General features: G+C 39.1%; 2 protein-coding genes and 1 pseudogene across 5 annotated transcripts; 1 reads left to right on the top strand and 2 right to left on the bottom strand.

The window, feature by feature from the left end:
- Nucleotides 1–25524: 25524 nt before the first annotated feature.
- On the bottom strand, nt 25525–94181 carry TOGARAM1 (TOG array regulator of axonemal microtubules 1; the record flags this gene model as incomplete). 3 transcript variants are annotated; one of them, XM_080707515.1, is made up of 20 exons in its annotated part: nt 25525–25790; nt 27676–27762; nt 32696–32915; nt 33942–34131; nt 34985–35103; nt 37340–37466; nt 43271–43429; nt 43860–44095; nt 44374–44479; nt 46392–46542; nt 50653–50806; nt 51492–51667; nt 52300–52398; nt 64524–64624; nt 69892–70124; nt 76557–76819; nt 79713–80021; nt 84151–84281; nt 84985–85145; nt 92136–94181. In XM_080707515.1, 20 exons carry the CDS (start codon nt 94179–94181, stop codon nt 25525–25527), a joined length of 5334 nt encoding a protein of 1777 aa, XP_080563641.1. The 3 variants fall into 3 exon arrangements, with proteins under 3 accessions (XP_080563641.1, XP_080563642.1, XP_080563643.1); XM_080707516.1 differs by having other exon boundaries at nt 79725–80021; XM_080707517.1 differs by lacking the exon at nt 43271–43429.
- Nucleotides 35811–36508, bottom strand: LOC308271145 (mortality factor 4-like protein 1; annotated as a pseudogene). The gene has a single exon. The product of its transcript is annotated as a mortality factor 4-like protein 1 (transcript).
- A 1210-nt stretch (nt 94182–95391) lies between the features above and the next one.
- Nucleotides 95392–132045, top strand: KLHL28 (kelch like family member 28; the record flags this gene model as incomplete). Its single annotated transcript, XM_080708173.1, has 5 exons — nt 95392–95430; nt 114311–115209; nt 127016–127459; nt 129681–129889; nt 131882–132045. The coding sequence occupies 5 exons, from the start codon at nt 95392–95394 to the stop codon at nt 132043–132045; spliced, it is 1755 nt and encodes a 584-aa protein (XP_080564299.1).
- Nucleotides 132046–142405: the final 10360 nt, after the last annotated feature.

The raw sequence follows: 142405 nt of genomic DNA, 5'->3' as shown, positions 1-142405 counted from the left end.
CCTTTTTTTTTTTTTTCTTTTTTTGAAACAGAGTCTAAGGTGTTGAGGACCTTGCTTAAGTTGCTGAGGCTGCAGCCAGGCGTGGTGCACAGGCTTGTGATCTCAGTACTTGGGAGACTGAGACAGGAGGAATGCAGGTTAGTGGCCAACCTCAGCTACTTAAGAAGGCCCTCTGCAACTTTGTGAGATCTCCTTTCAAAATTAAGAATAAAAAATAGGGCTGAGGATGTAGCTTGGAAGTAGAATGCCTCTGGGTTCAATCCCCAGTTCTGGAAAAAAAAAAAAAAAAAAAAAAAAAGTTGAGGTTGGGTGAGAAACTGCAATCTTCCTGTCTCGGACTCCCAAGTACTAGTTTTACAAGCATGTGCCACCACACTTGGTAAGAGGTGGTCTTCTAGTAAGACCTCTTCACTTTTTCCCTACCAGAAAATTAACACTGGAAAGTTTCAACTTTTTTTTCTATACTAGGGATTGAACCCAGAAGCATTCTATCTCCAAGCTACATCCCCAGCCCAATTTTTTATTCTTTATTTTGAAACAGGGCCTAAGTAGTTCCGATCCTCCTATCTCAGCTTTCCAATACTGGGATTACAAGTGTGCACCACCACGCCAGCTACGCCAGCTAGATTCCAACTTTTGAAACATTAGAATGAGGTTATAAACCTGGAAGGAGAACCTGACAGTAGTTTCTTTCTTTCTTTCTTTCTTTCTTTCTTTTTTTTTTTTTTTTGGTACTGAGGGTGGTGGAACCCAGGGGCTTTTCTACCTCTGAGCTATACTCCCAGATTTATTTTACACTTTATTTGGAAACAGGGTCTCACTAAGTTGCTGAGAGCCTCACTCAGTAGCTGAGGCTGGCTTCAAACCTGTGTAATCCTCCTGTCTCAGCCTCCCAAGTATTGGGATTACAAGCATGCACCACCATGTCCAGCTTGACAGTAGTTTCTTAATTTTCTTTTTTCTTTTTCCTTTGAACTGGGAACTAAACTCAGGAACATCCTAATCAGAGATACAGTCCAGTCCTTGTCATTTTGAAACAGGGTCTTACTATATTACTGAGGCTGGCCTGGAACCTGCAATCTTCCAGTCTCAGTCTCCCAAGTACTGGGATTTCAGGAATATGCCACTGGGATAGGCTTTTTTTAAAAAATCTACATAAACTCCCAAAACACTTAAGTTCCAATATAATCTTAATACTTCCCTATCTGAAACTTGCTTTCTTAAGTTTCACCCTCTAGCTGTAGAAAAATTTTAAGTATTTCTCAATAGATCAGTTGCCAAATAATCTTAAATCCTCAAATAAAAGACCCTATGAATACCAAACTAAAAAATAGCTTTTGAATTGGCATAAAATTATATGGCATAGTAGTATCATTAATAGGACACAGAAGTGCAGGCCTGTAATCTCAGTACTTGGGAGGCTGAAACAGGACGACAACAGGTTTGAGGACAGCCTCAGAAATTAGTGAGACTCTTATCAACCTAGTGAGACCCTGTTTCAAAATTTTAAAAATAGGGCGAGAGGTGTAGCTCGGAGGTAGAACATCCCTGGGTTCAATCCCTAGCAACACACACACACACACACACACACACACACACACACACACACACACACACACAAAGGTATCAATAACTGATTAAAGCAAGCCGGACTTAATCCCAGAATTTGGGAGGCTGAAACAGGAGAATCCAGGTTCCTGGCCAGCCTCAGCTACTTAGTGAGGCCTTCCACAACTTAGTGAGACCCTGTTTCCAAATAAAGAATAAAAAATAGGACTGTGGGGATATAGCTCGAAGGTAGAATTCCCCTGGGTTCCATCCCCAGTACTGCGAAAGAAAGAAGGAAGGAAGGAAGGAAAGAAAGAAAGAGAAAAAGAAAGAGAAAGAAAGAAAGAAAGAAAGAAAGAAAGAAAGAAAGAAAGAAAGAAAGAGAAAATGTAGTGGCACATGCCTATAATCCCACTACTGGGGAGGCTGAGACAAAAAAGGATCACAGGTTTGAGACCTGCATACCTAACTTAGTGACATCCTGTTTCAAAATAAAAAATGAAAGAGGGTGTAGCTCAGAGGTAGAGCACCCCATGGTTCAATCTCCAGAAACACACACACACACACACACACACACACACACACACACACACGGGGCAGTAGATTAAGCAGTACTATTAACTTCAATTATTTATTAACTTAAAAGATGTGATTTTGGAGAAAGAAAAGTATCAATGGTGGTCTTATTACAAAAGGTAAAAACAGGTTCCTTTAAAAGATCATAGTAGCCTGGTAATAGTGGAGCACACCTGTAATACCAGTACAAGAGGATCGCAGGTTAAAAGGCAGCCTCAGCAATTTAGCCAGACCCTGTTTCCAAATTTAAAAGGGGAGGTAGGAGGAGAGGGGAAAGAGGAGAGGACAGGTATGATGGCTAAAGTTTGTAATCCCAGTACTTGAGAAGATGAGATAGAACGATGGCAGGTTCATGCTTTGCCTCAGCAGCTTAGTGAGACCTTATTTCCAAAGAAAAGGTAAAACAGGGCTGAGGGTATAACTCAGAGGTAGAATGCCTGTGGATTCAATCCCCAATACCACAAAAAAAAATAATAATTAATTAAAATTAAGGAAAGAAAAGAAAAGCTAGGAGGCAGAACGCCCCTGGGTTCAATTCTGGGTTCTATAGCAGGGCATGGTGGTGCACGCCTATAATCCCAGTACTTGGGAGGCTGAAAAAGGAGAGTCGCAGGTTCCAGGGTAGCCTCAGCAAGCTAGCGAGAACCTGTTTCAAACCAGAAAAATAAAAAGGGCTGGGAACGTAGCTCGGAGGTAGAATGCCGTCCACCGAGTTCAATTTCCCGTACATTAAAAAAAAAAAAAGACAGTAGTACTACTCGAATCTCTAGAATCGTTCACGTCTAATTTTGTTTCTACCCAATCCAACCCAAAGCTTTGGCTGACCTTTGGGGTGCAGTCACTCCGGATCCCAAAAGTGCTGCTTATAGAGTTAGAAGACGAAATCTATCCTATCAGGCACCCAAATGCTTTATTAATTGAGTTTGGATTACACTCTCCAGATCCTCTGGCGGCTGCGACTGAGCTCCTTCCACTTCCAGTCGTCCCAGCCACAGCCGGGGCTTCAGACTTTCCCCTAAATCTCTCCCTAAACCCAGGGGGAGGAGGCCCACACTTCCAAGCCCGGCCCCAGTGAAACGTCTAGTGAAACATCTGCTCTAAGGAAAAAAGCCTCGCTCTGCTCCACCCAACAGGTGGGAAAGAGAAAGGAATGGCCAGCTGGGCGCCCGGCCGGGCCAGGCCTCACACAGGGCGGGAGAGCGAGGCCGCGGCCCCACGCCGTCCCGGACGCTCCAGGCCCCGTCCTGCCCAGCACCGCCCGCCCCCGCCAGCCCGGGGTGCCCGCCCCACTCACCTCGCGATGGACGCCACTCCGTGCCATTAGCCGAAACCCGGGCCACCCTAGCCGACGATACTCCCACCGCCTCAGTCCTCACTCGCACCGCAGCGGCTGCCACCAGCGCCACGGCCGCCTCGTCGAGGACGCTGTGCGCAGGCGCCGCGGGCTCCGCGGCGACGGGTCACGTGGTCCGCGACGCGCAGGCCACGCCCCCGCCCCCGCCCCGCCCCGCCCCCGCCGCCGGCGAAGGCGGCCGCGGCACCTTGCTGGGTGTTCCCTCCTGGGAGGTTTCCCAAGCCTTCACACCAAGGATCCTTCAGACAGCGCCCTAAGCCTTCCTCCCCACCAAGACCAGTGAAATATCCTTATTCCTTTTCTGCACGTTTGCTAATGTTTCCCTAATTTCCCAAGATTTATCCCCAAAGATTTACCTGCAAATGAGCAGGAATTCAGCCTTAAAAACCTCCAAATCTCCTGAGCCAGGCTTGGTGGCACAAGCTTGTAATCCCAGCGTTCAGAAAACTGAGACCTGAGGATCGCAGTTCGAGCACAGCCTCAACTACTCAGTGAAGCCCTCCGCAATTTAGTGAGACCCTGTTTCAAAATAAAGAATAAGAAATATGGCAGGGCTTGGAGGTCTAATGACCCTGGGTTCCATCCCCAGACTGGAAAAAAACCTCCAAATATCAAGGTAAAATAAACTCTGACTCCACTCCGGTTTCCCAGCCATCTTAGAGTTGAGGGTTTGAAGAACTATTAAGGGATTGTGTGAAACTACCCACAGGACAAAGGGAGGCAGGTCTGTGTGGACAATCTTTAACAGTCTTCTTCAGTTTTTATTGTTATTGTTTTGTTTTGTTTTGTTGGTGGTACTGGGGATGGAACCTAGGGGCCTCTACCTCTGGGCTACACTCCCAGACCTATTTTTTATTTTATTTGGAAACAGGGTCTCTTAAGCCAGCTGAGGCTGGCTTCAAACCGGAGCGATCCTCCTGTCTCAGCCTCCCAAGCGCCGGGATCACAAGCATACGCCACCATGCCAAGCAGACAGTCTTCTTTGTTTTACCTCAGTCCCCACCATTTAAAAAATTTATCTTTTAAATCTGGTTTCTCTCCATTTAAAATGCTGTTACACAATTGTATGGGTGTTCAGTTATCACTTACCAGGCAATCTCTTGTTCTATGTTCAGCATTATCACAACCAGGCTCCAGCTCCCTTCTCTGGAATCTGTGGGCCTCCAGGAATGTTTCTCTACAAGATGTTTCCTGTCCACAGCCTTATTAATCATAAATCCCTTCAATAGAAACTTCACTTCTAATCTTAACTTCTGAGACCCACTTTTATCAGAATGCAGTTTTCTTTTTCATTTGCTTTTCCTACCCTTCAACCTACATTTTATTTTTATTTTTTTGTTTTGTTTTTGCGGTACTAGAGATAAAACCCAGGGGCATTCTACTTCCAAGCTACATCCCCAGGCCTATTTTTTATTCTTTATTTTCAAACAGGTTTTCACTGAGTTGCAAAGGGCCTCATTAAGTAGCTGAGGCTGTCCCTGAACTGCAATCCTCCTGTCTCATCTTCCCAAATGCCAAATGCTGGGATTACAAGCCTGTGCCACCACGCCCAGCCAAAGCTACCTTTTTTGCTTTCCCTAAAAAGGCAACCAGATTTTTAATAGTAAGCAGGTTGCTTACTTTTGTGTGTGTGTGTATGTGTGTGTGTGTGTGTGTGTGTGTGTGTGTATGCGTGTGCCCACATGTGTGTTGGGGGAGGGCACTGGAGTATTCTACCTCTGAAACACATACCCCCATCACTTTTTGTTTTTTATCTTATTTATTTATTTATTTATTTTGGTGGTACTGGGGTTCCTGGAAGCCCTTCTACCTCCGAGCTACACTCCCGGACTTATTTTATACTTTTTTAAATTTGGAAACAGGGTCTCTTAGGCCAATGCGCTGGCTTCGAACCTGCGCGTTCCTCCTGTCTCTGCTTCCCAAGCACAGGGATTACGAGCATAGCCAGGCATGGTGGCACACGCTTGTAATCCCTGCACTTGGGAGGTGGAGACAGGAGGATCACACAGGTTCGAAGCCAGCCACACTGGCTTAAGAGACCCTATTTCCAACTAAAAATATATCTTAGGGGAAAAAAATCCGATAGCAGGAATCTGACATTGAAGAAATATGGGCCCATTTTAAGAGAGCTAATCTAAGAATAATTGGAATAGAGGAGGGAAAAGAAGGTGAAACCAAAGGGATCAATAATCTCTTCAAGGAAGTGATAGCAGAAAATTTTCCAAACATAGAGCAAGAGGTCGATACACAGGTCCAGGAAACTTATAGAACTCCCTTTAGACAGGATCACAGAAGAGGATCCCCATGCCACATAATTGTCAAAATTACTAATGTGGAAGCCAAGGAGAGAATCTTAAAGGCAACAAAAACAAAAGGCCAAGTGACATTCAGAGGCAAACCCATTAGAATCACTCCAGACTTCCCAAACCAAGTCATGAAAGACAGAAGGGCGTGGAGTAACATATTCCAAACTCTGAAAGAAAACAACTTCCAGCCAAAAATTTCCTACCCAGAAAAACTATCTATCAAATTAGATGGGGAAATAAGAAGCTTCCATGACAAACAGAAACTGAAGGAATATATGTCTTCAAAACCAGCACTAGAGAAAATACTCAAAGAGATTAACTACAAAGAAGAAATAGGTAATACATACCAGAACCAGAGAAACAAGATTTTCCATCCAGAAGACAACTAAGCAAAGAAGAATAAACAGTATTTCAAATAGAAATAAAATCTTAACATGTTAGGAATTAAAAATTATCTCTCAATAATCACACTGAATGTAAATGGCCTCAATTCCCCAATTAAAAGACAAAGTGGTAAAATGGATTAAAAACCAGAATCCATCCATCTGCTGCTTACAAGAAACACACTTTACAAGTAAAGATAGTAACAAACTCAAGGTAAAGGGCTGGAGCAAGGTAATTTATGTTAAGTAGTCATCCCAACAAATGTGAAGTAGTATTTCACTATAGTTTTTATTTGTATTTCCTTAATAATTAGTTATATTATGATAAAGATGAGTGATATTCATGTGCTTCTTGGTCATATAAAAATCTTTGGCGATTCATGATCTATTTTAGTCGCTTACATATTTCTAAATTGTATTGTTTGCTTTAATTGTTGCTAATTTTTAGGATTTCTACTTGGAATATTAATATACCTTCAGATATAGCATTTGGAAATATTTTACCCCATTTTATCAGTAAATTTTGTTTACATTTTCTTTGAATGTACAATAGTTTTTTTTATTTTTTATGAAGTTTGTTTATTCTTTTGTTGTCCGTGCCTTTGGAATCATGTCCGAGAAATCACTGCCAATTTCAATGTTGTGAAGTTTTATGACCCAGGTTTTCTTCTAAAACTTTATAGTCTTGCTGGGCATGGTGGCGCACGCTTGTAATCCCAGCATTCGGGAGGCTGAACTGGAGGATCGTGATTTTCAGACAGCCTCAGCTACTTAGTGAGGCCCTCTGCAACTCAGTGAAACCCAGTTTCAAAATAAAGAATAAAAAATAGGACAGGGGGTGTAGCTCAGATGTTGAATGCCCCTGGGTTCCATCCCCAGACCCCCCAAAAATAAAATAAAATAAAATAAAAAATTAAAGTTTACAGTCTTAAGATTTACACTTAGGTTTTTTATCATTTTGAGTTAATATTTGTATATGGTGTTAGGTAAGGGTCCAATTTTATTCTTTTTCATGTAATTATAATTTTTCAACAATATTTAGTGAAAAGATTATTATTTCCCTCACCAAATGTTCTTGGGAACCTTGTCAAAAATAACTTTACCATATATGGAAGAATTTATTTCTAGGCTTTTTATTTTACTCCACTGGTTTTATATCTGCCTTTATAGCAGCACTACACTGTTTCAATTATTGTAGATTTATAAGGTTTGAAATCAGAAAATGTACGTCTTCTAGCTGTGTTCTTTTTTGAGATTGTTTTGGGTGTTTAGAGTTCATATTTCATGTTAGGATATATTTTTTCTGAAGAATAAGTCTCAAGACTTTTTTATAAAGATTACATTAAGAAGTGGGAACTCTAAAATATTGTTGGTAGGATTGCAAATTAGTCCAACCACTTTGGAAAACAGTATAGAGGATCCTCAGAAGAATGGGAACAAAATTACCATTTGATCCAGCAATACCACTTCTGGGTATCTACCCAAAAGAAAGGAAACCAAACCACCAAACTAATGCATGTGTATCTATATTCGTAGCTGCACAATTCACCATTGCCAAACTATGGAAACAGCCAAGTTGTCCATCAACAGATGAATGAATCACAAAACTGTGGGATATGTACACAATGGAATTTTACTTAGCCATGAAGAAAAACACAATTATGTCATTTACAGGGAAATGGATGGAACTGGAGGACATTATGCTAGGTGAGATTAGTCAGTCACAAAAAATAAGAAATCAGATGCTTTCCCTATTATGTGAAAGCTAGGGAGAAATGAGTAACAGGAGGAACTCTAAAAAAATAAATAAAAAATTTAAAAAATCTTCCCACTTCTTTAGCTTTATTCACCAGAGATTTATAACTTAATTTTACCTTGTTTTATATACCTTTCCTTATTTATTTATTTATTTATTTATTTATTTATTTAATGGTACTGGGGATGGAACCCAGGTGCACTCTATCTCCGAGCTACACCCTCAGCCCTATTTTTTATTCTTTATTTTTAAATAGGGTCTCACTGAATTGCAAAGGGCCTCACTAAGTAGCTGAAGCTGTCTGCAAACTGTGATAACTCCTGTCTCAGCCTCCCAAATGTTGGGATTAAAAGCATGCACCACCACACCTGGCTCCCAGTCCTATTTTTCATTCTTTATTTTGAAACAGGGTCTCACTGAGTTGCAAAGGTCCTCACTAAGTAGTTGAGTCTGTCCTCGAACTGTGATCCTCCTACCTCGGCCTCCCAAATGCTGGGTTACAAGCTTGTGCCACCACACTGGACTCCATCTGAAGTATTCTAACATTTTTTGTATGTCCTTTAGTAAAATATTCTGAGTGATAGGGGTACACTTTATATTTGTGTATGGAAAAGGAATGATTATTTGAAGTGACTAAGATTTAGTTAAGACAGAACTTACATTTTTTATTTTATTTTATTTTTAGTGGTACTGGGATTCCTGGAAACCCTTCTACCTCCAGGCTACATTCCCAGACCTATTTTATATTTTTGTTATTTGGAAACAAGGTCTCTTAAGCCATCGAGGCTTGCTTCAAACCTGCGCAATCCTCCTGTCTCCACCTCCCCAGTGCTGGGGTTACAAGCATGCACCACCACACTCGGCCAGAACTTACTTTTTAACTACCCTTTTCTCCACCTATTCTAAAGGCCCATATGACTCTTTAAAGTTTTGTTTTGTGGTGTTACACAATAATAAATTAGTTAATCTTTCCTTTTATATTTTCTTTTTTTCTTTTTTGCAGTTCTGGGGGTAGAACCCAGGGGTATTTGACCTCCAAAATACACCCTCTGACCTATTATTTTTATTCTTTATTTTGAAATAAGGTCTCACTGAGTTGCGGAGGGCCTCAGTAAGTAGTTGAGGCTGTACTAAACCATAATTATCTGGTCTCAGCCTCCTGAATGATGGGATTACAAGTGTGCGGCACCACACCCAGCTTTATATATATTTCTTCACTTATTTGGTACTGGGGTATAAACCCTACTTCTTAGCTATTTACCCCCCCAGGCCCCTTTTTTTTTTCTTTTTAATTTTGAAACAGAATCTCATTAAGTTGCTGAGGGTGTCACTAAATTGCTGGGGTTGGCCTCAAACCTACAATCCTCCTTTCTCAGCCTCCCTAGTGCTGGTATGTGCCACCATGCCCAGCTAGCCATAAATGACTTTGTTTTGTTTTGTTTTTTGTTTTGTTTGTTTGTTTGTTTGTTTGTTTTTGGTGGTACTGGGTATGAAACCCAGGGGCTTTTCTACCTTAGGGTGATACTCCCAGACCTATTTTACACTTTAGTTGGAAACAGGGTCTCACTAAGTTGCTGTGAGCCTCACTAATTAGGTGAGGCTGGCTTTGAACCTGTGTGATCCTCCTGTCTCAACCTCCCAAGCACTGGGATTACAAGCATGAGCCACCATGCCCAGTCTCGTAGTTTACTTTAAAATAAATCATAGATTGCAGTTCTAAGCTTTAGGAAGATATTACATAATACTAAATAGTGTGGTGTAAGGTGTAGTGGGATCTAAAATACAATATTTCTCAGAAACACAGAGAACAGATGGGAAAAGGTGTACTTATTACCATAATGTATTTCTTACACATTCCTTTCCAGATCATCTATTTGCCCTCCTGCAGCATACTTCATTGTCTGAAGACTGACCCTTATAAGGAGTTAGGTATTGGGTAGGCAGTGAGGAAACAGGACTTTCAGGAGATTAATATGTTATGAAAAACAAAATCTAGAAGACAACTAAGCAAAGAAGAATAAACAGTATCTCAAACAGAAATACAATCTTAACATGTTAGGAATTAAAAATTATCTCTCAATAATCACACTGAATGTAAACGGCCTCAACTCCCCAATAAAATGACATAAAGTGGCAAATGGGTTAAAAACCAGAATCCATCCATCTGCTGCTTACAAGAAACACACCTTACAAGTAAAGATAGGAACAAACTCAAGGTAAAGGGCTGGATCAAGGTAATCCATGCTAATGGAACTTGAAGACAAGCAGGAGTAGCAACTATGATATCAGACAAGTTAGACTTCAAACCCAAACTTATTAGAAGAGACAAAGAAGGTCATATTTTACTGGTAAAAGGAATAATCCAACAAGAGGAAATAACAATAATCAACATCTATGCCCCAAATGTAGGTGCAGCTATTTTCATAAATCAAACTCTTTGTGACATGAAGTCACACATAAATCCCAATATAATAATAATGGGAGACTTCAACACACCTCTCACAATAGACAGATCTTCCAGACAAAGGATCAGTAAAGATGCCTCAGAACTAAAGAACACCATTAACCAAATGGATGTGTTGGACACATATAGAATATTTCACCCAACTACAGCGGAGTTTACATTTTTCTCAGCTGCTCACAGAACCTTCTCCAAAATAGATCACATCCTGGGACACAAAATGAGCACTAGCAAATTCAAAAAATGTTACCTACTTCTCTGTGTCATTTCAGACCATAATGTAATGAAACTAGAAATAAGAAGACCCAGAGAAACAACATAAACATGTGGAGATTGAACACCACACTTCTGAATGAAGAATGGGTCATAGAAGATGTAAGAGGTAAAATCAAGAAATTTCTAGAAACAACTTAAAATAAAGATACAACATATCAAAACCTCTGGGACACTTTGAAGGCAGTATTAAGAGGAAAATTTATAGCACTGAGTGCTCACATAAGAAAAACAGAAAATCTTCAAATAAATAACCTAACGACACACCTCAAAGCCGTTGAAAAGCAGAAACAATCTAACCCCAAAGCCAGTAGAAGACCCTGAGCTTCTGAAGAAATTACCCCAAAGGTGGAATGTTACCATCGCACATGGTTAGGAACACTGGACAACATGCAGTGTGGGAAAATAGCTTGGGAAAGATTTCAAATGGTGGAGGCAGCGCCAATGGTAGCAGCCAGTACATGGGAGGCAGAGTTCTGATGCAATACACCTGGAGCTTTTGAAGAAATAACCCCAGAGGCAGAATGCTACCACCACACACCCTCGGGAAAGTGGGACAACCTGCTGGATGAAGAGGGTACTCGGATCGGAGCCTGTCAAGGGGTGAGGCCGGTGACAGGGACAGCAAAGCTGGTATTAGAGCCTACTGTCAGGCAAGGCCTGTGCTGGAGCCTCCAAGGCGGGAACGAGAGCCTGCTGAGGGGTTAGGCTTGTGCTGGGGCCAGTGAGGCCGGGATCGGAGCCTGAGGTGAGGCAAGGCCGGTGCTGGGGTCTGAGAGGTCGGGATTGGAGCCTGCCATGAGGCAAGGCCAGTTCTGGGGCCCCCGAGGCCGGGACCGGAGCCTGTCAGGGGTTAGGCCGGTGCCAGGGCCTGCGAGGCCGGGATTGGAGTCTACTGTCAGGCAAGGCCTGTGCTGGAGCCTCCAAGGCGGGAACGAGAGCCTGCTGAGGGGTTAGGCCAGTGCTGGGGCCAGTGAGGCCAGGACCGGAGCCTGTCATGGGGTTAGGCCGGTGCCGGGGCCTGCGAGGCCGGGATTGGAGTCTACTGTCAGGCAAGGCCTGTGCTGGGGCCTCCGAGGCTGGGACCGGAGCCTGTCAAGGGGTTAGGCCGGTGCTGGCAAGGCCAGGATTGGAGCCTACTGTCAGGCAAGGTCTGTGCTGGAGCCTCCAAGGCAGGAACGAGAGCCTGCTGAGGGGTTAGGCTGGTGCTGGGGCCAGCGAGGCCGGGATCAGAGCCTGAGGTGAGGCAGGGCTGGTGCTGGGGTCTGAGAGGCTGGGATTGGAGCCTGCCATGAGGCAAGGCCAGTTCTGGGGCCTCCAAGGCCGGGACCAGAGCCTGTCAAGGGGTTAGCCTGGTGCCGGGGCCTGCGAGGCCAGGATTGGAGCCTGCCATAAGGCAAGGCCGGTGCTGGGGGCCTGAAATGGAGCCTGCTGAGGGGTAAGGCCAGTGCTGGGGCCAGCAAGGCCAGGATCAGAGCCTACTGTGAGGCAAGGCCACTCCTGAGGCCTCCGAGGCTGGGATTGGAGCCTGCCCAGGGGTTAGGCCGGTGTCGGGGCCAGCGAGGCTGGGATCCAAGCCTGCCATGAGGCAAGGCTGGTGCTGGGACCTTCAAGGTCTGGATTGGAGCCTGCCGATTGGTTAGGCCAGTGCCAGGGCCAGCAAGGCCATGATCGGAGCCTGCCATGAGGCAAGGCCACTACTGAGGCCTCTGAGGCTGGGATCAGAGCCTGCCGAGGGGTTAGGTCGGTTCCGGGGCCAGTGAGGCTGGGATCAGAGCCTGTCGCGAGGCAAGGCTGGTGCTGGGGCCTCCGAGGCCGGGATCGGAGCCAGCTGAGGGGTTAATCTTGTGCGGGGGACAGCTAGTCCAGGATCAGGGCCTCCCATGAGGCAAGGCCGCTGCTGGAGCCAGTGAGGTCGGGATCAGAGTCCTCTGGATGGCCAGGACTCTACTGAAGACGTCAAGAGTGGGATCGGAACTTGCAATGTGGCATGCACAGAGAAATATCACAGAAAGTAAAAACCAGATGCTTCCCCTAACTAGCAAAATCTAGAAGGAAAGGGGTAACAGGAGGAGGTCAAGTTGTAGAAGGGGCCCCATTGAGAAGCAATTAAGGTGACCAATCAGAGGGGATGTGATGGGGGAGGATGGAACCTCTTTAAAACTCATGAGGTACATAAACAAATGTATCAAAGATAATCACCAATCAAGCAAGGGATCGAGGGGGGGGAATGGGATGGGGACTGGATGAGGGCTAATTGGATGATGTGTGCTTGTATATCCTCTCAAATCTTGTATTCCAATGTCATGTATGATTACAATTCACCAATAAAAATTAAAATTAAAATTAAAAAAAGTGCACAATCTATGTTTGAAAAGTACCCCCATTTAAGAGGCTGGTAGTCAATGACTGGTAAGATTTCCTTGGGACAAGGAAACCTAAGACAGGATATACAGGTTATAGCTCTGTATTATCCAAAGACGGGTAATCCTTGATACCCGAAGGAAACAACCTAAGACAGGCACAGTCTTCTTTGAATATAATAAGAAAGGGGGAACTGTGGGGAGCAATTAAGGTCTTCCTCTTATCTTTACTAAAAAATACTTCTGACTGTCCTTCCACCCAGAGTCCACAAGGTTTGGGGTTATGGAGGTTTCAAAGTAATTACGACTCTCTCAGAACTAATGATGCTATTGTTCTGTCTGAGCTAAGATTAGGTTTGTGTTGTTTGTGTTGCACTAGGGTATTGTTTGACCTGCCCATACTTTGGGCTTGTCTTTCTTGTATTCTGGGGTACTGAAGCTAGATACTATAAATACCACAAGAGAATAACCCGGTTATCAGCCAGTAGAGATATCAATACGGGAGTGGACTGGCAATCCTTCCATTCTAGAATTAAATATTCTTTTAATTAAATTCTTAGTTATATTCTTTCATCCTCATGCCTCTCTTTGGAACCCGTACTTTTGCCGGATGGCTCCGGTATGAGTTCCGTATGTGACAGTCCAGCCCATCAGCAGTGTGTGTGTGGGGGGGGCTGATCAGGAAGGTTGAGTGCCAACAGCCCCGAACAACAGCAACACATGGAGCCAGGAGCCGAGTCAAGAAGGAGGTCGTTTATTCCTCTTCAAGCAATATATATATACAGCACAAAACTATGAGGGGAATTTCCAATGAGAAAATAGCCTAGCCTATGGGGATAAAGGTCACCAGCATGTAGTTCGCAGCCAATCCCAGGCCATTCATATGTGCGGAAGCTCCTTTAAAGGTAAAAAAGGAAAAACTACTCAGTCTCCCCACCCATAATGAATGGGGAAACCACGCCTTCGTACTTCCTCCAGGCGTAGTCTTAGCCCCTTTTCTGCTGTTCTTAAACATTGCCTAAGGCTTAGCCTGCAGGCTGCTCAGGCCAAGGGAGGCTGCATCCCTTTAGGCGCTGTATGCACATGCCCCAACATCTCCCCCTTTTTCTTTTATTGGAACTGGGCCTGTCTTAGGTTGTCCCCATCGAGTACCAGGGATTACCCGTCATTGGATAGCACAGATATACTGTACCTCCTGTCTTAGGTTTCCCTGGCCCATGGGGATCTTACCCGTCATTGGTCACCAGTCCTTTAACATGTTGCAATTTCCCCCATCTGGGGGACTTGTAAGGCGGGAGAGGGGCGGTCATATTCAGAACGCCAATCATAAGATTCATTTTCTTTGCTGGCAAGCCTTTGGTAATGCACTTCTATTTTGTTGATTTTAACAGAAACTGAACTAATCTATTAAAAACACAGGGGCCTATGATGCACAAAACTATGATAAACAGCAATGGGCCCAACAAAGGAAGAAAATAGGGCAAAAGTCCAGGAAAGCCGGTCCAGAACAAACTCTCCTGAAGATCTCGTCGCCACCTCTCCAGATCATCTTGGAGCTGCATAATCTTATCTTGTACCAGGCCAGATCTATTTGCATAAAAACAGCATTTTTCCTGCAAAAATAAGCAGATGCCTCCCTTTTCGGCTGTTAGTAAATCCAATACCCATCAACACATCAGTTAGAAAATCTAATGGGCTCGTAAGTCTAGGATGGTTTCTGAGACGGCCTTAATACCATCGATAACTCAAAGGCCATCCCAAGGCCAGCCGCACCCGTGGCAGTTCTGGCAGTAATCCCCAGGCCAATTAAGAGGGGGATAGCTTGTACTGCCCTCCTTTTTTGTTCTCCCCAATAATAAAAGGAGGGGATGGGCATTAGTTCCTCCCCAGGAATAATATTTATATCGGGGAGCAGGGAGGCAAGGGTACAAAGGCCTGTCCATGATGGGGGCAAGGATCCATATGCCATGCTATCGCCACAAACAAAAACCAACTCGGGAGGAGGACAAAGATTGGGAGGAAGATTCAACAGTAATATTTATAGAGCAAAAACTGAACCATCAATGTTGGGCGCCCAGTAACAGGTATTATTTATTGATATTTTAAACAGCTGAATGGATAATGGGAAGGACATACAGCAATTGGGGTGATCTAGTTTTGGGGACTCCTCTTGATTGATTAGGGCCAAGGGCCGAGGTGGTCTGGCTCGAAGACAAAGCCAACAATTGGAGGAAAAGGGAATCTCTGTGGTCCAATGCCTATGAAAAGGGAACAGGTTGGAGTCTTTTGAAAAATTTAAAATATTTAGGGTTAATAATGCTTTTCTTAATTGATCATGTGGGGGTAGCAACTCCCCCTTTTGTTTTTGTAATTGAGCTTTTAGGGTATGATTATATTTTTCTATTAAAGCTTGTCCTTTTGGGTTATATGGAATGCCCGTAGCGTGAATAATTTTCCATAATTGTAGGAAGGAGGCGAAATGTTGACTAATAAAACAAGGGCCATTATCAGTTTTGATTTGTTCAGGAATACCAAGAATAGCAAAACATTGAAGAAAATGACTTATGGCATGTTTTGTCTTTTCACCTGAATGAGCTGAGGCCCAAGCAGTCCTGGAATAGGTAACTATGGAAACAAAAATATACTTGAGTTTTCCAAATGGTTGAAAATGAGTTATATCCACTTGCCATAATCCATTGGAGCGCAGGTCTCTTGGATTAACTCCGGATTGAAGGGGGGGTATTTGCAAGAAGGGTTGACATGATTTACAAGTACGAACAATTCTTTGTAAATCCTTAGTAGGGATTTGAGGATTTTAAGTTTAGTTCAGGGCTGGCCTGTTAAGCCCCGCCCCCCATGCTGGCTAAGCTTTTGGACCTTGGGCCAGGAAAGAAGGACACCGCCTTAGATCTGGCCTTAGATCTGGCCTCTGCCTTAGATCTCACTGTGTGATCGCCTAAGGCTCTTTTAGTCAACTCAGGTGGTGGTAATTTACTGGGAACCTAGGTCTGGGGACCCCAGTTCCGAACTGGGGATGCTCAGCCATTTAATGGTCTCCCTTTGCACCGTGAGCCAGGACTCGGAGGGCTTTCTTGGCCTCCTGGTTGAGAGCATCTACTCCAGAGATGTCCTTGCTTTCCACCCTTAAGCAGACTTGAGCCTAGGCTTCTGTGCTCAGCCAGAGTTCTTAAATGGTGAGTAATGTGTTTTAATTCCCTCCAATTCACATGGGTTATTCGATGAAAATCCATGCCCTCTTATACAGAAAGGGCTTGAACTTTTGTGGGGGCCAGTTGGTCAGCCATGGCATTGCTATTGGGTAGTAACCCAGGTAGGTTTTGATGTCCCCTAAGATGCTGAATATATATTGGATATCGACGTTGTTTTAAGCAGACATTGTATTGGTATCATTAAAGGGGTAATAGGATTGGCATCTAATTTAATATAAACATCTATTAAAGTAGGTAACAAATTTACTACATATAAACTATCTGAGAATAAATTTATAGACTAGGGGAGGCAGCATCCAAGGTTAGCACAGAGCCCAATATTTTGAAGGGAGGAATCCTTTGGATCTTCATCATAAAAGGCTCACTTATCAGTGGTAATGACAGCCTCAGCTTCCCCAAGAATGTCCTGTCCTAGAAGATTGGCAGAGAGCCCAGAAACCATAAGAGGGCGGACCTCTCCCTTCCTGCCATATGGGTCCTTCCACAGCAGCCACGTGGAGGTTTCCCAAAATGAGGATTGACCACCCACTCCTTGAATGGGGGTCCAAGGACTAGCTGCCATGATTGGGGGACTTCCTCTTTCTTAATCACTGTTCGATCGGCTCCAGTATCAATTAAGCATTTAAAATTTTTATCTCCGATCTCCAATTGTGACGACCATCTTGGGTCTTAACCCGATCACCAGAGGTACCGTCCAATGGATCTCAGTGGAACTGTTCCCCTTTTTTAATGGGGCTGGGGGAAGACCCCTTGGGAGTTTAAAGGCTCCCCCTTTAAGTTAAATTTGGACCGGCAGTCCCGGACCCAATGAAAGCCCTTACGGCATTTGGGGCAGGGCATCCGGGGGGTTTCTCCTTTCTTCCCTCCTCCCATACGAGGCATGCCCTGGGACGGACACTCTCGGTGGAAATGGCCCTCTTTTCCGCATTTGAAACACGTGGGGCCCCCTTGGGAGTTTAAAGGCTCCCCCTTTAAGTTAAATTTGGACCGGCAGTCCCGGGCCCAATGAAAGCCCTTACGGCATTTGGGGCAGGGCGTCCGGGGGGTTTCCCCTTTCTTCCCTCCTCCCATAGGAGGCATGCCCTGGGACGGACACTCTTGGCGGAAATGGCCCTCTTTTCCACATTTGAAACACGTGGGGCCCCCTTGGGAGTTTAAAGGCTCCCCCTTTAAGTTAAATTTGGACCGGCAGTCCCGGGCCCAATGAAAGCCCTTATGGCATTTGGGGCAGGGCGTCCGGGGGGTTTTCCCTTTCTTCCCTCCTCCCATAGGAGGCATGGCCTGGGTGGCTTGGTTATCAGCGAGATTAAGTCCTTGGCTATTGAGGAAGAGTAGAAAGAATTCTAGGGCAGGGTCAGGTTTAGAACTGGACTTCCCCATAATTCATGGGGGGGAGGGGACACTCACCCGCGGACTGATTGGCCTGTCAGTGTTTCGCCAAAAATGAGTTCCTCACACGGGGCACCAGACTGATGGGTCCAGCCTGTCAGCAGTGGGGCTGATCAAGAAGGTTGAGTGCCGATGGCCCCAAACAACAGCAACACACGGAGCCAGGAGCCGAGTCAAGCAGGAGGTCGTTTATTCCTCTTCAAGCAACATATATATAGCACAAAACCACGAGGGGAATTTCCAATGAGGAAATAGCCTAGCCTATCAGGATAAAGGTCACACCAGCATGTAGTTCGCAGCCAATCCCAGGCCATTCATGTGTGTGGAAGCTCCTTTAACGGTAAAAAGGGAAAAACTACTCAGTCTCCCCACCCATAATGAATGGGGAAACCACGCCTTCGTACTTCCAGGCGTAGTCTTAGCCCCTTTTCTGCAAAGTTCTTAAACATTGCCTAAGGCTTAGCCTGCAGGCTGCTCAGGCTGAGGGAGGCTGCATCCCTTTAGGCGCTGTATGCACACGCCCTAACAAGCATGGATATTGAAATCCAAAGTATCGTATTGAGTTCAGATCCTAGTGCAATAGAGACATAGGTGCTCAGGGCATAAATCCTCTGCTAGACCCAGAGTCTGGAGATTAGCGAGGAGACTACCCAGCGGGGATTGGGAGTCTATTTTGGAGGTTTGGCTTCCCATAATTGGTCCACAGGCAACAACTAAGAAAAGGAAACAGGCATTCCTATTTCCTGATCAATCGCTTGGGGATGGGGGTTAAGAGATGACCTGGTCATCTGGGGGCCACTCTGACACAGCTGCACATTTTGAGATTGAAGAAGCTGTAGGCAAGAAGCCAGAAGGCAGAAAGCCAGAACCCACTGACCAAGTGAAGGGGAAGGAGCTTACCTTGTCTGAAAGACCTCTGAGGGGCGAGTGCTGGTGGATCCATGCTGCTGGAACTGGGGTGGCAGCAGGCAGGGACCGAGAAGTGCAGAAGTACAGAGCTGGAGAGGCAGCTGGGATGTTCGGGAGGCCTGAGTGGCTAGTGGGTGTGCACCACCCAGCGAGCCTGGCGCGGGACCTCAGGGGTACAATTAAGGGTTGGGTTGGAGAGTCCAGGGCTGAAGGAGACAGCAACAAAAAAAAAAAAAAAAGAGAGAGAGAGAGAGAGAGAGAGAGAGAGAGAGAGAGAGAGAGAGAGAGAGAAGTCCTACCAGGTTTTGTGCACCAGATGTAACAATGGAATTGAGTTTGGCATTGTGAAGGAGGCCAACACCAGCAAAGTTATTAAAGGCCTCTTTAATCAACAGGCACCTTTGGGTGAAATCTGATGGGGGAAGGGACTGATGACTAAGCAGCAGAGTCACATGGTCAGCAGAGTCAAGGTCGGTTGGCTTCTGGCTTCCAGGGTTCTGTCTCCTGTCCTTGCTGTGGGGTCCCGTTGGAGAAGGGAGGGACCTGACCTATCATGAATCACACTCTTAGCCCTATTTTAGTTTTCATTTTGAAACAGAATCTTGCTAAGTTGCTGAGGAAACATTAAATTGCTGAGGCTATCCTTGAACCTAAGATCCACTTGTATCTGTCTCCCGAGTACTGGTATTACAGGTGTGCACCACCACACCCAGCTTCAAATCCTGATTCTGATATCCAGTCTTCTTTCTTTTGGGATCCTGACTGATAAGAGAGCAAAATGATTCTTGGAATATCCAGGGCTAATCAAAATTTCTTTCTGGGCTCTTTAGTACAAGGTTTCTTTTTATTCTCTTCAAATTATGCCATACAGCCAGGCATAGTGGCACATGCCTGCAATCCCAGTACTTGGGAGGTTGACATAGACGGATCATGGGTTTGAAGCCAGCCTTGCCAACTTACTGAGGCCCTCTGCAACTTAGACCCTGTTTAAAAAAGAAATAGGGCTGAAGGTTTAACTTGGAGATAGAATGACTCAGTAACACAAATAAATATATATTCATATATATTATATAGTATATAATACATTATGTATATCAATGAAAAATTATATTAAACACCAAATGGCTCACTTAATTTAAAAAATACATTTGCTCTAGGAAATTGAATTTGAATTTGCTCCTTTACATTACAAATAAATTGTGGTAGCAAGGCGTGGTGGTGCACGCTTGTAATCCCAGTACTTTGGAGGTTGAGACAGGAGGATAAGTACTTAGGAGATTAAGTACTTAGTGAGGCCCTCTGAAACTTAATGAGACCTTGTTTCAAAAAATAAAGAATAAAAGCCAGGCGTGGTGGCACATGCTTGTAATGCCAGCATTCAAGAGGCTGAGAGAGGAAGATCATGGTTCACGGACAGCCTCAGCTACTTAGTGAGGCCCTTTGCAACTCAGTGAGACCCAGTTTCAAAATAAAGAATAAGCTGGGCGTGGTAGCACATGCTTGTCATCCCCAAACTTGGGAGGCAGAGACAGGAGGATTGCGCAAGTTCGAAGCCAGCCGTGCTGGCTTAAGAGACCCTGTTTCCAAATAAAATATAAAAAATGGGTCTGGGAGTGTAGCCCAGAGGTAGAAGGGTTCTATGCCCAGTACCACCAAAAAAAAAAAAAAAAAGAAGAATAAAAATAGAACTGGGAGTGTAGCTCAGAGATAGAATGCCCCTGGGTTCCATCCTCAGGACCACAAAATAAATAAATAAATAAATAAATAAATAAATAAATAAATAAATAAATAAATAAAATTAAAAAATAGGACTCGGGTATATCTCAGAGATAGAATGCCCCTGGGCTCCATCCCTAGTACTACAGATACACACACAAACACACACCAAAAAAAAAAAAAAAAAACCAATGTGGTAATTCTTCTATTAGAAATATTCAGAGCCCAGAACAGTGGCAATGCCTGTAATTCCAGTAATTGAGAGGCTGTGACAGGAATACTCCAAGTAGTGAGACTGTCCTCATTCTAGAATGATGCTGTTTGAAAATAAAAATAAAATAGAACTGAGCTGAGCGTGGTGGTGCACACTTGTAATCCCAGCATTTGGGAAGCTGAGACCAGAGGATCACGGTTTGCGGACAGCTTCAGCTATTTAGTGAGGTCCTCTGCAACTCAGTGAGACCCGGTTTCAAAATAAAGAATAAAAAATAGGGCAGGGGTGTAGCTTGGAGGTCGAATGCCCCTGGGTTCCCTTCCCAGACTGCCCCCCCAAAATAGGGCTAGGAATGTAGTTTGGAGGTAGAATGCCCCTGGGTTCGATCCCCAGTACCACCATAAACACACACACACACACACACACACACACACACACACACACACCACACCACACTTAGTAAAAATGGTTTCTTTTTCTCTCAGTCTTTCTGAAATTATGTTATTTGTATTTCATTTTTCTCCTATTTCTGAATAATTACTTAAATTATTAATCAGAGCCGGGAGTGGTGGCACACATGTAATCCCAGCATTTGGGAGGCAGAGACAGGAGGATTGCGATTTGTGGACAGCCTCAGGTACTAATTAGTGAGGCCCTTTGCAACTCAATGAGACCCTGTTTCAAAATAAATAATACAAAATAGAGCTGGGGATGTAGCTGGGAGGTAGAATGCTCCTGGTTCCATCCCCAGTACCCTCCCAAAATTATTAATTTGTATAATGTCTTTACATCTAGATAACTTTTAGGATGAAAGAGATATTTGTATTTTAATTTTGAATCTTTCTTATTTCCCTATTCTAGGTGTTTGTATTCTCTTGTCACAGGTTATAAAGCTATCTGTTATTGGTCTTTGAGCAATTGGCAGGGTTTGGGTAGAAAAAGAAAATAATTGTTTTGAGTGGGTTTGAAGCACACTTCATTCTCACTGGGGCCAGGTCATGTTGTGCAAAAGATTTTCAGGTTCTTCTATTATTCCTGAAAGAACAAGAAAATGCTGAGAGGGATATGGGGTCAGAAATAAGCTGGAATTTAAGTTTCAAAGGCAAATCCAAACCATTACGCTGGGTCTTGTGAGATTCTCTGATAGGAACCTTGGCTTGCAGATTACAGATTAGTCTTTTTTTTGTGTGTGTGTGGTACTGGGGATGGAACCCAGGGGCTTTTCTGCCTCCGGGCTATACTTCCAGACCTATTTTATACTTTATTTGGAAACAGGGTGTCACTAAGTCGCTGAGAGCCTCACTAAGTAGCTGAGGCTGGCTTCGGACCTGCCTCATCATCCTGTCTCAGTCTCCCAAGCGCGGGGATTACAAGCGTGCGCCACCGCGCCCAGCTTTCCTGATTAGTCTTGACAGAACTTTTCTCCTTCCTTGTCTCCTATAGCAGTGTAAAACCTATACCACCGAAGGCTATCTTTCATTAATTCACTCAACTCTGTATTTTGTTGCAAAGGCACTATATACTGGTATTGGGATTTGAATTAGGCCTCTGAGCTCAGCCCTGTTTTTATTATATTCTTTGTGGTGTGTGTGTGTGTGTGTGTGTGTGTGTGTGTGTGTGTGTTGCTCGGGACACAACCCAGAGGCAATCTACTTCTGAGCTACACTCCCAGCCCAATTTTTTATTCTTTATTTTGAAACAGGGTCTCACAATTGTGAAGGGCCTAAATACTGAGGCTGCCCATACACCCGGATCCTCCAGTCTTAGCCTCCCAAGTACTGGGATTACAAGTGTGTGTCACCACACCCGGCTTATTTTTTATTTTTGAAACAGAGTCTCACTAAGTCATGGAGATCTTGCTCAGTTGCTGAGGCTAGCTATGAACATGTAATCTTCCTGTCTCAGCCTCCCCAGTAATGGAACTATGGGTGTCACCATGCCTGGCTTAAATTTTGTACACATCTAATGTCATTATGCCATCTGCTTTTTGGAAGCCCCAGACTAACACAAAACGTAACCAATGTAAATGTGGCATTGAGTGTAGTGGCATTTCTCCCCATTGATTCCACTGGGATTACAGGCATGTGAAACCACACCAGCTTTATTTATTTTGAAGCAGAGTTTAAGTTGCTGAAGGTCTCACCAAGTTGCTGGGAGGTGTGTGCCACCACTGTCATAATGCTTAAATCTTAACAGAAGAGATTTGAGAATACTATGAACTCAATTGCTATTTTTATTTGGGAACCTGTGGATGGACCTACACTTTTGTGGTACAGGAAATGGAACCCAGGGGCCTTCTATCTCTGGCTACACTTCCAGACCTATTTTATTTATTATTATTATTATTATTATTATTATTATTAATTTTTGGTGGTACTGGGGTTCCTGGAAGCCCTTCTACCTCTGGGCTACACTCCCAGACCTATTTCATATTTTTTTTATTTGGAAACAGGGTCTCTTAAGCCAGCGAGGCTGGTTTTGAACCTGCGCTATCCTCCTGTCTCCGCCTCCCAAGCGCGGGGATTACAAGCGTGCGCCACCACGCCCGGCTTATTTTTTATTTTAAAACAGGGTCTCATCGGGCGTGGTGGCGCACGTTTGTAATCCCCGCGCTTGGGAGGCAGAGACAGGAGGATCGTACAGGTTCGAAGCCAGCCACGCTGGCTTAGGAGACCCTGTTTCCAAAAATAAAAAAGTATAAAATAGGTATGGGAGTATAGGCCGGAGGTAGAAGGGCTTCCAGGAACCCCAGGATCACCAGAAAAAAAAAAAAAAAAAAAAAAAAAAAAAAGCTATCATTCCATTTACCTGTGTATGTATGATGTATTTTTGGTACTGAAGATTGAAGCGATACACCCCTAGCCTTTTTTCTTTTTATGTTGAATATGTTGAAACAGAATCTTACTAATTTGCTGAGGCTGGTCTAGAATCTGCTTACAAGAAATAAGTTTCTAGCTGGGTGTGGTGGTGCACACTTGTAATCCCAGCATTTGGGAGGCTGAGACCGGAGGATTGTGGTTCGTGGAAAGCCTCAGCTACTTAGTGAGGCCCTTCGCAACTCAGTGAGACACTGTTTCAAAAGAATAAAAAATAGGGCTAGGGATGTAGCTCAAAGGTAAAATGCCCCTGGGTTCCATCCCCAGTACTGCCAAAATAAATAAATAAATAAATAAATAAATAAATAAATAAATAAATAGAGTAGGTAAGACCTTTATACTGACTTTGCAATATTTTGTTAAGTCTATTCAAATTAGTCAAAAAATAAAGATATTTAAAAAGTATATTTATAATATTCTAGGGGTATTTGCTGTTTAATAAAGTCCTGTGGTGGTATAAAAAGAAAATGCTTTTCTGAAAAGAACAGTCATCCAGCTGACATGGTGTTGCATGCTTGTAATCCTAGTACTTAGGAAGCTGAGACTGGACTTATCACTTTCATTGGATCTACTTGATAGAATATTGACCTATCACTGTTAACCTTAACAGGAGACCTTGGTCTACTTTTACAGAAAATAAGCTATGTGACCTTGGCAAGGCATTTCCCAGGTCTGGGCATGAGCTTTGTCATCCCTGAAATAGGAGGCTGGGATCAATGATTGCTAAGGTCTCATCCTGTTCTAAAGTTTTTTTTTTTTTTTTTTTTTTAATTCTATGTTCATCTTTTTTTTTTTTTTTTTTACATGTGTTACTAACCAGTTTTTTTTTTAAATCAAGCAGATCAAGTGAAAGTGATAGGCCAATATTACAATATATATTTTTTTCATTTTAACACTATGGAAATTAGAAAACATAGCTGGGCGTGGTGGCACATGCTTGTAATCCTAGCATTTGGGAGGCTGAGACTGGAGGATCATGGTTTGTGGACAGCCTTAGCTACTTAGTGAGGCCCTTTGCAATTTAGTGAGACCCTGTTTCAAAATAAAGAATAAATAATAAGGCTGGAGCCGGGCATGGTGGCGCATGCTTGTAATCCCAGTACCTAGGAGGTTGAGACAGGAGTACCGTGCAGGTTCGAAGCCAGCCTCAGCTACTTAATGAGGTTCTCAGCAACTTAGTGAGACCCTGTTTCCAAATAAAATATAAAATAGGTCTGGGAGTGTACACCAGAGGTAGAAGGCCCCTGGGATCCATCTTCAATACCGCAAAAAAAAGTACATTTTTCACACATCTACAGAAATAAATGTTTTTATTTTATAACATTCCTTTTTTTTTTCTTTTTAAAGATGCATACAGTACTTGTAAGCCCAAGAATTCTGAGAAAAAACTATAGACCTGGCACTATTTTTGAGAATTATACAACTGGGCAGCAAAATAACACCTTTATAAATGTCAGAACATACAGAAATAAGATTTAGTGTTTGCACACAAAAATAGGAAGGTTACATTCAACACGCTTTCTTAAACGTGCATTTAAATATTTAATGTTTTCTAAAACTTTGGTCATCATGCTTTATTATAACTTGCTAAATTTCACAATTATGCAGATGATTAAACCCAAAAGGTAAGCAAATATATCACATTAACACAGCAGCAATAGCAAGCTAATACTGCATAATCATATTAGCAGACTGATTCAGAAATACATGTTTTTCACAAATAGCACACATAACGTTGTGGTAACAGTTCAATGACTTTTCTTCCACTTCATAAAGCAAGGCTGAGTAATGAGACATAACAGAACATGATTACATAATAAAAAGTATATTTTTAATTACAAATCTAATTGTACATATAGGGCAACAAATTGCAGTTTCTATAGAATAGTGCAAATGAGCAGGACTTTTCTCAAAAATATTAAAATGGAATTCATCCCATGTGCCTCAGATTTCATGAAGATGATTGTGTTAGTTGTTTTACTTTTCTGTGTGATAGCTAGATTGGTAGGGTTGATATAGTACAGGTATCTACTCACAGGCTGCAAATAAAAATAGCCATTGACTTAATTTACTGGACATGAAGTTCAGGCACTCAAAATACAACTTTAAAAAAGTTTCATTTGTCATCATGTAAACTGTTTGGTTCCTCATATCTTATTTCATCAAAGATTCATAATTCATTTAAAACTGTCATATCAAGCAATTCCTCTAAATTCTTTTTGATATGTGGTGGTTGAGATGCAGCCTGATGTAACAGATTTTGACCCATTTGTGAAAAAAGTGCTTTGGATAATTTAGCTGTGGCTGTTCGAATATTTCCTCCAGCTCCGGGCAGAGAGCCGCTATGTGTCATGTTCCCTAAGAGGTGCCATAAAACCACCAACACTTTCTGTTCTGTGGCATGAGGCTTCCTTTGATAAAGTTCCATTACAATATCTGTAACATAAAAATATGGTAAACAGTGAGAGTCTTTAAAACAATAATTTCAAGGTCTGCTAATTAAAAAGCATCTAAAATAAATTAAGCTGCTTCTGCATGCTATTTGTCCTAAAAAGGTACACTTCTTTTGTCTTTTTATATTATTATTATTATTATATTATTATTATTTTTAATTAAAAAATTTTTTTTTTGGTAGTACTGGGTATGAAACCCAGAGGCTTTCTACCTCCAGGCTATACCCCTAGACCTATTTTTTATTTTATTTGGAAACAGGGTCTAAGTTGCTGAGAGCCTCACTAAGTAGCTTTTTTAAAAAAGGCTGGCTTTGAACCTGTGCGATCCTCCTGTCTCAGCCTCCCAAATACTGGGATTACAAGCATGTGCCATCACGCCTGGCTAAAAGGTAGGCTTCTTAAAAGAAAGTAGAATCTTCCTCCCAAAGACTGAGATCAAGTGTTAGAATTCCATATATGATGGTTAGTTGGGACAAAAGAAGTAAAAAGAGAAATCAAACCAAATTTAATCTCAATGTTTTCCAAAAGTAGCTAAATATTTATATTTTTTAATTTATAAACTTTTTTTTTTGAAGAGTAAAACCATCTTTATTCACAATTGCAAGATCATCTTTAAAAAAAAATCCTACTGAATCTTCAAAAAAGCTACTAGGTATGAGAGGTCGTGTTAGCATGGGTACAGAAAATAAGATAAATCTACCCAGACCAACTATTCCCATATACTAGCAACAAAATAAAAAACTGAGAATTTACCCGGGTGTGGTGGCACACGCTTGTAATCCCAGCATTCGGGAGGCTGAGACAGAAGGATCACGGTTCACAGACAGCCTCAGCTACTACTTAGTGAGGCCCTCTACAACTTAGTGAGGCTCTGTTTCAAAATAAAGAATAAAAAATAGGGCAGGGGGTGTAGCTCGGAGGTCGAAAGCCACTGGGTTCCATCCCCGGAACCGCAAAAAAAAAAAAAAAAAAAAAAAAAAAAAAAAAAGAAAATAAATTGAAAATTTAAAATACCATTTTAAACTGGGCATAGTGGTGCATGCTTGTAATCCTAGTACTTGGGAGGCTAAGACAGGAGGATTGTGGGTTCATGGCCAGCCTGTTACTTAATGAGGCCCTCTGAAACTTAGTGAGACCCTATTTCAAAATAAAAAATAAAAAATAGGGCTGGGGATGTAGTTCAGAGGTAGAATCCCCTGGGTTCAATCTCCAGTACCAAAAACACATACAATATCAATTTTCATGGTCCTGTGATAAAAAATATTTGTCAATATTTTTCTATAAGCACTAATATTTAATTTTTATGTCCTTTTTTCCCCCCTGTATTATTTCTCCTAACAGAAAGACTAAACACAAAACCCAGGGCTCTGTACAAACTAGGCAGTAAGCACTCTATTACTGAGTTAAACCCCCAGCCCCAGAAACTCAGGGCATTCTACCTCTGAGCTATACTCCAGCCCTATTTTATTTTTACTTTGAAACAGGGTCTTGCTAGGTTGATGAGAGTCTCAGTACTGACCTATGATTCTCCGGTCTCAGCTTCCCAAGTACTGAGATTACAGGTATGTGGCACTACACCTGGCTTTGTTTTGAACTACAGTAGTTGGTATTGAACTCAGGGTCTCATGCATGCTAGGAAAGCACTCTAACAGTGAGTTATATATATCCATAGCCCCCCAGAATTCTTTTAAAGAAAAATTTTTTGGGTAAAAGTCTTAAAAGGCCCTCCTGTGGATCCTTCTACAATTTCTTTCTGCTTCATAGGTAATGATATTAAATTGGTATTAATCCTAAAATTAAATTGAAATAACCATCAGTTTATTGTTAATAAAATATTTCTTTCAAATCAAAATTTAAAAGTTATTTACCAGCAAGCTTTTCCGTCATATCTTGTTTTGCTTTTCCATTTAAAAATTGAGCTTTTGTGCAAAATGGCTGTAGAAGTAAGTAATTGTCTAAAGAAAAGAACACAGACACATGTTTAAGAATGAGATCTTACTTATTTTCTATTACACAACATAGTAAGTTAAAAAGAGAAAATTAATAGAGCACCAATGTATTATTAGATTTAAGAAATGTGATTGTTTCATGATGCCATCTGCCATGTGACACTCAAAGAGCCCCTCATTAGAGCCAGCACCATGCTACTTAAAACTATCAGCCCCTCCCAAACTATGAGCTAAATAAAGTCTCTCTCTGAAAAATGGGGATCAAATATAGAATCTTTTTTTTTTATTTTTATTTTTTATGGTACTGGGGTTCCTGGAAACCCTTTTTCTGGCTACACTCCCAGACCTATTTTATATTTTTTTATTTGGAAACAGGGTCTCTTACACCAGCGAGGCTGACTTTGAACCTGCGCGGTCCTCCTGTCTCCACCTCCCAAGCGTGGGGATTACAAGCATGCGCCACCATACCCGGCCCAAATATAGGGAATTCTGCTGAGCAAGTGTTCTACCATACGCTCAGTCCAACCTCTTTTTGGGAAGAGTAACTAGGGATTGACCCCAGCTACACTCCCAGCCCTATTTTATTTTGAAACAGGGTCTCACTAAATTATTGCAGGCTGGGCGTGGTGGCACAGTGCTTGGGAGGCAGAGACAGGAGGATTGCATAGGTTTGAAGCCAGCCTTAGCTACTTAGTGAGGCTCTCAGCAACTTAGTGAGACCCTGTTTCCAAATAAAATATAAATATTGCATGCTGGCCTCAAACCTATAATCCTCCTATTTCAGTATCCCAAGTATTGGGATTACAAGGCATGCACCACTGTGCTTGGCTCCAACTTCTCTTTGTAAGCTATCCAGGTTCTGGTATTTCATTATAGTAACAAAAAAATGAATGAATAGTGGATTTCTCAGTTTATGTCACCATTTACCCTTAAAATAAGAAGATGAGATATGGCACATTCTGGGTGGTACGGCTATAGATAACCATTCACCCCTTCAATGACACCTGGGTTATTTCCTTCTTTTTTAAATATTATAAGTAAAGCTACTATAGCTGGGTGTGGTGGTGCACGCTTGTAATCCCAGAATTTGGGAGGCAGAGAACTGAGGATTGTGGTTCGTGGATAGCCTCAGCTACTTAGTGAGGCCCTTCGCAACTCAGTGAGACCATGTTTCAAAAATAAAAAGACTAAGCTGGGCGTGGTGGCAAGTGACACATGCTTGCAATCCCAGCATTGGGGAGGCTGAGACAGGAGGATCATGGTTCACAGCCAGCTTCAGCTACTTCTTAGCGAAGCCCCTTAAAACTCAGTAAGACCCTGTTTCAAAATAAAGAATGAGCCGGACATGTTGGCTCACACTTGTAATCCCAGCATTTGGGAAGCGGAGACCAGAGGATCGCGGTTCATGGTCAGCCTCAGCTACTTAGTGAGGCCCTCTGCAACTCAGTGAGACCCTATTTCAAAATAAAGAATAAAAAATTGGGCAGGGGGTGTAGCTTGGAGGTCAAATGCCTCTGGGTTCAAGCATTTGGGAGGCTCAGACCGGAGGATCACACGTTACAGACAGCCTCAGCTACTTAGTGAGGCCCTCTGCAACTCAGTGAGACCCTATTTCAAAATAAAGAATAAAAAAAATTGGGCAGGGGGTATAGCTTGGAGGTCAAATGCCTCTGGGTTCAATTCCCAAACCTGCAAAAAAAAAAAAAAAAAAAAAAAAAAAAAAAAAAAAAAAAGAATGAAAAATAGGACTGGGGGTATAGCTCAGAGGTAGAATGTTCCTGGATTCCATCCCCAGTACTGTAATAAATAAATAAATAAATAAATAAATAAATAAAACTAAAAAAAAGTAAAGAAATAAAATAAAAAGACTAAAAACTAGGGCCGGCAGTGTAGCTCAGAGGTACAATGCCCCTGGGTTCCATCTCCGGTAGCGAAAATAAATAAATAAATAAATAAATAAAGCTAATATAAATAAAGTAAATACAGGTTTTTATATGGTTTTCAAGTTTTTATTGTTTTGAGATAAATGCCTAGAAATGTAACTGATGGGCTATATCTGTATTTTTTTTGTGCGTTTGTGTGTGTGGTACTGGGGGTGGAACCCAGGGGCTTTTCTACTTCCGGGCTATACTCCCAGATCTATTTTTTGTATTTTATTTGGAAACAGGGTCTCACTAAGTTGCTGAGAGCCTCACTCAGTAGCTGAGGCTGGCTTCAAACCTGTGCAATCCTCCTGTCTCAGCCTCCCAAGCGCTGAGATTATAAGTGTGTGCCACCACACCCAGCTTATGTGTATGTTTAGTTTTTAAATAAACTGCCAAACTACTTTTTGCTTTTGTGGTAATGGACATTGAACCCAGAGAGAGAGGTATTTAACTACTGAGCTGCATCCCCAGCATTTTGTTTTGTTTTGAAACAGGGTCTTGATAAATTTCAACCTGTGATCTTTCTGTCTCAGCCTACCAAGCACTGGGATTATAGGTACGTGCTACTCTGCTCAGCTTGCCAAATTGTTTTCTCCTCTGCCCCCGCCTTTTTTTGGTACTGGGGATGGAACCTAGGGGCATTCTACCTCCGAGCTATACCCCCAGCCCTATTTACTATTTATTTTGAAACAGGGTCTTACTGAGGTGCAAAGGACCTCATTAAATAGCTGAGCTGTTCAGGAACTGTGAACCTCCTGTCTCGGCCTTCCAAATGCTGGGATTACAAGTGTGAGCCACCACGCCAAGCCCCTCCCCCCTTTTATGAAAAAAAAAAAAGTTTTGTGTGTGTGGTACTGAGGATTGAACCCAGGGGCATTCTATTGCTGTGTGATACCCCAATCCTATTTTTTATTTAATTTTTTTATTTAATTTTGAAACTTGGTCTCACTAAATTGCAGATAGCCTCACTTAGTTATTGAGGCTGGCTGAAACCTGTAATCCTCCTGTCTCAGCTTTACAAGTACTAGTATTACAAGGGTATGCCACCACACCTGGTTGCCCAACTATTTTTTAGGTGGCTGCATGGGTTTATTTACATTCTCATCCAGTTTCTCTGTAACCCTGTCAGCACTGGTATTGTCGCAATCTTTTAGCTATACTAATACTTGTGTAGCGATCACACTCTTATCCATGCATTTGATAATGCAGTGCCCCAATGAAAAGTGATAACATCTTTTCATGTGCTTATTGTGATTCATGTGTCTTTATTGGTGAAATGCTTGTGTTTCCAATTGGATTATATGTGTGTGTGTGTGTGTGTGTGTGTGTGTGTTTGCATACACATGTGCATGCATGACTGGGGATTGAACCCAGGAGCATTCTACCTTCAAGCTACACCATCAACCTTATTTTATTTTTATTGTGAAACAGGGTCTTTCTAGGTTGATGAGAGTCTCACTACTGCTGAAGCTGTCCTAGAACCTGAAATCCTCCTGTCTCAGCTTCTCAAATACTGGAATTACAGGCATGTGCTACCATGCCCAACTTGTTAAAAATTTTAATTTGGGAGGCTGAGACAGGAGGATCACTGTTCGAGGAAAGCCTCAGCTATTTAGTGAGGTCCTTTGCAACTCGGTGAGACTCTGTTTCAAAATAAAGAAAAAAAAAATTGGGCTGGGGGTGTGCCGTGGAGGTAGAATACCCCTGGATTCCTTCCCCAATATTGCAAAAAAAAAAAACTTTCAGGGATCATGTTTTTAGTATCATGCCTAAAACTTTATCAAGCCCTAAGGTCCAGACAATTTTCTGATGTTATATTCTAAAAGTTTTTTTTGTGTGTGTCTGTGGTATTGAGGATTGAACCCAGAGGTGTTCTACATCCCAGCCCTATTTTATTTTCTATTTTGAACCAGAGTCTCACTAAGTTGTGGAGGACCTCACTAAGTTGCTAAGGCTGGCTGCAAACCTGTGATTTTCCTGTCTCAGCCTTCCAAGTACTGGGATTACAAGTGTGTGCCCTCATGCCTGGCTCTAAAAGTTTTATATTTATGTTTTCACTGAAATGTATGATCCCTTTTGAATTAATCTAATCTTATATCAGGAATGAAGTTGAGGATGGAACAAAAAAAGAATTAAGAACCCAAAGATAAGAGAAAGTCAACTGGGTGGGATAGTATCTAATACTAAAAATAATTTAAATTATTTCTCAGAAAATAAAAGAATTTTATGAGACTATTAAATGCAAAAAGTTGAATAACCAAGATTTAGCATTATAAAAACATGTGGAACTGGGCATGGTGGCACATTCCTGTAATCCTAGTACCTGGGAGGCTGAGACAGGAGAATTGCAGGTTTGAGAACAGCCTCAGCAATGTAGTGAAATAAGCAGCAACCTAGCGAGACTTTGTTTTAAAACAAAAACATAAAAAGGGCTGAGAGTGTAGCTTATTGTTAGGATGGGTTCAATTCTCACTGCCATAAGAAAAAAAAATCATGGGATCAGAAAGTATGTAAGTAGCCGAGTGTGGTGGTACAGACCTGTGATTCCAGTATTCGGGAGGCTGAGACTGGAGGATCATGGTTTGCGGACAGCCTCAGCTACTTAGTGAGGCCCTTCACAACTCAGTGAGACCCTGTATCAAACAAAAAAGACTAAAAAATAGGGATGGGGATGTAGCTCAGAGGTATAATGCCTGTGAGTTCCATTCCCAGTACCACAAAAAAAAAAAAAAAAAGAAAGAAAGTATGAAAGTCAAGTAAAGTCAAGTATGGTAGCACACATCTATAATCCCAACACTTAGAAGGCTGAGGCAAGAAGATTGCAAATTTGAGGCCAGTTTCTACAACTTAGTGAGACTGTCTCAAAAAACAACAACAAAACAAAACAAAAAGGCTGGATGTGCAGCTCTGTGGAGTTCCCCTGGGTTCAATCCCTAGCACATCCAAAAGAAGAGGGAAAAGGAGAGGTAAAGGAAGAAAGGGCAGACAGACTCGAGCCAAAGTGAGATCCTTACCCACATGCTGACTAAGCGCCTGAACCACGTTTGTAGCGGCAGCGTAGATGCCTGGATTCTTGGAATTCAGATTGTTATCCACGATTGCGGGGATTAGCATGTTGATTATAGGAGACAAGTTGTCTCTAAGTAAAGGAATCATCTTGTGCATTGTCTCTAAAGCCACCAAATTTACTTTACTATTGGAATCATGAAGTCGAGATTTAAAAGCATCAAAGATCTGAAAATAAATTGGCAAAGTAAAATAATGTTTATAGCTATTACATTTAAATTCTCTTGGCATTTCATGATATTTCTTCTACTCTTCTTTGTTTAAACACACACATTCTATTTAGCCAAACTAAATTCTGATGGATCATAAGTAATCTAAGCTTGGGTACCATGAACGTTTATTAATATTTCCACTTCTTTTGCTCATTGTTTTCTTTAAGAAGGGCACATACATGGTATACAGAGATTCCTAACCCACATACAAAAGGTTTTAATACTATAAAGCTAAGAAAAATCAAGGCACCTAAGTCATCATTTAAAACATTTTAATAATTATTGGTTCACTCAACTTATTTATTGAATGACAGGTTCTAAGAGCTTGAGAATACAAAGCTTTCAAGAAGCTTACCATCTTGTGGGAAGATTCAGACAAAAACATAACTGTTTTTCCCAGTTACTTTGAGTTGTTCCAGGATGCATTTTTATTTTTCTTTTGTACTGGGGATTGAATCCTAGGACATTCTACCTCTGACTACATCTCCAGCCCTTTTTACTTTTTTTTTTATATTTTGAAAGAGTCTTGTTAAATTGTCAGGGCTGGTCTTGAACATGTGGTCCTCCTGTCTCAGCCTCCCTGAGATTGCAGGTGTGTGCCACCATGCCAGCTTCAAGTACAATTTTTTTCCCCCCCCAGTACTGGGGATGGAACCCATGGACATTCTACCTCCCAGCCCTATTTTTTATTCTGAAACAGGGTCTCACTGAGTTGCGGAGGGCCTCACTAAGTAGCTGAGGCTGGCTGCAACCGTGATCCTCCTGTCTCAGCCTCCCAAATGCAGGGATTACAAGCGTGCGCCACCACGCCCGGCTTCAAGTACGATTTTAACAACCAAAACCTAGGCAATCCATTCTTTGAACTTACTTTAATAGTTTAAAAAATACATATAAAGTACTCAGGTTTAGCCCATTTTTTTTTTCTAATGAGCTTATATTGGCCACAGATTTCAAATGGAAATTAATTTTGACAGATCCTTACCTTTACAATATTTCCAACAACAAGCTCTTGATTGTTTTCGGCATCTGATAAAAGCTGCTTAATCCCACTAATACGATCACGAAAGTCTTTTGCATTTAATAAACCTGTTATGACTTTAATATACTCAGCACTTTCTAAGGAGTTACGAGGAACTGATTTTCTGGTGACTTCACGAACTTCAGTTACCTCTCTATTAAAAGAAAAGTAAATTTAATTTTTACTTTCCTATAAAAACCATTAACAAAGAAACAGAAAAACAAACAAAAAAACTCTTTAAAGTTTGAACCCAGAGGCATTGTACCTCCAAGCTACACCCCCAGCCATTTTTATTTTATTTTATTTTATTTTATTTTATTTTATTTTATTTTATTTTATTTTTTGGTACTGGGGGTGGAACCCAGGGGCTTTTCTACCTCCAGGTTATATTCCCAGACCTATTTTTTATACTTTATTTGAAAACAGGGTCTCACTGAGTTGCTGAGAGCCTCACTAAGTAGCTGAGGCTGGCTTCGAACCTGTGTGATCCTCCTGTCTCAGCCTCCCAAGCGCTGGGATTACAAGCGTGCGCCACCACGCCTGGTCAGCCATATTTTATTTTAAACAAGGTCTTGTGAAATTTCTATGGCTGGCCTCAAAACTGTGATCCTCCTCTCTCAGCTTCCTAAATCCTGGGATTACAGGCATGTGCCACCACATGTGGCTTCCTCTAATGTTTATATGTTCTAAAAGTGGTTTTTCTTTAAATTGTGCATTAATTAGGGGGAAAAAGTTAAAAGGAAAAATCAAGAGTTGTCCAACACAGGTCCAATATCAACAAGTTCAATAACACTAAAAGCTTCACTAGTGTGCATGTAAAAGCAAGTTGCTTGGAATAAGTAATTACTGTATTAAATATAATTACTTCATATTTTCTAGCTCCTTAACTGCTAAAACCCCTTAAATTTTGACAAATCCCCTGGGATAGTTCATGAAAACATCCAAATAGAGCTACTATAACTAGGGAATTAATTCTCTAATGATGCAAGCTATCAAATGATTTTTACCTTTCAGCTGAACTGTAAGCATCTCTAGAGACAGATGATGATCTTGTATTTCCAACACTGCTAGCATGAGATCGCCTTCCTTTTGCTGAAGGAGTATCTAGAGGTATCTCTCCCAAACCCTAAGTAAATACAAAGAAAAACAGTGTGTGAGAAAAATCTTAAAAACTAATAATGAAATAACTTACACAATGCAACTTTTTTTTGCAATTTAAAGAAAAATTTATTGAAGATCTAAAAAACAATTCCTAGAAGATTTTTTCAGAATATTGTAGCTACACAATGCATTGTGTCTATAATGTTAAAATGTGCACAAGACACATATACAAAAACCATGAAACAAGCTACCATTGTTCAACAATTTGAGCAAAGATAAAGTGCCTAAGGAACAACATGGATGATTTGCAATGGATGGGCTCTTTAAGCACCATTAAAAAAAATAAAGGAGCACAAGTGTGTTCAGTTATGTACACTGAATTGAACCTTTGGGCACTAGAAATGAGAGCATTTTGTCACACAGCATTAACACATACTATAAAAGTGCACAGTGTTAAAGGTATAGAAACACTAGCATTCAAAAGCAGCTTTGTCAATTAGGCTATAAAACACTCGACAGCATGTCTCTGTTCATCACTGAATACACTGGCAGCAACTTTGAAATGGCAAAAAGTAAGAAAAAAGGAGCAGTAACCCCTTTTATTTTAAAATCAAGTAGAAAACAAACATCAATTGCTATAGTAACATCTTCAAAAAAGTACATCATTTGTACAAGAGAAGGACTAAGAACAAAGTGTTTACAGAGATCCAAACACGTGAGTGAGGACACTCCTCACACAGCTTTTTGATGATACCCCGGAGGAGCTACTTCATAATCACCAGCACTAAACAAAGTTGCAGAATTCTTCGCCAGGTACCTGAAGAAATTGTGAAGATAATTTAGTAATAAAGCGAGGCTCTCTCATCCAGAGGCGGATAGCCAACACTGCTCCAATTCATACAAATCATCTCAGTAGATGTAGTGCTCCATATATCTGAGACATGGGTGCATTAGGATCATGTGCGAGTATTTCGGCATACTGTGGTCTCTCAAATTTGTAGAGCAGCTGAGTGCCCAACATGACACTGAAGTATTTTTTTTATCCCTGCCACAACTTCATTAACAGAACACTCTTTGTCATCTGTGTTTCTAAGAGACTTCTTATAATTTGCATAATCCTCTAGAATGGAATCCACATTCTTCTTGGCAGGAAGATGAAAGAGCTGTTTCTGTCTGGTAATTAAGTCCCAGTCATCACAAAGCAAGGTTTTAGCTCCTCAGTAATCTTTAACGTGGACTCTGTTCATAAATGTTTCATTTTCAACAGTAAGGCCTACCCATGCCCTTTTCTTCTGAGGAGGCTGAGGTGTCTCACTGGTACTGCCACCATCTCCATTTCCAGGTGTTTTCTGTTTGTTGTTTTTTGTTTTCAATTCAACATTTTTCTGTTGCAGACCAGGCATCTTCTTTCCTGGAGCAGTCCTTCTCATCTTCCCTTCTGCATATTGCTCCTGATTGGCTTTCTGGGGTTCCTGCTGTTTCTGCAGATTGGTGTCTACATATGAGTACTCTGCTCTCTGGAACCCATTAATCCTAATTTTTATTCCAACCAAGGCATTTCACTTGCTTGTCCTTTAACACACTTTGCTTCACAGAGAAAAGGCCCATCAAAGCGCAGCACTAGCTCACACTCCTGTAATTTCAGCCGTGGGTTCTTCTTGGGCACATTTATAAATGATTCACTGCTGCCTCCTCCTCCCACCATACCCAACTACTGCCCCCTACTCTCTACCCACCCAATTTTGTGGCAGTCATGCCTCTGGCCCGATTTGCTAGTGTGAGATGACCTCATAGCTCCAAGACCCATGCAATCACTGTGCCAGCGCACATGCACCTCTACAGTGCAGTTTTTAAAGTAACCCTGATAAAATATTTTAAGCATTTAAACCATTTGATATGCTGCTCTTTTAAAAGTATAGGACACAAAAAAATTCCTTATAATCAGGAGTAAATTAACAAATACATGACTAGTAGAAAAATTATATACTGGCTTATTAACAAATTATTTAAAAATTATTTTGGGGTTTGGGGATGTGGCTCAGTAGTAGAGTGCTTGCCTAGCATGTATGAGTCTCTGGGTTTAATCTCCAGCACTGTAATAAACATTTATTTTCAAGATCTGATACCACATATGCCTATTTAGTACTGTAGTTGTGCTTTAGTAGATATATTCCAAATAAACAGCAAAGAAATTTTCCAAAATGTAATTATTCCTATCCTTTGTTTTTAGAGCTGTCAATTAAAAAAACTTTTCCACATACCTTTTGCCGTAAGTTTTTAACAGTTTCCTTAATATAAGGCAAATCTTTAGATGGAACATACTTTTCAAGCATTTTTTCAAAGTTAGGATGACACATCATGAGGAAAAGCATTTTTCGACCATAATACCTATGGAAAGGTGAAAAATATGTAATGAGCTCAGTTTCTGTCCTTAGATACATTTTTTTTCCCCTGTGAGGGGGAAAAACCCTACTGACGTCAAGATTCCTATCCCAAGACACTAAAGGCCAGATACACTGAGTAAAGAGTTTAAGATTCTTCTTTAATACTTGTCCCCCCACCCCCTTTAAAAATCAATATTGCTTAGCCAGGCATGGTGGTGCATGCTTATAATCCCAGCATTTGGGAGGCTGAGACAGAGGATTGCGGTTTGAAGATAGCCTCAGCTACTACTTAGTGAGGCCCTTTGCAACTCAGTGAGACCATGTTTCATCCTGTTTCAAAATAAAGAATATAAAAATAGGGCTGGGGGTGTAGCTCAGAGGTAGAATGTCCCTGGGTTCCATCCCTGGTACCGCAAATAAAACATAAATCACTATTGCTTAAAAATTTTCAGCTATGTATTAGATAGAAATTAAAAAGTTCTATTTATAGGTGCACAGGGTCCACATTCAAGGCTGGCATTGGCAGAATTGTGAGTTTAGAAAAACTTGTCTTTGTCCTGCTCTCCTTACCTGTCAACCTTCTGCTGCTCACTTGCTGGCCAGATGTTTGGGCCTGAGTCATCCTTCCTTATTTCTTGTACTTCTGAATCCTATATATCTTCTCTAGCCAAAATTTACCTGGGTTTTAATTCTTTAAAAAAAAATTTTTTTTTTTTTTTTTGGTGACACTGGGGATTAAACCCCAGAGGTATTGTACCTCAGAGCTACTCCCCCAGCCCTTTTTTATTTTTTATTTGGAAACAGGGTCTTGGTAGGTTGATGAGAATCTTACTAGTTGCTGAGGCTGTTTAAGGACAGCCTCCAACCTGCAATCCTCCTGCCTCAGCCTCCCAAGTACTGAAATTACAAGTATACAGGATCATGTCTAGCCCAAATTCTATTCTCTACATAAAATACACCCAAGGTTGAAGCCTGGTGTGGAGGTGCATGCTTGTAATCTCAGCATTTGGGAGGCTGTGGCAGGAGGATCACGGTTTGCAGCCAGCCTCAGCTACTTGGCGAAACCCTTTGCAACCCAGTAAGACCCTGATTCAAAATACTAAAAAGTAGGGCTAGGGGTGTATCTTGGAGGTGGAATGCCCCTGGGTTCCATCTCCAGAACAGCAAAACAAAACAAAACAAAAACCCAAACCACCCAAGGTTAAGTGATTTTTGGCACATATATTATTAAATAATATAAAATCTATACTAGGTTTTTATTTTTAATTTTTGTGGTACTAGGGATGAAACTCAAGGCACATACTTCTTTTTTTGGGGTGGGGGTCTGGGACCCAGAGGCATTTGACCTCTGGACTATACCTGCTGCCCTATTTTTTATTTTGAAGTGGGGTCTCACTAAGTTGCAGAGGGCCTCACTAAGTAGCCGAGGCAATTCAGAAAACGCGATCCTCTGTTCTCAGCCTCCCAAATGCTGGGATTACAAGCATGTGTCACCACTCCCGGCTGGCACTCTACTTCTGAGCTATACCCTTAGCCCTATTTTTCATTTATTTATTTATTTGCTTACTTACTTATTTTTCTGGTACTGAGGATTGAACCCAGGGCACTGTATCTCTGAGCTACAGCCCAGGTCTTTTGATTTTTTTACTTTAGTTTAGATTATCATCAGTTTATTATAAAAGAGAGACATGGAAATTTACATGATGAAAGATTCGGAGCTTCAGTACAAGATGACATTTTAAAAATGATTTCAATTTCCAAGAATGTCACCATCTCTAAGTAAGAAATAAGCCTTGTTGTCTAGAACTACTTTGGTGCCTCCACATTGTAGAAGAACTTTATCTCCAACTTTTAGGCTACCTGGTTGAATCTTTCTACCCTTTCTTTTAGAGACTGATTCTACAGTTGCTACTGTTGCTTGCAGTACTTTTTCCTGAGATTTTTCCGAAGCATAATGCCTCCTTTGGTTACAGTTTTGCTATCACTCCTTTCAGTATATTCTTGGACAAAAATGGAAGAAACTTTCTAAGTGATTATCTTGCAGTGACCTGCACTGCCACAGCTAGGATTCTGCTTTCACACCGCTGTCATACGGTGACCTGCAATCCAGCACTCAGGACACATTAAAGAGCTAATTTTTCTATTTTGAAACAGGGTCTCACTAAGTTACTCAAGGCCTTTTTTTTTTTTGGTGGTACTGGGGTTCCTGGAAGCCCTTCTACCTCCGGGCTACACTCCCAGACCTATTTTTTATACTTTTTTATTTGGAAACAGGGTCTCATAAGCCAGCGCACGCAGCTGGCTTCGAACCTGCGCGATCCTCCTGTCTCTGCCTCCCAAGCGCGTGCGCCACCACGCCCGGCCAAGGCCTCTTTAAGTTGCCAAGGCTGACCTTGAATGTGTGATCTTCTTGTCTCAGCCTCCCAAGTACTGATATTAAAGGTGGTTACCACCACAAGGTTTTAGAGTTTGCTAAATTACTACATTCTGGTCTTGAACCTGGACTCTTGCTGTCTCACTCTCCTAAGTACTGGGATTATAGGCCTGTGCCACCATGCTTGGGCCCTAGTGAGTTTTTCATATTTTATGAATTTAAAAATAATCCCTTTAGGGTAACAACTTATATCAAAATATCATTCTAATGGTAGAACTTCAGGTATCATAAAGTACATATTGGAGATTTTAAGGACAGAGATGTCTTATGTAGTACATCATAATAATGTCACATTATTATTCTTCACAGAGGCCTGGCCCCAAAATAAATTCTAGTTATACTTTTGCTTAAAATTTTGAATATAGTGGAACTAGAAGAATAAGGAGGCAGGCTTTTGTGGGAGAGGGGTTTAGAATGATCTTAGGATTCTCTATATCGACCATATCCCTTCATATGTCAGGAAACTGCAGAAAGGGAGTTGATATCAGAGAATAAACATTAACTTTCCTCATAACCAGAGTAAGATCTACAACTGCTCAGGTAAATAACTCATAATCAGTTATAGTTTTAATGACATTTTAAAATTTTAGCCTGGAATATTAAGGACTATAGATACCAAAGGGCCCAACAATATGGGAAAGGCTAAAAGAAACAAACAACACAGGCACAAAATGTTATAAAATATTAACTCAAAAATTAATTGTAGCCGGGTGTTGTGCCACATGCTTGTAATCCCTGCATTTGGGAGGCTGAGATAGGATTGCTGTTCAAGGACAGCCTTGGCTACTTAGTGAGGATCTTTGCAACTCGGTGACACCCTGTTCTAAAATAAAGACAAAAAAATAGGGCTGGGGGTATAGCTCAGAGGTAGAATGCCCCTAGGTTCCATTCCTAGTACCGGAAAAAAAAATTTGTAGTTGGCCGCGATGGTACATACTTATAATTCCAGAATTCTGGAGGCTGGGGCAGGAGGATCTGGGTTCGCAGACAGCCTCAGTTACTTAGTAAGGCCCTTTGCAACTTAGTGAGATCTTGTTTCAAAATAAAGAATAAAAAAATAGGGCTGGGGGTGTAGCTCAGAGGTAGAATGCCCTTGGGTTCCATCCCTAGTACAGAAAAAAAAAAAAATTGTAACCATTTTATAATTTTAAAACTTTAAATAAGAACCTAACAAATGCCAAAATATATTAGTAATAAACTATGTATAATATTATATGATAATTACTGTGCTATTAAAGAAAGGTTTAGTGTGGACTGAGATGACTAGGATGTTGTTTACTGTTTGTGTGCTTGCCTAGCATGTATGAGGTCCTAGGCACGATTCCCAGCACAAAAAATATAAAAAGAAAGTTTTAATTAAGATGCATACAAAAAACCATTAACGGTATTTTATTATTCTATAATTTAACTCTTAAATTTATCTGAACATTAATGTGATAGGCAGGCAGAATTTTTTTTTTGGTACTAGGGATTGAAACCGCATTCTACCTCCAACCTACACTTCCAGTCTAATTTTATTTTTTATTTGCAAACAGGGTCTCACTACGTTGCTGAAAGCCTTGCTAAATTGCCAAGGATGGCTTTGAACCTGTGATCTCCCTGTCTTAGCCTCCGAAGTACTGGGATTACAAGCTTGCATCACCACACCTGGTTAGAACTTCTTAAAATGGTACCCCAAAGATGTCTTAGTGGGAATCCCTAAAATCTGATCCCTAACTGTGATTATAATGGGGTTATGTTGTATGGCACAGTTGACCTTAAAAGCAGAATGTTCTGTGGCTGGTTGCAGAAGAGGACATCAGAGAAATTCTCCGTATTAGGAAAACTCAACATGACCTTGCTAGCTTGAAGATGGAGGAGGGCAGCGTGAGAATGGATGCAGTTGTCTTATGGAGCTGAGAGAGGACACTCACTGATAATCAGCAAGGAAATCAGACCTTAGTTCTATATAAAAGAAAACTAAATTTGGTCAACAAACTGAATAAGCTTGGAAGTAAATTCTCCCAAAGAGGCCAGCACTGATGTCAACTTGAGTTTGGTCTTGTGGGAACCTGATCAGGTGACCCAGTTGAGTTATGTCAGAGTTCTAACTTAAAAAAACTCTATGCTATATAATTTATATTGCTGTGAGGTGATAAATTTATGGCAAATTGTTATATAACAATAGAAAACAAATATATTTACTTTTTGTATTAGCTTTTGGTATAATAAGTCCCGCAAGATTAACTTCAACTGTCTAAAATAACTTGTTTAAAAAATTTATAGTCTTCTTTTCTTTTTTGTTTACAAGGGCATTCTACCTCTGAACTATACCCCCAGCCCTATTTTTTATTCTTTATTTTGAAACAGGGTCTCACTAAGTTGTGAGGGGCCTCATTAAGTAGCTGAAGCTGGCCATAAACCTGCAATCGTTCTGTCTCAACCTCCCAAGTACTGGGATTACAAACCTGTAATCCCAGCTTTAATCTTTTTTTCTTTTTCTTTGTGTGTGCCATACTGGAGATTAAGCCAAGGCATTCTACCTCTGAATTATGCCCCAGCCCTTTTATTTTTCTTATTTTGAAACAGGGTCTCACTAAGTTGCTGAGGCTGTCCTTAAACCTGCAATCGTCTTTCCCAGTCTTCCAAGCACTGGGATAACAGGTGTGCACCACCACATTTGGTTTATAGTCTTCTTTAATCTTTATGAATTCAGGATCCTCTCCTCTTTTTAAAGTTATTTTCATATATATTGCCATAAAATTTTAAATTTCATATGGGATATTATTGGTCAGCTGGTCGAACATTCCTAATTTTAAAAACAAGGAACAAGAGGTTAACAAAAGTTAAGTAACTTGTTTAAAGATAAAAGTGACATAGATTAGGAATTTAACCTAGGTCTCTGACTAAATCTAAAACTTTTGTCATCACTGTAGGTATTTTGCTATCCACATCCTAAGTTGCCATCTCTTTGATAGTTGTTCTCAACCATCATAAAATTGTCCTTTAAGGTACAGCCATCGGAAATTTATGGAATTTTCTAGGTGTAAAAACCTCACTTTTCAGGGGATAATCTATTGCTACATGTTATTCCTGTATTTTTCATGTTTCACCTATTTCCTTGATTTTTATCTGACTACATGGAAAAAATACTATTTTCTCCTAAATGCGTTACCCTGTGTTTTCCCACAGTGAAGTTCTTCTGTCACTTTTCTGTCCATTTACACTCTTGTGTCATGTTCATGAAGTTCTTCCCTGTGACTTGGCATCTCACTACCCAGAGGCATGTAGTGTCATTTGTAAATTTGGAGAATTTACTGTGCACACCCTCAAGATCACTTACAAATTGGCTAAATAAAACCATCCCCCAGCACCAATTATTAGGAGCTGTTTACCTGGTTTCTTGTGAGCTGTCTTGAGCAAACTTAGCAGCAGCTGGTAATAAACGTTCGGCCATATCCTTTGTTCCGGATAAAATACGTTCTGGTTCCATAAATTCTACTACGTCTGATAAATGCTGGGCTGTACATCTTCTTACTGCAATGTGTAAATGGCTACCAAAACAAACAAACAAACAAACAAACAAACAAACAAACAAACAAACAAACAAAATCAAATAAAACTAAACTGATGTATAAACTATTTTCTAAAGCTCGATCTTAAACGATTAAACAGCTTCTCAGTAATCAACCTGGGAGGCTAAAAGGACAAATTATTTGCATCAGTTATTCCTCCCCAAGAAGTTAAAATCAAATAGTCATTAATATTTATTTGGCTCCAGACTTATGAATATAAGTCCTATTATTAGAATAACAGTATTATGATTCCTATTATGCTTAGCATATAATATGACCTTTATCACTTCAGAACTACTTAAGGTTTTTTAACTGAAATAATACTGAAATGTTTTTTCCTCCTATAACTAGGATTGCAAACAAGTTAATTTTTAGTTTAAGGACATTTGAGAATTATTGTGAACATTACCTTTGTCCTCCATTGATAAGAGAAATGACTGCACGTGCAGGTGTTACATTATTAACCATGGCTCTCAATGCTCTGTCAACATCTTCTCTTATAAATGTGTTTGATTCTCCAGCCTTGTGCAGCAAAACTTTTACTGTAGTGTCTAGTTCTTGATCCATGCTCTTTTTCAGATAAGTGAAAAGATCACTCAAACAGACCACAGCAGCACGGGAAACTCCAGAGCGCAAGTTTTTCACCTAAAAAATTTTCCAACACATACATTTTGCTGATAAGAAAATCAATAACAATGACTTCAAAATGAGTTCTGGAATTAAAGTGACAAATATCACTATGCATTATTCTATGTTTTAGTAGTCAACATCTAGAAAAAAATATTTAAAGTTGCAAATTAAGATATGGTCTTCTTTATATATAAGCCTATCATACAGTATGGAGCTGTTTAAAAATTTTAAAGGTCAAATAAGTATATTTATTCCTTGTTATTTAAACAACAGTATCCGAAAAATAAGTTCACCTCTTGAACTACTGCAAAATTTGTTTCATGCAGCTTCGTGTTCAATATCTCAGCATGAAAAGCAGCTAAGCATCTAATAAAATTCAGTCCCTCAATTTTCTTCTCCCTATAGAACAAAAGAAATGACAAAATCATTTATGAAATAGAATTAAATGGGAACAGGGTCTCAAATATTTTCTTTTTTGGTGTGTGGAATATTGCCAGTGAGGGGACCTTATCTATTTTCCCTTATAATTTAGAAATCTCAAATAAAAACATGTAAAGATCTTTTAATACTCAAAAACACTAATGAAGAGGCAGGCATGGTGGTGTAGGCCTGTAATTCCAATAATGTGTGTTGATAAGACAGGAGACTGCAAGTTTGAGGCCAGCTTCAGTGAACCTGAGATCTTCCTGTCTTAGCCTCCCAAGTACTGGGATTACGGGCATGTGCCACCATGCCTGAGATACTATATATTCTTGAGTTCTTTGTGGAGCTCTCTCTACAGAGAAACTTTGCAGACTCTAGCAACCTTAATCACACCCCAATTACCTAGCTCCATCCCCATCTCTACTGATATCTGTTTTCAGTGACCTATACACTCTTTCTAGGAGGTAAACTGGGGCAATTAGAGGGCTTATCTTGTTTGTTTCCAGTCTCTCAGGATCACTGCCTAGTAAACACCTAGTAAATGATATCTTTGAAACCACTCTTTTGGCTGGGCGTGGCAAAGCACACCTGTAATCCCAGTATGGGATTATAGACTAAGAAAGGAGGATCAAAGTTTCTCGGCCGGTCTCAGCAATTTAGCAAGGTCTTCAGCAACTTAAGACTCTGTTTCAAAATTAAAACATGGCTGGGAATGAGCCTCTGGGTTCAATCCCCCACAACCACACACACACAGACTACCCACTGTTTCATATATTTTATACGCTGTTTGTTTTAGTTCTTTCAATTCTGAGGGCAAATCCAGTTTAATCCATCTTGACAGGAAGTAAGGTTTTTTTTTTTCTTCAGTACTGGGGATTGAACCCAAGGGCATTCTACCTCTGAGCTACACCCCTAGCCCTATTTTTTATTCTTTATTTTGAAACAGGGTTTTATAGCCGGGCATGGTGGTGCACACTTGTAATCCCCGCGCTTGGGAGGCTGAGACAGGAGGATCGTGCAGATTTGAAGCCAGCCTCTGCTGGCTTAAGAGACCTTGTTTCCAAATAAAAAATATAAATTAGGCCTGGGAGTGTAGCCTGGAGGTAGAAGGCCCCTGGGTTCCATCTCCAGTACCACCAAAAAAAAAAAAAAGAAACAGGGTCTTACTATGTTGCAGAGGCCTAAGTAGCTGGCCACAAACCTGAGATTTTCCTGCCTTAGCCTCTCAAGTAGGGAGATTACAAGATGCATCATCATGCCCGGCTCAGAGACACATACACACACACAAATTTTTTTCTGTGGTACTGTGGACTGAACTAAGGGACATTCTACCTCCAAGCTACATCCCCAACACTATTTTTGTTATTTTTTAGTTAAAAACAGGGTCTCATTAAGTTGGGGAGGGCCTCACTAAGTATCTGAGTCTGGCTATGGACCTATGATCCTCTTGTCTCAGCCTCCCAAGTAACTGGGATTAAAAGCATGCGTCACCATACCTGGCGCAAATATATGTTTATAAAAAATCAGAGAACAGAATTAAAAGCTGTCTGACTCAATGAAGCCATTTAAGGGTCAGCAAACTATCGTTCATGGGACAAATCTGGCCCCATCAGGTTATTTATTTTTAGTACTAGAAACTGAACCCAGTAATATGCTACCTCTGAGTTACACCTCCAGTCTTTAAAAAAAAAATTTGAAACAGGGTCTTGCTATGTTGCTGAGAGTCTCGATAAATTGCGGAGGCTGGTTTCAAACCTACGATCATCCTGTTTTAGCCTACAAGTACTGGGATTACAGGCATTTATCACTCTGTCCAGTTCAAGGTTTTTGATTAAAAATTTACAAAAGCCTTTGGAAATTAGTTTTAAGTTAAGGATAGTTGATCTACCAATCTTCATCAGCTAAAAGCCTTAGGGCTTCCATCAGTGTTATTTCTGGTTTGGAAAATGGACGTAGTTCCGATGAATCCATTATTTCTGGACTATGAGTGACAGAAGACATTCTTTCTTTATACTGAGGAATGGCTCCAGACGTTTCATCTAAAACAAAACATATTAAATAAAGCATGAGACAACCTTGATACTAAGGATTCAAATGATATTCAGACTAATGATATGAATGTTTCTTTTATTGTTTCTTGGCAGTACTAGAGATATAATTCAGGGATAGTCTACAACTGAGCTATATCCCCAGTCCATTTTTTATCTTAAGACAGGGTCTAACCAAGCCCAGGATGGCTTTGAAATTGCAATCCTCCTGTCTCAGTCTCTTGAGTTGCTAGACTTATAAGGGGGGGTTCTGTTTTAAAATAAAAAATGAGCCAGGTGTGGTAGCGCACACTTGTAATCCCAGCACTTGGGAGGCTGAGACAGAAGGATCACACAGGTTCGAAGCCAGCCTCAACTACTTAGTGAGGCTCTCAGCAATTTAGTGATACACTGTTTCCAAATAAAATATAAAATAGGTCTGGGAGTGTAGCCCAGAGGTAGAAGGCCCCTAAATTTCATCCCAAGCACTATAAAACAACAACAACAAAAACAAACAAAAAAACCCCAAAAAAACAAAAAAAGAGACTGGGGTAGGGCTCTGAGGATACCCAATTCCCAGAACCCAAAGAAGAAAAATAAAATGACAAAAGAAAACCATAACCCCAGAAACCAAAGCTATTTCAAAAATTTAATAATTTTTATATTCAAAATTGCTAGCAAATTCCACTTATATAATCCAGGTATGGGGGTGCATGCTTATAATCTGAGCACTTGGGAAGCTGAAACAGGAGTATCTCAGGTTTTTGGCCAGCCTCAGCAACTTACTGAGGCTCTCTGCAACTTAGTGAGGCCCTGTTTTAAAATAAAAGAATAAAATCGGGCTGGGGTGTGGGTCACAGGTAGAATGCCCCTGGGTTCCAGGTTCCATCTTTAGTACCCCAGTACCACCACCACCACCACCACCAAACCTCCATATATACATACACACATATGTGTGTATGTGTGTGTGTGTGTGTGTGTGTGTGTGTGTGTGTGTGTGTGTGTTGGTGTTTTCAATCACGAATCATAAAAAAGTCTAGCTTTAGGAGTTAAAAGAACCAATAGAAACCTGGTGTGGTGGCGCATGCTTGTAATCCTAGCATTCAGGGGATGGAGAACGGAGGATCCCGGGTTGTGGACAGCCTCAGCTACTTTGTGAGGCCCTTCACAACTCAGTGAGATTCTGTTTCAAAAATAAAAAGACTAAAACAAAAAAGAAAAAAGAAAACAATTAAGAAAATAAAAGAACCAACATAATCTCATTTGTGAAAACATATGGTTATATACTTATTTTACTATACACCTGACAATTAAAAAATGAAGCTACTTGGCATCTATATATTGGTCCAGAAGACTGTGAACCAGACACATTCTACCTCCATGTTACACTCCCTGCCCTATTTTATATTTTACTTGAAAATAGGGTCTTGCTCAGTTGCTGGCAGCCCCACTAAGTTGCTGAGGCTGGCCGAAAACCTACAATCTTCCTGTCTCTGCCTCCCAAATACTGGGATTAAAGGTGTGCACTACCATACCTGGCTAAAATTTCTCATATTAACCTATGATTTCTTTCCTAGTTGCTACCATCTAAGATCTATTCAAAGTTTTATAAAAAGAGCACAGGAAATGCGGAGCCTATTCTTGCTTAAGCACAGAACATAGTAGTATTCGATGATAGGTTGAACAAATGATAAATGTCTTCATTGGGTCATGATCTAATATAAGCCAGTTTTACTAACTCAGTTTCTTTAGCTGTAAAATGGAATAACACTCATTAGAATAAAGAAATATTTTCCATGACTATGAAAGAGATCCTTGAGATAATCTAGACCTTTGAGAAAATTTAGATATTTATGGAGGCAGTAAATTGAGGCCACTTTCCAGTCTCAAAGCAAATTGAAAGCAGAATTAAAGCCAGATGCCCTCCTCAGGAGGCTAGACAGGAGGATCTCAGGTTCAAGGCCAGCCAGGTCAAACTAGTGACACCTTGTTTCAAAATAATAATTAAACCCTGTGTGATAGCATATGCCTGTAATCCCAGTATTTGGGAGGCTGAGACAGGAGAATTACAAGTTTGACACCAGCCTCAGCAATTTAGTGATACCCTGTTTCAAAATAAAAAATACAAAGGGCTGGGGGTATATCTTAGATATAGAATGCCCCCAGGTTTAATTTAGAGTAACACGCACACACACATGCACGCACGCACGCACAGTCTGATACTTGAGAAGACAGATCTGTTAACTGACTCCTAGTTCAGTGCTCTCTGTCACAAATGTACTGGACTACATGTGGTCTCTTCATCTTAACAAGCATTTATGACATTACATTAAATAAGTAAGTCAAATCTGAAAAGACTAAAGATGGTGTTATGATTTGGGTTTAAAATGTCTCCCAGAAAAACACATTTGTTGGACAATGCAGCCAGGTTTGGAGCTGGGCTGTGAGTGGAGGAGGTAGAGCACTAGGAGCGAGGCCTATAGATGCGCCTGGTCACTTTCTGTTGCTCTCTGCTTCAGGATACTGTGAGACATACCATGCCTTACCCTGACCCTTGCTTTTGCCACGAAAGTGTCTGTCTTGGAGCCAGCTGACTATGGACTAAATCTGAAACTTCTGAAGCCATGAGCCAAATAAGCCTTTGTTCTTCTAAGCTGTTCTTGTCAGGTAATTTGGTCATTGTGATGAGAAAAGCTGACTAAAAGAGATGGTGATAATTTTAAACTAGACCCTCCCTTCAATGGAGGGCTGAAGGCAATACTTTCTAAAGGGAACTTTCAGTTTTTGGTATTGCTACTTCATCTCTAAAAATACATCAACAAAAAAGAAAAGTAACAATGATCTTTCTCTTCTTTTTTTAATGGTACTAGGGATTGAACCTAGGGGCAGTCTATCTCTGAGCTTCACCCCCAGCCCTATTTTTTATTTGTTAGTTTTGAAATGGTCTCACTAAGTTGCAGAGGGCCTCACCAAGTAGCTGAGGCTCGCTGTGGGCCTGCGATCCTCCAATCTCAGCCCTTCAAGTACTATGATTACACATGTGCACCACCACACCGGCTCATAATTTTTCTTTTTAGGAAAAATAATATATTTTTTAATAGAAGCAAGCTACTGTTCATCTCTGTAATTCCAGTACTTGGGAGCATGAGATAGAAAGATCACATGACAGCCTTAAAAATGTAGAGACTCTCAGCAACCTAGTAAAACCCTGTTTCAAAACAAAAAGTAAAAAGGGCTGGGTGAGCTGAGCACAGTGGCATATACTTGTAATCCCAGCATTTGGGAACTGAGACAGGAGGATCTCGGTTCACAGACAGCCTCAGCTACTTAGTGAGGCCCTTTGCAAGTCAGTGAGACCTTGTTTCAAAATAAAAAATAAAAAACAGGGCTAGGAGTGTAGCTCAGAGGGAGAATGCCCCTGGGTTCTATCCCCAGTACCACAAAGGGGGGGGGGGCGCGGTGTAGCTGAGAGGTAGAATAGTCCTGGGTTCAATCCCCAGTACCAAACACACACACACACACACACACACACACACACACACACACACACACACACACACAGAGAATACTGTCATGTAAATTGTGTTGTTTTGTGTCAACATAGTTCATTTAGTTCATTCTTAGTAATATAGCACCCTTAGCTAGACCATATCACACCAGTTTTAGAATATTATTAGATACAATAAAGCAAATTCTTTTTTTTTTTTTTTTTTTGTGGTACTAGGGATTGAACCCTGTGGCATTCTAACTCCAAGCTACACCCTCAGCCCTATTTGTTATTCTTTTTTATTATTTTTTTTGCGGTACTAGGGATGGAACCCAGGGGCATTTTACTTTCAAGCTACACCCCCAGCTCCAGTTTTTAGTCTATTTTTTGAAACATGGTCTCATTGAGTTGCAAAGGGCTTCGCTAAGTAGCTGAGGCTGTCTGTGAGCCGTGATCCTCTGGTCTCAGCCTCCCGAATGCCGGGATTATTATTATTTATTTTGAAACAGTCTCACTGAGTTTCAAGGGCCTAAGTACTAAGGCTGACTATGAACCTCCATCCTCCTGTCTCAGCCTCCCAAATGCTGGGATTACAAGCGTGTGCCACCACGCCCGGCTAAGCAAATTCTACTTACTTTCAGATGTTGTTTTCTCAGTTCCTGTATGTTTTATTCTTTCCCAGGGATTCTGTTCTTTCTTTTCACAATCTTTAAGATCAAAAAGTTCTTTTTCTTCTTTTCTCTTTTGTCTCATCTTGTCATAGGTAGATTTTGAAATAGAAATTTTAGTCTGCAAGAAAAAGTTAAAATATTTAAGTACTGATAGAGTTTGACATTAAAGTTTCTTCATCTCTGATAACTACATATATGAAATTCAATGTCTATACAAAATAAACTATATATGCTTTACCTATAGCTTTATTTTAGGAATCCTAAAATATAATAAAATTTATAGTGCTAATATCCAATTATGTTTGTGTCTAAGAATATCAGTCTGTCACTACATGAGTGTACCATAGAGAATTGTTGACATACCTATAGAAAGTTATACTAATGCATAATACATATTCTATTACTAGTGGGAAAAGACAATAATTTAATATTTAAATGACTAAGAATCAGAAATTTCAATTATAACAACAAGACTAATTATTTCTTTTTTGGTACTAGAGATGGAACCCAGGGGCATTCTACCTCCAAGCTACACCTCCAGCCCTATTTTTTAGTCTTTCTGATGTTTGAAACAGGGTCTCACTGAGTTGCAAAAAGCCTCACTAAGTAGTAGCTGAGGCTATCCAACGAACCGCGATCCTCCTGTCTCTGCCTCCTGAATGCTGGGATTACAAGCATGCACCAAAACGCCCAGCAAGACTAAAATTTTTAATCAAAATACTTTTACCATCCTATATCGGATACACACAAAACATTTAAATTATAGGCTAAAATTTACGCTAATAATTCATAAATAACCTTACATCTTTATCATTTTCGACATCAAGATAAGATGGAATACTTTGTTGGACTGCTCTTCCATAAATCCCTGATGGTGGTTCAATAGTTTGTTTAACTGAAAATGTATCACCATTTTCCACAGAAGATACCACTTGTTGGCTACAGGTTGCTGGCGCTGAATTTGGAATTCCAAATACACCTGGAATTAACCAACCATTCAACAGTCATTAAGTATTTATTTATTTTTTTTTGGGGCAGTACTAAGGATGAAACCCAGGGGCATTCTACCTCTGAGCTACACCCCCAGCCCCATATATTTTATTCATTTTAAAACAGGGTCTCACTGAGTTGCAAAGGGCCTCACTAAGTAGCTGAGGCTGTCTGTGAACTGTGATCCTCCTGTCTCAGCCTCCCAAATGCTGGGATTACAAGTGTGTGCCAGCATGCCCGGCTCTCATTAAGTATTTATGGAATAACACTCTGGTAACAATGTTTAAGACAAAGATCTGGCATTCAAGAAGCAAACAATATAGTAAAATGTTAAAAAAAGTATAAAATATACAAACACCCCAACAAGACAATATTATAAGAAGTGCCAAAAGGCCAATTCATGTTAATACAAGTGAGAACAGCATTTTGTGTGTGTGTGTGTGTGTGTGTGTGTGTGTGTGTTACTAGGAATTGAATCCAGAGGCATTCTACCTCCAAGCTATAATCTGTTACCTTTTTAAAAAGAAGTTATATTTAATTCTTGAATCACTTTTTTCTTCATTGACATGGTTTGATTATGTGTGTAGAACACAGAGAAAAAGGTAAGAAACTTTGAAATACCTTTTCCAACAACTACTACTGAGTCTTCTGATAAGGTATTTGTGGATGCAAAGTCAAAACCAGAAATTTGCTGTGAATTCGATGATGACCTTGTATATCCTAAGAAAGAAAAACAGAAAACCCAAAAAGACATATTTTAAAATGCTTCCTTAATTATATAGTATTTTAGGATATTATAACATGATCTTTTAAAACCTTATTTCATACAAAGGCTTTATAATTTACTTAATTATACATGGTTATTAATTCAATAAATATTTAAAATTAGAATATCAAGTATTTACTTTCTACTATAAGAAAAAGAAACTTTCCTTTTCTTCAGGAGTTTACACGTGTCCGAGGCCAAGGTGGGAGAAACATACAAGCCAATAATCACAGCATGATAATCAGGAAACAAGAGTACTCATGAAGGAAATAATGTGACATCCCAAAACAGATTAAGTCAATCTCACAGCAACAAAGACAATTTTTTTTTTTTTTTTTTTGGTGGTGGTCCTAGGGATTGAAGCCGGGGCATTCTACTCCTGAGGAACACCCCTAGCCATTTTATTTTGAAACAGGGTCTTGCTATGTTGCCAAGGCTGGCCTTAAACCTGGGATCCTCCTACTTCCTCCTTTCTAGTACTGGGATTAAAGGTGTAGGCCACCATGCCTGGCTCCACCCGATACTTTTGTAGGTTTACTTTGATCTCAGTTTCTCATTATTTAATTATTCGTTCTCCTACTAGACTGTAAACTTCACGGAGATAGGATCTATGTTTAACTTTAGGTTTGGTGGCGCACGCTTGTAATCCCAGCATATGGGAGGCTGAGACTGAAGGATCGTGGTTCGTGGACAGCCTCAGCTACTTAGTAAAAGCAGTTATCTGTTTTGGGTAAATTTAATTGGTAGATGTTATCAAATAATTTTTTTGTTGTTGTTGTACTGGGGTTCCTGGAAACCATTCTACCTCCGAACTACACTCCCAGACCTATTTTATATATATTTTTTGGAAACAGGGTCTTACTTAAGCCAGCACGGCTGGCTTCAAACCTGCGCGATCCTCCTGTCTCCACTTCCCAAGCGCGGGGATTACAAGCATGCACCACCATGCCTGGCCCAAATATATTATTTTTAAAATTAGGTAAATTATTTTGCTCAATGTCTAAGGCGAATAAACTTATGTTCTGGCTTTGTGTGAACACAACAGAAATTAAACAAAGAAACCCATGTAGGTGATTATATGTCACAAGTTTCTCCCCCCCACCCCCCACGGTGTTAGGGATTAAACCCAGGACCTCACGCCCAGACTCAACTAGTTTTTCTGCAATAGTTTGGAAAAATCAAAATAATTTTCGTACTCTTTATTTTTTGAGGTACTGGGGATAGAACCCAGGGGGCATTCTACCTTTGAGCTACACCTCCAAGCCCTGTGTTTTAATTCTTTATTTTGAAACAGGGTCTCTTTGAGTTGCAAAGAACCTCACTAAGTAGCTAAGGCTGTCCTCGAACGGTTATCCTCCTGGCTCTGCCTCCCAAATGCTGGGATTACAAGCATGCGCCATCACGCCCGGCTAATTTTTGCACTCTTACAGCATAGACCAACCAATAAAAATATTAAAGAGCACAAAAAAGTATTCAGTAACAAAGGGATAAAAATCTCAGTAAATCAAATAATTTTCTCAATAGTCCACAAACATAAAATATATATATATAAGCTGTCAGCAGATGACTGAATAACTAGACAAGTCTCATAAAGAAAAAATAAGGCTGGGTGTAGTGGCACACGCTTGTAATCTCAGTACTTGGGAGGCTGAGACAGGAGGATGGATCACAGGTTTGTGGTCAGCCTCAGTTACTTAGTAAGGCTCTCCAGAACTTAGTTAGACCCTGTTTCAAAATAAAGAATAAAAAAAAAAAAATGGGGCTGCTCAGAGGGAGAATGCCCCTGGGTTCAATCCCCAGTACTGCATAAAAAGAAAAAATAAGAACATATATTTTGGGGGGCTGTGCTGGGGATTCAACTGAGGGGCATTCTACCTCTGACCAGCAGCTCCAGTCATCTTAAACTTTTTCTTTGGAAACAAGATCTCACTAAGTTGCTGAGGACCTCACTAAATCACTGAGACTGGTTTGGAACCTGCAATCCTGACTCAGCCTCCCAAGGACTAGGATTACAGGTGTAGACCACCATGCCTGGCTAGGACATATCTTTAAGTTTGAACTTCATTTCTAAAATAAGCTGACAATTATTTTTAAACATACTTTTATTTTTACACTAAACAAAGAAATGTTGAAGAAATATTGCTCATGTCTCAGTTTTAAATGTAAACAATGTTTAAAGACTTCACTGCACACAAATATCCTTAAATAATCTGTTATTTCTAATTGACACAAATACAGGAAGAGAAAATATGAACTCATGGTTGCTAATACTCTAAACATAATCACTAATCACCTTCTCAAGTTATTAATTTAGCTAAAAGATATTATGTAGAAAATGGAGCAGTTCAAAGGGACTGCCAAAGGAGAAAAGGAATGGAAAGAAACAGAAGTGGTTCTGAGATGTAATCTTCAAAAGCCAGCCAGCCTGCCTGTCTGCCTGCCTGCCTGCCTCCCTCCCTTCCTTCTTTCCTTCCTTCCTATTAGACCCAGAGAAATTCTACGTCTAGTTCTTTGTATTTTTTGAGCTATATCCCTTTTTATTTTTGTTTTGAAACAGGGTCTCATAAAGTTGCCGGGTCTGTTCTCAAACCTGCAAACTTCCTATCTCAGCCTCCCAAGGACTGGGATTACAGGTGTGCCCATCATGCCTGGCTAAATCCTGAATTTTCTTACAAAATGAATCCATTTGATAACATCTTGCCAATATTCTTTTGGGGGTCTTTGTATTCTATTTTGCACTGTGCTTAATATTTACTTTAACTGGGTTATTCTGGGGGTGCAATTTTTGAGAAATTATGTTGAAGGCTAAAATATTGTTTTGATTGGCCTAATCACCATTTCATTAATTTCCTATGGGGTCAAAGAACAGCATTCTATACAAAGCATGCTGAGGATATAAAGATGATAGTATCTGTACTCTTAATAATAATTTCAGGTGACAGATATTAAATAGGTATAAATAATTATCTGGAAGGTAAGATGAAGGAAGAAAGGGTAAAAAGATAATACGAGACCAGGAAAGTGAGCGAAGTCTTCTAAAGAAGGTAGTTTATAAGCCAGTATTCAAAAGCAGACGTGAACTGAACATATTACGATATGGAAAATATATCAAGACCCTATAAATGCAAAGAAAAAAACAATTTTATGTATGTGATATTAAGAATGCTATTGAGAAGCCAGGTATGGTGGCACATGCTTGTAATCATAGTACTTGGAAAGCTGAGATATGAGGATTGCACATTTGTGGCCAGGCTCAGCAAGTTAGTGAGGCCTTTTGCAACTTAGTGAGACCCTGATTTAAAATAAAAAATGAAATAGGGATGGAGGCATACTCAGAGGTAGAATGCCCTAGAGTTCAAGTTCAATTTCCAGTACTACAGAGAGAGAGAAAGAAAGAGAGAGAAAGAAAGAAAGAGAGAGAAGAGAGAGAGAGAGAGAGAGAGAGAGAGAGAGAGAGAGAGAGACAAGAAGAGAGAGAGGAGAGAGAGGAGAGAGAGAGAGAGAGAGAGAGAGAGAGAGAGAGAGAGAGAGAGAGAGAGAGAGAGAGAGAGAGGAGGAAGATAGAGGGAGAGAGGGAGGGAGGGAGGGAGGGGGAGGGAGGACAGGACGTGAAAACAGGAAGAGTAAGAGCTAAAGCAAAATAGTTAAGCTGAGGCAAGATTATTGTCTTAAAAGATCTGCCAGAGAGTAGAAACTATTTACCCCTGGTTAAATGACTCAAGATTTTGATTGATGAGATGACTATATTTTAGAGAGGTAATTCTGAAAAAGAATGCAGTCTAAATTGAAAAGGAAAGGTTCTGGGATTTTTACGAGGAAGGGGTAATAAAGATCCAAATCACAACTCTAGCTGCAGATAAAATTATACTGAGAAGAAAAGGGTAGGATGGGCCACTGCCTGAACTTGAGACAGTAAGGAGAGCCGGGCATGGTGGAGTATGCATGTAATCCCAGCATTTAGGAGGCTGAGACCAGAGGATCACGGTTCGTGGATAGCATCAGCTACTTAGTGAGGCCCTCCACAACTTAGTGATACCCTGTTTCAAATTAAAAAGAATAAAAAGTAGAGTAGGGGGTATAGCTCTGAGGTTGAATGCCCCTGGGTTCCATCCCCAGACCTGAAAAGAAGAAAAGAAAAGAAAAGAGAAGTTGACAAAGATGAGCAGAGTTTTTAAGCCTCCATAACAACAAACTAGCAATGCTATAAAAGAGGAACAGGTCTTAAGAAAGGTAAGTTCTGTTTTGAGCATGTTTGTTATGATGCTGAGATAAATCTAGTAGGTATTTGATTTAGAGATGGAAGTATAGGTGTGAAGTAATTTTCTCAAGTAGAACTATTGCTGGGATTTAAATATGTCTATAATTCTGATGTATGAAAAAGGATGCCACTAGCAGCAAATAAATATATTAAACAATTATTTCAAAATGTTACAAATTATATTCCAGTATGAATTACTTTTTTTGCTTTACTTGGGATTGAACCCAGGTACATTCTACCTCTGAGCTACACTCACTCTAGCCCTATTTTTTATTCTTTATTTTGAAATAGAGTCTCATTAAGTTGCAGCGGGCCTCACTAAGTAGCTGAGGCTGGCCACAAACCTGCAATCCTCCTGTCTCACCCTTCCAAGTTACTGGGATTACAAGTGTGCACCACCATGCCCAGCTGATACTTTTCATAAAATTTTCTTTTGCTTTTCATTTTCTTTACATGAAAATAAAATACATAAGTATATATAAAAATAAATATATAAAATAAACAAATATTTATATTATTTATATTTTATGTAAACATATAAAATATCTCATTTCCTCTATAAAAATAACTTTGTTGCCACATAAAAATACTGAATATAGATTAAATTTTAAGAAATTTACTAAAAAAAAAAAAAAGAGAAAAGTTTCTAACCATGTTCTTTCTTACTCAACCTAGGTTACTTTTACAAAAAATATATATATGTCTTAACATGACTGCCTGCCTGCATATACATGATTTAAAATGACCAGAAATAAAGTATAGAAGTGGATCTTATCATGACCACAGTTGCTACATACAAAGAAAGGACAGCTCTGTATTTATTTATTTTAGATGATAAGGCTTAAATACAAGGACTTCTAGTTACTTTATTTAAATATTTATAACCTTGCCGGGTGTGGTGGCACATGCTGGTAATTCCAGCGCTTAGGAGGCTGAGACAGGAGGATCGCACAGGTTCGAAGCCAGCCTCAGCTACTTAGTGAGGCTTTCCACAACTTAGTGAGACCCCGTTTCCAGATAAAGTATAAAATAGGTCTGGGAGTATAGCCAAAAGGTAGAAAAGCCCCAGGGTTCCACTCCTAGTAACACACACACACACACACACACACACACACACACACACAAATTATAACCTTCAAAAAATCACTTTTGGAGCCTGGCATGGTGGCACACACTTGTAATCCCAGTGCTTGGGAGGCTGAGACAGGAGGATCGCACAGGTTCAAAGCCAGCCTCAGCTACTTAGTGAGGCTCTCGGCAACTTAGTGAGACCCTGTTTTCAAATAAAGTATAAAATAGGTCTGGGAGTGTAGCCCAGAGGTAGAAAGCCCCTGGGTTCCACCCCCAGTACCACACACACACACACACACACACACACACACACACACAAAATCACTTTTGTTTTCTTAGAGAAAAGTTTAAAATGCAGCATATAATATAATCTTTTAAGAAATGGACAAAACATTTACTAGATGTGCTGTTCACTATTAATCTTAAAAAATGTAAGTTATTAAGAAATGGTTAGTGGCAGCAAAGAAGCTCTTTCCCAGGTTCTACCATGGGGAAATCACATTCCTCTTGCCACAGCTTTACTCCATGGTTATAACCTAACTAGGCATCAGGGAGTAATTTATTCACCTCGATTGCATCTACTTTGTTTTAGTGGTAAAAGGTCTTGTAAAAATTGTGTGTGCATGTGTTTGTGTGTGTGTAAATGTTCCTGGCACAGCGCTCAGCAAGGATTCCCTCACTGTAACTCATAGGCAGTCCCTTCGTTTCACTAGTTTCTCAGGCAACCCCATAAACCAACCCAGACCTCTGAGTTCTTCTACTCTACAAAATTATTTATGCAACACATTAGCAGAAGAACCAGATGAAATACCTCAAAACTGAAAATTCTCAGCTAAATTTTCTTTATTGTTATTTTTAAGGAGGATTCTAATTTAGAGACATTAAATCTTAAAAATTAAATTGTCATGAAATTTACTAACCTTTGCCATGCTTACAATGTCTTGGGTGTTCCTTATTTTGTGTTTTTAAAGTACTAGGTGAAATGTCATGTGACCTATCATCTTCAAAATCACCACATCCAAACCCATAGTTCATACGTTGACCAATTATGCTTACACTGGATGTTGTAAGCCCTATAAAATAAAATAAATTTGTCTGAATAACTTAGGTAATATTATATAACAGGTACACATTCCCCCTCTAAAATAGTTCACTTTCTGACCTTTTAAAAAAGTTAGTAATATAATATTAGAAATTTTAACAGGAAGTAATTTTTGAAGTTTAATCCTACTTTAAATTACGTAATACTTTAAAATCTTACTAGATAAAAATATTATAAATTATACTAATTTCTTAAAATAGGCTTTAAATGTGTAATGAAATACAAAGTATAATGTATGAAAAATATAACTAAAATATATATGCTAAAAACATGACTAGCATGTAATGGTTTTTTTTCTTTCATTTTTTGTGCAGTACTGGCTTTGAACCTGTGATCTTCCTGTCTTGGCCTCCCAAGAACTGGGATTACAGACATGTGCCAGCCACCATGCCCAGCTGCATTCATGTTTAAGTGTCACTGTCTATATTCTTCGTTCCTCTTTTTTCTCCTATTTTTGTGTAATGAGTAGTATTTATACTGGTCTGGCTGGTGAGGCAATATATTATAGAATAATTAAGAATTTGAGCCTTCTACAACTTAGTGAGAACATGTTTTAAAATAAAGAATAAAAAGAAGGGTTGGGGTGTAGCTCTGAGGTATAATCCCCCTGGATTTAATCCCCAGTTCTGCAAAAAAATAAAAAATAAAAGAAAAAGAATTTGATATTTTGATATCTGTAATTAGGTTTCCTGGCTTTATTTATTTATTTATTTATTTATTTATTTATTTATTTATTTATTTATTGGTACTGGGGATGGAACCCAGGGGCATTCTACCTCCAAGCTACACCCCAGCCCTATTTTTTATTCTTTATTTTGAAACAGGGTCTCACTGAGTTGCAGAGGGTCTCATTAAGTAGCTGAGGCTGTCCGCGAACCGTGATCCTCCTGTCTCAGTTTCCCAGATGCTGGGACTACAAGCGTGCGACATGACACCCAGCTTTTCCTGGCTTTAAATCATAGTCCTGCCACTTAAATGCTGACAGAGCTTGGGCAAAACACTTGGCCTTATATATAAAATGGGGATACCAACAGAACCTTTTCTAGAACTGTTGGATATCTGGATTAAATGAAGAAAATACATGTAAAGGGATTAGCATAACAACTAGCGTATTGTAAATACCCAAGTACTATTATATTCCTAACTAAAACAAAATAAAGCCCAAACTCTGTTGTATGCCTTTTATTTTTGTGTGGTACTGAGAATTGGACTTAGGGGTGCTCTGCCACTGGGCTACACCCCAGCTATTTTTATTTTTTATTTTGAAATGGTATCTCGCTAAGTTACAGCATGTTGGCCTTGAACCTGTGATTCTCCTGTTTCAGCCATGAAGTACTAGGATTATAGGCCTGAGCCACAGAATCCTTGTATGTCTCCTTTAACAAATAATATTTTAAATTTACATTTGAATGTTTATGGTGACTACCCTATGCCAATACTCAGCAGCTACTACAACAAAATGAAAAAGCTTAGGAAATATATTTTTGAATCACTCTCCATTTTTATATATAACTCCTATATGAACCATCAAGCAATAAAAGTACACTTCATTTTAAAACTACTTATTTTCTCATTTTTTTCTTTTTTTCTTTTTTTTTTTCAGTACTGTGGATGGAACCCAGGTGATTGGACCTCCAAGCTATACCCTCAGCATTATTTTTATTCTTTATTTTGAAATAGGGTCTGACGAAGTTGCAGTGGGCCTCACTTAGTAGCTGAGGCTGTCTGAGAACTGGGGTCTTCCTGTCTTAGCCTCCCAAATGCTGGGATTACAAGCATGTGCCACCATGCCTGGCTCTGATACTTCATGTTTAATAATATATTTTAATAGCCGGGCGTGGTGGTGCACGCTTGTAATCCCCGTGCTTGGGAGGCAGAGACAGGAGGATTGCGCAGGTTCGAAGCCAGCCGCGCACACTGGCTTAGGAGACCCTGTTTCCAAATAAAAAAGTATAAAAAATAGGTCTGGGAGTGTAGCCCGGAGGCAGAAGGGCTTCCAGGAACCCCAGTACCACCAAAAAAAAAAAAAAAAAAAAAAAAAAAAAAGTTTTTTAATAAAAACAGGATGGAGGATAGAGGAGGCAGCTGGTGGTAGTTAGGCTAGAAAGAACTTTAGAGTAAAAGATAGTAGGTCAGGTCAGTTCATAAAGGTTTAGAAATATCTGATATTAAATGATAGTGAATGTCTAGAAGTACCATGGATATATTTTTTTAAATTCTTAGTTTTTAGCTGGGCGTGGTGGCACACACTTGTAATCCCAGTTCTTGGGAGGCTGAGACAGGAAGATCACAGGTTCAAAGCCAGCCTTAGCAACTTAGTAAGGCCCCAGCCAGCCTCAACTTAGTGAAGCTCTCAACAGCCTGTTTCAAAATAAAAGAATTAAAATAGGGCTGGGGCGTACTTCAGATGTAGAATGCCCTGGCGCTCAATCCCAGTACCAAAATAAATAAATAAATACAAATATACATACGTAAATAATTCTTAGTTTTGAGAGTTAATCTATAAAGATTTATGAAGACATTTATTTCAGCAGAAATACTTTTCATTAATAGATGACACTAAACTAATGCTACAGGAAACATTTACTGTAACATTGTTAAGAAAATTTAGCACAATTTGTAGTAATTGATAGTTGTAAAATATATGTGGAAGCCAGGCGTGGTGGTGCACGCTTGTAATCCCTGCGCTTGGGAGGCTGAGACAGGAGGATCCCGCAGGTTCGAAGCAAGCCTCAGCTACTTAGTGAGGCTCTCAGCAACTTAGTGAGACCCTTTTTCCAAATAAAATATAAAATGGGTCTGGGAGTATAGCCCGGAGGTAGAAAGCCTCTGGGTTCCACCCTCAGTACCAAAATATACATACATATATATATATATATATATATATAAATTTACACTGAAAACATGACTGTAAAGACAATAATAAATTTATACTTTTTGCTTTGTATTTTTATCTTCAAATAGTCTTTATTCTGAGCATTATAATCTTCATGTTAAACCAATAAAACCATGATAAACTTGTAGGCATTACTAGCATACTGAAAACAATACACTTAAATTTATAAAACCCAAACCATTAGCAATTTAATAGTTTGATAGAATGTTAAATTTAACTATCTTATAATGAATGCATTAACAGTAGTGTTTCCAAAACATTACCCTAGAAACCCTAGAAATAACTGCTAAAAGTAGAATACTTGTTAAAAGTACAGATTTTTAACCATGAAGATGAATTCATTAGGTATAAGGAAGGGCCCAGAAGATATGTGCTACAATACACCCAAGTGATTCCTAGGATTAGGTAAAGTTAGGGAACACTAAATATTCATATAAAAGTGTGTACCAGCTGAGCGTGGTGGCGCACACTTGTAATCCCAGAATTTGGGAGTCTGAGACAGGAGGATCATGGTTCACAGACAGCCTCAGCTACTTAGTGAGGCCCTTTGCAACTCAGTGAGACTCTGTTTCAAAATAAAAAAAATAGGGCTGGGAGTGTCACTCAGAGGTAGAATGCCCCTGGGTTCTATCCCTAGTACCGTAAAATAAATAAACAAACAAACAAACAAACAAATAAATAAAATAAAACCACTTTTTGTTTATAAAAAGAAGTGTGTACCAATCACTCTATTAAAATTTAAATGACTCTGAAGTCATACAACTAGCATCAGAGGGCAACTAAAACCCAGTTTTTATTTTCCTTGGTGGTGAGGGGATGATACTGGGGATTGAACCCATGGGCATTGTACCTCGAAGCTACACCCCTAGCACTTTTTGTTTTGTTTTGAAACAGGGTCTCAGTAGGTTGTTGAGAGTATTGTTAAATTGCTGAGGTTGTCCTCGAACCTGTGATCCTCCTCTCTCAGTCTCGTAAGTACTGGAATTATAGGCCAGGACATCAAGCTCAAACAAATGTGTTAAGTCTTTTCCAAATGCAAAGACATTTTTCCAAAAGATAAAGAGAGAGAGGTGGGGGGGGGGAGAGAGAGAGAGAGAGAGAGAGAGAGAGAGAGAGAGAGTGAGTGTGTGTGTGTGTGTGTGTGTGTGTGTGTGTGTGTGTGTGTGTGTTAGTTATTAGGGATTGTATCCTGGGAAATTCTAACCTTAGAGGTACAACCCCAGCCTATTTTATTTTATTTATTTCTTTTTTGCAGTACTGGGGATGGAACCCAGGGGGCATTCTACCTCTGAGCCACACCACCAGCCCTATTTTTCATTCTTTATTTTGAAACAGGGTCTCATTGAGTTGCAAAGTAAGTAAGTAACTGAGATTCATTAAGTAACTGAGATTGTCCTCGAATCACAATCCTATCTCAGCTTCCCAAATGCTGGGATTACAAGCATGTGCCACCACACCCAGTTCTACATATTCACTTAAAAATACTTTTTAACTAGTAATAACTAAACAGAAACCAATGATTGATTTAGACAAATGATTATTTTTCTTTCAAAAATACTGCAAAAATATTTAATCCTGACAAAATGACCTTTTAAGGAGTTCAAAGTCTTTAGTCTTAACTGGTAACTACAAAAATTCTAATCTGACATGTATTTGGTATCACATTTTTTTTTTTTTGGGGGGTACTGGGGATGGAACCCATGAGCATTATTCTATCTCCAAGCTACACCCCTAGTCCTATTTTTTATTCTTTATTTTGAAAAAGGGTCTCACTGAAGCTGTACTCCTGTCTCAGCCTCCCAAATGTTGGGATTACAAGCGTGCACCACGACAACCAGCTGCTATCCTTTTTATACCATTTAAAAATTACATTTTTAGCTGGGCGTGGTGGCGCACGCTTGTAATCCCAGCATTTGGGAGGCTGAGACCAGAGGATTGCGGTTCGTGGACAGCCTCAGCTACTTAGTGAGGCCCTCTGCAAGTCAGTGAGACTCGGTTTCAAAATAAAGAATAAAAAAATTGGGCAGGGGGTATAGCTCGGAAGTCAAATACCCCTGGGTTCCATCCCCAGATCCCCCCCCCCCAAAAAAAATTGCATTTTTCCAGCTATACCACTTCTGAGTATCTTTCCAAAGGTACTAAAGTCAGGGAATTACAGTAATATATGCAAATCCATGTTCATAGCACAATTCACAACAGCCAAATTATGGAACCAACCTAAGTGTCCATCAACAAATAATTGGATTACAAAGTTATAGGATATACACACAATGAATTCTGCTCATCTAGAAAGAACAAAATTATGTCATTTGCAGAAAGATGGATGGACCTGGAGAACATTATGTTATGTAAAAGTAGCCAGTCAGAAAAAGTGAAGGGTCATGTTTTCTCTAATAAGCGGAAGCTGGGGACTAATTGGGATACCAGAGAGTCTTTAGATAATGGAGGAGAGGGAAATTCCAGTGGAGTCATAAAGGGGGTCTAGGGAAAAGGGGAGAAGAGAGGAAGAATAAATGAAGGAGTCACTGCCACTGACATTCTATGCATATGTGAGAATACCCACGTCAATCTCAGTACCCTGTGTACGGAAGGGAGGAATGGGGAGGTAGCCAGGAAAAAACCCACCACGTACCATGTGCATCAATGGTATTATCACTTTAAACTGCATTATGATGTGAGACTATAATGTAACAATAAAAGTATATAAAATAAAAATTACATTTAAAAATACATTCATAAAGTAACAAAATACCTGAGCTGGGGCTCTGTTCAGCAATATGAGAGTTTTTATTCTTTGCAGAAGGAAGTCTTGTTGGACAAGGTTTTGATCCAAATGTTGGAAATATGTCAGACCTACAATGAAACAAGGTTATTCCAATAAATTTTTGATTTAGAGCTGTTCAACACTCATATCACACATTCTACATTCTTTTTACCAAGTCACTAAACTTTTACATCACAAGGCAGCAAACAGGTATGAAAAACTACAGATAACTATTTTTTACTGGTAAGCTTAGCTTACCTTTTAAAATTCCAGCCCCCCTTTTTTTTTTTTTTTTTTTTTTTTTGCAGTACTGGGCATAGAACCCAGGCATTTACCTCTGAGCTACACTCCTAGCCCTATTTTTTATTCTTTATTTTGAAACAGGGTCTCACTGAGTTGCAAAGGGCCTCACTAAGTAGCTGAAGCTATCTGCGAACCATGATCCTGTCTCAGCCTCTCAAATGCTGGGATTACAAGTGTGTGCCACCATGCCCGGCTTCATATGTCTAATTCTTAATTATTCATAAGAAGACTGATGCAGAAAATGACTTTCTGGTTTATATTGTATTTGAACTCTAGGTAAGCCTAAAAAACAAAACAAAAAAACCCCAAAAAAACCCTGACCCAAGAGTACATTCTAAAATCAAATTAAATGTCTTAATTATCTAACATACTATCCACTATTACATATAAGACAAAAATAGAGAGTTGACTACATTATAAATAAGAAAGCAGCTGGGCATGGTAGCTCATGCTTGTAATCCCAGTACTTGGGAGGCTGAGACCGGAGGATCACAGGTTCGAGGTCAGACTCAGTGAGTAGCAAGACTCCCAGCAACCTAGAGAGACCTTGTTTCAAAAACAAAAAATAAAAAGCACTGAGGGTATAGCTCAGAGGTAAAATGCTGCTGGGTTTAATTCCTAGTGAAAAAAAAAAAAATTAGGGCTTCGGTATAGCTTGGATGTAGAATGCCCTGAGTTCAATCCCCAGTACTACAAAAGGGGGAAAAAAAAGCAATAGTGACTTCGCAAATGTCACTTTCTTCTTTGCTGTACTTTTCTGATATTATAAAGGCTTATGGATCTTGTTTAATAAAGAAGCCAGTTATTTTATTAAAGAATATTAAATCTGAATATAAGTAAACTTCTCTAAACCAATAAGCATTGTATTATCATTAAATTAAAAGAGATTTATTATAAAGAGATTTTGCAAAGTAGTAGCATTCTCAGTAGTTGGGTAGATATATTTGTCATTGGGCCCAGTAAGAAATCAATGCTGTTACTACTACTACTACTACTACTACTACTACTACTACTACTACTACACTAAAGCCAAGGTATTGAGCTATAAAGGTCAAAGGCAGTCAACATTAAATATTTTGAAAGAGTAATTTCTGTAGTATGTATTACTGGAAATTTACATGTATACTGAGTGTATTTAACTTGGATGGAAGAAAACAGTGCAGTCTTGAAGGTGGTTTTCTACCAGTTAAGGAGAAAAGCTTTGCATCAGATATTAGTGGCTTTCTTTGGCCATGATTATTAAGGCAGGATGTAAGCTGGTCAAGAATAATTGTCCTAAAGCAGTTAAAAATTGGGAATCCTAAATTAATAAAAGGTAATTCAGTTGTTAAATGAGGACCTGCTGAACTCCCTGCTGGCAGTTCAAAATTTGAAGAGAATAACTCTGTAAGACAATATAAAAATACTTAATTCTAGCCAGGCGTGGTGGTACATGCTTGTAATCCCAGCATTCGGGAGGCTGAGACCAAAGGATCGCGGTTCGCGGACAGCCTCAGCTACTTAGTGAGACCTTGTTTCAAATTAAAGAATAAAAAATAGGGCAGGGGGTATAGCTTGGGTTTCAAATTATTTACCTGCTATTGCAACTAATAAAAAATTTCATCTTCATGGAAAAATCAAGAAATATGTCTAGATCTTAAAGTTAAACATATATTTATATGGCTGATATTTTCTTTACTGGGGATGGAACCCAGGACCTCATGTGTGCTGGGCAGGTAATTTACCACTGAGCTAACCCAGCCCCATGTGTCCGATATTTAATGTAAGCAATTAGTAAGCAAGTTTATGCAGTTATTCCAAATTCATTTTATAAATACATTCTATTATTCTACCTAGTAATTACAACAAAGGAATTTTCAGTAAGAAAAATTTCCCAAGTACAAAGTAAGTTGTTATTAAATAGTTAAAAAAGTAGAGGAGAAATTCATGAGATGAGACATATTTCTAAGACTAGGACACAAAAATTCAGTTTAATTCTAATAATTGCTGAAATAAAAAATTAACTTGTATTAAAGACATTAAAACGCCACCTGTCCTTTGATCACACAATTTTTGTCTACATTTGTCAATGTTCCAGTTCACTAAGGTGAAAATATGTGTGTGTGTGTGTGTGTGTGTGTGTGTGTGTGTGTCACTGGGGATTGAACCCAGAGGCATTCTACTTCTGACCCCAGCCCTATTATATTTTTATTTATTTTTATGTGGGTCTGGAGATGGAACTCAGGGGCATTTGACCTCTGAGCTATATCCCCTGCACTATTTTTTATTCTTTATTTTGAAACACGGTCTCACTAAGTTGTGGAGGGCTTCACTAAGTAGTTGAGGCTGTCTGCAAACCGCTATCCTCTAGTCTCAGCCTTCCAAATGCTGGGATTACAAGCGTGCGCCACCAAGCCCAACTGATTTTCAAACAGGGTTTTGCTAAGTTGATGAGAGTCTCACTACTTGCTCCTGAGACTGTCCTCGAATCTGTAATCCTCTGGTCTCAGCCTCTCACTGGAATGTGCTACCACACCTAGCTGAGATGAAAATAATTTTAAATATTTATTTTTAATAACTTTACATAAACAAGGTTCAGGATAAAAATAAAAGGAAAATAAAATTAAGAGACTGAAAACATCAAATGTTAGTAAAATATGAAACAACTATAACTCTCATACATTGCTGAGAGTATAAAATTACACAACCATTTTGGAAAACTGTTTAGCAATTACTTAAGTTAAATATACATCTACTATGCATTAGCAATTCTACTCTGAGGCATATATCCAAAATAAAGGAAGAAGGAATTCCCTTAAATTTTAGGTAGCATCATAATGGTGTCCAGAAATAAAGACAGGATCACTCTTTAAGACTTAACGATCAGAGTAGTAATCTGGGAAAGTTTGTTTAATTGGTATGCTAAAAAAAAATTTCTGTTGTGAGATACCCAGGACTCTAATTCCAGTCCTGTTGCTATAAGTAGAGAGACTCCTGAGCAGGCTATAAGAGCCATGGTGTGGAGTCCTGGGAATCTACAAGATGACAGAAATGCAAGATATAAGAAACAGTATGATAGCAGCTGGGTAGATCTTATCTATATATTAGAGGAAACTAGTGCTGAGTTTAAAATGAAAGCATTAAGAAACCCATTCTTTCAATTCTATCTTCTCAGGTGCTTGGGATGTCATTCAATCTACAGGTTGGAAACAGTATCACCCCAAGTGCCACCTGTCCTTTGATCACACAATTTTTGTGGACTTTTGTCAATGTTCCAGTTCCATGCAGTTGTCTAAGGGCTGTGTACACTTTGTCTCATTTGTCTTGGCAGCAATCCTATGACACAGGTTTTGTTATACCAGTCTGATAGATTTAAAACTGAGGCTGTCAGGTTTATGTAACACAATAAAGGCCAGCAAGTTGTGACTCTAAGCATTGGATTTAAGGGCTCAATGTGCATGGATTCCAAAGATAAGAAAGTAGTTTCTGCCATTCAAACACATAAGGTTTATTGTGAGAAACACTTGCTAAAAAGGACAATAACAAAAGCCAGGTGTGGTGGCGCACACTTGTAATCCCAGCATTTGGGAGGCTGAAACAGGAGGATCACAGTTCGCAGCCAGCCTCAGCTACTTGGTGAACACCTTTGCAACTGAGACCCTGTTTCAAAATATAGAATAAAAAATAGGGCTGAGGGTATAGCTTGAAGGTAGAATGTCCCTAAGTTCCACCCCCAGTACTGCAAAACAAACAAACAAACAAACAAACAAACAAAACAAATAAATAAAATAAAATGGACAATAACAATTAAGTTAAATATTATGACAGTTTTTAGCATGATTAAGTAGGCTGTCTTTTTTTTTCCCATTGGGGATTGAATTCAGCCCTACCTCTGTGTGCTCTATTTTATTTTTATTTTGAAATAGGGTCTTGCTAAGTTGCTGAGGCTAGCCTCAAACCTGTGATCCTCCTGTCTCAGCCTTCCATGTACTGGGATTACAGGCATGCATGGTCATGCCCAGCAATAAATACCTCATTGAGACAAAAATTCCTATGTTTGTGGAAAAAAATATCAAATGAAGGTTGCTTCATGCTGGCAAAAAAAAAAAAAAAAAAAAAAAAAACCCAAACACCCCCCCAAAAAAAATCAATCCAAGCATTACTTGAAATCAAAATAAAATACTTATTTTTAAAAATACTATGCTCATTACAATAGCAACTACTTTTTAAACAATTATTTTAAAATTGTTATTATTTGTCCTTTGAAAATTTGATGTCTACTAATTTCCTAGAGGTTCATAATGCCAAACAACCTTAATTTTATAACAAACTATGTTGGCTTTTAGAGATGAATAACCTAGAAAGCAGAGTTTTATTAAGTAAAAATAATGCTGGTTCCAAAGCAAGGTATGAGTTATAATAAACTATTTTTAAAAAATAAAATAAAAGCAATAATGTAAGTTAACTAGCAAAATAATGATACAGAAAGAAGCTAAAAGACAAAAAAATATTAAAAAGAAAAACCTTAAGCAGGGCGTGGTGGCGCACGCTTGTAATCCCCGCGCTTGGGAGGCGGAGACAGGAGGATCACGCTGGTTCGGAGCCAGCCTCACTGGCTTAAGAGACCCTGTTTCCAAATTAAAAAAAAAAAAAAAAAAAAAAAAAAAAAAAAAAATATATATATATATATATATATATATATATATATATATATATATATAATAGGTCTGGGAGTGTAGCCCGGAGGGAGAAGGGCTTCCAGAAACCCCAGTCCCACAAAAAAAAAAAAAAAAAAAAAAAATCTTAAGAACAACTGGGGCTTTGGAGATAGGATGTGTATTAATTAAGGTGTTCTAGAGTGCAACTGGAATTGTGTTATTTCTTTCCATCCCCAATTCAAATCAAAGCTAAAAAGGAAGGTAATGTATGTAAAATTTCCCACTGTCTTTTAAATGTATTTTAACATTCTAAAAACTAAAAAAAAAACAAAAGGTTTTAAATTTTTCCAAATATAATATCTAGATGACAAAGTAAATAATGGCATTATTTAGTAATAATAAAAAATTTACGATACATTATTCTCTTCCCCTGGGGAGTTGTAGACAGAGAAGAAGTCAAGGATTCTTGGCTGTAAACTCCACTTTCACTGTAGGAGCTGATGTTTGGAGAGGAAGATCGAGATGGGGAGTCGATGGTCAATTCAAGCTTCATTGCAGAATCGGGGCTTTCAATATCAGAAGTACTGCCACTCAGTTTTGCTCTTTTCTTAGCTGCACTATTACGAAGGGACCTCAGGGAGCTCTGCATCTAACAAGAAATAAAAACTTAATGAGATAATGTACATTCTTTACATTAGTAAAAGTTACCTTTAAATTTAAGCTCTAGAGCCGGGCGTGATGGCGCACGCTTGTAATCCCAGCATTTGGGAGGCTGAGACCTGAGGATTGTGGTTTGCGGACAGCCTCAGCTACTTAGTGAGGCCCTCCGCAACTCAGTGAGACCCTGTTTGAAAATAAAGAATAAAAAATTGAGTAGGGGGTGTAGCTCGGAGGTCAAATGCCTCTGGGTTCCATCCCCAGACCCGCAAAAATAAAATAAAATAAATTTAAGCTCTGTTGGTTGGGCATGGTGGCATACACCTGTAAACCTAGTTCTTGAGAGGCTGAGACAGGAGGATCACAGGTTCGAGGACAGTCTCAGCAAGTAGTGAGACTCTCATCAACTTAATGAGACTCTGTTTTCAAATAAATAAATCAGTCTGAGAGAAAAACTCAAAGGTAGAATGCTTCTGGGTTCAATTCTCAATACTACAAAAAAAAATTAATCTCTGTTAACTATACCTAGCTAGTCACTACTCAATATACTACTAACAAGATGTTTGCTAATATATATCTATATAATATAAAAACAAAGATTTCATCACTTGGGTGTTAATAGTCTACTAGGTTGTAGCTCTTTGAAAGGAAAAATCTCAACTATTATTAACTATGATCACCTTAACACTGCTCATAATGACTAAATATATTGCATTTGTTTATTTATTGACTGATTCATGCTGTGGATTGAACCCAAGGGCATTCTACCCCTGAGACACACCCCTGGCCCTATTTTGTATTTTATTTTATGTATTTATTTTTTGTGGTACTGAGAATGGAAACCAGGGGCATTCAACCGCCAAGCTATACCTCCAGCCCTATTTTTTTTCTTTTTTTTTGGTGGTACTGGGGGTGGAACCCAGAGGCTTTCTACCTCCGGGCTATATTCCCAGACCTTTTTTTATATTTTATTTGGAAACAGCGTCTCACTAAGTTGCTGAGAGCCTCACTAAGCAGCTGAGGCTGGCTTCGAACCTGCGCGATCCTCCTGTCTCAGCCTCCCAAGTGCGGGGATTACAAGCGTGCGCCGCCACGCCTGGCTCCAGCCCTATTTTTTATTCTTTATTTTGCAACAGGGTCTCAGTGAGTTGCAAAGGGCCTCAGTAAGTATTTGAGGCTGTCTGTGAACCACAATCCTCCCGTCTCAGCCTCCCAAATGCTGGGATTACAAGAGTGTGGCACCACAACCAGCTTGTATTTTATTTTGAAACAAGGTCTTGCTAAGTTGCAGAGGGCCTTGCTAAATTGCTGAGACTGGCTGAGAACCTGCAATCCTCTTGTGTCAGCCTCAAAAGTACCGGGATGACAGGTATATGCCACTACACCTGGATTAATATACTGTCTTCATTCAACTATTAAATAATGAATCATTGAATCAGATTCATTATTAAATAGTAGATATCAGAATTAAAGTCAGAGAGGTACAGCTCATCTCTGTGTGTCTGCATGTGTATGTGTGAGTGTACTGGGAAATGAACCCAGGGGTATTCTACCTCTGAGCTACACCAGCAACCCCCTCCCCCCCTTTTTTTTTTGCAGTACTAGGGATGGAACCCAGGGACAGTCTACCTCTGAGTGACATCCTCAGCCCTATTATTTTTTTTAATCTTTATTTTGAAACAAGGTCTCACTTAGTTACTCAGTCACTAAGCAGCTAAGGCTGGCTTCAAACTTGCACAATTCTCCTGTCTCAGCCTCTCAAATGCTGGGATTACAAGGGTGCGCCACCACACCCGGCTCACCACCAGCCTTTTTTGTTTTTTGTTTTGAAATATGGTCTTGTTAGGCTGCTAAGAATCTATGTTGTTGAGGCTGGCCTCAAACCTGTGCTCCTCCTGTTTCAGCCTCGAAAGTACTGGGACAACAGGCATGCACCACCACATCCATCATTTTAATCTTAACTCACTGGTGTGTTGATGCAGCTACTCACATATTCGAGGAGAAGGCTAACAAAAAGTAAATAGTTTCCTAAAGTTCAATGTTTACATCATTCAAGTATTTTTAGAAGGGCAGAGTACTAAAAATTCCAGACTAATATAAGCTTCTTTGTTTACATTTCTCTGTGTGTGTGTGTGTGTGTGTGTGTGTGTGTGTGTGTGTGTGTGTGTGTTACTGGGGATTGAGCCCACGGGCATTCTACTTCCGAGCTACACCCTCAGCCATACTTTTTTAACAGGGTCTTTTGAAACAGGGTCTCTATAGGTTGATGAAAGTCTCACTACTTGCTGAGGCTGTCCTCAAGCATGTGATCCTATCTCAGCCTCCCAAGAACTGAGATTACAGGTGTGTGTCACCATGACTGGCTTTACATTTCAATTCATAAAATTAAATGTTGAACCAAAGTTTCTGCCTTCAATTAATGTAAATGTCCATAGATTTGAAGTCTTTACACTTACAAGTTAGGTTCAAAAAAATCTCTTAATGTACTTATGGCAGTGTAGTACAGTGAAAACCATAATGAACAGAAAGCTAAGTGAAATAGTTTGAAATCTAGCTCTATCACTTTGTGTGTGTGTGTGTGGTGGTCGGAATTGAGCCCAAGGACATTCTACCTCTGAGCTTCACACCTACTCCTATTTTATTTGGAAATAGGGTTTTGCTAAGTTGCTGAGAGCCTTGCTAATAAGTTGCTGAGGCTGGTTTTGAGCCTACAATCCTCCTGTGTCAACCTCCAAAGTACTGGGCCTAGGCATGTAAGCTTCACTTGCTTTTTTTTTTTTTTTTTTTTTGGTGGTACTGGGAGTGGAACCCAGGGGCTTTTCTACCTCCGGGCTATACTCCCAGACCTATTTTATACTTTATTTGGAAACAGGGTCTCACTAAGTTGCTGAAAGCCTCACTATGTAGCTGAGGCTGGCTTCGAACCTGTGCGATCCTCCTGTCTCAGCCTCCCAAGCGCTGGGAATACAAGTGTGCACCACCATGCCCAGCAATTTCACTTACTTTTTGATCCTGGGCGAGACACATAACATTTCTGAGCCTCTTCTGTGTACACAAACACACACACACACACACACACACACACACACACACACACACCATAATGGATAGTGCTTTGCTTAACTCAAGGAGATGCTATGAAGAGAAATGAAATAATGAAAAAAATAGGGTTTGATACATTAAATATTATAAAAATGTATCAAGAAGCCAATGTATCATCAAGCGCACCACTGTAATCAGAGTACTACAGAGATTGAGATAGGCACACTGTAGGTTTAAAGACACCTTCAGTAACTTAGAGTGGCCCTCAACAACTTAATGATATCCTGCTTTAAAATAAAGCTGAGTGTGCTGGTGCATGCCTAGAATTCCAGTACTTGGAAGATTGAGACAGGAGAATCACAGGTTCAAGACTAGAATCAGCAACTCAGCGAGACTCTCAACAACTTACCAAGACCCTGTTGCAAAACAAAAAAATTAAACAGAGCATGGTGGCACACATTTGTAATCCCAACATTTGGGAGGCTGAGACAGGAGGATCTGGATTTGAGTACAGCCTCAGCTACTCAGTGAGGCCCTTTGCAACTCAGTGAGATCCTGTTTCAAAATAAAGAATAAAAATATAGGGCTGAGGGTAGAATGCCCCTGGGTTCCATCTCCAGTACTGAAAAAAATAAAGAAAAAAAAAGTTGGGAATGTAGCTCAGAGGTAAAACAACCCTGGGCTCAATCCCCAGGATAAAATAAATAAATTAAATAAATATACTAAATAATAAATAGGGCTATAATTCAGATGTAGAATGTCCCTGGGTTCAATTCCCAGTACTGCAAAAACAAAACAAAACAAAAAACATATCAAGCTGGACATGGTGGCATATTCCTATAACCCTATTACTTGGGAGGCTGAGACAGGAGGCTCACAGGTTCCCCTGGCAGCACAATGAGACCTCGTTTCACATTACAAAGAAAATCAGGCTTGGGTGTAGCTTAGGGGTAGAATGCCCTTGTGCTCAATCTCCAGTACCACTTACTTGCAAAAGTATTGATTTCACTATAAAATGCACGTAGAAAAAAAGTGAAACAAAAAGTTGATTAATATACTTTTTCTTTTATTTTTTGTTCATTTTTTAAGTACCGGGGATCAAACCTAGGGCATTCTACCTCCAAGCTACACCCCCCCAGCCCTTTTTATTTTATTATTTGGAAACAGGGTCTAAGTTTCTGAAAGGCTAAGTTGCTGATGGTGGCTTTGAACCTGGATCTTTCTATTTTAGCCTTCCAAGTACTAGGATTACAAGCATATGCCACTTGGCATATACTTTCTTTTATGACATAAAAATACAATTCTTAGCCTGGTGTGGTGGCAAATGCCTGGGACCCTAGTTCTTGGGAGGCTGAGACAGGTTAGCAAGATCTTGTTTCAAAAAAATGTTTTTTGGTACTAAGGATGGAACTTAGGGGCATTCTACAGCTGAGCTACACCTCCAGCCCTATTTTTTTATTCTTGATTTTGAAACAAGGTCTCACAAAGTTGTGGAAGGCCTCAATAAGTAGCTAAGGCTTCCTGGAACTATGATCCTCCTGCCTTAGCCTCCCAAGTACTGGGATTACAAAGGTGCGCTACCACTCCTGGCTTCAAAATAAATTTTAAAAGGACTGAGAGTGTAGCTTGGAGGTAGAGTGCTCCTAGGTTCAATCATGAGGAGAGAAGGAAGGAAAAAAGGAGAAAAGAAAAGGAGGGTGGGAGGGAAAGCAGGAAGAAGAGGGGAAGGTAGGGAGAAGACATCTACCAAAATAGTTCTCTGGCCAGTCATGGTGATGAATGCCTGTCATCCTTGTACTTTGGAGGCTAAGACAAGAGGACTGCAGGTTCAAGGCTAGTTTCAGCAACTTAGCAAGAATCTCAGTAACTTAGCAAGATACTGTTTCAAATTAAAATAAGATAGGACAGGTGATATAGCTTGGAGGTAGTGTTCCTAGGTTCAATTCCCAATACCAAACCAAACCAAAGAACCAACTGAACAAACAAAAAAAATAGTACTATGAATTCAAATAAAATAAAGCAACCACATTTATTCTATGACATAATTAGTATGCAAAGTTTTCATTTTTATGTATATTTATAGTATAAATAAAATGTTACTGGATTAAAGATGAGTATATAACATCATCTCAATATTATCATGATTAAAACATTTGCAAATATGCTCAAAGTTCAGGCTCAAGAATGATCACTGCAGTACTGTTTGTAATAGCAAAAGACTAGTAATAGGGCAAAAGCAATTGTTTGACTATACTATAAATAACAATATATTGATATAAAAACCTCCAAAACATAAAACAGAAATTAATAGTATTTCTTTTGGTGAAGGAAAGGAAAACTGGATGGGAGGGAACTATGTTTCATTTTATATATATATTGTTTTTTTAATTTATCTTTTTGGTGGAACTGGGGTTCCTGGAAACCCTCTACCTCCGGGCTACACTCCCAGACCTATTTTTGTTTTATATATATTTTTATATATATATAAAGGCTGGCTTCGAACCTGCGCGATCCTCCTGTCTCTGCCTCCCAAGTGCAGGGATTACAAGCGTGCACCACCATGCCCGGCATTATATATTTTTAAAATAGAGCCAGGCATGGTGGCACTTGCTTGTAATCCCAGCATTTGGGAGGCTGAGTTAGGAGGATTGTGGTTTGTGGCCAGCCTCAGCTATTTAGTGGAGGCCCTTTGCAACTCAGTGAGGCCCTGTTTCAAAATAAAGAATAAAAAATCCGTCTGGGAGTGTAGTTCAGAGGTAAAATGCCCTTGGGTTCAATCCTCAGTAACACACACACAGACATACACACACACACACACAGACACAGACACAGACACACACACACACACACACAATAATTAATAAAAATAAAAAATAGAGAACAAATTGTTCATTGGGAGTAGCTATTACCCTGAGTTATTGCTATAATTTCAATTTTAAAATAAATAAGGCATGCATAGAAAAGTACTGGTAGGAAACACGTTCTGTGCTACATTAAATTATCCTGGGTAGCAGAATTTGGTGTAGTGACTTTCCTTCCTAATAAGTCACTCTATCATGAGTTTTTCTAATGAGGATGAAGTATTTTTATAAATGAACATTACCAGAGCCAGACATTACGGTGCACGCTTATAATCCCGAACTTGAGAAGCCACCTCAGCAATTTACTGAGGCTTTCAGCAACCTAATGAGACTGTTTTTTAAATAAACCCTGTTTCTAAATAAGACCGAAAAAAGTCAGACTAAAAGTGTAGTTTGGAGGTAGAATGTCCCCCCGAAACATTATGAGATAAAAAGCAATTCATTTTTCCTTAAATAACAATTGTAACACAACAGAAAATTATAAAGATATTTAAATTATTAAAATGGTATATGGTTCTAACCTCTTCTTGATCCAAATCTTTATCTTTGAAATTTAATTCCGAAAGATCAATAGTAAGACTGTCTTTCTCATTCTTCCAAATATCATCAGGCTCTTTCTTTTTGTGTCCCACTGTGGTTAAATCAGCTTTATCAGGCAAAAGGCTTATTCCCCTCGGTATGGGAGGGACAGGCTTTATCCCATTTAGGCCTCGTCGGGAAGATGGTGATCTCACCAAGGCAGGTGTAAGTTGAACTGCAGTAGATTTTTCTGAAGAATTTTCTCCTGCAGGAAAAGTACATATTTTACTATTTCTTTTTAACAGAAAAGATGAAGTTATAAGCACAAATGTTTGGAATACAGTGTTTTAAAATAAAAAGGCACATTATCTTTCATTAGGAATAAAGATCATGATTTAAAATGAGATGAAATAAAAATATCAGTATCCTTTAATGAATATAACAAAAATGAGCCATCTGAAATCCTTTCATATTTTACATAATATACATATAAATACCAAATTAAGTTATCTGTCATCATGTACATTATCACAACTAATATTTATGTTATGATAAAGTCTGAAATAAGTTAGAATAGCCAATTTTCTAGTTTGATTTAATTATATAATTTACAGTTGAATGACTAATATATGTGAAGCAATAACACTGGAGGAAACAAGCTGAATAAAGACTCAGCAGTTGTGTGTGTGTGTGTGTGTGTGTAAGTGGTACTAGGGAATCAAACTCAGGGCCTCGTGCATTCTATGTAAGTCCTCTGCCACTGAACTACACTCCTAAACCAAAGCCTTTTTTTGTTTTTTGGTGGTACTGGGGATAGAACAGAACAGCATTCTACCTCCGAGCTATACCCCCAGCCCTATTTTTTATTCCTTATTTTGGAACAGGGTCTCACTGAATTGCAGAGAGCTACACTAAGTAGCTGAGGCTGTCCACAAACTGCGATCTTCCGGTCTCAGCCTTACAAATGCTGGGATTATAAGTGTGCGCCACCATGCCCAGCTACAGCCTTAGCTTTTAATACAGTATTTAGTTTTGTTGGGAAGACAAAGAAATTAATAGAACAGAATGAAGTAGTTTAGTAGAAAGATAAAGTAGGATACAACTGACTGAATATGCAATAAACTGGCTTTATGGTTATAAATTAGAACATTAGTGTTGTAAAGGTGGAACACCTTACCTCAAGTGGCTGGAAAAGAAAAACATGTGGAATATATGGAATGCTTGGAATAGATATTTTTGAGACTGGATTTACCTCAAATGAATTTATAACCTAACTTCATGATTTTGTAGTAGATATTATTAAGAAAGAATATTTTAGCTGGGCATAGTGGCATACGCTTATAATCCCAGTTCTTAGGAGGCTGAGACAGGATTGAGGTTCACAGCCAGCCTCAGCTACTTAGTGAGACCCTCCACAACTTAGTGTGACTTTATTTCAAAATGAATAAAATACAGCTAGATGTGTAGCTTGGAGGTAGAATACACCTGGGTTCTACCTCCAGTACCAAACACACAAAAGGAATGAAATAAATTTTTAGTTTATAATAATGGACAACAAACCTTCAAAATAATTTGAGCACATAAGCCGGGCATGGTCACACTTTATTTTTTATTTTTTTGCTGGTACTGGGGTTCCTGGAAACCCTTCTACCTCTGGGCTACACTCCCAGACTTATTTTTTATATTTTTTTATTTGGAAACAGGGTCTTCTAAGCCAGCGAGACTGGCTTCGAACCTGCATGACCCTCCTGTCTCTGCCTCCCAAGTGCAGGGATTACAAGCATGTGCCACCACGCCCAGCTTCATGCACACTTGTAATCCTAGCATTTGGAAGGCTGAGACAGGAGGATCGTGGTTCGCGGACAGCCTCAGCTACTTAGTGAGGCCCTTTGCAACTCTGTGAGACCCTGTTTCAAAATAAAGAATAAAAAATAAAAAATAAAAAATAAAAAAAGAATAAAAACAGGACTGGGGGCGTAGCTAGGAGGTAGAATGCCCCTGGGTTCCATCCTCAGTACTACAAAAAAGATAAAAAAAAAAAATTGAGTATATAATAAACATTCAATAAATGCTAAATATGTGAATGATAATAATTAATTGTGATAACTTTGTGAGTGACATATTTGTAATGCTAAAATTTGTTAGGTTCCTAGGCAATATATGCCGTTCACATCCATTATAAAGCATTACTAGCTGGACATGGAGGTGCATGACTGTGATTCAAGTACTTGGAAGACTGAGATAGGAAGGAGGACTGCAGGTTGTAGGACAGCCTCAGCAACTTATTGGAACCCTGGTTCAAAATAAAAAAATAGAACTGGGTATAGAGGTGCACACCTGTAATCCCAGTACTTGGGAGGTTGAGCCAGGAGGATCACAAGTTGAAGACAGCCTCAGCAAGTAGTGACTCCCATCAACCTAATGAGACACTGTTTCAAAATAAAAATAAAATAGGGCTAGGGGTGTAGCTCAGAGGTAGAATGCCTCTGGGTTCAATCGTGTGTGTGTGTGTGTGTGTGTGTGTGTGTGTGTGTGTGTGTGTGTGTATGTTATTGTATCACGTGTGCAATATAAGAAATGATCAGCCTATAATCAGTGTATAATCAGTACTTGGAAGGCTAACAAAGGAGGATTGTAGGTCTGAGGTGGTTAACCTGCAAAATCTTAGTGAGACCCTATTTGAAAATAAAAAATAAAATTGGGTTAGGGGTGTATTTCAGAGGTAGAACATCCTGGGTTCAATACCAAGTGCTACAACATGCACACAAAAAAATGATCATTTCAACTAAGTTTTATATTATTACATTTGCTTTATTAAATACACTGGTGGTGGGCATGGTGGCTCATGTGCATATGTGTATAATTCCTGCACTTGGGAATCTGAGACAGGAGGATCATAAGATTCAAGGCTAGTCTCAGCAATTTAGTGAGACCCTCAGCAACTTCCTTGTTTCAAAAAATTAAAAAAAAAAAAGAGCTAGAACTGTGGCTTAGAGATAGAATGCCTCTCTGTTCAAACCCCAGTGCCAAAATACACTGTTATATATTTTCCTATTTAGTTCCAAGAAATAAAATGTAATTTATGAGTTTTTAAAGATCAAACAATCTTATATATTAACTCCAAGTACTAATTCAAACACACAAAGTATTTTATTTACCATCATTTCTACCTGTAGGGTCAGATGACTTTTGGCTGACAATCTTTTTCTGTGGACTTGGCTTTGACAATCCTTCAAAGCTTTTAAGAGGCCAGGAATTAGAGAAGTTAACGGAATTTTCTTGAGACTTCTTTGGAGATACAGTAAGAAGAGATGTGTGCTTTGGACTAGTTCGAGGTGATGAGAGAGGATAGGATGGAAGAGTGAAGGATCCTGGACTGGCATTTGGACCAGAGTATGATGAGTTACGCTCTGCTTGACCTCCAAATGTTTGCTGTGTCATACTGCCAAAATTTAGGCTGGAATATACTATAATAAAATAAAATATGTAATTTATATACACACTTCTCAGAGTTTAAAGCTTCTTTTCCTTTTCACATCCAGATTTTCATCCCATTTTGTATTTGATTTATAAAGGTCTAGTTTGTATTCAAGTATTTTGTATCTTCTAAATCCCCAACTTCTTTGTCCTATTAAAACTGTCTAACATTTGTAGATTGTTCCTTCTAATTATGTCAACATACACTCATACACACACTCTGGAAGTTTTCTTTCAGAGAGTTTTTCACACTCTGAAACTCTTCATTTTCTCATTATAAGAATACTCACAGCTGGGTGTGGTGGCGCACACTTGTAATCCCAGTGCTTGGGAGGCTGAGAAGCCAGCCTCAACTACTAGTGAGGCTCTCAGCAACTTGGTGAGACCCTGTTTCCAAACAAAATATAAAATAGGTCTGGAATGTAGCCCAGAGGTAGAAAGCCCCGGGTTCCATCCCCAGTAACACACATACACACACACACACACACACACACACACACACACACACACACACAGAATACTCACAGGCCACACATGGTGATACATGTCTATAATACCAGTACTTGGGCAGCTGAGACAAGAGGATCACAGTCTCAAGGCCAGCCTCAGCAACTCAGAGAGATCCTGTTTATAAAGAATAAAATAGGGTTAGGGATGTAGCTCAGAACGACTCAAGCTGGGTGTGGCGGTGCATGCTTGTAATCCCAGTACTTGGGATGTTGAGCCAGGATGATTCGGGGCTAACTTCAGCTACTTAGTGAGATCCTCTGCTTAGTGAGACCCTGTTTCAAAATAAAAAATAAACCAGGCATGGTAAGGCACACTTGTAATCTGAGCATTTGAGAGGTTGAGATGGAAGGATCTCAGTTTCCGGCCAGCCTCAGCTACTTAGTGAGGCCCTTTGCAACTCAGTGAGACCCTGTTTCAAATGAAAGAATAAAAAATATGAGCTATTTAGTGTATATTTCCCATAGTAAGTCCTATTCATTTATATTTATAGTAACTTTTGATATATTTGGTTTATTTCTACCATCCTATTTTGTGCCTTTTTAAATTACATTTTTCTTGCTTTTAATTATTTTTCCTTTTTATTCCTCAACTAAAATGAACATCTAGTTGCAATCTTTGAGGGGTACCCTTACATTTTCTTTTAACATTTAAAAAAGATTTTCAGCCGGGCGTGGTGGCACACGCTTGTAATCCCCGCGCTTGGGAGGCAGAGACAGGAGGATCGCGCAGGTTCGAAGCCAGCCGCGCGCGCTGGCTTAGGAGACCCTGTTTCCAAACAAAAATGTAAAAGTAGGTCTGGGAGTGTAGCCCGGAGGTAGAAGGGCTTCCAGGAACCCCAGTACCACCAAAAAAAAAAAAAAAAAAAAAAAAAAGATTTTCCATGACAAAAGACCTAACATATGTACTACAAATAAAACAAAAATTTTTGGAAAACTCAATGTTTGTATAAATTATTTATTTATTCATTTATTTTTGCAGGTTTGGGGATGGAACCCAGGGGCATTTGACCTCCGAGATACACCCCTGCCCTATTTTTTTTATTCTTTATTTTGAAACCAGGTTTCACTGAGTTGCAGAGGGCCTCACTAAGTAGCTGAGGCTGTCCGCGAACTGCAATCCTCAGGTCTCAGCCTCCCGAATGCTGGGATTACACATGTGCACCACCACACCCGGCTAAATTATTTATTTTTAATTCATATCTGACATAGTTTAGACCTCTATTTCTTTCTTGTTTGCATGGAAATAGAAACTTAAGAAGTTACAGATTTATATATAAAATAAAAAATTTCAGTTTCTCTATTTCAGGTATAGTGCTCTATTAATAAGTTCTGATGCTTTTATTGCAGTGTTTCTCTAGAGATTTAGAAATACTTCTTAGAAAGAAATCAAACATCAGGTCTTTTTAATGCTTATAAACAGACCCAGTACTATGTAATATACACCAACATTTCCAACACTCAATCTGGATCATTCCAACATTTGAAATTGGAATGGGAACATTTATACAGTTTTACATTCATAGCCTAGGTCATTCAGAGATCCTATGGAAACATTAGCTGAGATGTGGTGGTCCTGACAAAATTTTAAATATATGTTCAGGCCGGGCGTGGTGCGCACGCTTGTAACCCCAGCATTTGGGAGGCTGACACAGGAGGATCACGGTTCGCAGGCAGCCTCAGCTACTTAGTGAGGGCCTCTGCTACTCAGTGAGACCCTGTTTCAGAATAATAAAAAATAGCACTGGCGGGTGTAGCTCAGAGGTAGAATGCCCCTGGGCTCTATCCCCAGACTTGCAAAAATAAAATAAAAAATATATATTTAATATATTTTAAATATATATTCAACTATTAAGTTAAATTCCATTAACTTTATTTTATTTTACTATGTTTTTATTGGTGCATTGTAGTCATACATCTTAATGGGGTACATGATGGTAGAGGCATACAAGCATGCCACTATTTTGCCTTTCCTCACTTCCCACCCCATTCTTTTCCCCCTCAAATTCCATTAACTTTAGATGAACCTTATATTCCTTTATAATTGTTGCTCTAATATATTGTATGGTTTGAATTTATAATGTCCCCTGAGACTTGATGGAGAGTAGGTAGTTACGTTGGAGGTAGAATTTGGCTGAGGAGGATAGGAGGAATTCCTTGGGGGTGTGGCCTTGGGATTATATATGGTTCCTGCTCTCCGTGGGCTCTCTCTGCTTCTGTCCTCTGTGATGTGAAAGGTGGAGCTCTGTGCTCTGTCCCTCTCTCTGCTTCCCATTGCCATGCCCTGAGCTCTGCAGACCTGGCCTTACATGGACTAAACCCTGAATCTCCAAAACTGTGAACAAAAAAATCTTCCTCCCTCTAAGTTATATGATCAGTTATTGTGGATTATGGCAGTCAGAATGTTGACTGAGCCATATATATTCTGAGAGATTATAGAAAAATAGCCACTATACAGACCTGATTAAAAACTAAGAGTGGAGGCAGTTTTCCAAGGTAATGTTCAGAGGCAGCCTAAACAGGAACAACCTAAGCAACACTGCAAATTCTCTGCTTCTACTAATAATAAGTTCTATTGACATTAAAGAGTTACCATCTAGGAAATACCCATAGCATTAAGAAAGATGACCTAATTTATTATCATGTGAGTAACACCTCAGAGAACAACTTAAAGGAGTCATATGGTCTTTTGGAGTGGGTGGAGAAGAGAGTAGTTAAAATGTAAGTTCTGTATTAACCAATTCTTTTTTACTGATTTCAAATGATCATTACCTATCAACAAATATAGAAGTATATCCCTATCATTCAAAAGAATTTTACTCGCCGGGCGTGGTGGCGCACGCTTGTAGTCCCTGAGCTTGGGAGGCAGAGACAGGAGGATCGCGCAGGTTCAAAGCCAGCCGCACACGCTGGCTTAGGAGACCCTGTTTCCAAATAAAAATGTAAAAATAGGTCTGGGAGTGTAGCCCGGAGGTAGAAGGGCTTCCAGGAACCCCAGTACCACCAAAACAAAACAAAACAAAACAAAAGAATTTTACTAAAGGACATACAACAAGAATACTTCAGCTGGGCACAATGGTACATGTCTTATCATCCTAGTTAGTTAGGAGGCTGATGCAAAAGGACTGTGAGTTCAAGGCCAGCTTGGGAAATTTACCAAGGCCCTGTCTCAAAAATAAGAAATAAGCCAGGTGTGGTGGCACATGCTTGCAATCCCAGTACTTGGGAGGCTGAGACAGGAGGATTGCAGGTTTGTGGCTAGCCTCAGCTAATTAGTAAGGCACTCTGCAACTTAGTAAGACCCCGTTTCAAAATAAAACATAAAAAATAGGACTGGGGGTGTAGCTTGGAGATAGAATGCCCCTGGGTTCAATTTCCAGTTCTGAAAATGAAAAATTATTTTGAAACAGGGTCTCATTAAGTTGCTGAGATTGTTCTCAAACCTTCGATCCTCCTGTTTCAGTTTCCCAAGTACTGGGATTACAGGTATGTCCTGAGCTTGGCTCCATTTATTTTGTGATATGAGTAAATTACACAAAAAACACACAAGTTATAGTTGAAAATCCCACACATTTATACATCATTTCTTTCCAAAAAAATCTGGGATTTATACCTTTATCTTGATGACTGTTAGTTGTCCCTAGGAACTGTAAGTCAGAATCCACACTGCCAGTTTTACTACATATTTGTGAAAATCCAAGCTGTCCACATTTCCCAGGAAGATTTGTCTGATGGGTCCCAGTACTGCCTTTTGAAGAAAGGAGGGAAATAAAAGTAAACTTTATTTCACAAATACATCTTCTTTCACAATGTTGTACCTTGGGTGAAAATACTTATAGAAGTATCAGTACAGTGAGCCAGGGAGGCCAAAAGGGATAAAGCTTTTGGTACTGGCACATCTAATTAGTGAAAGGGAGTTAAAGGACAAAAACGGGCATGGAAAAGAAGCAGTTTCTTCCTATGCTCTCCCTTTTCTCAACATACAATGTTTCTCCAGACCTGGCTCTCTTTTGTATGCCTCACCAAGCCTGGCTTATCCAGACATTTTACTTCTGTATGAAAATACTATAGAATTTTACTACATAAAGGTCTATAAATTCTCCTACTAGAATAATGTTTGCTGGATATTGTGTCTGAATTCACAGCCAAAATTTTAACAACTGATAATTTGGATATTGAATAAATATTAAAATTTATAATATACTCAGTCTTTATCTTCTAAACCATTTTACCTTCCCACTGGTATCATTCTGTCAACAAACTTTTGCTTCTTTTAATAGAAAAAAATACAAATTTATTAAAGTACACAGGGAAAATCATAGCAGTGTGATTATCCCAAAATGTTATTATTTTTCTAATTATCAAGTTGCTAATTCATAAAATCCTTTATTGACATTTACAGATGTCTTTAAATTAGTTCAACATGTTAATTACCTGACACTTTTACTTACCAGTAGCACATACAGGAAAAGAATCTAAGTTAAAATCCCGACTATTCTGAAATAAGTTTCTTGACACTCTTTTTCTGCTAAAACATAAGTCATCATTGACCGGCATTCCTTGAGAGGGCTTTACTTTTGGAGATGGGATGAGATCATATGCTGAAAACTATGAGAAAAGAATAGTTAAGTTAGCAGATTTATGTTGATTTATAAACAGGAAAATTTAGACCCTATTATGAAATTCAGATTTGAAGAAAAAAATGTTATCAGACATACAGGGATACAAATAAACTTTCATATACACTATGGTACTCTAACAGTTTTTCTTTCTAGGATATAAATGCTTATTTTATTTTTCTCTTTCTTACTATTTCATCTTGATTCTTTTTCTGTATTTTATCTTCCCAAAATATATTTTTTTTCTGGCAACTAAAAAGAACACAGATGACAAAAAGGGTGAAAGGACAATGAGAATGAAGAAAGAAATGTCTCACTCAGCAGCATAATCCTCAAACTATGCCACCTTTGGTTGAGCATTAGGAAATAACTGAAGATCACTGAATAAGAAAGCATCTATACTCTTATTCTCACTGAAGCAAATTTACTCTTCATATTCTACAGCCAAAATGTACAAATAAATGACATCTATGTCATGTTTCCCTTCATTTTCCTCTGACAAGTCTCTTAGTTAAAACCAAGTACTGCCTGTTGTGGTGTACACATCTGTAATCCCAGTACTTGGGAGGCTGGGAAAAGGAGGATTCCAGGCTTGAGATCAGCCTCAGCAACTTAATGGGATCTCGTTCCCAAATAAAAAGATAAAATAGGGCTCAGAATATAACTCAGAGGCAGAATGACCTTGGGTTCAATTCTCAGTACCGCAAAAAGAAATAAACAAATTAATTGAAAAAAAGGAAAAGAAAAAGAGATAGGAGTATGGCTCAGAGGTAGAATCACCCTGAGTTCAAACTCTAGTAACAAAAAGTAAAAGCAAAAACAAAACCAAAACCAAGTACATATGGGCTAGAGGGGTAGCTCAGTGACAGAGCATGTGCTTAGCATACAGGAAGCCCCGGGTTCAATCTTCAGCACCTAAAAAAACCCCCAATGACATACTTTATATATGTCTAGTAGTTTATGGTTTCCAAGTCCTTTTTCATAAGCCTCATGTGAGCTTTAGTTAAAGATTGTTAAAGAGCACCTGATTCAAGTGTTCAGAATTCTTCACCAGTGATAACCTCAATTGTTGTGGATTATTTCACATCCTACTTGGCTATAAAACATTAAAAAAAAAGAGTGAATTGAAAAATCATACATCTGGATGTTTACTTAGAACTTATAGAAACAATCATGTCTAGCTTTATGATGAGCTCTCAGCCTGGTTAATAGACTTCGTTGTAAACTTTGCCAAGTAACAAATAGCAATGCAAAGCAGTCAAATTAAAGATATGTCTATGAAAATTTCTTAAGCCAATAGACTATTATGAGACTATAAACTACCTAATATATCCCAGCTAACTCATTATTCCTCATCAACTTCTGTGAGAAACCTATTAATTTCTTCAAAAATTAACCCAGAAAAGACAAATGAGAATGCCCTGATGAAAAACAATTGATTTTATTTGATCAAAATCCAGTATTATAATTTCTATGATTAATTATATAGTAAGAGACTATATTAAATAAAGCTCAAAACCTCATGCTTTTCATTTTTACTTCTATTATTTATTTATTTATTTATTTATTTATTTATTTATTTATTTTGTGGTAGTGGGGATTGAACCTAGAGGCATTTTACATCTGAGCTACAACCCCGGCCCTATTTTTTATTCTTTATTCTGAAACAGAGTCTCAGTGAGTTGCAAAGGGCCTCACTAAGTAGCTGAGGCTGCCCTGTGAACCATGATCCTCCTGTTTTAGCCTCCCAAAATGCTGGGATTACAAGCGTGCACCACCACACCTGGCTTACTTCTTATAATTTAAATATATTGTCTAAAGCCAGGTGTGGTGGTACATACTTGTAACCCCAATACTTGGGCACCTAGATAAAATGAAAAGGTAAGTCTTTTTGTTACATGACTTCTAGGTTTCTTCTTTGAGAACAAAAATTGGCTTTTTTTGGGTAATGCTGTATTAACATATATATATATATATATATATATATATATATATATATATATATATAACTTAAACAGTCCTAGATACAAAAGGTATAGTGAAACAGAATGTATACAAAATAATAGATATATTTTGTTCATTATCAAGGGAATTGTTAACAGCTTTTTTAAGATTGTCAAATCCATATCATATATTGGCTTACTTAATACGATCTGAGGATTATTTCAACAACAACAACAACAACAACAAATATATATATATATATATATATATATATATATATATATATATATATTTGGTGGTACTGGGGTTCCTGGAAACCCTTTTACCTCCAGGTTACAATCCCAGACCTATCTTTATATTTTTATTTGGAAACAGGATCTCTTAAGCCAGTGATGCTGGCTTCTAACCTGCGCAATCCTCCTGTCTCCACCTCCCAAGCGCGGGGATTACAAACATGTGCCACCACGCCCAGCTGGCATACACTTTTAATCCCAGTACTTGGCAGATAGTCAGAAAAATCACAGGTTTACGGCCAGCCTCAGCTACTTAGTACGACCCTACACAACTTAGTGAGACCCTGTTTCGACAACAACAACAAAAAAAGAATAAAAATAAGGCTAGTAGTGTAGCTAGGAAGTAGAATGGATGCTCCTGAGTTCAAGCTCCAGTCAAAAAAAAAAAAAAAGCCCTCTTGGGACGCTGATATGAGTATCAGTTTCAATGTCAGCCTCAGCAATGTAGTGAGACTTTTAGCAATTTGTGAGACCCTGCTTCAAATAGAAAAAAATTAAAAAAAAAAAAAAAAGGCTGGGAGTATAGCTTGGAGGTAGAATGCCCCTGGGGATTAAATCCCAGTAAAACACACAGGTACATGCTCATGCATGTGTACTCCATCCTTGAAAAATACACTCCTGTAACCTCAAATCACTGTCAAAATAATACACTAAACTCTTCAGTCTTGTATTTAAGGGTCTCCAAACTAGTCCCTACTTCTCTCACATAACCTTATTTCCCATCACTATACTACAAATATCATCCTTACAACTAAACTGGCCTATTTTATCTTCAAAATGAGCTACAGGAGTATATAAATAAAACATTCACGGTTCTTTTTTTAGGAGCTTTGCTATTTCATGTCACTAACCAATGCTACATATGGACAACACAGATATATCAAATTAACAGATGACTGCAAATATGAGGGCAGAGCCTGGACACAGCGACAGTTATAAAGAAAATACTATGACTTACTGTGTACTGCCTTAAGGCTACAGAGAGAGCTGGCTTTAGTCACTAAATAAGCTTATCCTTAGTCCACATTTATTTGTTTATTTGGTCACAGTACTAATATGTTATATTTTGCCTTGAGGCTTAATGGTTCATTAGCAGCTATGGATTCCCTAACACATGCCAAACACAATTCTGTTCCTTATGCCTTTTGTTGTTCAAGTCAATCCCCCTTCCAGGAATGCACTTTACCCCTCTGTCATTTAAAGCTTTGGCTCATATACAGGAATAAGTCAAATTCACTTTGTTCTGCTACCCTTTGCCAATTTCCCAAGGCACTGTAATGAAAGAATGTATACAGGGGAAGGAGAGAAGTTATAACTCCTTGTTTGACAGGATAGTGGTTAAGAGCACCAACCCTGAAGCCATACTTCCTAGGTTTAAATCAGCTCTGCTTCTCAGTAGCTAAGAGATCTTAGGCAAGGGTATTTAATCTTTGTGTCTAGAATCATGCCTAACACACAGTGAGCAGTACTAAGAGTTCAGCCTCTGCTATGGTCTGAATTCATGTGTCTTCCCCAAATTTGTGTTAAAAATCTACCTCTATGTGACAGTATTACAAGACAGAGCCTTTGGAAGATGATAATCTCAGCATTTGGGAGGCTGAGACAGGAGGATCAGGATTCGTGGACAGCTTCAGCTACTTAGTGAGGACTTTTGCAACTCACTGAGACCCTGTTTCAAAATAAAGAATAAAAAATAGGGTTGTGGGCATAGTTCGGAGATAGAATGCCCGTGGGTTCCATCCCCAGTATTGCAAAAAATAAATATTTAAAAATTACCCATTCTAACATATTTTGTTGGAGCAGCAGGAATGAACTAAGACAACTGCCTTTAATATTATTAGTGGTGATTTGAGATGAGCCAATTAGGGCTACAAAGTTCATGCCAGGTCCACAATTAACAAAGCTAAACTGGTACTAGGATCCAGTATTCTCACTTCTATTATATCTCCAATCTCTTCTGACTTTTAATAGCAACTGCTTCCATCAGTAACTTAACATTTAACTCTGCTAATTCTTATTATGTTTTAATAATATCTTGTCTATTTAAGAAAGTTATAAACCATTAATCACAAAAATATCATTTTTATATCTACGTCATATATGCATCGTACCCTATATAATACAGAATGCACTAAGGAGGCTGAGGGACATATATCAGCTAAAGTTTCTTTCCTTTACCCAACAACCAACTGCCTTTTGTAATTTGCTCCCCTTTTATGAAGGGCAGAGTAAGGGGTGAGAAGAAGAAAATAAACTTTTTCCTCAGATTTTTCTCTAAAAGGTAACTTAACACTTCAGTTACTTTCATCAGTATTCTCATTCATCCTCTCTCTCTCTCTCTCTCTCTCTCTCTCTCTCTCTCTCTCTCCCGCTTTAATAAAAAGCACATGCCCTTGGGAGACTAAGATAGGAGGACTGCAGGTTCAAGGTTGGCCTCGGCAATTTAGCAAGACTCTCAGCAACCTAGCAAGGCCTTCTTTCAAAACAAAAACTGGGGGTGTAGCTCTAATGTAGAAAGCCCCTGGGTTCAATCCTTGGCACCAAAAGAACAAAAAAATACACGCCCATACATACATTTTTTTTTGGGGGGGGGTACTGGGGATTGAACTCAGGGACATTCTACCTCCAAGATAAACTCCTCTTTTTATTTTTTATTTTGAAACAGGATCTAGCTAAATTGCTGTGGCCAGCCTCAAACCGGTGACCCTCTTGTCTCAGCCTCCTAAGTACTGGGATTACAGGCATGTAGCATCATGTCCAGCCCAATGATACTTATTTTTTGTGTGTGGTGCTAGAGATTGAAACCGGGGCATGCTAACTACATAAGCACTACACACCCCAGCCCTAGATTATTTTTATTTGGAAACAGTCTCATTTAATTGCTGAGATTCTCACTAAGTTGCTGAGACTAGTTTCAAACCTGTCATCATTCTGTCTCAGCCTTCCAATTACTGGGATTACAGGTGTTTCCCACCACTCAGGCCTAGAGATATCATAACGTGGATTTATTGATTATAACAAATGAACCCTTGTGTGAAAGATGTAGTGGAAAAGCTGTTTATGTGCATATGGGAGTCATTTGTACTTTCCATTTAATTTGGTTGTACACCTAAAACTGCTCTAATAATAAAAATTATTAATTTTAATATGTGTGTACATGCTTTTAAAAAAACTACATATATAAAAATATTTACTTGGTTCCTATCCTCTATTAAGATAATTTCCAATGTAGTTCCTTCAGACTATTTCTGATTGAATAAATATAACTTTCTGGGACAAGTTTTAATTTCATCAGAGCATATTTCAAATGTAAAATACATCTATGCCGGCATTTCAGAAATACACTTCTGATTCTTTTTACTTTGACCGGCATGAGAATCTTTTTTTTTTTTTTTTTTTTATACTAGGGATTGAACTCAAGGGCATTCAACCTCTGAGCCATGCCCCCAGCCCTTTTTATTGTGAAACAGTCTCACTAGGTTGTGAACAGTAATCCTAAATTGCTGATGCTGTCTTGAACCTGCAGCCTCCTGTACTTAGCCTCCCAAGTATTGGGATTACAAGCGAATGCCACTATGCCCAGCTCAGAACCTTTTTAATAATATTACACTGACAGATCTGACACAGAACAAGAAGTCTTAAAAAAGTCAATGTCATAAAAACAAATCAAAATAACAAGAACAAAGAAACAAACAAGTAGGAACATAGATTTAAAAAAGACATACTAACCACTTTTGGAACAAATAGGGAAATTTAAACACACACTATTAGATGTTACTGAACTACTACTACTAATGTTCTGAGGCATGATAATGATATTAGAGTGATACAGAGAATGTTATTCTTAGGAGATATGTGTGAAGACATTTAGGGCTAAAATGACAAGATACCTGCAACTATTTTTCAAATGGTCCAACAAATATGGCAAGATGTTAAGTATATGGGTAGTCATTGTACTCTTAACTGTAGATTTGGAATTTTTAAAATAAAAGCTTTGAGGGAAATCTCAGTTCAAATGTCCTATCTTTTCTGAAGGTTTTTTTTTTTAATTTTCTAGAAGAAATATTTTTCTATTTTCACTATTCCCACAGAAATCTTTATATTCCTATTCTAGTACTTAAGAAACTTTGTTAACTGCTAATTTATAGGTCTGACCTGTTCCCGAAACCATGTGGAATTGGTTTCATCTTTATTCTTACTTTTTTTTTTTTTTTTTTTTTGGTGGTGGTACAGGGGATGGGACCCAGGGGCCTTCTACCTCCTGGCTACACTCCCAGACCTACTTTTATATTTTATTTGGAAACAGGGTCTCACTAAGTTGCTAAGAGCCTCACTCAGTAGCTGAGGCTGGTTTCGAACCTGAGCGATCCTCCTGTTTTCGCCTCCCAAGCGCGGGGATTACAAGCGTGAACCACCACGCCTGGCTATTCCTGCAATTTAATCCTTCATCTAGCATCTACTATGTACTCAGTGTTGTATGAATGGAGTAACTTGACACACCAACTGAAATCCAGGTATTGTCTATTTTAAATTGTGCTTCATATTTAATAAAATCATTCAAGCAGGAAGCCTATTAAACCGTCTTTTGTGACCTGTACCATCATAATGGATGCCCACATTAGCATTTAAATTAATTTCAAACAAAACGTAACAACCCTCATGCAGCCTCATCCTTAAGAGTCAGCACAGGCATATTTATTTAAATAATTTTCGTTCAAGTCAAGGAAATTAGAGAAGCATACCTGATCTACCTCCTTGGAATTGGAGGTCTGGTTTTCTCCCATGACTCCAGGCTGCTCATTTTCCCATGGTAATTTATTTTTTCCTTTTCCTGCACTTAATACCCTTCGGGTACAGACAGTTGGACTGTATGATCCATACATTTGCATGCTATCTCTTGTGTGATCACCACAGTGACAGTGTGCACTCTGAGTTCTGTTACCAGCCAATAGCCAGTCTGTATCTGCTCCATGTACTAAATGGTTTGACCTACCCTGGGCAGAAGATGGCATAAGTATTGCATATTCCACAAATCCTTGTTCTGTTAGTCTTGGTAGGGTTTTTCTAGCCAATCTGGCCTGCACAGCATTCATGACTCCATCTCCATTATCTTGCAGTTCAACAGTATCTACAGCTTTAAAAAGGATGCTGGTTTTACCTGAGCCCATTGATGATGCCAACACAGCAAAGGCTTCTAGAGCTGCTTGGCGTACCCTGCGTTTGCTATCTACAAGAGCTGGAGCAAGATCAAAAGACAGTTTGTGTAAGTCAAAGTCTTCACTGGGATAAGTCAGGAGAGAGCAGATGCAAATGTTCACCACCTCCTCTCTTACTCTAGAATGCTTATGCTTAAGATGTTCCAGGAGTAAACAAAGCACCTGTTGAGGACCCACTTCCTTCATCAGCTTGAGGAAGATTTTCATGTATTCCTGTTTGATCACCAACTTGTTGTCTGCCAGCACTTTGACAGAAGCTGCTATAACAGGTCCCAAGAACTGTTGCACCTGCTCCCCAAGGCGAATAACCAATAAATGGAGAACCTGAAGTGTGCTATGGACCACTTTGAAGTTAGAATCGTCTAACAAATTATACAACAAGCTAATGAAACTAACAAGACTAGAGTGAGGGGTTGAACTAGGGTTAAATTTTCCCAGCACCTGTTTTAGTTCTTCAACAGCCTGAGTCCGATTTTTATAGTCTTCTTGATCCAACAATCTTGAATGAAGCTCTTGAGGAATAAATCCAAATTTAAGATTGCTATTGGAAAGAGTCACCGCAGAGGGAACAGGATCTTCGGGAAATCCAGAGGCTTCAAGTTCCAAATAATAAGGAACCTGACTTCCAAAGTGGGACTCCAGGTGGCGATTGTAAAGTCTCCTCAGGGCAGACGGCAGACGAGAGATATAGGATTGAAATCTCTCTGGGCCAAGACGCTCTCCAATTTGCTGAAGGGCAGAGAAAGCTGTCTCAGATTCTTCTTCTATCTCTTGATCGCCAAGCTTTCGGGCTAGAGATATTACCACCTCGGTGAGATCCAGGCCAAGCAATAAATCCTCAGGCGTAAGCAAGATGGGGAGCAGTAGTGCAGTGGAAGCTCTAAGCCGGGCATCGGTACTTTCCAGACCTTGATGTATAAGCGTTCTCAGCACCTGTCCAGAACTACGTTTCAGACATATGTGTAGGATCTGCAGCGCATCTTTCCGCAGGGCTGGGTTCTCTTCTCGTAAAGAGACAACTAGTTGAGGCAAAAGTGCTAAACTAAAGGCCTCTTCCAGCTGGCCTGCCTCTCCCTGACCCCGGAGAACATCTGACAGAAGTTGCAAGCAGAGTCGCTTCTCATCGCTCCCTCCTTCCACAAGCACGCGTCCCAGGGCCCGATACAAAGCTTCCTTGCGTCGGGGGAAGCCAAGTCGACCGCCCCGCCGCGGCAAAGCAGCCTGCAAAGCCTGGAAGGCCTCGGAAGGATCTGGGGCGGTGCGCAAGAGTTGAAGGAGCCGAGTCTCCTCTTCATCTCCTCCTGACAAACCACCTCCAGGCCCAGACCAGCTACTAGAGACGGCCTCCGCAGGCAACAGGAGGGTCGAGGACAGAGGCGAAGGTGTAGGGGGACACGAACCGTGGTCCCCGGCAGCTCCACGGCAGTAGTAATTTTTCTCTCCTCTCATGGTGCCCCCAACTCGACTATCATCAGTCTCTGGGGCGAAAGAGCGACTGCAGCTCTGGAGGCGATAGGCATACCGAACTGAATGGGGCGGCAGCGGGAGCAGCGCGGAAGGCGCAGCCGCCATGGAGGGTCGTCGAGTACTGGCGGCCGGAGGGAACCATTGCCGTCTCCGAAGGGCTCGATGAAGCCCAGCCTTCCAGTTCCTCTCCAAGCCCCAAGCTGCAGAGGAGGAAAAGGGTCAGCTTGAGCCGGGTGCCAGGCCGCCTCCGATTGCGGGAGACAGCCTTTGGCAAAATGGCCCCCGCGGGAGCCCCAGACCCCACAGCCACCACCGGGCGTAACCAGGAGCGCCACGTGACCAAACCGATCGCTTCCATGGTGATGTACTCTGCGCGGAACCCCTTGACCCGGAACTTAACGAGCCGAAGGGAATGCTGGGTCTTGTAGTCCATGTCAGGTGGTAAGCCTAGGCAGAAGTCTGGAAACGGAAGCCAGAACGTAAGAACGCAGCCCGCGCGGGGATGGGAGGGAGGGAGAAGACACTGGGCGGAAGTGACGCCATCCTTGCTCCGGGCGGAAGTTCCCCGCCCCACCCGTAAGAGTTGAGGTTTGACCAGAGCAAGTGAAGATCCCGCCCGGGCTCCAGGTGTCCATCGCTCCTCCTCCTGCCGCTGCAGGTGAGATTCCAGGGACTCAGGTATCTTCCTTTCTCTTTCCTCCAGCGGCTCAAGCTTTGGCAGAGTTTTGCCTGAGTGCCACTGGAGGTAGAGTGAGAGGCAAAGTAATGGACGGGAGCTGGCAGGGAGAGGCGACATCTTCTTGTTCAGGGTTGGTTACCATTGTAAACTCCGTACTCGCTGCGACCCTCAGTGAGTGCGATCCTTTCCTCTCGCGGTCCGCTTACAGCTGCAGGAGATTCGGGCCAAGGCCAAGCTCGCAGCCCGAGTACTTTTTCTCAATTCCTGATCTTTGGGACCTTATTCACTCCGCCTTCTTCCCCCGTGTCCCCTTTTCGTACTTCTCTTAACCCGCTGGCTGTGAAGGGTTAGTGGTTTTCTGTCGCTTTTCCTTACTGTCATTACTTTAAGTTCTTTTTAAAACGTACGTAATCTTTACGTAGGTCTCTTTCCTCAAAGCTAACTCCCTCCCCTTACACGTTCTCAAAGTCTTTTCTTCTAATATAGTTCCTCTGTGGGACTCTCCCTTTCCTCCCATCCTCTCCCTCTGCAGCCCCAGCCTCCCAGCAGGCTCCTCGCGAGTCTCTGCAGCCTTTCTGTCTCCTGGAGACCGAGATTGCAAAGACAATTTCAGTTGCGGTGGAAGTTCTTGGCATCATGGTCCTAGGAGAATTCTGCCCAGTGGATTTAGGGTTGGTAGATGTTTCTTTGTTTTAGGCGAACTGGTAATTTGGTGGACATTTTGTCCTCGTGACACAACTGAAAAGCTGGAGTGTTTGTGTGAGGCAGAATACTGAGGAGTGTGAGAGCGATTTTTAAAAAAGGAATAATAGTTACTTTTGAAATACTCAGAAGTCTGAATTATAATTTAAGTACCAAACTTACTTCAAGCTCAAATATTCCTGCCCCATTCTGTACCAGATGGGGTCTCTTACTTCTAAAAATCTTGAAATAATTGAGTGTTTTGTTTTGTTTTCTTTTTTTTACTTTGCCTTACAGCATAATTTGCATAGCATAGATTTCTTTCTCTTTTTTGTGTTGCGGTATGAGCTACACCCCCAGCTCTATTTTTTATTCTTTATTTTGAAACAGAGTCTCACTGAGTTGCAAAGCACCTCACTAAGTAGCTAAGGCTGTCTGCGAACCGCGATCCTCCTGTCTCAGCCTCCAAAATGCTGGGATTACAAGTGTGCGCCACCATGCCGGGCTCATAGATTTCTTTTGGGTGGACAAGAGCTGTGTAAACTTGTATCATATATTCCGATTTAAATTCTAGGTTGTTACCACATTAGTCATTTTTATGTATGAATGAATCTAAATTTGGTTTGGCTAGCATATTTCAGTAAATTAAAATATTTCCCCCTCTTCCCAGTTTTAGGGACAAGGTAAGGGCATGGGACCAAAGTTTCCAACCTCAGAGACTCAAATGTATGCTTCTACTTACTTATGCTCAGACATGAATCCAATTCAACACGGAAACAAGAGAATGATATGATATATACGTTAGAATGTACACAGTAGAATGCTACTTTATGTTGCAATAGAAGATAAAACATTCCACTGATCGGAATTTTCAAGTTGAGGAGCCAAGTTAATAACTGGAGGTTTTGTGGTATCCTGGGAACAAAGCAAGATGCGTCTTCACATCCATACAATGTAGGTCCTGTTTATATCTATTACAGGTATAAAGCAGATTTAAAAAAATTCTTATTCTTGGATTTTAGGGGTCTTTTGTAAGTCCATTACAAGAACCTGTATGTTTTATTTTTTTTTTTATTTTTGGTGGTACTGGGGGCAGCACCCAGGGGCTTTCTACCTCCAGGCTATACTTTCTACCTCCAGGCTATCCTCCCAGACCTATTTTTTTATATATTTTATTTGGAAACAGGGCCTCACTAAGTTTCTGAGAGCCTCACTAACTAAGTAACTGAGGCTGGCTTCGAACCTGTGTTCCTATCTCAGCCTACCAAGTGCAGGGATTACAAGCGTGTACCACCACGCCCGGCCTGAATCTTTATGTTTAATCATAGAAATAGACAGGGAACAGAATGCTAATCAATTTCAGAATAGAGGAATACATTTTTAGTTGTAAGGAGGTTTAGTTGAAAGGAGATTGTTAAAGATACTTTGAAAGCTGAGCATGGTGGCACACCCTGGTGATCCCAGCACTTGGGAATCTGACACAGGAGGATTGCAAGTTTGAGGCCAGCCTCAGCTAGTTAGTGAGGCCCTCCCCAACTTAGTAAGACTTTGTTTCAAAATAAAGGATAAAATAAGGCTGACCGTGTAGTTTGGTAGAATGCCCCCGGGTTCAATCCCTGTTACTGCAAAAAAAAAAAAAAAAAAAAAAAAAAATTTTGTAAAGTTGAATAAATTATTGTGAAGAAGTGCTATGTAAGTGAAACGTACTATTAATGTTACACATAATTGTAATAATACAGCTTACTTTGGGTTTCCTATATGCCATATAGGCACTAATGGAGATTAGCTAGGAATTTAATGAATATTAGCTCATCTAATCCTCACAATTTGGGGAGGTTATATATTCTACATTTGTGCTGTGGTATATTTTATGACTATATTCTCTGGAAAGGAATTGGTCAGAGAAATAAAGTAAAAATTTAGTCTGTTAGCTATTTGCTTAGAACTTTGGGAAAGTTTAGTGGGGAGGAAAGAATATGTTGAAACATAGGCTATAATTTTATTTTTCCATTATTATCATGTGTATCTTTTATTATGTATTATTTGATTATATATTTTAACCTATCCTTTTTGGATTTCTGTTCTGAATCTTGTTAATTACTTCTTGAATCAAAACTTTAATAAGGTTAAGAAATTATGAGTTTATTTTTATACATATAGGATTAAGTCAGCTATATATTTTCATTTAGTTTGGCTTATGTTCTAATGCCACTTTGCATTTCTGTCCTGAGTCCAAACTATAAACACAAATCTAATTTTTATTGAATTGTAAGTACTGATCTGTGTAAGTTAACAGGATTTTACATCTGTTGCAATCAGTTTTCATTGGACAGGGGTTAATTTATATAACTTGAAGCTTTTACTGTATGTAGTAACGCCTTTGGAGACTTGCTGTCTTCTGTGTTATGTATGAACTCATAATTATTCATGTTATGACAGGCTTCTAATTTGACTTTTGTTTCCCTAGATATAATAAAAATCAATCTTAGGGAAAATGAAATATGTTCTACTTGTTGCATCGATTCTTTTCTGAGGGAAGTTGAACTGTGGGAGAAAAAATTAAGAAAATGGTTGTCATAAAATAGTCTCCTAATTCCAGAAGCTGTGTTCTTTTGATTTTTTAAAATAGTGTTTGGATATTTTTTAAGCAGTTCTAATTTCTCTTCATTTATTTTCTCTGGTTGCGATCTATATTTATATGGTAGAAGATAATTGCCTCCCAACTGATTTCAGCACCACTGCCTTGTAGCTAGATGTCAATTAAGTAGATACTAAGCTCACCTTTATTATCTTGATTTCAGAATCTAAAATTGTGGAGTCATTGTAGACTAGAAAATTTTATTTGAAGTTTATCAAATATTATATTGTGGATATTTTCATAAGAAATTAAGTACAATATTGTTAAAATTTTCAGATAGACTTTATTCAATATTGAGTAATTCAATTACCTAGACTTAGAATGTTCTTAGGTATTCATTTTATGGTACCAAAATTAAGAACAACAACAACAGCAAAAATAAAATGCCAGGTATGTGGGAGGAATCCACTATATTACATTTGCTATTATACAGTTAAAAGAAGGAAATGATTCTTTTTTTAAAGCCCTGGTGTACTTTTTTTTCTTTGTTTTTTGTGGTACTGGGGATAACCCAGGGGTGTCCTGCCTCTGAGCTATACTCCTAGCCCTATTTTATTTTTTATTTTGAAACAGAGTCTTGCTTAGTTGCTGAGGCTGGCTTCAAACCTGCAATCCTCTTGTCTCAGCATCCCAAGTACTGGGATTACAGGTCACTGCACCTGGCTCCAGCTGTACTCTCTGTATCTAATCTGCATACACATACACACATACTCTCTCCTTTCTAGGTTTCCATTCTACACATTTTAATTTTTTATTTGTTAGAATTTTAATAAGAATAAGAAAGTATGAATTTATTTGGTAAGTGGGACAGTATAACAATATCTAAGAATTTTGATATGGGAGAAAAAATTTTGCCTCGGGCATAATAGTTCTCAATTTTTTTTTTTTTTCCTGTGTATTTGTGTATGTTACGAAGAATTGGGCCCAGGAGCTACCTTTGAGTTACACTACCATCTGTATCTTATTTTTTGTTTTGAAACAGGATCTCACTAAGTTGTTGAGGGTCTTGGTAAATTGCTGGGGTTGGCTTCGAACAATCCTGTCTCATCCTCCCGAGTTGTGGGATTACAGGCCTATACCAGCATGTCTCCTCAAATGTATTTATCTATAACACAGGACTAATAATAGCAGCTCATATCTCATATTGTTGCTGTGAGGCGGAAGCAAATTAATACATGTAAACAGTATAGAATAGTACATGCTACATTATGACAAAGCTGTACCCTGGGTACTGTCTTATAAAATAATTTAGTGTTAAGCCAGGTGTGGTGGCGCACGCTTGTAATCCCCGCGCTTGGGAGGCGGAGACAGGAGGATTGAAGCCAGCCATGCTGGCTTAAGAGACCCTGTTTCCAAAACTAAAAAAATAGGTCTGGGAGTGTAGCCCGGATATAGAAGGGCTTCCAGGAATCCCAGTACCACCAAAAAAACAAAACAAACAAACAAACAAAAAATAAATAAATAAAATAATTTAGTGTTATCAGAAATGGTTATCATTTGGATCAGTAAATATTTTAAGCAGTGCAACACTTTTTTTAACGTAGCATGTAAAGAATATTGTTCTAAGGCTCTAGTTTCTGTAATGTGTTTTATTAATCTTGTAACCTTGTTTTGTTTTTGCTGTTCTGAGGATCAAAACTAAGGCTTTTGTTTTTATGAGGTGGGCTCTCACCATGTTGTCTAGGTTGGTCCCTAACTCCAAGGAATACCCCGTCTCGGTCTCTTGAGTACTGCGACTACTGGCAAGTGCCAGAAAGCCTAAATGTGGTCTTGTTAATTTATTTAAACTCTCTGAATTTAAGATTCTTATTGTGTTAGTCTTATTCAAAGTTTAGTGCTTTGTATTATCCTTTTTTGTTAAAGACATTACACTGTACAGAATTTCAAAAAGTAGAATAATCCGATGGACTGCCATGTACCTTCGTCCAGCTTCAGCAGCTTTCACCTTATGAAATCATTTACATCCGTATCTACTCCCTCATTCAGTATTATTTTGAAGCAAATCTCTGTTGTATTAGTTCACGTACACACATTTCAAGATTATAAGAGCTAAGTCTTAAGACATAATTATAGTACCAATATTCAACAGCAGAATAACAGTGGTTAGTTAATATAATTAGTAATCTAGTCATTTTACAAATTTCTGCTTACATTCTAAATGTGTGTACACATGCATATGTACGGATTACAGGTTGTGTTTGGTTGCTATGTCTTTAAACGTATTCTAATCTGTGTTTATTCTTATGATTTATTTGTTGAAGCATCAGATTATCTCCTAAAATTTTTCATAGTATGATTTTGCTAATTGCATTTTGCTAATATACTTTAGCATGTGTGTATGTCAGAAGGCCCTGACACCTGGTTGACTCCCTTTTTGTAATGTTAGCAGCCCTTCATCATCAATGTATACTTCTCTTAATTCATTAAGGGTGCAAAGTGGTAACATTTTGTCATTCCTTCTCCATTGATTATATTACACACATGTCTGTATCTTTTGTGTGTGTGTATGACACTGGGGATTGAACTCCGTGGGGTTATACTTCCAAGCTACACTCACAGCCCTCTTTTATTTTTTATATTGAAACAGGATCTTGCTAGTTTTCCAGGGCTGGTCCCAAACTTGGGATTCTTCTATTCAGTCTCCCAAGTACTATAATCCCATACCTGGGATTATAGATATGCACCACCTCTTTGAGGCTATTTTTTTTCCCTTCGGTACTGGGAATGGAACCGAGGGGCATTCTACCTCCAAGCTACACCACCATCCCTATTTTTTTATTCTTTATTTTGAAACCGAGTCTCACTGAGTTGCAAAGGGCCTCGCTAAGTAGTAGCTGAGGCTGTCCACAAACTGCGATCCTCCTGTCACAGCCTCACAAATGCCCGGATTGCAAGCGTGGGCCACCATGCCTTGCGTCTGAGTTTCTTTATGTATTTTTGGACAGTGTATTTTTTTGTATGGATTTATAGAAATACCTATCTTTGTTGGGTCAAAAGGTAAATGCAGATTAATTTTGCTAGATTTTTGCAGTTCTTGTGTCATTTTACATTCACAAGGCAATAAGTGAGTGTTTATCACAATCTAACCATATATTATGAAGATAAATTTTTTTGTGTGTGTGTGTAGTAATGGGAATTGAACCCTGGGGCATTCTACCTCTGAGCTACACCCCTAGCCATTTTTATTTTTGACAGGTCCTCACTAGGTTGCTGAGAATCTCACTGTGTTGCTGAGGCTGCCCTCAAACATTGGATCCTCTAGTCTTAGCCTCCCAAGTACCGGGATCACAGGCATTTGCCACCACACTTGGTGATGAAAAGAGAATTCTTAACTCCTTGTAGTTTTAATTTACTTGATTATAAGTGAAATTGAGCAATTTTTATATGGTTAAAGCCATTCGTATTATTAACCATCTGTTTATTTTTTTTAGCCATTTACTTCTTTATAAGGCTAGGGAACTTTAGAAGTATTTTATGTATTACTGATATTTTATATATGCTCCAAATATTTTTCTCATTTTCATTTATATTTTACTTCGCTTATGATTTTCTTACCTATTCAGAGTTGTTTTTTTTTTTTTTTTTGGTGGTACTGGGGTTCCTGGAAACCCTTCTACCTCCGGGCTACACTCCCAGACCTATTTTTATACTTTTTAAAATTTGGAAACAGGGTCTCTTCGAACCTGAGCGATCCTCTTGTCTCCACCTCCCAAGCGGGAATTACAAGCGTGCGCCACCACGCCCGGCTTACCTATTCAGAGTTTAATGTAATTAATTTTTTTTAAATTTTATTTTATTGGTGCACTGTATTCATACATCATAGTGGGATACAAACTTTTGTAGACATACATGCACACATCGCCCAGTCAGCCCCCACCCGATCCCCACCCCATTCTCTCCCCATCCCTCCTTCCCATGCTTGGCTTAGTGGTTGACATCTAGTATTATAGCAATTTATCCAAAATTAAAAATGATAATCTCACATAACAGTTTCATTTGTCTCATACCAAGCGTTTGATGATTTAAAGATAGCATTTCAATATTTCTTTTTGCTTTCTTTCTTACTAGAGCATATTTTTTTCTGTTTTTTTAGGTGAAACTATCATATATTTATATATTTATTTTTCAGAAAAAAATCTATCCTAATATGGAATATGAATTCTAGATACCCAAAACGATCTTGAAAAAGAACAAAGCTAGCAGATATATATTTTCTGATTTCAAAACTTATAAAGCTACAATAATTGAAACAGTGTAGTACTGTTCTAAAGGCAGATATATAGACCATTGGAGTTAAATACAAGCCTAGAGCTAAATTCTTCCCTATATTGTCAAGTTATTTTTGACAAGGTTTCCACGAACATTTGGTGGTGGAAATAATAATCTTTTAACTAAATATTGTTGAAAAATAATAATTACATGGAAAAGAATAAAATTGGACCTTTACCTAATCCCATATACAAGTATTAACTCAAAATAGATAATAAAAGACCTAAATATAAATCTTAAGACTATAAACTTTTAGGAGAAAATCTGGGTCATAAAACCTCACAACATTGAAATTGGCAGTGATTTCTTGGATATGATTTCAATGGCACAGGCAACAGAAGAATATACAAACTCCCTAAAAAATAAAAGAAAATATTGTATATCCAAAGACAATGTAAACAGAGTTAAAAGTTACTAATAGAATTGGATAAAATATTTCCAAATGCTATATCTGAAGGTATATTACTATTCCAACTAGAAATCCTAAAAATTAACAACAATAAAGGCAAACAATACAACTTAGAGATAGGTAAAAGACTAACATAAATAATGAATCTCCACAGATAACCAATCTTAGTTGTCTGTTGGATGGAAACTCTTGTTTCTCTGGTTCTGTTGAGTGTTACCTATTTCTTCTTTGTATTTAATCTCTTTGAGTAATTTCTCTAGCGCTGGTTTTGAAGACATAAATTCCTTCAGTTTCTGTTTGTCATGGAAGCTTCTTATTACTCCATCTAATTTGATAGAAAGTTTTGCTGGATAGGAAATTTTTGGCTGGAAGTTGTTTTCTTTCAGAGTGTGGAATATGTTACTCCAAGCCCTTCTGGCTCTCATGACTTGGTTTGGGAAGTCTGGAGTGATTCTAATTGGTTTGCCTCTGAATGTCAGTTGGCCCTTTGTTTTTGTTGCCTTTAAGATTCTCTGCTTGGCTTCCACATTGGTCATTTTGACAATTATGTGGCGTGGGGATCCTCTTCTCCGATCCTGTCTAAAGGGAGTTCTATAAGTTTCCTGGATCTGTGTATCAACCTCTTGCTCTATATTTGGAAAATTTTCTGCTATTACTTCCTTGAAGAGATTGTTGATCCCTTTGGTATCACTTTCTTTTCCCTCCTCTATTCTAATTATTCTTAGGTTAGCTCTCTTAAGATGGGCCCATATTTCTTCAATGTCAGATTCCTGCTGTTGGATATTTTTTTCTAGATTAGAAACTATGCATTCATTTTTGGATTGCTCATCTTCTAAGAGCGAGATTCTGTTCTCCATGTGGTCTAATCGGTTGTTTGTGCTTTGAATTGAGGCCTTTACTTCATTAATTGCATCCTTTATCTCTTTTTGGCTCTCTCTGAGTTCTTTTCGAAGCACCTCTATTATTTCTACAGTTATTTTCCTGATTTGATCTTCTAGAAATCTCTGATTTTCTGTTTTGTCAGGTTCTGATGTTGTGGGGTTGTGCACATTCATTACTCCAGTGTTATTCCTCTTTCCCATGATTTCGGAGGTTTGTGCCTTCTCTGGGTTCTTCCCTTGGGTCACTATGGCTTCACTTAAGGTGCTCTGGATCTCGAGTCTGTATTATCTCAGACCCCACTACTCCTTTACTGGGTTGTATCACAGAGTCTCCGACCCAGGGAGTCGATAGAGGCTGCTTTAAACTATGGGGGGTGCCAGGTTGCACGTTCTCCTATGGTGTGATATCTCTGCCACCACCACTCCCTCACTGGGTCAAGTCCCAGGAGGCCCAATACTGCGATTTCTCCTCTGTGGCCCGCAATTTGACTCACTGTTCTTGAGTACGCAGATGTAGCTGTACTGGACTCGGTGATTTCACTGCTGCTGCCGCCGCCGGTGGCAATATGGCGCCTCTGCCACGCCCTCGGCCATGAGGCTGGCGTATTTTTTCTTCTCTGGTTTTGATTTCCACTCTGAATTCCTGCAGCGTGTGCTGAGCTCAGCCACTGGGAGCTTTAAATGCTGTCTGCGCCGAAAGATCCCGCCTGGCTGTTCCGCAGCAGCTCACCTGGCTTGCTGTAGCCGTCCGTTGAGTTCGCCGCTGCCGCCGGCAGTATGGCGCTGCTGCCGTGTCCTCGGGCGCGTGTGTCTCCTCTGTGGTCCTGAGCTCTGTTCTCAGTCTGCTTTCTCTCTGGAGCCTGGTGGTTTTTTTTGTTTTTCTGGTGATGGTGTTTTCTGGCTATGAAAGGCGCTCTTTTTGTGGTAATGGAGATTGGTTGTTAGCGGGACTCTTAAGCCCCGCTTTTCTCGGTCGCCATCTTCCCGGAAGTCCTCTAATGTAATTAATTTTATCTTCGATTATTGTTTCTGGGTTTTGTGTTTAGTTATAGTTCTCAAATCACAGGTTGTAGAAGAATTAATTCTTATTTCATACTAATACTTGTATACTATTTGTATAGTTTCTTTGTGTGTGTATGTGTGTTTGTGTGTATGTGTGTTTGTGTGTATGTGTGTGTGGCACTAGGGATTGAAGGCAGATTCATTCTACCTTTGAGCTATACCCTTAGACTAATTTTATTTCTTATTTGGAAACACAGTTTTGCTAGGTTGATGAGAGTCTCACTACTTGCTGAAGCTGTCCTTGAACTTGCGATCCTCCTGTCTCAGCCTCCCAAGTACTGATATTACTAGTGTGCACCACCATGTCTGGCTACTTGTGTGATTTCATATTTTACATTTATACTGCTGATGAATTTGGATTTATCTTGATATAATTTTCTGGAAGGAATATAGTTTTTTCTATTTCCATATGGTTACTTAGTTATCCTAGCATTTATTTAAAAGTTCCTTTAACCCACTGATTTTGAGATGCTTCCTTTTTGTCAAACACTGAATCTACATATGTAAATGACCTGTATTTTCTTTCCCATTGATTCGTTTTTCCTTACATACATTCTCATATAATTCTCTTTGATCTACAGCAGATTTTACAGATGAGAAAGTTGAAGTATAGGATAAGTAATTTTCCTAAGATCAGACAACTATTGGATAGGCAAATGTAGACTTGAACCCAGATCCGTCTGGTCCAAAATTCACACTTTTACTCATTGTTCTTTCCTATTTTTCACTGTACTTGCCCTTCCTGATGTACAAAGTTGTTACAGAGATAAAATAAACTGTCAGTGTAACACTGGCACAAAGGTGGGATTTTTTTTTTTTTTTTTAGTGGTACTGGGGATGGAACCCTTCTACCTCCAGGCTACACTCCCAGACCTATTTTATATTTTATTTGGAAACACGGGTTCTTAAGCCAGCAAGGCTGGCTTTGAACCTACATGATCCTCCTGCCTCTGCCTCCCAAGTGCGGGGATTACAAGCGTGCACCACCACACCCAGTTTGAATTCATAATTTTGAATGTATTACAGTTATAATTGCAATAATGTTTAATCAGTTTTACTTGTGCTGGAAGTAGTTTAACTGGTTCTCAAACTTTAGCATATATAAGAATCACTTGGAGAACTTAAAACAGATTGTCTAGCCGGGCTTGGGAGCACATACCTGTAATCCTACTAGTACTTGGGAGGTTGAGATAAGAGAATAATCACAGGTTCAAGGTCAGTCTCAGCAATTTAGTGAGACCGTGTTTCAAAATAAATAAACAGGGCAAGGAGTTTAGCTCAGAGGTAGAGCATACTGATTCAACCCTCAGTATAAAAAACAAAACAAAAACAGATTATCCAGCCGGGCGTGGTGGCAGAAGGATCAGAGGTTCAAAGCCAGCCTCTCTGGCTTAAGAGACCCTGTTTCCAAATAAAAATATAAAATAGGTCTGGGAGTGTAGCCCGGAGGTAGAAGGGTTCCATCCCCCAATACCACAACAAACAAACAAACAAACAAACAAAATATCCAGTTTCCTCTCAACCTTGTATGCTTTGTGACTTTTTATATTTGTTGTGGGGCTCTAGAATTTGCTGTACTGGCAGGTCCCTACGTGATGTTGATGTTCTTGGTAGAAGACCCATATTTTGAAGAACAACTGTTTTTTGTTTCTTTGTTTGTGGGGGGTTTGTGTGCATGTCTGTGTGGTACTAGGGATTGAATCTAGGGACATTCTACCTCTGAGCTACACCCCAGCCCTATTTTATTTTTATTTTGAAATGGGGATTCACTAGGTTGATAAAGAGTCTCACTACTTGCTGAGACTGTTCTTGAACCTCTGATCCTCCTGTCTCAACTTCCCAAGTACTGGGATTATAAGTGTGAGCTACCATGCCTAGTGAAGACAATTGTTTTAAAATTTTATGTTTGAGCCGGGCATGGTGGTGCACACTTTTAATCCCAGTACTTAGGAGGCTGAGACAGGAGGATCGCACAGGTTCGAAGCCAGCCTCAGCTACTTATTGAGGCTCTCAGCAACTTAGTGAGACCCTGTTTCCAAATAAAATATAAAATAGGTCTGGGAGTATAGCCCAGAGGTAGAAGCCTCTGGGTTCCATCCATCCCCAGGACCACACACACAAATAAATAAAAATAAAGTTTTATGTTTGAAAAAGTTAAAGTCTGTGAATTTCTAAGTCATATTTTTTGAGAGAAGAGAGGGTCAAGTTAAATTTTTTTTAAAGAATGACATGGTAACCTAGTGTAATTCAATTTAAGTTCATTATTGTTGTTGTTTTGTGTATATGTGTGTTGTATACTGGGCATTGAACCCAAGGATCATTTTCCCATTGAGTAACTCCCACCCCTAGCCCTAGTTAGTCTATTTTGAAACAGAAGTCTTGCTAAGTTGGGGCTGCTCTCAAACAAGTCATCCTTCTGTCTCAGCCTCCCAAGTACAAGGATTACAGATGTGAGCCACCATGCTCAGCTGAAGTTCCCTATTTTTACCTTGCCTTTTTAATGTTTTTAATTGAAAATGTTTAGGTTAAGCATTAAAAGTGTAATTTTTTTTTACTTAAACTTTATTCTTAATAGTTTGTACAAGGAATAAACATTGTCATTTGCATCCCCTATAGTGATAAGAACATTCGTAGGTGTTCTTTTGTAATTTACCAGTATACTTTCTTGAAAAATATTTTAAAGGTTTTAACAACATAGGTCTAGGAAAGTGAGTCAAAGGAGAATTACTATAGGAGAATAAGAGTAGGGAACAGCTTTGTTATGGTACCCTGGTGACCTTGCATATAGCAAAGACTTGCAGGACTTTATCTGAGGCCTGCATACCTTGCAAATTCTGAAATACAAGAGGATGGAAGGATGAGGCCGTCTCCCGCTTACAACCTGTTTCTGCTAGAAGTCCATCATAAGATAGTTTCTCCTCATATCCCTGGTTATGATGAGCTATGGGCATTACTTCCCAACCCCTTGGAATAGAGCTGCAGAATCTAAAACTGCTCAGCTACAACTTACAGGTAGTCAGACAGCCAGAGCCTTTTGTTTGGGTTTGTCTTTATTGGTATGTAAGACAAGGATCCTAGAAGTTTGTTTTTTGGCTGCTACTCTTTTCACTAAGTAATAAACTACCTAAATAATAAACTGTAGAATTCTAAACATGGCTCATTGTGTCTGTACTGGTAGAATTATTTAGACTTTAGACCGGGCATGGTGGTACATGCCTGTAATCCCTGTACTTGGGAGGCTGAGACTGGAGAATAGAAGGTTTGAGGACAGCCTCAGCAAGTAGTGAGATTTGCATCAACCTAGCAAAACCCCGTTTCCAAATAAGAAATAAAATTGGGCTATGGGTGTAGCCCTAAGGTAGAATGCCTCTGGATATAATCCCTATAACCCCCCCCCCCACACACACACACACATACACACACACACACCACACAGAATTATTCAGGCTTTGGCCTTCCCTTGGTTATATTCGTTCAGTTTATAGTAAGCCAAGGTTCCTTCCTTTTTTGGAAAGCATGGACACATGAATTTAGTTGGCAAAAACCAAGTCTTTTTTAAGATAATATTGGTCATAGGCCGGGCGTGGTGGCGCACACTTGTAATCCCAGCATTTGGGAAGCTGAGACCAGAGGATCATGGTTCGCGGACAGCCTCTGCTACTTAGTGAGGCCCTCTGCAACTCAGTGAGACCCGGTTTCAAAATAAAGAATAAAAAATAGGTCAGAGGGTGTAGCTTGGAGGTTGAATGCCCCGGGGTTCCATCCCCAGACCCGCCAAAAAAAAAAAAAAAAGATAATATTGGTCATAATAAGTAGCATCCAACAGTAATATTTATTAAGATAAATAGTATTTTTTTTTTTTTTTTTTGGTGGTACTGGGGGTGGAACCCAGAGGCTTTCTACCTCCGGGCTATACTCCCAGACCTTTTTTATATTTTATTTGGAAACAGGGTCTCACTAAGTTCCTGAGAGCCTCACTAAGTAGCTGAGGCTGGCTTCGAACCCGTGTGATCCTCTTGTCTCAGCCTCCCAAGCGCGGGGATTACAAGTATGCACCACCATGCCCGGCTAAGATAATAGTATCTTGATGGGAAGAAAAGTAAGAAAAATGAATATTATCTAATAATTATTGAGTGCTCATGCTAACATATAGAAAGGCATTTTTTATTTAAAATTGTTTTGCTGGGTGTGGTGGCACAAGCCTGTAATCTCAATACTTGGGGGGGGGCTGAGACAGGAGGATCATAGGTTCATGGCAAGCCTTAGCAACTTAGTGCGGCCCTGTTTAAAAAAAAAATTAAAAAGTGTAGATCAGAAGTAGAATGCTCCTGGGTTCCATTCCTGCTATCACCAAAATAAAAAATAAATACTGTCTTGTAAAGATGACTTTCCCAAGATCACATAGTTATTAAATAGCATTGACAGTATAATAACCTGGACAGCCTTATTCTAGAGCCCAGTCTCTTAAAATTGTATTATCTTGCCGGGTGTGGTGGCATACGCTTGTAATCCCCATGCTTGGGAGCCAGAGACAGGAGGATCGCATAGGTTTGAAGTCAGCCAGGCTGGCTTAAGACCTTGTTTCCAAATAAAAGATATAAAAATAGGTCTGGGAGTGTAGCTCGGAGGTAGAAGGGCTTCCAGGAACCCCAGTACCACCAAAAAAAAAAAAAAAAAAGTGTTATCCTACATATCTGGATCTGTGTAATATATACACGTGTACATTTGTGTATTTATGTGTTGTGTGTGTACATATGTGGGTGTGTATCTTCAAATCTACATTGTATCCTGCTTCTATATCATATATAAATGGTAATTTACCAGTTTTGAATTGGGCATACAAAAATTAGTGTGATATACAATTTATCATTATAAATGAATCTAGCCAATAACACAGTAACTTGATAGGAGAATCAGCAATTCTGTAATACTTTGTGTTGCCCAGAATATCAGCATTAGCCGGCCCGACCTTTTCTCCCTCCCTTCCTTTCTTCCTTCCATATTTTTGTAGTGCTGGAGGTTAAACCCAGTGCCCTATGCAAGCTACACAAATGCTTTACCACTAAGATATACACTTAGCAGCCCCAAGAGTTTATTTCTTCCCAGCAGTGAGAGGTGATACAGCATATAAAGCTGAATACCTCTCAAGCATGCAACTCAAAAAATTTACTAGTACTAAGATAATATTTGCCAAGTCTTTACTGATAGGAAGTGTTTTAAGTACATAAAACACTATATATATATATATATATATATATATATATATATATATTTAATTCTCAAAACAGCCCTATAATATGAAGATGAAATTTCACCCCTTGGTTTTTCATATAGTAGCCCTTAGATCTTTTTTCCAGATTCATTATCTTTAGTTTTATTAACCATAGGACATAGTTTGCATTTTTTTCAGTAGATATTGTAGTTTGGATCCCTTTTAAAAGATGATACCTAAAATCTGTACTCCAGATGTGGTTGGACATTTGAAGAGCAAAGCAAAAATAACTCCTGTCTTATGTTCCATGTATTCCAGTTCTATTAATACAGCCTAAACCCACATAAGCTTAGTGTATTAAAGTAGTACTAAAATTAAAATCCCTAAGCCCTTTAAACATGTCCTACAGATGAGTCATTTCTCGCTTATGCCATGTTTGTGTAGTTGTTTTGGATTGTACTATGGAATGTTTACATTTATGCCTCTTAGATTTCTTCTTGTTAGGTATCTGGTCTTTTGGGATTCTTTTTTTGTTGTCCATTATGTTTGCTGCCCTTTGCAACTTCACAATATCTGCAAAGCTGAGAAGCATACCTTGAATATCTTGGCCTGATAGCATATCAGTAGAAACCTCATTCCATTATGTAGTATGCTCTGAATGTGGTTGTCCAACCAGTTGCTAATTTATGTAACTGCATTAAGTTGTATAGTTTTGTTCTCAAGAAAAATTACAAAAGACATAATAAAATTATTTACTAATGTCTAAATATAAAGTGTACTTTCCTGATCTACAGGTCTGAGCGCATTGAAAAAAGAAACGAGGTTAGTCTGTGACATGTCTTACCCAATAAAGTCCATCTTTATTATTTAAGCAGATCTTAAAAGATCTCTACATCCTCTTCTAGATATTCACAAAGCAAATCATTAATACTTGAGAATGTTATCTGAAGTTAGTAGGAATCTTGCCAGATTCTTTGCAAGTATCGTGGTCTCCTCCCCCTCCCCCCCTCCTCCTCCTCCTTCTCCTGCTTCTCCTCCTCCTCCTCCTTCTCCTGCTTCTCCTCCTCCTCTTCCATTTTTGTGGTTCTGGGGAATGAACTCAGGGGCATCTTATGTCCAGGTTATACATCCAGTGCTATTTTATTTTTCTTTTTGAAACAGAGTCTTGCTAGATTGATGAGAATCTCACTACTTGTTAAAGCTGTTCTTAAACCTGAATACTCTTGTCTCAGCCTCCCAGGTACTGGAATTACAAGAGTGTGCCACCAAACTTGCCACCACCTCCTTCTCCTCCTTCTTCTTCATATGATTATTATTGTTACTGGTATTGGGGATTGAACCCAGGTGCATTCCACCTAAGAGCTTGATAATAGTCTTCAGTACTGTAGCCCAGGCAATGATTCAAGAATCTCATTTGCAGTTTTTTTTTGTTTGTTTGTTTGTTTTTTGCTTTTTGCTGGTCTGGGGATGGAACCCAGGGGCATTCGTCCTCTGAGCTACACCCCTGCCCTATTTTTTATTCTTTATTTTGAAACAGGGTCTTACTAAGTTGTGGAGGGCCTCACTAAGTAGCTGAGGCTGCCCATGAACCATGATCCTCTGGTCTCAGCCTCTTAGTCTGAGAGAGCTACAAACCTACACAGTAACTAGTTCTTTTTCTATTGTTCCTCTTGTTTTCCATATCTAATCATCTTTCCCATTGTTTTTTCTTCACTTTTCAGTCTGAATATTATTCTTTGTAAAAAGACAAGAGTGGGGGTTATGTTTTTCAAAATAAAACATTAAATTAATTACGTTTAAAGGAATCAAATTTTAGGTAAAGTGAATTTTAAGCTAGACTTTTGAGAACTTGAATTGGAAGAAAGGAAGATAAGGAGAAAGATTGTGGGCGATAGTGATAAGTAGGAGATAGAAAGTTTTATGTAGAGCAAGGGTGATTACATGAGCACTATTAGAGTGAAAGATAATCATGAGAAAGGTGGAAATTAGTGAAAGTGGGGATCATGGGAAGAGACAGTTTAGTAAAATGAACTTTAAATGCTGTATCTTCACTTCAAATTGTGTGGAACTTTATGCTTTACAAATTCACTTATGTGCAACTTTCTGAAATAGTATAGGTATTTTAATTTTTGAATGAGAAAATGAACATATTAAGAAATTTACTAGTTCCATATGATAATATATGACACAGTTGGGACTGAAATTCATTATCTCTTATCTCCAGTTGCCTTATCATAATACCCTACAACTATAACTCTGACAGTGATCATGTTTTCACTATCTGTTTTGTTTTGTTTTGGTACTGGAGATTGAGATAAGAAACATTCTATCTCAGAGCTATACCTCAGCCCTTTTTATTTTGTTTGTTTGTTGTTGTTTTTTTTTGTTTTTGTTTTTTTTGGTGGTACTGGGGTACCTGGAAGCCCTTCTACCTCCGGGCTACACTCCCAGACCTATTTTATATCTTTTATTTGGAAACAGGGTCTCTTAAGCCAGCACGGCTGACTTCGAACCTGCGTGATCCTCCTGTCTCTGCCTCCCAAGCACGGGGATTACAGGTGTGCACCACCATGCCCGGCCTTCGCTCTTTTTATTTTGAAACAGGGTCTTTGTATAAATTGCTGAGGCTGTCCCTCAAACCTGCTATCTTCTTGCCTCCCAAGTACTGTCACTATCTGATTTTATCTTAAATGCCTCCACCATCTTGTAACTCTAGTAAGATATGTGACTACAGTGTACCAATAAAAAATAAAATAAAATGTAAAAAAACATTGTGAAGTTCATAATTATTACTGTAATCTCATTTTGGTGAGAAAAGGTATAAAATAGCTGGGATTGCTTTCTTAACTCCACCTAATTTTCTATGTCATCTTGTCTTTCCTATTGTTAATTCTTCACTTTTCAGTCTAGATATTAACTTTTCTATAAAATTGAGGCTAAAGAAAGTTTTAAAAGGTCAACGCTGTTGTAAGTAAGAATATGCTCCCTTCAGTTGCTATCCTTCTACCAGTATTCTTTTCTGAAAGAAAGTAGCAACAGGAAGACCAAGAAATTTCTTTAGACATGTTCATACCATGATTGAAATAATACTTTGAGAATTATTTTGGTATATGTGTGCTAGTATTATTTGGAAAGATCAGATGTGAAGGATGATTATCAGCTGTAAGGTTACCATATTAACCTAATTTATTAACTGATTTAAAATTCGGTGTGAGACATGTGAAATAATGAAGTTTTTGAAAAAGATAAAAAACTTCAGTATTTGGATTTTTTTCTTTTGCTTAAAAAGCCATGAAGCGCTACATTCTTCTAGTTCCACCAATGTTTATATTATTTTGTTAGTCTTTGAATTACTTTGGTCTTTGAATTCTTTTTAAGATAGGAACTAAATTTTCTACTTTACTGTTATATCCATAATTTGTGTTTGAAGTATGAGTGAAACAGACAAGAAACAGTTCATGTTATGTAGATGTATTATGTTCCTACTTTCTTTTTTTTTTTTCTTTTTTATGCCTTTTCTTATCTCCTATTTTTCTTTTTTTTTTTTATATATTCCAGAAGTGGAAGTAGATTGAATGGGCATAATCTGAATTTACGATCAAGAGCTGAGTAGCTATAGTGTAGATCAGGGAGTAAACCTAAGTGGATTCTGTTCAAAATAATTTTGTTATTTTTGCACTGGCAACAGTTATACTTTTGTTAAAGTATTGGATTTTGTTGGAAAGTATTTTGAGTTAATAAAATTTTTTTTACATTTAAAGTCATTAATACTTTTATTGGAAAATAGCCAGATATCTAATGTTGTAGCAAAATGAATATTCTGTAAGTAGTTTTCCCCTCACATACGCATTTTGTTTCAGTGATAACTCAGACTTGACCCCGACCCCCCGCGGATCTGGGGATGGAACCCAGGGGCATTTAACCTTTGAGCTACACACCCTGTCCTAATTTTTATTCTTTACTTTGAACCAGGGTCTCACTAAGTTGCGGAAGGCCTTACTAAGTAGCTGAGGCTGTCAGCAAACCGTGATCCTCCAGTCTCAGCCTCCTGAATGCTGGGATTACAAGCATGTGCCACCACGCCTGGCTCAGACTTGAATTTAATGAAAGAAAACAATGAAAGATTTGACAGAGTTTTGATCCACAAGTCCACTGTCCAGAGACTTTTATCATTTGAGGCATATACTGCAACCGCCTAGGTCTTTACCTCCTACTATCTATAACAAAGGAGTTGTAGTGGATAACTGTTAAATTTCTTCTAACTCTAAAGGCCTCTATTCCAGTATTTAAAAAACAACAAAGAGGCAAACAACAAATCTGATTTATCTTGTACTGTTTAAAGCACAGAATCATACTGGCATGATATTTTGGAATAACTGTCCATGCTTTTTGTTTTTCTGTAGATGGACCACACATCCCCAACCTACATACTTGCTAACTTAACCCACTTACATACTGAACAACTTCTTCAGGGCTTGAATCTTCTCCGTCAGCATCACGAACTCTGTGACATCATTCTTCGTGTGGGTGATGTTAAAATTCATGCTCACAAAGTGGTACTTGCCAGCATCAGCCCATATTTCAAAGCTATGTTCACTGGAAACCTTTCCGAAAAAGAGAACAGTGAGGTTGAGTTTCAGAGCATTGATGAAACAGCTCTCCAGGCCATTGTGGAATATGCCTATACAGGAACTGTTTTTATTTCTCAGGACACAGTTGAATCTCTCCTTCCAGCAGCAAATCTACTCCAGATAAAACTTGTCCTGAAAGAATGTTGCACATTTCTCGAACGCCAACTTGATCCTGGGAATTGTATTGGAATTTCTCGTTTTGCAGAGACATATGGTTGTCATGACCTTTATTTAGCAGCCACTAAATACATATGCCAGAATTTCGAAGCTGTTTGCCAGACAGAAGAGTTCTTTGAGCTTACACATGATGATCTGGATGAAATTGTTTCCAATGACTGTTTGAATGTAGCCACCGAAGAGACCGTTTTTTATGCATTAGAGTCTTGGATCAAATATGATGTACAAGAACGCCAGAAATACTTAGCACAGCTACTGAACAGTGTACGATTACCATTGCTGAGTGTTAAGTTTCTCACTAGGCTATATGAAGCAAATCATCTTATTCGTGATGATCGCACTTGTAAACATCTTTTGAATGAAGCTCTAAAGTACCATTTTATGCCTGAACATAGACTCTCTCATCAGACAGTCTTGATGACGCGACCTCGCTGTGCTCCCAAAGTACTTTGTGCAGTAGGAGGAAAATCTGGACTCTTTGCCTGTTTGGATAGGTAAATAGAAGGCTTTTTATTATTTTTTTATTTTTATACATTTTTTATTGAAAATAAATGGTATACATTTAAACTGTACTTGGTGCCCTCTCCCCCCCCCCCACCCCTGTTTTCCCTTCTCCCCCTCCCAACAATGGATGTCCAGGGTAACCATGCTATATTCATACTTTTACAAATATTTGGATGTAGCCACTCGTTAATCAAGTTCAGCTTTCTTCCTCTCCTATCTTTCCATTCAAACAAACTGTGCTGAGATTTCCCTTCCATTATCTGGAGTACCTCTGGTATCCCCAATGCTCCCTAGTTAGGGCATATTAGAGGAAAGATATGTCCCTAATAGAAGGCTTTTTAAAAGGAGTGATGCTAATAGATTTTTGCTTTGTAAATATGCTGATTTTTTCTATTTAAAAATAATTTGGCTTGGCATGGTGGCACATGCTTGTAATCCCCGTGCTTGGGAGGCAGAGACAGGAGGATCGCGCAGGTTCAAAGCCAGCTTCGCTGGCTTAAGAGACCCTGTTTCCAAATAAAAATATAAAAAATAGGTCTGGGGGTGTAGCCCGGAGGTAGAAGGGCTCCCAGGAACCCCAGTACCACCAAAAAAATAAAAAATAAAAAATAAATTGATTTTCCTTATACTTTACTTCTTTTTTCTTTTCCTCTTCCTAAAATTCATATGGTTGTTTTAATCTTATTGTCATCCATTCTCTATAGTACTCTCAATTATTAACCTTCCTTCCACTTTAGGCATGTACATTTATCCATCTTGGTTGCTAACTTTTCCTTTTTTCCTTTTTTTCTGGAACCATTACATCTTTATTGGGTCAGACCAGGATGGAAGGGAGATTTATTATTGTCAACTATATCAGAAGATGCTAAAGAAGAGAGCTAAAAACTTGTGATGAGGGCAGACTGGGGACAGGAATGGGTTTGAATGGAGCAGTTAATTAGAAGAACCATCAAAGAAATGAGAGAAAAAAAATAGGATACTCCTGTAAATCATGGACTTAATATGCAATTTGTTTTCTTCAGTGTAAATATTTTTCCAAGACAATAGTAAAAACTACTTTTTTTTGGATCAAGAGCTGTCAGCATTTTTTTTATAAAGGACCAAATAGTAGATTAAATTTTAGACTTCATGGGCGGTATGATCTTTTGTCACATCAACCAGATTATGCCATTGTAGTGTAAGAGCAGCCATAGATGATACATAATGCATGAGCATGGATGTGTTCTGATAAAGCTTTACGTCAAAAATAACTAGTGGGCTGAATATAGGCCAGAGCCATAGTGTGCCAGCCTTTAATTTAGAGCATTATGCAAATAACATTTAGGCACTGAAAATATGTTTTTTTTCTTGAGTAGAATAAAAAATTTGTTTGATATATTTTCTTCTTTTTTTGTGGTTCTGGGGGTTGAACCCTCTGCGCTACACTCCCAGCCTATTGTATGTATGTATGTGTGTATGTATGTATGTATGTATGTATTTTTGTGTGTGGTAATAGGGGATGGAACCCAGGTGCTTTCTACCTTAGGTCTACACACCCAGCCCTATTTTTTATATTTAGTTGGAAACAGGGTCTCACTAAGTTGCTGAGGCTGGCTTCAAACCTGTGCAATCCTCCTATCTCAGCCTCCCAAGTGCTAGGATTACAAGTGCACACCACCGGTTTATTTATTTTTTTTATTTTTTTTAATTTTTTTATTTATTTATTTTTTTGCGGGTCTGGGGATGGAACTCAGGGACATTTGACCTCCGAGCTACACCCCCTGCCCTATTTTTTATTCTTTATTTTGAAACCGGGTCTCACGGAGTTGCAGAGGGCCTCACTAAGTAGCTGAGGCTGTCCGCGAACCGCGATCCTCCAGGTCTCAGCCTCCCGAATGCTGGGATTACAAGCGTGCGCACCACACCCGGCTATTTTTTATTTTGAAACAGTTTCACTAAGTTGTAGAGGGCTGAAGTATGCTGATGCTGGCAACAAACCAGAAATCTTGTCTCAGCCTCCCAAGATTTGAGATTACAGGTGTGTGCCACCATCCCTAGCTAATATATTTCTTTAATACTGTAGATTTCTTTGTGGCAGTTTCCAAAAACTTAGTAGATTGCTTTTTCTTCTTCAGTGGTAGGAAACTTGATGTTTTACTAGTGGCAGCTCACATATTCTGAATCTTTAATTAAAATCTCACTATACATTTTAATTCTAATCTAAAATTAGTACCGTTGAGGTTGGACTACCAGTAAAGCATTACTTATGGTAGCTGCATAAATTGTTTAGTTATTATTATTAAAGCCATGAGTTATTGACATGAAGTAAATAATGTCATTAAAAAAATTCAAATATGAACGTATATTGTAAAAAGTCTTGCTTGTGGTTGCCATTTGATTTCCTAAATATTAAAAATAAGTTTAACTGAAAAAATTGAGCCAACCTAAATATTTTCAATTAGTTCTTCAAAAAACATCTGTGCATCAAATACTGCTAGGTAATGGGCTTTCAATAAGTTCATAATTTTGTGAATGAGAAAATATTTACATAGTTAATGGTAATACATAGTATTAATGTAGTGATGAAGATAATTGTGTGGCAGTATTAAGGCCAGGCATTTTTCTCGTCTGGGGGAATTAGGATTTTGAAGAGATGTTAACATCCAGGGTGAGTGTTGAGTCTAGCTAGAGCCAAGAGAAGAAATCGAGAAGATCTCAGGAATAGGCAGAGACAGTAGCCTGATACAGTATTAGTTATGCAAGAAATTAAACGCCATTTGGTATTGAGAAGTAAAAAGGTTTAACTAACAAGTCGAACTATGGTCAGTATGAACCAAGTCAAAGAAGTTACTGTATGCTATGCTGAAAAGATTTTAATGTATTGAAATGATCAGATTTGAATATTAGATCATTCTGATTGCATTATGGAAAAGGATTGAGAACTAGGATTGGCATCAGAGAGATTATTAGATTAGAGGCTATTGTAGAAGTACAGGCACGAGATTATGAGATCTTGAATTAGCGTAGAAGTAGTAAAGATAGGGGAGAGAGCATTAGTTTAGTAATAGAGTAAGTTGATAGAATTGTTTGGTTGGGTATACCAGAAGAATGGTGAATGAAAGGGAAAAATTAAAAAATGAGATTATTATTGTGTGTGTGTGTGTGTGTGTGTGTGTGTGTGTGTGTGTGTGTGTGTGGTACTGGGGGTGGGACCCAGGGTCTTTACTACCTTCAGACTATACTCCAGACCTATTTTATACTTTATTTGGTAAAAGGGTCTCACTAAGTTGCTGAGAGCCTCACTCAGTAGCTGAGGCTGGCTTCAAACCTGTGCCATCCTCCTGTCTCAGCCTCACAAGCGCGGGGATTACAAGCGTGCACCACCATGCCTGGCGTTGAATGAGATTTCTTGCAGAAATAGTTGCTTGGATGGTTATATGCCAAGAGAGAATAGAAGAAGAATTACTTTGAGAGGAAAACAGTGTTTCATTTTAGACTATATTAAGTTTGAAATACCTATTAAATATCCAAGTAAAGGATGTCCTACTGCCAGCTGGTTATGAGTACACAGCTTAAAGAAGTTATTAGGCTGTAAATTTGAAAGTCATTATGTAGTATAAATTAAAGGTATAAATAATTAAAACTATGAAGTCATTGATGGATTATTTTCTCTTCCTCCTTTTTTTCCTTTCTTCTCCTTTTTTAAATTTTTTTTGTGTGTGTGTTTGTGTGTGTGTGTGTGTGTGTGTGTGTGTGTGTGTGTGTGTGTGTGTGTGTCTGGAGGCGGAAACCAGGGGCATTTGACCTCCGAGCTACACCCCCTGCCCTATTTTTTGTATTCTTTAATTTGAAACCAGATCTCACTGAGTTGCAGAGGGCCTCACTAAGTAGCTGTCCGTGAACTGCAATCCTCGGATCTCAGCCTGACGAATGCTGGGATTACAAGCATGCGCCACCATGGCCCGGCTCTCCTCCTTTTTTGGGGGTGCAGTAGTATGATTGAACCCAGAGACATTCTACCTCTGAGCTAAGCCCCCAGCCTTATTTTATTATATTTTTTAAATTTTGAAACAGGATCTTGCTAAGTTGCAGAGGGTCTCACTGAGTTGCTGAGTCTAGCCACAAACCTACGCTATCCTGTCTCGACATCCCAAGTACTTGGATTACGAGCATGAACCACCACCCCCGACTTGATGAACTTCTTGAGTGGCTTAAGTGTCCCTCCTTTCTGCTTACCAATAACATAAAGGAAAAAGAATTGGTTCATTAATGAATGAAAATCTAGGGAACATTTATATTTAAGAGGAGGTCAGCAAGAACAATTTTATAGGCAGAAGGACCAAGTGTCATGAAAGCCAAGGAATTCAAGTTTGTCAAAAAGGGAGGAATATGACCAACAATGTAAAATGCAACAGAAAGATACAGAAAGATAAAGATGAAAGGGTAGCTGTTCGATGTGGCAGTATGGAGATCCATGGTCAGCAGAGTTTAGGAATGCTGTAGAAACATTACAGTGATATAGAAGTGAATAAAAGTAATGAAATAGACTGAATGAAGACTGTTCTTTTAAGAATCCTGAAGATAATGGAGATAGTAACTGATAGAGGATGCTTTGGTTTGGTTTTATTTTGTTCTTAAAGTTAGAAACATGATTATATTTATAATGTAAACTACCAGTAAAGAGTGGTAGGGTGAAGATAGTGGGTAAGAAATGGTCATTGAAGGCCAGGCGTGGTGGCACACACTTGTAATTCCCGTGCTTGGGAGGCAGAGACAGGAGGATCGCGCAGGTTCGAAGCCAGCCACGCTGGCTTAAGAGACCCTGTTTCCAAATAAAAATATAAAAATAGGCCTGGGAGTGTAGCCCAGAGGTAGAAGGGCTTCCAGGAACCCCAGTACCACCAAAATTAAAAAAAAAAAAAAAAGAAATGGTCATTGATGGAGCGGAATTTTAGAGAAAATAGAAAGGAAAGGCATCCAAAGCAAGAAGGTTTTTTGTTTGTTTCTTTGTTTGTTTGTTTTGGTGGTACTGGGGTTCGTGGAAGCCCTTTTACCTCCGGCTACACTCCCAGACCTATTTTTTACTTTTTTATATTTGGAAACAGGGTCTCTTAAGCCAGCGCGGATGGCTTCGATCCTCCTGTCTCTGCCTCCCGAGTGGGGATTACAAGCGTGTGCCACCACGCCCGCAAGGAGAGAAGGTTTTGAACAAGAAGGAGGACCAGAATATAAGAGTAATTTACTGATAGGGTAAAGAATGAGTGCAAAGGTTTGAGATATATCCTTTCTAAGGGCCTTCGTTTTTTTTTTAACGAGAGTTTAGAGTATTTGGTAGAAGAATCTTTAAACAGCACTGCATTCAAGCAGCTTGAATGCTTTCTGGTCATCTACTTTTAACAGCACATAATGCTATGTGAGAGAAAAGAAATGACAATAAGCAGACAAAGATTTGAAAAATTCACTGCCTAGCCAGGCAAAGAGTTTGAAAGGTGGACCCTTGGAGAGTCAACACTAGGCAGTGCCTAGTGCAACCTTGAGAGTGGGGCCATCACCAAGACCCCAGAACTGTAGAGCTACCAGGATGCAACACCAGCCCAGGTCAGCTACAGGCACAAAGCTTCAGCCCATGAGTGGTACAAGGTGGACAGAGTCCAGCGAAGCCATTGGGCCAGAGCTTTCTAAGGCCTTGAGATCCTAACTCCTGCCTCAGTGTGCCTAGAATACAGCACATGGAGTCAAAGGAGATTATTCTCCAGCTTTAAGAATATTAGCTTTTCCTGTGGGGTGTTTGGACTTACTTGGGACCAGTTACTTTCTTGTGTATTTGTTCCTTTGGGAATGGGAATGCCTGACCCACCATTGTATTTTGGAAGCATGAAACTTGTTTTAGTTTCATAGTCACAGATAGAGGGATTCATGCCTTGAGACTTACCCATGTATCTGATTTAGGTGAAACTCTGTAGTTTGGACTTTTGAGATGATGTTGGAATTAAGACTCTTGGAACTGTTGGGTTGGAATGCATGTATTCTGCATTATGAGCAGGACATATATTTTGGGGCCAAGAGCAAAATGCTATGGTTTGAATGTATTCCCCCCCCCAAATTCATGTATTGGAAACTCAGTGCTTACTAGTACAGTGTTGAGGGGTGGGACCTTTAAGAGGTGATTAGGTCATGAGAACAGCACCCTCACAACTGGACTAAGGCCATCATCTTAGGAGTGGGTTAGTTATAAAAGCAGGGAACTTGGCCCCTACCCCACTCCTCTCTCATAATCTCCCACCATGTGATGCCTCCACAATGTTATGGTAGACAAGGAGCCCTCACCAGATACAGTCCCTCAGTCTTAGACTTCCCAACCTCCAGAACTGTGAGCCAAATAAAATCCTGTTGTTTATAACTTACTTGGTTTGGTAGTATTCTGTAATTGCAGCAGAAAATGTATACTCCTGTAGGTTTTTGATCCATTGGTCTTATAATTAGTTAATAGACTGCTTATCTACCACTGCTCGTTGCTCATCTTTACTGCATTACCAGCCTAGATCCAGGAACAGCATGCCACCATCCTTTGAATACACTCGTGGCTCCCTTGCCTTTCTGTTCCTTCATCATACTCATCTAGCTAACATCACATGTCTGCCTATGCCAGGGCTGCACCTGAGCACTGGAATTTGGCTAGAGAAATACATGTGCCCATCCCGACTGGTCTCCCTTGGGGCCCTCAATACTTTCCAGCAACCACTCCAAATTTCCTCAGTTAACTTTATTTCCTGGGACTGTCTGATACTATCTGTTCTTTTCATAAAATACCCTAAGTTCTTCCAATCCTTGCTGATTACCTTGTCCCTTACTCTGTTGAAAAGATAGAAGCAACCAGGAAACTATCTCATATTCCCATCACCAAGTCTAACAAGTTACTTCTAGCTAACACTAACACTTCCACTTCTTTACATGTTCACTAGATTCCATTCCGTTTCCTTTACATATTTTGCTCTTCTAGTTACCCAATCTTTCTTCCAATATTTTATATCATTACCATCAGTATACAGACATTTCCTGGTTTAAGCTCCCAGACTAGATTGTCTCTTGTCTCCACAGTCTTCCCGTGCTTCACTTTCTAAGTGCCTTCTCGTGACTATTTTACTCTTTTTTTTTTTTTGGTACTGGAGATTGAACCCAGGGGTTATTCAACCTGTGGGCTATACCCTCAGTCCTTTTTATTATTTTAAAACAGGATCTTGTGAAACAGGATCTTGCTAATTTGCTGTGTGTCTCATGTCTTGCAAAGTTGCTGAGGCAGGTCTTAAATCTGTGATCCATCTGTCTCAGCCTCCTAAATACTGGGGTTATAGGTGTGTGCCATCATGCCCAACTATTTTTATTCTTTTTAGTAAGAACATCACTGGGAAAACTGTCTATACCTGCTCTTTTCACTTACTCATTTTCTATTCTTTCTTGAACTTCTCCGCTAAAGGTTTATCCCTATTGTCTCATTGAAACTGTAGTTGTTAAACTTGGATTGTTTCCTTGAAAGTCATTGGTACAAATTTTATTTTTAAATAAGAAATATAACAAAACTAACTATAAATAGACATTTAATAGTTATTGAATAAAACAGTGATCTTTGATCATACTGTATATAGAGATTGTTTTTATTTTTTGGCAGGCATTCAACCTCCGAGTTACACCCCCTGCCCTATTTTTTATTCTTTATTTTGAAACCAGGTCTCACTGAGTTGCAGACGGCCTCATTAAGTAGTTGAGGCTGTCCTTGAACCACGATCCTCCAGTCTCAGCCTCCTGAATGCTGGGATTGCAAGCATGCGCCACCATGCCTGGCTTTTTATGCTTATTGCATATGTGAGTTTGGAGACACTGCTTACATTCCTGGATTTGGAGAGTCAAGAAATATATATGTAGGTGAAGAGACTGCTGTGTGCCGGCCATGGTGGCACACACTTATTATCCCAGTACTTGAGAGGCTGAGGCAGAAGGAATCCAAGTTCAAAGTCATCCTTGGCAACTTAGTGAGGCCCTCTACAACTTAGAACTTTTTTTTTTTTGTTTCAAAGTAAGGCATAAAATTGGGTTGAGGGTGTAACTTGGAGGTAGAATGTCTCTGGGTTCCCAGTACCAGAAATAAATAAAAATAAAAGAGAGAAAGACTCCTGTGGTTTGGATGTTGTTTGTGTCCCATGTGGTCATGTGTTGTTAACTTGGTCCTTCCTCAGTGTGGTGGTGTTAGATGGTGGGACCTTTAAGAGGTGAGGTCTGGAAGGAGGTTCTTAGATCAATTAGGGTTTATCCTCAGAAGGGACTTAGTTCTCATGGCATCCCTGAATCTGCATGAGAAGGTTGTTTTGAAAGAGAAAAACCTGGCCCTACCCAGCAGTCTGGCTTTCTGTTTTGAGATGTGATCTCTTATTCTTGTCTCCTATCATTGTGATACCATCTACCATGAATTCCTCCCCAGGACCGAGCTAACGTCAGCATCTTGCCCTTGAGTCTTCAGAACTAAATAAACGCTTCAGAGTGAAATAAACATCTTTTCTTTATAAAGTCAGCCTGCTTCAGGTGTTTCTTTATGGTAACATAAAATTGACTAATATGGAAAATTGATACCAAGAGTGGAGTTGTTGCGCATAATGAATACCCAAAAATGTGAAAGTGGCTTTTGAATTGGGTATTGGGCAGAGCCTGGAAGAGTTTGGAGAAGCAGGCTAGAAGATGACTAGAAAGCTATAAATGGAAGAATATGAGCATTTTTTGTGTGTGTGTGGCACCAGGGATTAAACCCAGGGGTGTTCTACCTCTGAGCTATGTATGCCCCTAGCCCTTTTCATTTTTTTATTTTGAAACAGGGTCTCACTGAATTGTAGAGGGCCTTGCTAAGTTGATGAGGCTGACCATGAACCTGTGATCCTCCTATTTCAGCCTCTCAAGTATATGCCATCACTCCTGGCTGAGTATGGGCAGTTCCAAAAAGGATTCAGAAGCGATGGGAGAACTAGTCTTAGATGAGTATGAGGATTCTTTTGGAAATTAGAAAGACCATCCTTGTTATTCTGTGGCAAAGAATTTGACTGCATGGATATGCAGAGAGCCCCTAGTTAGTGATATTTGGTGGAAACAGGCCGGAGAAGCTACAGTGAAAAGCCCAGAAAAGTACAACTGTCAGCAACGATGGAATGGCCACCAGGGAAAGCAGCAGGCAGTGCACAAAACTAATCTGAGAAAATAATGTGGTCTACAACCAGCAAAGCATAGAGGTGGGGCTGCCCCAACCTTGGATGCTTCTGTATATGCTGGACTTGGAGCTTTTGGGTTTAATATATTTACTGCTGTGTTTTAGTCTTACTTTGGGTGAATTGATACTTTCTACTTGCCTTTTTATCCCTTTTGGAAATAGAAATATTTATCCTCTCCCAGTCTTTTTGTTATATTTTCAAAGTATGTATACTGTGTTTGATTTTACAAGGGCTCACAGCTAGAAAGAGTTTGCCTTGATACTTAAATGAGACTCTGGACTTAAAAATGTGGAATGAGTTAAGACTTTCAGATTATTGGGGATAGAATGATTATATTTTGCATTTGTGAGAAAGACATGAATCTCAGGGGCAGGGGGAGGGGTGGAAGTGATATGGTTTGAGTGTGTTCCTGAGAACTTATCTGGTGGGTTTTTTTTTTTTTTTAATTTTTAAACAAGATCTTGCTTAGTTGCTAAGGCTGGCCTCAAACTTGCAATCCTAAATATTGCCTCCCAAGTACTGGATTTACAGGTTTGTGCCACCACACAAATGTTGAAATTTAATCCCATTGTAAGTTAATTAGGGATGGAACTTAATCCAACTAAGGTATTTACAGATGTTGCCTTTGAGATGTGGTTAGGATTAGATAAGGTGAAGTCCTCATGATTGGATACTGGTGGCTTTATAAGAGGGAGAGTGACCGGAGTGTGAAAACACACGAATGCACACACACACACACACACACACACACACACACACACTTCCTGTCACTTACCATTCATTGCCCTGAACTGTCTCCAGACATGACAGCAAGAAGATAATCAAAAGATATAGCCACATAATTCTAGCACTTGGAAGGCTGAAACAGGAGGACTGCAGGTTTGAGGCCATCCTCAGCCATTTACTAAGTTTTTATTTCAAAAATAAAAAGGAGTGTAGCTGTAGCTCAGAGGTAGGTAGAATACCCATAGAGTCAATCCTTAGTACAAAACAAAACTGACCTTGGACTGGAACAATCAATCAAAATTATCCTCTCAATCGAGCACCATGGTGCATGCCTGTAATCCCAGTACTTGGAGGCTGAGACAGGAAACTCACAGTTTCTAGGCCAGCCTCAGCAACCTAGCAAAACTGTTTGAAAAACAAAAATAAAAAATAAAAAAGGATGGGGGTGGAGGTGGCTCAGAGATAGAGTGCTTCTGGGTTTAATCCCTAGTTACGTATTTTTTAAAAATTATCCTCTTTTCTTTATAACTTACCCCTTTTGTGTTATTATGTATTAGCAACAGAAAACAGACTAAGACAGATACTTATCAACTAGCTTAGTACACTATTAACAGTACCTTTGAAGTCCCCATTTATATTTTGTGATGCCATTTCCCTTCCTCTCCACGAAGTGACCATTGTCCTAAGTTTTCTGTGTATTACTCATTTGCTTTTCATTAAAATTTTTACCACATATAACATGTTCCCCAATATATTTTAGGCTTTACCTTTTTTTGTGGTACTAGGGATGGAACACAGGGGCATTCTACCTCTGAGCTACACCCCCAGCCCTATTTTTTATTCTTTATTTTGAAATAGAGTCTCACTGAGTTGCAAAAGGCCTCACTAAGTAGCTGAGGTTGCCCATGAACTGCGATCCTCCGGTCTCAGCCTCCCAAATGCTGGGATTACTAGCTTGGGCCACCACTCCTGGCTCTACATATTTTTATATAAATGTTAGCTGTACTATCTATATTTTTTAGAGATATGTTTCCCTACTGAACAGTTAGTTTATGAAATTCATCTGTGAGATTACATGAGGAAATAATTCATTTACTTTCGCTGATATGGTATAAAATGTGGACATACTATACTTTTTTCTATTAAAATGAAAATTTTAATATTATTAAACTCTTAGATCTATACAGAAAAATGTACAAACCCCACATGTACAATTCAGTGAATTACCACAAAGTGAAACTTTCACACCAGTTCAAAAAACAGAATTCGACCAGCACTCAGAAGCTACCCATGAGCTCTCTCCCTGTTTTGACCCAAAGATAATCACTATCCACATTTCTAATCCAGAGATTAGTTTTTACATGTTTTTGAATTCAACATAAATGAAATTATACAAAAGGATTATTGTTTTCCTGCAATGAACAGTTTTGCATGTTTCCTAGTGTAAAACTGACCATAGTAGATATCCAACAGAGTAGACACATAGGAGTGAAGCTTCTGAATGAAGGCATGTGTGTCTCTTCAACTTTACAGGATAATATGTAATTGTTTTCTAGAGTAGTTTATACCAGTTTAGTAGTCATCAACAGAATATGCATTTCTTCCTCTGCATTCTCCTCTCCACCTACCCAGTGGGGATTGAGCCCAGGACCTTGTCTTTCCTCCACATTCTTGCCAGCAGTTGTTATTATCTTACTTTACATTTAACCAGTATGTAAGATGTGTCATGGTTTATTGTGGCTTTTTAATTTGCATGTTCCTGATTACTGATGAGATTAAGCATGTTTTGGGTTATGGGCCATTTTGGTTTTTAAAAATTAATTTTTTTCTGCTTGTTCTTTAGCGTGGAGATGTACTTTCCTCAAAATGACTCTTGGATTGGTTTGGCGCCCTTAAATATTCCTCGGTATGAATTTGGAATATGTGTTCTAGACCAAAAAGTATATGTTATAGGAGGTATTGAAACTAACGTGCGTCCTGGTGTCACTATAAGAAAACATGAAAATTCAGTAGAGTGCTGGAATCCTGATACAAATACCTGGACTTCTCTAGAGAGGATGAGTGAGAGCCGAAGTACCCTCGGAGTAGTAGTACTTGCAGGAGAACTTTATGCTTTAGGTGGATATGATGGACAGTCTTATTTACAATCTGTAGAGAAATATATTCCCAAAATCAGAAAATGGCAGCCTGTGGCACCAATGACTACGACAAGAAGTTGCTTTGCTGCTGCTGTGTTGGACGGAATGATATACGCCATTGGTGGTTATGGTCCTGCTCACATGAACAGGTATTTAACTTAACAATCGAATTGTATCTGTTTTGAAGAATTCTTATTAAAAAACCTTCATAACAGTAGATTCTGAGTTCTAAATTATTTGTGAATGTGAATTAACTTCTTTTTAATATTTTAAGTAACATTGATAGATACTTGAGAATTTAACCTCTTTCCTAAGTATAATTTTTTTATGGAAATTTAAAACAAAACTAAGATGCAAGTTCTTTATATCAAATTTTATGTTGTTGTTCAATATATATGTGCTATATCTTAAAACTCAAACACCTGAAAATAAGATTTCAACAACTTTAGATTTTGTATGGTGTGTGTGTGTGTTTGTGTGTGTGTGTGGTCTTTTATTACATTGTTTAATAGAATAAAGAAGTATAAATGTAATTCCTGTGTGCCAATACAGTACTATAATATATCGCAAAATTAAAGTCTTTCTTAAATATTCCCTTCTGGATTCTTATTCTGTGATCATGCATATACATCATGTATCTAGAATCTGAATTAGAGGTTTCTGTATTCTGTAGCATATTCTCTGAATAAAGAAGAAATACATAGATGAGAACATAAAGCAAAAATTACTGCTTATGTGGAGTATTAGCCATAGTCCTGAACCTTTGTTGAAAATTGATATTCTAAAGGGTTCATCTCTAGTAATAATTGGGGTGGTATGTGTTCTATTAATTTTTATCATTTTAGGAAAGAGCCTATGGTTTACCTGACTTCAGTGACACAACAGCATTTTATCTATACATTTATGTTTCTGTTTAAGCTAACTATTCCCCCCTTTTTTGCTCCCAGTTGAAGGAAAAATACTTTGGGCCCAGACATGCATTTCTATTCCTTGTAAAACTTTTGGAAATTTTTTCTAAAATAAAAGATTAAGTATTTTAATGTTAAGATAATACTCTTGACATTCAAGGTGTTGCTACAGTTTATTAAGTCTTGTCTAGTGATTTTGGTCTAATGGTTTTATTTTGGTGCCTTGTCAGAAGCATTCTTATCTAGTCTTTACTATGAGTTACAGAGTGATGATTACAGCCTCTCAAGTGGCATAACCCTTTTTCAGGAAGTTAGCCCAGGACCAGAACAAGCTCAACAAGCTTACATTTGTGCCTTAGTTGCCCTTCAGGGCAAATGGTAGGTTTAAAGGGCCTTGGAGTCTTCTAAGAAAACTTGTTTTTGAAATTCTAATTTGATATGAATTTCCATGCTTGGAAATATCACAGTTTCTCTGGATGTGAACTTAAGTTCAATCACTAAATTCGCCTAAATCATTCTGAGATTATTATAATTAGCTAGTTTATTTTATGAAATCTACAATGATTGCTTTTTGCTAACAACAAGAATTCTCCTGTGGGGGGGGCGGGAATTAGTCTACCCTCTCTTCCTTTTCCCTTTTCCTTATCTTTGTGTCCTTGGGATTCTTAAAAACATCCATGTTCAATCTGTTGTTTTTCAAGATCTTTCACATGCTTAATTTTTTCACTTTACTCTTACATGAATCCTTCGAGGTTGTTGTACTATCCTCATTTTCCAGATGAAAAGCAATGATTTATTTAGGATTACACAAATCCAAATGGCTTGGGCGAGTCCAAATCTAGGTATGCAGCAGTAGTAGGCATTAGTATTTAAACTCAGGTCTTCTGACTCCAAAGTCCTATTCCCTTAATATACCTCATTGCTGATATAGTACAGTGAGCCCTCAGAGTCTGCAGGTTCAGCCTCTGTGGGTCTAGCCAACTGCCGATGGGAAATATTTGGGGGAAAAATTATTGCATCTGTACTCGACATGTACAGAGTTTTATCTTGTCATTATTCCCTAAACAATACAGTACAACAACTATTTACATAGTACCTACATTGTATTAGGTATAGATAATTAAAAGATCATTTAAAGTGTATAGCAGATTATATGTAAATACTCCATTTTATATAAGGAACTTGAGTATCCATTGGGGTCTTGGGACCAGTCCTCTGTAGGTACCAGGGAATTACTATATAATGGAATACCATATGGCTATTGTTGTACCTCTTTACAAGATAAGCTTTTATCCTTGCAATCTTATCAGCAAAAGCTGAACATTTGGGATAGATTACTCTTGTTTTATGTATTTCTGTTTATTTGAACTTTTTAAACTATGGTGGGTTTTACTTTTGCTTTGGCAGGGAGAGTAAAACAAAGGATTTGTGAATTAATTCTTTCTCATGTGAATATTTGCAGTGTGGAGCGTTATGATCCAAGCAAGGACTCCTGGGAGATGGTTGCATCCATGGCAGATAAAAGGATTCACTTTGGCGTGGGTGTCATGTTGGGCTTTATTTTTGTGGTGGGTGGACATAATGGTGTTTCACACTTGTCAAGCATTGAAAGATACGACCCACATCAAAATCAGTGGACTGTGTGTAGACCAATGAAAGAACCCAGAACAGGTAATAATAAGGCAGTATTTTGAATAGTCATGCTCTTGGAATAGTAGTTTCTTAGAATATAACAGTACAGATATTTATACAGAAATTTTTTGTGTGTGATAAACTTGGAAGATAATTAGCAAGACAAAGCAATATAAATTTCTTTACTGTGCTAATATTATGCCAGAGGGTATATTATCATTTCCCAACTTGAGCACATTTTGGGAAATTTTTTTTTTTTTTTTTTTGAAACAGGGTCTCCTAAACCAGCGCACGTGGCTGGCTTCAAACCAGCGCGATCCTCCTGTCTCTGCCTCCCAAGCGTAGGGATTACAAGCGTGTGCCACCACGCCTGGCTCCATTTTGGGAAATTCTAATCATAGAGTATATTGTTTTATATGTTTTCTGCACACTTACATACTCCTTGATTCTTCTGGTTTTTTGTTTTTGCTTTTTTGTGTGGTACTGGGGATCGAATCCAGGGGAAATGTACCTCTGAGCTATACCTCCAGCCCTATTTTATATTTACTTTGAAACAGAGTCTTACTAAGTTTCAGTATGCCTTGACAAGTTGCTGAGGCTGGCTACAAAACCATAATCCTCTTGTCTCCGTCTCCCAAATTCTGGGATTACAAACCTACACATCTACACCTGGTTTTCAGGTTACTGTAAAGAAAACAAATACATCATTGAGAGTAAGGAGAAATTGTAAAAACAATAAGCACTTAAAAATTTAGATAGACTTGTTCTTTTATAGAAATATATGTGAATATATCTAAAGGAAAAATTGTAAAGTATAAATTATGTAGTTCAATATATTTGAAAACCTATTACATGAATAATTTCTAGAAAAATATATGTAAATGTCAATTGATTATAAAGCATGTAGAAAGAAACATATTACATTGTGTGTGTGGAACCCAGAGGGATTCTACCTCTAAGCCACAACCTTGGCCCTTATTTATTTTTTATTTTTATTTTTACTTTTTGTGGTACTGAGGATTGAACTCAGGGACATTCTGCTTCCAAGTTCTATCCTTCCCTATTTTAGTATTTATTTTTTAATTTATTTTTTGCAATACTGGGGATTGAACCCAGAGGCATTCTACCTCTGAGCAACACCTCCAGCCCTATTTTTTATTCTTTTTTTTTCTTTTTTTTTTTTTTTTTTGCTGGTACGGGGGTTCCTGGAAACCCTTCTACCTCCGGACTACACTCCCAGACCTATTTTATACTTTTTATATGGAAACAGGGTCTCCTAAGCCAGCGCGGCTGGCTTTGAACCTGCGGGATCCTCCTGTCTCCGCCTCCTAAGCGCAGGGATTACAAGCGTACGCCACCACACCCGGCTATTCTTTATTTTGAAACAGGGTCTCACTGAGTTGCAGAGGGCTTCACTAAGTAGTAGCTGAGGCTGTCCCTGAACTGTGATCCTTTTGTCTCAGCCTCTGAAATGCTGGGATTACAAGCATGCACCACCACATCCGGCCTTATTCTTATTTTTTTGAAACAGGAAACAGGATCTCACTAAGTAGCTGAGGGCCTCACTAAGTAGCTGAGGCAGGCCGCGAACATGCAATCCTCCTGTCTCAGCCTCCCATGTAGTGAGTGCATCACTGTCCTTGTTATAACCTCCATTCTTATTAATTCTTTTTTGCCAAATAGCCTGATCTGGTCATTAAATAAATAGTATATACATGTATTGAAATGTCACACCATATGTGATTGAATATGTACAATTGCTATGTGTCAATTAAAATTTTAGGAAAATAGTATTCTCTGTAGTGAAGAGGGAAAGTAGGATTGGAGCACAGAGGTGAAGGAAAACTTTCTTAATTTTATATCAAGGATGCTCTTTTCCAGTAAGTACAATGTTCTGTTGCTTGTGTAATTATAATAGATTGCTGAAATGCATTTTAAGAAAAAAATTAAAATACAAATTTATTTAATTTTAGTGAGAAAAAGCTTGATCTTATGGTTAACATGTTTCTTTTTCTCGCCTACCTTTCCTAGGAGTTGGTGCTGCGGTAATTGATAACTACCTGTATGTAGTCGGTGGTCACTCAGGGTCTTCTTATCTGAACACCGTGCAGAAATATGACCCCATCTCAGATACGTGGTTGGATTCAGCTGGCATGATATATTGTCGCTGCAATTTTGGATTAACTGCACTTTGACAAGTGTGAACTCTTGGAAATAGCTTGGTGGTGAAACTTGTGCCACATGAAAGGATGTTCAGTTTTCTGAAACCTAAAAGCTGCATTGCTTTCTTTTGAACATAAGTGGCATGAAGACTCAAAGTTTTGTTGGCTACATTGAATTAGCACGTAGATTTGGTTGCTGTTGATTACACAGTAGATCAATAATCAAAAAGAGAAAAAAGGAAGACCTGGCCAATTGAATTGTGTACTTTCCTCCACCAAGACTGAGATAGACTACTTTTAGGTCCCTAAATGTATGTGTGGGTTGCTTTTTTTTTGTTTGTTTTAATTTCAGCTCACCCTCCTTAATACATATCATGTTTTACTAGGATGAAAGGCTTTAGATTTTCTAGTGTTTTGAATGATCAGACAGATTGCTTATACTGCTTGTTGGATGTAAATTCATACGCTTCACATTTTTTAAAATGAAGGGCTGTTTTGACTTTGGTACTTTTAAGGGTTGTACATAACATGACAATATTGAGTCATCGGCAGATCCTTTCTGCTAAATGGGTTTAGGGCTAGTAGTGTAATAAGTTTGCAAGACAGTGGCTTTTTATTATGTTTAGGGCCCCATTTAAGTCAGACATTTACTATTTATATCTTTTATATATGGGTGCATTCATGCTGGACAAATTTAGTTACTCATCTATGCTGTGACAGGCATAGCCAGTTAATCATATCAACTGTTTTAATTTTCTTAAGCAGTACAGCAGGCTTCCCAGTGTTGATGTAAATATTTGAGAAGTGTTTAGTACCATCCTTAGTGCATATTGATTTTTCACATGCCTTTTTAATAATTTTAGTTTTTTAAAGATTATTGTTTGCTTTTTCAAAGTGTTCAGACATAAAAATGGTGCTAATTGTAAGATCTATATCAAGGCTATAACTGATGTTCTTTTGGATGTTTAGTGTGACATATGCATGATATATTTTGATAGTTTTCATTTTACTGGCTTGATTTACTTGTGCTTATTAAAAAGGTTAGTGCTTACACTAATGTTAACATCCAAAACTCATCCAAAATGACCTGTTATGCTTTTCATGCTTCCTGAATAGTGATTTTGAGAAAGATACCCTTTGATCTTATTGTGCTAGATATTACGTGTCCTTTTTAAAAACAATATATGCATTAAATATAAAGCACTAGGCAGTTATGCATTACTTTATGTCTTGGGTAACTGACTATTTTAAAGTTAGTGAGGAAAACTGGAACTCTATGTTTACTTGAGTAATGGTTCTAAATTTGGTTCTGCTTTCATTATAGAAATGACCTTTTAAAACAAAATTGTTTGCTATAGCCAGTGACAACTTATTTAAAGGAAATGGCTAACTTATTTTATTTTAGCATATTTTAGTGAATGTCTGTTAGTCTTAAATACATTAGCTGGCATTTTATTATGACGTTGGTACGTGTGTCTTTGGTACTGTAGTCATTTTGTTTTCATTTCCTTGACTTCTTTCCCCACCACTATCTCTTTTTAAAATCTCTGCAAGACAGTGTATGTTTTTTTCCTAAGAAAAAAATTCATACTGCAGTCTTAAGTGCCATAATATTCTAAACTATTGTTAAGAAGCCATTTATAGTTTAAAAACTTAGGTTCAATTGTTAGTGAGTATATTATTTCTTAAAAACTGTAGCCAGGCAATTTGCAGTTTTTCTTGTTCTTCCATGAACTACTACCAGTTGTAGAATTGAGTATATACTATGAAACTATGTAAAATCACCTTTAATCATAAAAGTAATATACTTTAGGAATATTTGCACAGATTATAAACCTTGCAAGTAACTTAGAACTCAACAGGAGCCACTAATAAAATCAACTGAGTATTTTCTATGTTGCTTGTTTGAATAACATAATGATACATAGCAATAACTTTTTCATTGATTTGAATAAACCTGTTGACTAGAAATAAGGTGCACTATTGTGGTTGGTCCAAACTTTATTTAAAGAAAAGCAATTTGAAATAGATTTTATCATGTATTTGGGTTTTAAATCCTCAACTTAGTTGTCTTTGTTTATATTCAATTATTAAATATATCTTGTTATACTATCTTAAATCTCCTTCTTCCAGAAGGTAAGGGAATTTGGAAGACTTTAGAAAATTATTTAATTGTAAGCACATCTATACTTTACACTTTCTTTTAACTATGTTTCACTTACATAGTATTTCCACTGTCAAATTAATATGAAACATAATTATTTGGTAAATTAGGTCAAAAGCATATACTGATTATTATTTTTGAAAAATATAAATTTCATCTTGGTGAAGACTAAATGTGAAACATCTTAGGCAATAGTAGGAGCCCTGTACCAGTGAACAAATCATGAAAAGGTAAGAGAAAAAGGACTCAAAATTTAGAAATATTAGGATTGCTGTTATACTGTTCATAACAATCAGAACTACTAATCTGACTTGACAGCTGATAAGTTTACATTAGAGCTTTCTCCTACAAATTTGTGAAAAGATTTTTTTTATAAATACTTTGCTGACAGATTGTGAATTTAAAGCCACATGTTTCCTATGTTAAAACAGGATCAAAGTGTTTGGTTATAAATCCCAGGTTTAGTGGTATTAGAAATTATTACATATATATCCAGGCAAGGACAAGAAAGCTATTTAAGATTGCCTAGAAATAGAAATTGCTTTAACCAATTGCAAGGTAATTGCCTCCTACATTATATTATACAGACTTAATCTGTTAGGAATATTTGGCTATTTAATATTTGTTGGGTGTAGTAATAGAATTTAACTGATTTAAAATACAACCCAATATATATTTATAAATTCCATTTAATACTAAAATTGTTTTAAATAAGAATGAATATTAAATTATAACTGGCATCAAGTGATAGGAAAGTGGCATTAGGTTTTGAAAGCTTATTTTGATAGTTTGACACATTTGGAGGGTCTATTATGAGATATTGTGTTAGATGCTATGTATGTTAGAAATGTAAGATAAACTTTTATTTTACTCAAAAGAGTAAAATATAGTGAAGGAATCCTAAACCCCAATAACTATTATGATAGAATGTGAATTTAATTTCTTATTTCCAGCATCATGAGAAGTTACTAGGACCTAGTTTAAACATAAACAGTTACTTAGAGTCCAATGAGACTTTAATAGCATGAAAAAATAATTATGAAAACCTATCATTTATAGAATTCTACTTTTCCTAGAATTGAATAGTATATTTCATAGAAGGAAAAACAAGACTGTAGGGAAACACAAGAAAAGAAAAGAATAACAAAAACAGCTATTTCCTAGCTCATCAAGACTATGGCTAGCACCAAGGGAAATATATGTACATATCATGCTGTGTTTATTTTCAGTTTTGATGTTGGGTTCCTGGTATTGTCACCTAAGTGCTCATTTTCAGGAAAATCAGATCCTACAATAAACTTCCTGCTTAAAGTTCAATAAACTTCTGATAACCTCTATAACCTCTGTAGTCAGAAAGTTAAGAAATTATAAATGTCACATGTCAAGTTAACATCCAGTTCTACTTCTTAACTTTTTTCCCCTTTGTAAAGAGCACTTTAATTAGACATGATTTAATTAGATAATGATTCTGTGGCTGGGCATATTTTGGATTTTTACTTACAGTATATTGATTCAGTGTTGATACACATTTGAAAAGACTGAGGAAAACAATAAATAAAATATATCTTAAATATGATAAGTTTACAAATTTTCTTACTAGTGTGAATATGGAATCAAGTAAAAGTCCAGTTTACATCTCTGCTAAGAGGAAAATTGTTATCCATATGTCTTTTATATTACACATACCTAGAGATAACTTATTTTTAATTTTGTCAAGTTATCATGTGTAAAGTCCCATTTATTTTAAAATACTAAGCAAAAAGTTCCAAGTTTGCCTTAAATACAAGTGAAGTAAAAGACCTGGATGATAATGCCAATATTTTTTGCCTTATGACTTGTGCTGTGTCATAAACCAGAGATGGTTTTTTATTTTAATAGGATTCTGAAATTTTGTAGATGTAGAGTACTGCTATTTGTACTCTGTTGCAAAGAATGTGACTTAGTTGTGTATAATGTTAATGTTTGAATGTTTTTTTTTTTTTGTATCTGTGTTTTACCTCTAAATATGTACCTTTTTAGCATCAGGGTTTTATTTTATTTTTGTTTACATAGTAAAGTGGCATTTAACTTGTTGAAGGTGGTATTATTTTCTCTTTTGTTTTCAAAATTCTTTGTGTATAGTATATTATTGTGGCAATGCTCTGTAATGGTTATGGTTAAATTTCACTTAATGTGAAATGTTTAAAATAAAATTGAAAATTTTAAATGGATCATATGATGATTGTTGTGTACAGAAGCAAGCTAACTTTCATGTTCAACTTTTAGGTTCTTTTTGGTACATAGATAGTGGCCTCAAAAGTTGAGGTGGGTATGGGATAGCCACTCCATCTTTTCTTTTTTTCAGATAAAGATAAAATATGTCTTAGGCCAAAATCTGCCTCACAATTCAGACACTTACTTAACAAAGTAGGCACAAAAATTCAATTAGTAAGCTCAGTGCAGTTTCAGGTTTTTGCCCTTCTAGATTTTTTAAGTAGCATTATTAAAAAAGGTCTACTTAAGTCAAACAAGGTGCTATCTTAGAGAATTGCAGTGATGGCGGTGGAGGCTGGTATTTGGGAGAGGCAGAAATCTGATCCTACCAACCTTATCTTCTGGAGAAATTACCCCAAAGGTCGAATGCTACCGTCACGTATGCTTAGAAAAACTGGACAACATGCAGTGTGGGAAAAGAGTTTGGGAAAGATCTGAAATGGTGGAGGCAGTAGCAATGGCAGTGGCCAGTACTCAGGGGAGGCAGAGATCTGATGCAATACACATGGAACTTTTGAAGAAATAACCCCAGAGGCAGAATGATACCACCATGCACCCTTGGGAATGTGGGACGACCTGATGGGTGAAGAGGGTGCTCGGATCGGAGCCTGCCGAGGGGTGAGGCCGGTGACGGGGCCTAGGAGACAGGGATCGGAGCCTGCCAAGGGGTGAGGCCGGTGCCGGGGCCAGCGAGGCTGGAATCGGAACCTGCCGTGAAGCAAGGCCAGTGCTGGGGCCTCTAAGGCCGGGACTGGAGCCTGCCAAGGGGTTAGGCCGGTGCAGTGGCCAGCGAGGTCAGGATCAGAGCCTGCCGTGAGGCAAGTCCGGTGCTGGGGCCTCCGAGGCCAGGATAGGAGCTTACCGAGGGGTTAGACCAGTGCCGGGGCCAGCGAGGCCGGGATCGGAGCCTGCTGAGGGGTTAGGCCGGTGCCGAGGTCAGTGAGGCCAGGATTGGAGCCAGCCATGAGGCAAGGCCGGTGCTGGGGCCTCCGAGGCCAGGATCAGAGCCTACTGTGAGGCAAGGCCGCTACTGAGGCCTCCGAGGCTGGGATTGGAGCCTGCCAAGGGGTTAGGTCGGTGCAAGGGCCAGCAAGGCCAGAATTGGGGCCTCCCATGAGGCAAGGCCTGTGCTGGAGCCAGTGAGGTCGGGATCAGTGTCCTCCGGGTGGCCAGGCCACTACTGGGGCTGTCAAGAGTGAGATCGGAACTTGGAATGCGGCATGCACAGAGAAATAGCACAAAAAATAAAAACCAGATGCTTCCCCTAATTAGCAAAATCTAGGAGGAAAGGGGTAAAAGGAGGAGGTTGAGTTGTAGAAAGGGAAGCAATTAAAGTGACCAGTCAAAGTGGATGGGATGAGGGAGGATGGAACCTCTTTAAAACTCAAGAGGTATGTAAACAAATGTATCAAAATGTACCGATCAAGCATGGGATCGAGCAACGGGGAGGTAGTGGGATGGGGATTGGATGAGGGCTAATTGGATGCTGTGTGCTTTTATATCCTCTCAAGTCTTGTATTCCAATGTGATGTATGATTACAATGCACCAATAAAAATTTTAAAAATTAATAAATAAAAAATAAGAAAGTAAGGTAACCATGTTTCTAAGCAGACAACCACCCAGAGCAGCCCCAGGAACCCCATCTGGCAGCCCACCCCTGAGGTGGTCTGGTTATAAGCTACAGAAACACAGGAAAGGCCCATAGTGCCCAGGGCAAAGCACCCACACAGAGTCACAGGAGGGCTCTCCAAGATTATACTGGATGCCCTCTGCCAGTGAGCGGGCAGAGAGGTGCAGGGCCCAGGGCCAGAAAGCAAAGAACACAGGCCTGGAAAGCACAGAGCTGAGGGCCTGAAAGTGGTAAGTACAGGGCTGGAGACCACAGAGCCTAGGCTCAGAAAGCACAGAGCCAAGTGTCTAAAAGCACAGAGCCCAGGGCCAGAAAACACAACTTTTTAACGTGCTTACTCAGAATTCATTTACAGAGACACCTGGCACCCTGACACCTGAGCACAAAGTGGTGAGGGGCTAGAGAGGGGCACAAACACTCATAAGGGGGTCCAAAAATTGACAATACTTATGGAACCAAAACTGCTATATCCAGCAAGGTTATTATTTAAAATTGATGAAAAAATAAAAATGATTCAAGATAAGCAGAATCTCAAAGAATTCATGAATACTAAGCTAGCACTAGAGAAAATAAATAAATTATAAAGAAAAAAAAGAAGCAAATTTCAGAACCAGAGAAGAGATGAATTCAGTCAGTAGGGCAACTAAGCAAAGAAGAAATAACATGATTCAAATAGAATATAGAAAAAATGACAGGAAAGAAAAATCATATCTCAATAATAACACTAAATATCAAAGGACTTTACTCATCAGTTAAAAAAACATAGACTGGCAATGTGTATTAAAAAGCATAATCTAAATATATGCTGCTCACCAGGAGTGGTGGTGTACATTTGTAATCCCAGCATTTGGGAGGCTAAACCAGGAGAATCACAGTTACTCAGCTACTTAGTGAGGCCCTTTGCAACTCAGACCCTATTTCAAAATAAAGAATAAAAAATAGGGCTGGGGGTGTTGCTCGGAGGTAGAATGCCCCTGGGTTCTATCTCCAGTACCAAAAAACAAAAACAAGACAAAACAAGGAATGTATCCTCCAGCTATACCACTTCTGAGTATCTTTCTAAAGTGGTTGAAATTAAGAGGATTAAAGTAACATATGCATACTCATGTTCATAGCACCACAATTCGAAATAGCTAAAATATGGAACCAAACTAGGTCTCCATCAACAGATGAGTGGATTGCAAAATTATGGGAATTACACGCAATGGAATTCTACTCAGTAATAAAAGAACAAAATCATGTCATTCACAAGAAGATGGAAAGACCTAGAAAATATTATGTTAAGTGAGATTAGCCAAGCACAGAAAGAGAAGGGACATATGTTTTCTCTAATATGCTCAAGCTAGGAAGTATTAGGGATACCAGAGGGACTCCAGATAATGGAGGGGAAACCTCTGCAAAGTCAGAAAAAAAAGGGGAAGAAGATAGCTGAGGTTAATTAATGGAAGATCTACATTCAAATATGTATATACATGTGACTGTAACATTGTTAACCTAGACAATATTGGGAGGGAGGGAAAAGGGGAAGCAGGGGAGGCATCAAGTATTGTGTAATTATATGCCATTATTAACATGATCCACATTATGATGTGAGACTACTGCACCAATAAGATATATATATATGTATATATATATACATATATATACACATATATATTTATATGTGTATATATATCACAAAAATGGTACAACCTCTTGGAAGAATTGAGTAAGATCTAGTGAAATCAAGTATCTTCTACATTGACCCAGCAATTCCACTTCTAAAACTCTATCCTGAAGACACAAAATAACAAACACACAAGGCTACTGACTGCAGCATTATTTATAAAATCAAAATCTTAGCCGGGCATGGTGGCGCACGCTTGTAATCCCAGCATTCGGGAGGCTGAGACCAGAGGATCACAGTTCGCAGACAGCCTCAGCTACTTAGTGAGGCCCTCTGCAACTCAGTGGGACCCGGTTTCAAAATAAAGAATAAAAAATAGGGCAGGGGGTGTAGATCGGAGGTCAAATGCCCCTGGGTTCCATTCCCAGACCCGCAAAAATAAATAAATAAATAAATAAATAAATAAATAAATAAATAAATATAAAATCAAAATCTGGAAATGATTCAAATGTCCATCAGCAGACTAGTTAAAAATACCATACTACATCTGTTGAGAGCCATCTTGGCCATGGCTGAGATTACCATCTGGACTGGCTAGGCTATTGTACACAGTATCGGCTGGGTGGAATTTGTCCACAAGCAGACAAATTCCAAGGGACCTGATAGGATCAATAAGAATGGATTTTAATGTCTTCTCCATCTACCAGAAATGTTTAACTCTTCCTTCCTCTAAGTTTGTCCCATGACTGCCCTGCTGCCTTTCATCATCTTGACCCAGGACAGTTTGCTTGCTCCTGTGTTTAGACATTTTTTAAGATGCCTTATTTAAATTTTGAAAAAAAAAAAGTGCTGGCTGTGGGAGGACAGAAAATTTGTGCTGCCTCCTCTCCACCCACTCCATATATTAAAAATAATAATTTTGGGCCCAGAGTCATTCATGTGAGGGACTTCAGCAAGCAGCATCTGTGGCAACCAGTCCCACTCAAGTGGTGTTCAATGTGAGCAGGAAACCTGAGAGCTTTGCTAAGTTGCCCGCGTTCTTTCAGCTGTCAAATCTTGACCAGCTTGGAAAGGTAAGCTTGGAAGTTAATTCCATGTTTGGAAAACAATAGGGAATATTGTCTCATGTGCTGCATTATTCTACTTTGCTTCACTGCTTGTTCAAACAACAGTGAGGAGCAGGTCTTTATAGTCATTCGTTATTATCCATGGTTCCCAGATAGAGAAACCTTAGTTTTAGGAGTATGGGGACTCGTCACAGCTGCCCATATCCTTACCATACTCCTTCTCAGGGTCCTCCCAACCCCAGTAAAGAGCAAGTTGCCTTTTCAAACTTCTTCTCAGGGATATGATCCTTCTGTCCCGCTAGAGGGTGGAATGCCTCCTCCTCCTCCTGCTCCTCTTCTTATTCTTCTTTCTCCCCTTCCAGAGCTGGAATCCTATTTTTTTGTTTTTTTGTGGTACTGGGGTTCCCAGAAACCCTTCTACCTCTGGGCTACATTCCCAGACTTATTTTATATTTTTATTTGGAAACAGGGTCTCTTAAGCCAGTGCGGCTGGCTTTGAACATGCATGATCCTCCTGTCTCCGCCTCCCAAGTGCGGGGATTACAAGCGTGCACCACCACACCCGACAGAATCCTGTTTTCTCAGAGGAAAAGTTTTCTTTCCACCTCTACCTGCTTTGCTTTTTACCCCATCTCCTTTATGAAGACTTCTAAAATATCAGAGCCTGTGATAGCTGTCTGCTTATACAAAGGCTGCTATTGCAAAAAAAAAAAAAAAAAAATATGCAGGTGTTCCCTGTCATCAGGATCAAAGGCAAAATCGAATACATAAGTCTTTGCTGTTCCAGATATTTAAAGAGTTAAATGAAGCATAACAAAAAATGACTTAATAAATCATTAAAGATATATCATCCAGGTATAAATTAAATCCTTATAATAGGAAAATTGTTGCCTGTTCCTCACTCATCCTATGCTTTTAAAATATAATGAGAATTCATATCTCAGACTTTAAAAGAATTTTAAATCATGCTACCCATAAAAATGTATCCTTGGAGTACATATTAGATAAAGGCATTAAAAATGCAAGATCTGCTTTAATAATCGGTACAATCTGAAACAGAGGAAACTCAAAGTGCCTGAGTGCTGTCATGGGGTCTGTGCCAAATGCATCCACAAGATCATAGACTTTGGAGATTCCCCCCAAGGGGAACTTTGGGGTCATCATCTATTCTTTCTTCAGGTTCAAGATGTGCCTGCTGGATGATGAAGTAAGTAGTCTGCCCAGTGACATCTGGTAAACTTGACTTGTGGAGGCAAAGTTCTGTGCCAGCCATAGAACCCTGCCAAGTTGCGGCTGACCCCCAAGGGGCTGGCCTCTCATCAGTCCTCACACATCCTCCAACTAGCCACTGCCAACACCGCCTTCCTCCTAGGTCTCCGCTAAACTCACTCCTTACAGGTGGTGTCCAGGATCCTTAAGGATGTAAAGAAGCAGTCCTCCTTCACGGGGAATTTTTCCAAAAGTTCCAGTTCAGTTGGAAATGTTTTGTCTGCATCTCCAGTATCCTGGCTGCTGCTGCGGCCATCTTAACCCCTCTCCAATATTTTTCTTTTTTCTTTTCCTTTTTTTTTTTTAAATAAGAGAAGACAGTATGTGTGGTTTGAGGAGGTTGTGGGATCAGGCACTTGGTAGCAATGAATTTTTTTCTTTCCTTTCTTCCAAGAGTGGAGTC

Source organism: Muscardinus avellanarius, assembly GCF_963383645.1.
Source record: "Muscardinus avellanarius genome assembly, chromosome: 12".
NCBI classification, from domain to species: Eukaryota; Metazoa; Chordata; class Mammalia; order Rodentia; family Gliridae; genus Muscardinus; species Muscardinus avellanarius.
Note: the sequence above shows the minus strand (reverse complement) of the source record. Positions and strands in the feature narration are given on the sequence as shown.